At 45.2% G+C, this 113,496-nt stretch overlaps 3 protein-coding genes across 4 annotated transcripts; 2 read left to right on the top strand and 1 right to left on the bottom strand.

The window, feature by feature from the left end:
- The first annotated feature begins 1,023 nt into the window (after window positions 1-1,023).
- Window positions 1,024-45,790, top strand: DYRK4 (dual specificity tyrosine phosphorylation regulated kinase 4). Its single transcript, XM_065936537.1, has 15 exons — window positions 1,024-1,061; window positions 8,927-9,020; window positions 19,841-19,921; window positions 20,961-21,077; window positions 22,359-22,500; window positions 24,020-24,183; window positions 26,015-26,151; window positions 26,863-27,003; window positions 28,428-28,566; window positions 31,431-31,512; window positions 35,853-36,025; window positions 38,138-38,198; window positions 41,846-41,975; window positions 44,223-44,398; window positions 45,546-45,790. Exons 1-15 carry the CDS (start codon window positions 1,024-1,026, stop codon window positions 45,788-45,790), a joined length of 1,920 nt encoding a protein of 639 aa, XP_065792609.1.
- A 4,349-nt stretch (window positions 45,791-50,139) lies between these two features.
- AKAP3 (A-kinase anchoring protein 3) lies at window positions 50,140-74,239 on the bottom strand. Of its 2 annotated transcripts, none has more exons than XM_065942527.1 (5): window positions 72,605-74,239; window positions 67,775-67,882; window positions 64,283-64,378; window positions 57,349-59,682; window positions 50,140-50,480 (listed from the first exon to the last, which is right to left on the bottom strand). In XM_065942527.1, exons 3-5 carry the CDS (start codon window positions 64,376-64,378, stop codon window positions 50,325-50,327), a joined length of 2,586 nt encoding a protein of 861 aa, XP_065798599.1. In that variant the 5' UTR covers window positions 67,775-67,882; window positions 72,605-74,239; the 3' UTR covers window positions 50,140-50,324. The 2 variants fall into 2 exon arrangements, with proteins under 2 accessions (XP_065798599.1, XP_065798608.1); XM_065942536.1 differs by having other exon boundaries at window positions 57,349-59,655.
- A 48-nt stretch (window positions 74,240-74,287) lies between these two features.
- Window positions 74,288-95,131, top strand: NDUFA9 (NADH:ubiquinone oxidoreductase subunit A9). The gene is made up of 11 exons (XM_065942551.1): window positions 74,288-74,432; window positions 80,249-80,419; window positions 81,302-81,399; window positions 82,756-82,847; window positions 84,095-84,236; window positions 86,635-86,737; window positions 87,211-87,278; window positions 88,451-88,527; window positions 90,176-90,271; window positions 92,191-92,257; window positions 94,845-95,131. Exons 1-11 carry the CDS (start codon window positions 74,384-74,386, stop codon window positions 95,022-95,024), a joined length of 1,143 nt encoding a protein of 380 aa, XP_065798623.1. The 5' UTR covers window positions 74,288-74,383; the 3' UTR covers window positions 95,025-95,131.
- Window positions 95,132-113,496: the final 18,365 nt, after the last annotated feature.

Here is a 113,496-nt window from a genome sequence, read left to right as displayed (position 1 = left end):
CTGCTTAAAACCCGCACACACTCCTCAACCTGTTTAGTTCACAAGCTATTTAGAATCAGGCTGGCTCCGTGTCCCCTTCTTCAGCCTTGTCCCCTGCTACCCATGTGCACCTTTGACCCTTGCCACACCACACTGGGTGCTGGCACCTGTGGTTCTGGGTTTTCAGATGATTCTATTTGCCTTTTTCCCGTCGCTGATTCCTTCTTGTGCTAGAAGACCCATATCCAACTCGACTGTTTCAAAAAGCTGTATTTGAATGTCTGTTTCCTCCATGGACCACATTGTATGTCTCTAGGTAACTGTGCTGTCATTCAACTATTTCGTTTTCCTGCTTTTAAAAGCTGGTGCAGAGTAAGTGCACAAAAAAATGTTCCTCTGCTGAATAAATCCTATCCAGAACCTTTACTGTGTGCTTCTGATAACCCCGGGTTTTGCCTTTAAGGAAGAGTCTTATACATATAACTTGACTTGATTATGTTTGTATCAGTTTAAGAGCTTTTTGCTTCCCTGGTGGCTCAGAGGTAAAGCCTCTGCCTCCAATGCGGGAGACCTAGGTTTGATTCGTGGGTCAGGAAGATCCCCTGGAGAAGGGAGTGGCAACTCACTCCAGTACTCTTGCCTGGAAAATTCTGTGGGCTACAATACATGGGGTCGCGGAGCCGGACACGACTGAGCGACTTCACTTTCACTTTCTGATAACCCCACACTTTTGTGAAGGGGGTGAGAGTGAGGGGTCGCTTCATAAGCCTATTGCATCAACTGGAATCTCTCTAACCTCAGAATGTCCTTCAATTCTTGCCCCAAACTTTAAAGACCGGAGGCAAGAGAACAGGAGCAGGAGGAAAAGAGCTGTCTCTCTCGGCTGAGGTGAAAGGTGGTTTGGGACCAGCCCAGAGCCCCAGCCTTTCAGCTCGGGAGTCACAAAAAGGGCGAAAACAGTTTCTATAGCGACGGGAGCAGGGTGTGGCCCTCCACCGGCGTTACAGGTCCCAACCGGCAGCTCCCGCAGTCTGCGCAGGCCCAATGCAGCTCCTCCCGCCTCCAACCCACACCTGCACCAAGTAAGGGGCGGGGCGGGGAGGGGGACACATGGGGGCGATGGGGGCGGAAGGTGGGGCGCGCGAGAGTGACAGGATGCAGGAAAAGAGAAGGGCTGCGGGTCGGAGGAGAAAAAGGCAGGTGTGAATGTGGGGAGGAGGCAGGTACTATTTCAGACTTCGCTCCGAGTCCAGCTGCATCCTCAGAACCCAACATTCGTGTATTTAGGATTAGTTTTATTTTCAGATCGTAATATCAAAGTATGGCCCCATTATCTCCTTGATGACAAAGTACTCAAATGATAGGCATGTCTCTAAGAAGCATGGATCATCATTGCTGAGTGTAGTACCTATACATAACCCTTCTCTGGCATGTATTTCCCTTTTTTTTTTTTTTTTCCTTTTTATTTTGTATTGGGGGCTTCCCTGGTAGCTCAGCCAGTAAAGAATCCGCCTGCAATGCAGGAGACCCAAGTTTGATTCCTGGGGTTGGGAAGATCCCCTGGAGAAGGGGTAGGCTACTCATTCCAGTATTCCTGGGTTTCCCTGGTGGCTCAGTTGGTAAAGAATCCGCCTGCAGTGTGGGAGACCTGGGTATAGCCAGCTAACAAATAATGTTGTGATAGTTCCAGGTGAACAGAGAAGGGACCCAGCCATACATAGACAAGTATCCATTCTCCCCCGAACTCCCCTCCCATCCAGGCTGCCACATAACACTGAGCAGAGTTCTCTGTGCTATACAGTAGATCCTTGTTGGTTATCCATTTTAAATTTAGCCGTGTGTATCTCTGACATATATTTCTTAAGCCAAAAACCTTAAATGTGCAGTATTTTAATTGCTTCCTTACAGAATTACTAACTTTTGTATAATGCTCTTTGAAAGTCTCACTAACTGCTCCTAAAAGTTTTGGGTGTGAGGAGAGTAGAATTTTTATTTCCATTTTCTTGTTGAGAAAAGCCAAGTGACTTGCCCAAGGCTTCCTGATTATCAACTGCTTTCTTCTGATTGGAGCTTCTCCCCTTGGCCCAGGTGTGTAGTTTTATAAATCTGCACCCCCACAGCCCTGGGCAATATGTTATACTTTTCCATTAAGATAATGTTGCATCACTGGCTTCGACTGAGTGCAGGATGGGGAGAGGTGGGTTTTAGAGAACTCATAAGACCTACTGGACATGCTTCCAGCCCTGGCCCCAACAACTTGGGGCCCAGAGCTTTCTTCTCCCGTTCTTTTCTTTTTTTAAAAAAATTTCATTGGCGTATAGTTGCTTTACAGAGTTGCATTACTTTCTGCTGGGTAGCAAAGTGAGTCAGCCACATGTGTACATATATTCCCTCTCCCTTGGATTTCCTTCCAATTTAGGTCGCCACAGAGCCCTGAGTAGAGTTCCCTGTGCTACACAGTAGGTTCTCGTTAGTTACCTGTTAATACCAATGCTGTACACGTGTCCATCCCAATCTCCCAACTCATCCCACCCTACTCTTCATCTGCATCTCTATTTCTGCTTTGCAGTTAGATTCATCTGTACCATTTTCCTCAATTCCACATATATGTTACTATACAACATTTGTTTTTCTCTTTCTGACTTACTTCACTGTGTGAGAGTCTCCAGGTCCACTCATGTTTCTGCAAATGGCACCGTTTCATTCCTTTTCGTGGCTGAGTAATATTCCACTCTCGATATGTGCTACATCTGTTCATCTGTTGATGGACATTTAGGTTGGTTCCATGTCTTGGCTATTGTAAATAGCACTGCAGTGAATGATCATTGGGGGCATCTATCTTTTGGAATTATGGTTTTCAATAGGCAAATGCCCAGGAGTGGGATTGCTGGATCATATGGTAGTTCTGTTTTTAGTTTTTTAAGGAACCTTCACACTGTTCTCCATAGTGGCTGCATCAATTTACATTCCCCCCCAAAAATGTAGGAGGGTTCCTTCTTCACACCCTTTACAGCCTTTATTGTTTGTAGATGTTTTCCCCCAGTTATGCTTATTTGTTTATTTTTTTACTTTACAATATTGTATTGGTTTGCCATACATTGACATGAATCCACCATGGATGTACATGTGCTCCCCATCCTGATCCCCCCTCCCAGCTCCCTCCCCATCCCATCCCTCTGGGTCATCCCAGTGCACCAGCCCCAAGCACCCTGTATCATGCATCGATGTTTGATGATGTCCATTCTGATCAGGGTGAGGTGATATCTCATTTTAGTTTTGATTTTGCATTTCTCTAATAATTAGCAGTATTGAGCATTTTTTCGTGTGTCTCTTGGCCATCTGTATGTCTTATTTTGGAGAAATGTCTGTTTAGGTCTTCCACTCATTTTTGATTGGGTGCTTTGTTTATTTGATACTGAACTGTGTGAACTGCTCCCTTTCTTGTCTTCACTGCACATCTCATCTGACTTGGTCATAAAAAGTGGGTCCACGACCCCACGGCTCATGTCCAGGGATCTCTGGCTGATACCCACCTCTTCTGAGTAGCCCACGTGCTTGCCGTTCATTCCAAGCCACACTGTCCTATTAGTGGATACCTGCCACTCAGGGGTGATTCCCAGGCTTATCGAAGTTTTTGCTTAGAAGGAGATGAACAGTGCAAAATTTGGAATTTTTTAAAGTGTGTAGTTAACATGTGATATTGGAAATGTTCTATCAGCCAATTCAGGGCTTAAGTAACCTGTGGCCCCTCTGACCTGTTTGGATGACTGATGATCAACAATGTTATTAACTCAGGTTTCACTGTTCAGGCTTAAATGGAGATGTGGCAAAAGTGTGAGGCTGTTTAAACAGGAAGTTCAGACTACGAAAGAACAGTGGAAGTGTCCTCAGTCACTGGTCTTGCTTGAGGGATTTAATTGTCTACATGTAGGTACATAAAATCTAGGTGTTCTAAGGAATTCTCCAAACATGGACTCTGCCAAATTGGTTCTGAGACTTAAGTCTGTTAGTTCCCTTCTCTGTTTTGGACTTTATCAGAGAGAATGATGATAAATGTGAAGGGATTCTGGTATGCCAGCCACTTTCCAACTGCTATGTTGTCAGCACCTGAACTGTAATGCACACTTCTCAGCGTGTGAAGAACCAGTGCTGACCACAGGCCCAACATGAATGTGTTGTAACAGCTGAAGAGAACCAATACTAGTTTTGTCTGCTTTAATTGAAGATCAGTGACCATGTTGATACATGGCAGAAACCAGCACAATGTTGTAAAATGACTATCCCCCAATTAAAAAGAAAAATGAAAAAATCAGTGACCAGGTGAGGGATGCAAAATTCTTGCTGCCTAACAAAGTGTTGATTAGAAGAGAATCTTAATTCCAGCAAAGTGTAGTAATTCCAGCAAACCTCCTTTTTAAGGGAGGTCATTTTTAGTCCAGGCTTTCTCCATCCTGCCTGGATGCTCTGTCAAATGAGGAGGGATTTGATATAAAAGCACAGATGCCTGAAGATGAGCAGGTGCTGGGGAAGCAAAAAGCCACTCTTTTGAATATTTAAGAACTCTTGAGTAGAAGAGGGGGTGAGTGTGCTCTTTGTAGCTCTGCAGAGGAGAACAGGTGTCAGCAGAGAAGGACAGGTGTCAGCGGAGAACAGGTGTCAGCAGAGAACAGGTGTCAGTGGAGGAGAACAGGTGTTAACAGAGAACAGGCTGTGGTCAACAGAGAGAACAGGTGTCAGCAGAGGAGAATAGGTATCAGTGGAGGAGAACAGGTGTCAGTGGAGGAGAATAGGTGTCAGCAGAGAACAGGTGTCAGAGGAGGAGAACAGGTGTCAGCAGAAAACAGGTGTCAGAGGAGGAGAACAGGTATCAGTGGAGGAGAACAGGTATCAGTGGAGAAGAACAGGTGTCAGAGGAGGAGAACAGGTATCAGCGGAGGAGAACAGGTGTCAGTGGAGGAGAACAGGTGTCAGTGGAGGAGAACAGATGTCAGAGGAGGAGAACAGGTATCAGTGGAGGAGAACAGGTGTCAGAGGAGGAGAACAGATGTCAGTGGAGGAGAACAGGTGTCAGCAGAGAACTGGTGTCAGCAGAGGAGAACAGGTATCAGTGGAAGAGAACAGGTGTCAGCAGAGAACTGGTGCCAGCAGAGGAGAACAGGTGTCAGTGGAGGAGAACAGGTATCTGCCGAGGAGAACAGATGTCAGTGGAGGAGAACAGGTATCTGCCGAGGAGAACAGGTGTCAGCAGAGGAGAATAGGTATCAGCAGAGGGGAACAGGTGTCAGTGGAGGAGAAAAGGTGTCAGCAGAGAACAGGTGTCGGAGAAGAACAGGTGTCAGTGGAGGAGAACCATGTCAACTGAGAACAGATGTCAGTGGAGGAGAACAGGTGTCAGCCGAGGGGAACAGGTGTCACTGGAGGAGAACAGGTGTCAGTGGAAGAGAACAGGTGTCAGTGGAGGAGAACAGGTGTCAGCAGAGAACAGGTGTCAGCAGAGGACAACAGGTGTCAGTGGAGGACAACTGGTGTCAGCAGAGAACAGGTGTCAGCAGAGGAGAAGAGGTGTCAGTAGAGAACAGGTGTCAGTGGAGGAGAACTGTGTCAGCAGAGAACAGATGTCAGTGGAGGAGAACAGGTGTCAGTGGAGGGGAACAGGTGTCAGCAGAGAACAGGTATCTGCAGAAGAGAAAAGGTGTCAGCGGAGGATGCTGTTCAAGATCATTTTCTCCAATCGACATTGATGTAGGTCCAACCATGTGAAGGTTTACAGCTGGATGTGAAATGGATTGCCTGGGAAAACAGTGAGTTCTGTCTCAGAAATATTCAAGCAGAGATGAGCGGTTACTTGGAATCCTCTTGAAAAGGTTATTCACACCAGCGGTGGGACGAGGTGGGGAGATAGCTTCTAAAAATTCTTCCAGCTCTTAAGCATCTGTAAATCTGTGAGCCATGGAAAGTATCAGGGAGAACTGCATAGAGTCTGAGGAGTTCTCTTTGGCAGAAGTGTGTTAAATACACCATCTCCTGTTCATAGAACTGTAAGGGGGTCCCTACAAGTTGTATCTTGTCACAATCTCTGTCCTGAATGTGGTCCCCGAGCATAAAGATCTGTTGCAGTAGAAATCCTGAAATTACAACAGATGAATCTCAAAAGACACATTTCCTTCTGGGCTTTGAAGTTCGGTCTAGATAGATAATGGCTTCTCTGGGGGCTCAGTGGTAAACAACCTGCCTGCTAGTGCAGGAGACACGGGTTTGATCCCTGGGTCAGGAATATCCCCTGGAGAGGGGAATGGCAACCCACTCTAGTATTCTTGCTTGGGAAATTCCATGGACAGAGGAGCCTGGTGGGGTCGGAAAGAGTTGGACAGGACTGAGTGATTAACACTTCCACTTTCATACATAGAGGAAACATTATGTGTAAGATTGTTATGCTTGCAATAATGCGGTGCCACAGTTTATAATCTGTCTTGCCCACCAGTTTTTGAACTCTTGAAAGCAAGGATTCTGGTTTATTCTATGTGATTCTCCTATACTTGGCACAGTACCTGGCACATGGCGATCTGAACATTTCAGATGAATTAACCTAAACTGTTTTAGATGTCTCTCCTTTCAGCAAATCTGTACCAAGAGATTTCAAATGCAAGCTGCTGTCCTTGTCCCCATGATAAATGTAAAACATGAAATAAAATATAAATTCACCATTCCCGTCTCCAGGAGATTGACAAGATACAAACAGACACACATAAATGGCAACCCACTCCAGTGTCCTTGCCTGGAGAATCCCATGGACAGAGGAGCCTGGCGGGCTATGGTCCATAAGCACACAAAGAGTCAGACACAACTGAATCGACTTAGCACTAGCACAGGATAATTAACACTAACGCTGTTGACCAAGTGACAAAATCATCTCTAGATGAAAGTTTTTAAATCCAGAGGAAGGAGATAGCAATGGGCTGTAGAAGCAGGAAAACTCTGATCCATGAAAAATAATAGGAACTTAAAATCTCGATTCTCAAAGCAGTATTCCTCTGAATAACTTCACAGTCGTGATACTCGCACCACTTATTAGCGTGTCCCCAGGAGCTCATTCCCTGGTGGCTCAGATGTAATGAAACTGTCTGCAACGTGGGAGACCCAGGTTCGATCCCTGGCTTGGGAAGATCCCCTGGAGAAGGAAATGGCAACCCACTCCAGGATTCTTGCCTGGAGAACTCCGTGGGTAGGGGAGCCTGGTGGGCTGCAGTCCATGGGGTCGCAAAAAGTTGGACATGACTGAGTGACTAACACTTCACTTCAGGAACTTATGGCTGGAGTGATTTGCAGAAGTTGTGATAACATTTGCTTTGGTGCCTGATCTGCCCCTATTTTGTGGATTCTTAACTCCCTTGGCTCTTGCTAGAGTGAGGGGCTGAAAAGGGGGCTTCCAAGAGATGGAGTGGAGTCTCAGCAGAGGTCTGCTGACATGACGGGATATTGACAGTGTCATGAGACCCCTCTAAGATTCGATCATCCATTTCCTCAAGTCACCACTTCAGCTGGAGTCCATAAACTTGTGGCAGTTAGGTTTTCATCTTGCCGTGAGTTAATTATTCAGGGAATTGTGCTCAGAAGGAAGAAGGTGCAAATGTGACCCAGTGAAATCCAGAAGAAGCGTGGACCACTTAAGCTACTAAGTGACCATGAATAGGTCCATATTTTAGGGGGAAAGATGCTGGTGGCAGGAGAATGGTTTACTCTGCAGTCAGCAGACGAAGGTGGGGCTTTTTGCTTGATGTCCTGAGCTGCTAACCTCCTTCCTAGCTCCTGGTCCTTCCTTGGCTCTGGTCTCCTTCTGCCATGAGCATGTAAGGACCGATACCCAGTGTCCATGTAGGCCACCAGAAGGGAGACAGAAGGAACAGTGGTACCTCAGCCATAGTTAGACCTGCCACCTTCTCTTCTCCAAGGCTGCCCGGCATTCTTCCCATCCTGGGGGTGGGGACCATTACTTGTACCGTCAGTCCCCTACGTACAAACGAGTTGCCTTCCGAGAGTGCGTTCGCTAAGTCCAACCTATTTGTAAGTCCAGCAAAGTGAGCCTAGGCACCCAACTAACACAATCGGCTGTATAGTACTGCACTGCAATAGCTTTATGATATTTTCATACAAATAACACATAAAAAACAAACAAAAGATAAATGAAACATTTCTAAGCTTACAGTACAGTACCTTGAAAAGTACAATAGGATAGCACAACAGCTGGCACACAGAGGCTGGCATCGAGTGGCCAGGCAAGGAGAGTTAATGACTGGAGGAGGGGGAGGAGGTGGGAGGTGGTGGAGCTGAAGGCTCGTCAACAACAGGAGATGGAGGGCAAGCTGCTAGCTCACTCACGCCTGATGTTGACGGCACAGCTTCTGGTTCCTTGCCGGATTCAATTCTATTGCCCCTCTTGGGAAAATGACCCAGTGACATCTGGGAAGTAGCTCTTTTTTTCTCATCATAGATGATGCAGTAGCACTGGACTTTGTTCTGAACGGCTGCTGCAATCTTCGTGCGCTGTTCTATCTACATTCAGGTCCTAAGCCCCAAAAAGCTAACAGTGCCTCCTGAAATAAAGAAAGTCCCCTTGTCTTCTGCATTGTGGATCTCTTCTGTTCTTCAGTTTGTTCATCTTCCTCTTGTCTATGTCCTTCTCTGGGCCTCCAATTCCATCAGGTCTTCATTAGTAAGGCTCTCATGTCACATAGCAATAGTCCTGTAAGGTAAAGTACACAAAAGCACACCCAGCTCGAGAGGATGCATGCGTGTGACAGTGGACACCAGACACGTGAACTAACTTCCGTGATTGGACTTGCGAATGAACGTTTGCATCTTAGAGAATTTGAAACTTGAAGGTTCGCATGTAGGGGACTTGCTGTGTTTTACTTCTAATACCAGTTTATCTTTTTCTCTCCTTCTGCAGGACTGAAATGGATGATAAAAAGCCAAGGAAAGGCAGTTTGACATCCTTCCCAATTTTGAAAGCAACAAAGAAACAAAATCTCACCTCTGTGAAGGTAAGGACCTTTGCATTTCATTTGGGAGAAGAAAGGCTTTGTTGTGAAGTTTTGGGGACTCAGGACCCAATGGGACTGTTGTGCCCCACGCATCTCTGGTGACACGGGGAGGGGAAGGGGCAGAGCCAGGTCGGAGTGGGCCAGAGGGAAAACAAGCTGGATGGCCAGGGTGTGGTTTCTTGCACCTGAGGATGTCGAGATCATAATCTAAGAGGTGACCTGCATATGAGGAGGCCTGGGTTAATATCACTTCTGCAGCACCTTTTATTCTGCTCTGTATGTTGCCGTAGTTTAGTCACTAAGTCGTGTCCAATTCTTTGCAACCCCATGGACTGCAGCCCTGCCCTGTTTATCTGGGCTCAATACTGGAAGTGTCCTGGTTTCGATCAAATAGCCAAGCACATTTTCAGAAAAGGTCTGTTTCTGTTTGTCCTAGCATGGTCATGCTGTTTTTTGTTTTACCCTGCCTCGAAAACTAGCAAAATGCCACGGCACTGATACTGTGATGGGGTGACACTGTGACTACCCTCTGTAAGGTCAACTTCTAAATCAGGTGTATTTTCTAATCTAATGCCTTCAGTATGGATTGTATCACTTACTCACAAGATCATATTGTCTGGGATCTTAATTCTGAAAAATTTGCAGCAGACTTTACCCCAGAGCGTTCTGGTGTGACTTCCTGAGTCCTGCCTGCATCACTGCGGGGGAGGAGTGAGTCCAGCAGATGCCCAAGGTCCAGTGAGAACTCTCCTCCATAGGCCACTCACTGCCTCCTTCTTACTTTTAGGCCGCCTCCTCCAAGCAGTTTTCCAGATTTAACCCTGGCCTTCCCCCCTTGGGATTATACTTCATAAAATTATACCCTAATGGAAAATCCATTGTTCCCCATCCCTACCCTTGCTATTATCATGTACAACAAAAAACATCTTGCAGTTGATACATTTGCAAAAGATTGATGAATACCGAAAACATCTCCTTTGATAAAACAAAAATTAATATCACATATTTGAAATAGTAAATCTACAGCAAATATGACAAGATAAGAAAGGTAACATTCTGTTTGCATTTTAAAATGTGCAAACAGAATGATCTTGGTCGTTATTTTCCTTTGGCAAAATCGTCGTGGTTTTGCAGTTTGCATTTTTTGTTTTAGCTGCTTGACTATTTAGCTTGTTGAGTGTTCAGATAGATCCCACAGAAATCTTAGTGGCCAGTGCTGTTATTGTCTCCGTTTTACAGATAGGGAAACTAAGATTCAGGTGAAGATTCATGGCCATTCATGACCATAAACAGGTGAGTGGAGGATAGAATTCAAACCCATATTCTTAACAAGTCTATCCCATGCCTCTTTGATGAGTAATGGCAACTCTGTTAGATGTTTCTTCACATATTTATTTAAATTAATTATAAGGAAAGAAAATTCTGCTGCAGTTACAGTCAAAAAATAAAATAAAAAATCACACTCAAGATAAATTCACGTATGTTGTCACTTGTTAAGTCAAAAATTGACAGCATCGTTTAAAAATACTGTTTAAATTGATAACTTATATGGGTAGCCTAACAACTGATGCAAACAAGCATTGAAAAGACTTACATATTTAAATAAATAATAATTTATATTTATTTCATGATATTTAATATATTTGTTATAAAGGTAGCATTATAATAATTTAATATGTAAGTATTTTTAAATGTGGATCTTGATAATATTTCAGTCAAGAAAGTTTTTTAAAATGTGGCTTTTAAAATTGATTTCAGACAGTGTGGGGGGGTATAAATCAGAAACTTGGGATTAATTACATACACTGCTGTATATAAGATAGATAACCAATAAGGACCTACTGTATAGCACAGGGAACTCTACTCAATATTCTGTGATAATGTATATGAGAAAAGAATGTATGTAAAAAGAACCTGAAAAAGAATGAATATATGTATATGTATAAATGTAAGTTTACATATAATATGTAATATATGTACAACTGAATCACTTGACTGTACATCTGAAACTAACACACTATAAATCAACTATAATACAATAATTTTTTTAGAAAATTGATTTCAATTGTCTTTGAGAAATGGGTGATGCTCTAGGTAGTAATCAGTTCAGTTCAGTCACTCATTTGTGTCTGACTCTTTGCGACCCCATGGAATGTAGCACGCCAGGCCTCCCTGTCCATCACCAGCTCTTGGAGTTTACTCAAACTCATGTCCATTCCTTTCAAAGAAAGCAGCCTCGCAGCCACTGCTGGGACCGGAGCAGATTCAGAACTCTGGGCTCTCAGGTGGGGCCGTCCCAGGGGATTTACCTGGGAGAGGCATGGGCAAGGGAGCTCTGCCAACTTCAACTTCCCAGACAATTGACTGGGTGCCACAGAGTATCTCAGCACACGTGCGGAGCCTTGGGAGAGCAGGCACCCATTCTGTTACTTCTCTTCTACCCTTGGGCTGCCCCTCTAGCTCAGTGGTAAAGTACCCACTTGCAATGCAGGGGCCGAAGGAGATGCGAGTTCCATCCCTGGGTCAGGAAGATCCCCTGGAGGAGGGCATGGCAACCCACTCCAGTAGTCTTGCCTAGAAAGCCCCATGGACATAAGAACCTGGTGGGCTACAGCCCATGGGGTCACAAAGTTGGACATGACTAAGTGACGAACACTTTCACTTTCATCATTACTTATGGAGTGAACTGATTTTTTTATGGGGTGAACTTTGAATATAACCATAAGCAGCCAATCTAGAATTGATGGTTCCATGAAACATCAGTACATCACACAGTATAATATCTGTGTGATTGGATGGACTTGGGGTTCTGAAGTACATTGCTTACCTGCTGTTTCCCATTTTCTCCTAGAACCCCCCTCTTCCTCCTGAGATCTACTTAGTAAGTACCAGTTCTCTAGTTCTGCATTTCCAGGATGCTCTCAATCTGGGGAGAAAGGAGGACAGATTGGAGTTTACTTTCCACTGCTGTGACAAGGACGTGGGGCAAGCAGGCATGGGGGCATGTCTCTGAGTACCAGAATTAGTCAGAGCAAGTAGATAACGCCTGTTGAATATTTCTTCAGGCCATGAAAATTAGCCTCCATCTGCTTGACATTGGAGGTGGGATGAGTTGATGTTAGAAGTACAGCCCCAACCCCATATGTGTTTCCATATTTGCTCTTCTCAACAACATTGAGAGAGTCGGCACCCCCATTTTACAGAGGAGGAAACTGAGAACTAAAGAGATTAAGCAAGTTACCTAATAAAGTAATTCTGCTAATAAAGGCTGAAATCAGAATTCAGACTTTATTCTGTAATTCATTCATGCTTTTTTAAAAATGGTTTTTTATTATTAAATGTTGAGTATATATAAAAGAATATTTAGGGATTTCCCTGGTGGTCCAGAGGTTGAAACTTCACCTTCCAATATAGGGGGTGCAGGTATGATCCCTTGTCAGAGAGTCAAGATCCCACCATGCCTTGTGGCTCAAAAAGCAAAACAACACAAAACAAAACATAAAACAGAAACAACGTGGTAACAGATTCAATAAAGACCTTAAAAATGGCCCACATCAAAAAATTTTTTAAAAATTAAAAAAAAGAATTTCTAAGTATATGTGTCAGGTACAAAGGATAGTGTATAGTAGGCACTCTTGCATGTTTCCAATGCACAATTTAAGAAAGATGGCCCCTGTGTGTACCTCCCCATCTTATTTCACCTTGTTCATGGACCCTCCATGATAACCACTCTTTTGAGTTTTACATTTATCACTCCATTGCTTTTCTAAAACTCTGAACCATGTATTGTTTAATTTTGCATGCTTTTGTATGTCTTGAGTCATACTGCTCAGTTTTCTCTGAAAGCACGCTTTGTAGCTCCGTACTAGCAGACACTGAACAGCATTTGACTGGTTTCACTTGGATTGATCAGGTCTTCACACTGATTGACCAGTGCCTGTGCCTTCCCTTTAGATACGTGATTATTGTTCTTGGGAACCTGTTTATGAATCAGTTTCACTGCCATATTCAGTGGTATGGGTGTATTGCACTTCCTATCAGTTTTGATGGGTGAGTGTTTTTTTCCTTATGTTTTTGCCATTAAAAACACTGCTTGTCTCCTGGTGCATACGTGCAGGGGTTTCTAGAGCGTGCATTTCGGAGTGGTTTGCTGTGAACCAGGGGTTTCTAGAGCGTGCATTTAGGAGGGGTTTGCTGGGAACCAGGTGTTTCTAGAGCGTGCATTTACGAGGGGTTTGCTGGGAACCAGGAGTTTCTAGAGCGTGCATTTAGGAGGGGTTTGCTGGGAACCAGGGGTTTCTAGACGTGCATTTAGGAGGGGTTTGCTGGGAACCAGGGTATATGAATGCCTTGCATTACCAGATGACACCAGCGTTTTCTAAAGCATCAGCATGAGTGTACCTGGCCTTCTGCAGGACGTACACGTTCCTGCTGGTACACACCCTTTTCACACCCTTTTATTCCTTGATACAGTGTGGCTTCTTAGTTTGCCAGCTTAGAACACGTGACAATATTTTCTTCTATTTTAATTTGCATTTTGGTGACTATCATGAGATTGAACCTCTCTCTCTTCACGTGCTTACTGGCCATTGGTGTTTCTTCTTCTGTAGAGTGTCTGGCTGTGCCTGCTTTTGCTTAAATTTTTCTTTTGTGTTGTCTTTTTCTTACTGATTTGTAGAATATTTATATATAATATATAAGACGTGAATAAAATAGAAATAAAATATACATATATTTATTTAATACATAAAAACTATTTAAAGTATTTACTAATCCTTTGCCAGTTATCATCAGTTCAGTCGCTCAGTCGTTTCCGACTCTGTGATCCCATGGGCTGCAGCACGCCAGGCTTCCCTGTCCATCACCAGCTCCCGGAGCTTGCTCACATTCATCTCCATTGAGTCAGTGATGCCATCCAACCATCTCATCCTCTGCCATCCCCTTCTCCTCCTGCCTTCAATCTTTCCCAGCATCAGGGGCTTTTCCAATGAGTCAGTTATTCGCATCAGGTGCCAAAAGTATTGGAGCTTCAGCTTCAGCATCAGTCCTTTCAGTGAATATTTGGGACTGGTCTCCTTTAGGATGGACTGGTTTGAACTCCTTGAAGTCCAAGGGACTCTCAAGAGTCTTCTCCAACACCACAGTTCAAAAGCATCAGTTCTTCCGCACTCAGCTTTCTTTGTAGTCCAACCCTCACATCCATACATGACTACTGAAAAAACCATAGCTTTGACTAGATGGACCTTTGTTGGCAAAGTAATATCTCTGCCTTTGAATATGCTGTCTAGGTTCATCATAGTTTTTCTTCCAAGGATCAAGCGTCTTTTAAGTTTATGGCTGCAGTCACCATCTGCAGTGATTTTGGAGCCCCCCAAAATAAAGTCTGTTACTGTTTCCATTGTTTCCCCATATATTTGCCATGAAGTGATGGGATCAGATGCTATGATCTTAGTTTTTTGAATGTTGAGTTTTAAGCCAATTTTCACTCTCCTCTTTCACTTTCATCAAGAGGCTCTTCAGTTCTTCTTCACTTTCTGCCATAAGGGTGGTGTCATCTGCATACCTGAGGTTATTGATATTTCTCCCAGCAATTGATTTCAGCTTGTGCTTCATCCAGCCTGGCATTTCACATGATGTACTCTGCATATAGGTTAAATAAGCAGGGTGACAATATACAGCCTTGATGTACTCCTTTCCCGATTTGGAACCAGTCTGTTGTTCCATGTCCAGTTCTAACTGTTGCTTCTTGACCTGCATACAGATTTCTCAAGAGGCAGGTAAGGTGGTCTGGTATTTCCCATCTCTTTCAGAGTTTTCCACAGTTTATTGTGATCCACACCGTCAAAGGTTTTGGCATAGTCAATAAAGCAGAAATATATGTTTTTCTGGAACTCTCTTGCTTTTTCGATGATCCAACAGATGTTGGCAATTTGATCTCTGGTACCTCTGCCTCTTCTAAATCCAGCTTGAACATATGGAAGTTCACAGTTCATGCACTGTTGAAGTCTGGCTTGGAGAATTTTGAGCATTACTTTGCTAGCGTGTGAGATGAGTGCAATTGTGCAGTAGTTTGAACAGTTTTATGTGCAGTCAATACCTGGAGTAGGAAATGGCAACCAACTCCAGTATTCTTGCCTGGAGAACTCCACGGCCAGAGGAGCCTGGTGGGCTACAGTCCCTGGGGTCATAAGGAGTCAGACACGACTGAGCAACTCAGCACAGCACATGGTTACTCAGCAAACATTGTTTGCCTTCACCTAGCATGCTGCTGCTACTGCTGCTGCTAAGTCACTTCAGTCGTGTCTGACTCTGCAAGCCCAGGGACTGCAGCCCACCAGACTCCCCCTGTCTGTGGGATTTTCCAGGCAAGAGTACTGGAGTGGGGTGCCATTGCCTTCTCCGTCACCTAGCGCAATGCCCTCCAAATCCATTCATGTTGCTCAAGTGGCAAAATGTTATTCTTTTTAAATGGCTGGGTAGTATTTGCCGCCTCTTCTTAATCCATTTATCTCTTGATAGGCACTTTGGTTGTTTCCATGTCTTGGCTATTGTGAGTGACATTGCTATGAATACTGGGGTGCATGTATCTTTTTGAATTAGTGTTTTTGTTATTTTGGATATATACCCAGGAGCGGAATTGCTGGGTCATATGTTAGTTCTGTTTTTAGCTCTTTGAGAAGTCTCCCAACTGTTTTCCACATTGGCTGCACCGATTTACCAATAGTGGTATTTTTAAATTATAAAAGCAGCCCGTGTTCATATAAAACATTTGGGAAATAAGGGAGTCTCAAAGTTAAGTTTTGGCTGTTGAGCAGGTCTCCTAGAGCTTTGATGACATAAAAGGAGGTCCTGAAAACTGCTTGATGGCCTTCTCCAAGGCCCCATCTTTTTAATCTCCCACCCCCTACCCCACTCCAGAGGCTTTCTCCAGCCACCTGCCAGAGCCCAGGTCTCAGACAACACAGGAATCCTCTCCAATGCCATGTACCCTTTGAATAAAATCTTTTTTACACTGCGGATTCCTAATCTGGACTCAGAGCTCAGGACTATCAAAGAGACTCTTGTTATATTGGCTCAGAGATCAGTGAAGGGCCACAGAATAATGCATTAAGCTCATAATCTTAAAGGAAAGTTTCTATTTGCCCTGGTGTTTGCAGGCGATCACAGGCTCTTCTTCCCACCTCCTGGGGATGCTGTGGTACAATGAGGGTTGTCATGGGCGATGGGTACCTCTTGAGGAAACTGCCAGAGACAAACAAGCAGGAAGTTCATATACTTGTGCAACCTGAGCAGATGCAGGTGTACAAAGATGCCAGCGGTCCTCAGGATGGTCAGACCTGGGGCAGCTGGAACCCGGGATGGATGGCATCTGTGACCTGCCTCCTCTGTTTACCTGGTATGTCTTGCAAATATCATTTTTTATGTGTGGTGTACTGTGACAAAGATTGAGAAGTCCTGTTCCATGCAGCAGTTCTGAGTCTTGGTTCCACCAAAAGATGAAGGATTCCTTTAGGACACACTCCCAGCGGTCACTTGAATGAATCTAACAGACAGATTGGAACTTTGGAGGTTACACCTCCCCACCCACCTCCGAGTCAGTGCAGATTTCTCACAAATGTTCAGCAGGTGAACTCTGTCCTTCCAGTGATGGGGTGTTCACTGGCTCCTAAGCTCTAGACTTTACAAAATCCTTCCTCTTTTGTCCCAGAAACTACTTCTCTTTATATTCCACACATTGACCTGACTCTGTCCTGTGGATCACATGTAACAAGCTTTTATTGTGTCCTAAAGTAACAGTCCTTCTGATATTATCCCTCCCCTTAGAGATTTTGGGTGTTTTATTAATAGTCTTTTTAAAGAGCAGTTTTACATTTTCTGAAAAATTAAGCAGACAGTACAGAGTTCCCCTATGCCACTTCATACCCCATGTCTGGTTTCCCCTCATATTATCTTATATTCTTATAGTACATAGTCACAACAGGGAGCCAATATTAATACATTATTAACAAAACTCCATACTTGGGGTAGAATTCCTTGTTTCTTTTACCTAACGTCCTTGGTCTGTTGCAGGATCCCACCCAGGGTATCACATTACTTTAGTTCTGTCTCCTTAAGATAATGATCAAGTGTCTTAACTTGGCTATTCAGTGCCTTCCACAGTCCACAGTCCACCCTCTGCTCCAACTTAACCAGCGTGAACCGTGAAGACCCTCAGAGCATGCCCAGATACTGTTGTTTTCACCCAGTGAGCTTGTTCCATACACTCCCTCCCAGTGAAGGCTCAGGTCAAGCCACACCCCTTCCGAGAGCCACCCCCTGGATGGACATCTTCCTGGATGGACTGCATTCACAGTGGTCACTTTCTGCTTTGTTGTCACTCACTGCCCATGCTTTTTGTTTGGTATTTAGTTTTGGTTATGTTTTGAAATGTACTTTAAAAAATAATTTTATTTATTTGTTTTTGTCTGCGCTGGGTCTTCATTGCTGCACGGGCTTGTCTCTAGTTGCGGTGGGTGGGCTTCTCACTGCAGTGGCTTCTCTTGTGGCAGAGCACGGGCTCTAGGGCACTCAGGCTTCAGCAGCTGCCGTTCCCAGGCTCTGAGCACAGGTCAATAGTTGTGGTGCTCGAGCTTAGTTGCTCCGAGGCATGTGGGATCTTCTTGGATCAGGGATCAAATGTGTGTCTCCTGGGATGGCAAGCAGATTCTTTGCCACTGAGCCACCAGGAAAGCCCTTGGAGTGTTCTTTTAATTTGTCCAGTCTTCTCCCCAGCTCATCCTCAAAGCCAACTTGTCACCATTGTTGATGGCTAATCCCCACAAAGTTATTTGGTAAGAAGTTGGGACTCAGATTTGCAACTGCAGTTTTTGCTCAGATAGCATCATTGTCCATCCAGTAGACACCCAAATCCTGAATCTGGTACACGTTAGCATTAAATTAGCTTTGTCTGAGGCCATGGTCCATGCTTTATGTAGCCGCTCTCCCTTAGACCACATCCCTCTTCTGGGAAATCAAGATGGACTGTTCTAAATAGTCCCATTAGGGACTTCCCTGGTGGTCCAGGAGTTGAACTCTGAACTCCCAATGCAAGATGCGTGGATTCCATCCTTGGCCAGGAAACCAAGATCCTGAATGCTGCACAGTGTGGCAAAAAGATAATAATAATAAATTAAGTTGGGGACTTCTCTGGTGGTCCAGTGGTTAAGACTCTGCACTTCCAGTGCAGACGGAGGTTCAATGTCCGGATGAGGAACTAAGATCCCACATGCCATGCATCGTGGCCAATTTTTTTTTTTTTAAAGTAGTCCCCATCATGACAAGTCTGTGGAGGGCTTAGCTGTGCTGGGTGATATTAAGTTGAAGTAGCATACCCAGTTTCTATTTCATTGTGGCCCGGATACCAAGTTTTATGGATGTGGGTCTGGCACAGGCTGTGTCTCAGTTTTGGACAATTGTTATTCCCTAAGAGCGAGCCGGAAACAGAACCCGTGGGCTTAAAGAGCAGAACCTAGATTCAAGCTGTAATGTGTCTTTGCTAAACTTGAGTCATTTTGGTGCCATTGTCATGCTTTTTCCCATATCTACATAGTCCTCACACTCTCTTTCACTTAAATTTTAGTTCCATCCTATATAATAACAACCACCAAATTACAGGTTTAATGTGCTAGTTATCGTTTTTTAAATGAATATTAAAGTAAATGCATAACCTTTAGGTAACTGTGATCTGTTATGTTGGGCTTCCATGGTGGCTCAGTGGTAAAAGAATCTCTTTGCCAATGCAGAAGACATGGGTTGAATCCCTGAGTCATGAAGATCCCCTGGAGAAGGAAATGGCAATCTACTCCAGTATTCTTTTTTTTTTTTTCAATTATAAAGCAATTATATTTCCTATTTTATTTATTTTTAATTTTATTTAAATTATTTATTTATTTTACTTTACAACACTGTATTGGTTTTGCCATACATTGACTTGGATCCGCCATGGGTGTACATGTGTTCCTCATCCTGAACCCCCTCCAAACTCCCTCCCCATCCCATCCCTCTGGGCCATCCCAGTGCACCAACCCGAGCATCCTGTATCCGCATCGAACCTGGACTGGCGATGCATTTCACACATGATAATTACATGTTTCAGTGCCCTTCTCCCATATCATTTCACCCTTGCCCTCTCCCACAGAGTCCACAGTGGAGCCTAGTGGGCTACAGCTCATGGGGTCACAGGGTCGGACACGACTTAATAACTAAAAAAACAAAACTCTGTTATGTCACACACCTGCACTGTGAGCTTACTGCCCTTTAGTGGGTCTCAGCTCTGCTTATTTGGTCTTTCCCACCCCACCTCTTTCTAGAGGTGAAGTACACTCTGATCAGGTCATTGGTGTCCAGGCTGGGCTCCTATATTCTGGTAGGTTCTGCTAAGGTACCTTCAGAGCCATTCTGAGGAGGAAAGAGGTTCTGGGCAAGATTATAGACATTTTCTTCTCTTTAGAAAGAGCAGCTCTGCTTTCATGTCCTCCCAAGTCCAAGGCACTGGTTAAGGTTTTATTTTAAGAAAGGATTCTGTGAATTTTTTTTTAAGTGTGAAAACTCTTGGGCAAGTCAATCCAGGATAAGCAGTGGTAGAAAGATAATTTGTCTGGGTATTTGTTCGTTCATTCATTCATTCTGTTCTTTGAGCCTCTCTCAGCTCTTCCTAGCTTGGGGGTCAGGAGAGCTGGCTTTGTGTGTATCCCACTTATTGCAATGAAGCAAAATAAGCATCGGGCACCGACGATGACACCAAGTCACATGTTATTCCAATTCTCTCTCACTGGGTCCAGGTTGAGAGTAAGCCTTTGCTTCAAATCCAGAAACCACCTACCAAGGTCAAGAACTTCAAGATGACCCAATTCTTGAATAAGGTATGAAGTGATGCTTCAGGTCTTTTCCCAGCAGAGGATGAGGGGAGGTGGGTGGCAGGGGATGGTCTTTAACAGGCATTTTTGGATCAACTCAGCATAACATGATGAACACACTCTACCCGCATCACCACACCCCATCTCTGCCCAATTTTAAATGTTGCTTCACTGATAGACTGTGCGTGCATGCTCAGTCACCTCAGTTGTGTCTGACTCTTTGCGACCCCATGGACTGTAGCCCACCAGGTCCTCTGTCCGTGGGATTCTCCATACAGGAAGACTGGAGTGGGTTACCATGCCCTCCTCCAGGGGATCTTCCCAACCTAGGGACTGAACCTGCGTCTCATGTCTCCTCTGTTGGCAGGCAGTTTCTTTACCACTAGCACCACCTGGGAAGCTCCAACATCAGACTACCTCTCTCCCAGTCAATCCATCAATGTGGGGGAGAGCAGAGATCCAGCTCAAGTCAGTAGTGTAAAGAGGCTGGAGGACTTCCTTGGTGGCCCAGTGGCTAAGACTCTGAGCTTTCAATATAGGAGACCCAGGTTTGATCTCTGGTCAGGGAACTAAGATCCCACATGCTGCCCGGCATGGCCATAAGAAGTATATATATTTGTTAGAGGAGTTGGGCACTTGTACTGCCCCAAGGAAGGTTTGCATTGTACAGCAGGAAGATCGTCCCCTAGTCAGGGTGGTGAGATGTTGGCATGATAATAATAATGGCTAACGCGTCTAGAGTATTCAACATAGATTGGTTTACCTCACAAAAGCCTTGTGAGGTAAGTCCCAGTTTTATCCCCATGGCAGTGCTGAAATAATTGAAGCTTACAGAAGGGGTCAGTGTGACTATCCAAGGTCTGCAGCTAGAAGGTGTAGGAGCAGGGATTTGAACCCAGAGCCCATCTGCGGGACCACTCCACTTTTCTCTCCAAGAACTTCCGAGGCAAATTTTGCCCTGAATTTGGCTCGTCCTTGCTCTGGGGAGGGTGCTTGGCACACTGGATCCCCCAAGGTGTCTGTAGCTTACCAGCTTCTCCTGTAGAGCACTAACACCAGCTTCACTTCGCTGCCTTTCGTGGACACCACGGGGAAGAAGACCATGGTGAGCTTCCCACACATCGGCGGTAAACTCCCACTAAAGCAGCCCTTGCTGTATCAGGTGAGTCGGGAGCAGTGGGTGTGACCTGGGGCAGGCAGGTGAAAGACCTTTCTGCTTTCAGTCCAAGTTCAGAGAGGTCTAGGATGGAGGGAAAAGACCATCTTGAGCTGAAGAGTTGGGCTCTGGTCCTGTCCACCTTCTTTACAATGAATGTGCTCAGTCATGTCCAACCCTTTGTGACCCCGTGGACTGTACTCTGCCAGGCTCCTCTGTTCATGGGATTCTTCAGGCAGGAATACTTGAGTGGGTTGCCATGCCCTCCTCCAGGTGATCTTCCTGACCCAGGGATCGAAACCCCCTCTCCTGAGTTTCCTGCATTGCAGTCAGATTCTTTACCACTGTGCCACCTAGGAAACTCCCATACTACGCTTGATCTTAGCCAAAAGGCTGAGAAGCGATGAATGTGATGTTTATGATGAATGTAAACTTGAACAGTAAGTCACTGACTTTCTCTATTAAACAGACTCATGGTAGGACTGTTATGAGGATTCACTGAAAAGTGAAGTGTCAAGTGTATTAATGGTGGAAGCATGTATAAACAGTACAAAATGTTGGTTTTCCTTCCGTGTCCCCTAATTGTTTTGTGTAAGGACCAAATGAAATCACGTGAGAAAGTGCCGAGTTAAAGAGCTGTTATATGCACCGATGTTCAACTGTTTGTGCCCTTGGGCAGGTCACTCTATCTAGTTAGGAACTGGCCTTTTCCAGGTCAATAGGAAAGAACCATTCCCATCCTTCCTGCAGGAAGATGTCCCTGGGGTGGTCCGCTGCAAACTGTAACGTACAGGAGTTTCATGGAGAATATGGAGAGTCAGATGGATCCTTCTTTTGAGAGAAAGAGTGTGAAAACCTACTGTCTTTTCTTTATAATTCATTAATTCTTTAGTCGCACTGGATTTTCGATGCTGTGCAGGGGTTTTTTCAGCTGTGGCCAGCAGGGGCTACTCCCTAGTGGTGCTCCGTCTTCTCATTGTGGTGGCTTCTTTTGTGGCGGGGCGCAGGCTCTGACTGCACTGGCTTCAGCAGTTGTGGCTCCGGGGCTATAGGGTACAGGCTCTGCGGCATGTGGGATCTTCCCAGACTAGAGGCCCAACCCTCATCCCCTGCATTGGCAGGCAGATTCTTAACCACTGGACCACCAGGCAAGTTCCCCTACTGTCTTGCAATGACCATTTTTCTCCCTGGAGAGAAAAAGCAGAGTCTGGCTGGTCAGACCCATGGTTTAGGACACCCAGAAGTGGCCCCGAGAGGCCTTGATTGCGAGTGTCTTTCCCTGAACAGGAGAATCAAGCTCACCGTCAGAAGTCTTCTGAGCTCAAGTCTTCTGAGACGGTCTTCCCTTCGAACGTGAAAACCCAAGACACCAAAGCAGAGGAGAAGCTGCCAAAGAAGCCCAAACACAAGGTGCCTCTGACAGCGGCAGGTGTGGCTTTGGGGCAGCGGCAGGGTGGGTGTGGGGGTGGTTTTGAGGTCCATCAGCGCCTCGTCACTTACTGTGATGGTACTGGGTTGGCCAAAGAGTTTGTTCAGGTTTTCCTCTACGAGGTTATGGAAAAACACCAATTTTTTTGCCAACTGAATATGTCAGGGCAGTCCGAGCGAGGGTTGGAAAAGAATTTCCAGACACAGAACATTTCAGAAGGGGGTGAGTTTATTAAGAACAAAGAGCAGAGGTAATGTGGGCGCTTCAACTATAGGCCTGATCTCCCATATGTCTTCATGTCCTCCTCAAGTTCCTTCTTTGACTCCAGCAGTTTGTCAAAGAATGTGATGTCCCCCCCACCTCATCCCTCATCCTGGTTCACCTGCTCTTAACACTGTTTCTCTCTCTCTCTTTTTTAATATGACACAATTTAATGCCACCAAATTGCTTTGTTTTAATATGAAATATTCATATATTTTTTTTCTTCCAAACATTCTATAATTACACATTTGATTTTTCTTGATCCAAGATTTAGGAGAGAGAGTTTGTTTCCAAGTGGCTGTAATTTTGTACTGTTTTGTATCATTGTAGTTGATACTTCAGCTGTTGTTGGTTTTAGCTAATATCTGCTTTGGGATCAGTTGGCATATGGAATCTGAATTCTGTGACCAGGGATTGAACCCCATTCCCCTTGCAGTGGAAGCGTGCCAGGGAAGTCCCTCACCATCTCTCTTAAAGCTTGAATCCCACCCCGCCTGCCCCGGACCAGATACCAACCCCTGATGTGATGGCAGTGTGGCCAGTATAGCAGACAATACACAACACACATCCCTTGCCAGGCTGAGAACTCCTGGCTTTCTGCAGATTTGAGCGGGAAGACCTCCTGGACTTGAAAGTCGGATTTATGCCACCTGCCTGCTCCTTAGAGGGCATTGTAATTTGCGAACTCTCTCAGGATAGACTTGGTGTAGCCCAATGCCAGATGAACTTGAGTGATTTCTGCCTTAACTGTACATTTCTGTTGACACTATGCTGACTCCTGAAATCTTCTACCCAAGATGCTACACCCATAGCTCTCTGGGGACTAAATCTCCCCTTGGCTTCCTTATTTGTGTAAGTCTTTATTGAATGTGTGACAATATTGCTTCTGTTTTATGTTCTGGGGTTTTCTGGCCGTGAGGCATATGGGATCTTAGCTGCCTGATCAGGGATAGAACATGCACCCCCAGCAGTGGAAGGCAGGGTCTTAACTGCTGGACCACCAAGGAAATCCCCCGCCCCACCCTTCTGGTGTGTTTTCCTCCCAGTTGGTTGAAATCAGTACCACACTTCGACATCCATCCTTGTTCCACTTGGATCCTGTGAGATCCAGGATGTACGGTCCTTCGTGAGGTTCTTAGCCACCTTGTTGAGGAAAGAGCCACATGGCTCATGAATAGGAAAGGATGCTCTGGTCTATACCTGGGTACATCCTCACATCACCACACCTTAACTAACATCTGCAGTATTTTTCACACAGAGGCCCTAAAGTTTTTTAAGAAGCAGCTGTCTTCTTACGAGCAAAGTGAGATCCTGGGCTACACAGAGCTGTGGTTCCTGGGTCTGGAAGCCGAGAAGCTCCACATGGCTCCGGAAAAATTCAGCAAGACAAGTTTCGATGATGAACATGGCTCCTACATGAAGGTGATGGGGCAGGGGATTGTGGAAACTGGCTTTGGGATTTGGGGCTTCGGGACAAGAGATAGTCTGGAAAGGTAGAGAGCGTGGGGTATATTATAACATTTGGTGCTGATATATCTGGAACTCTGGGCGTCCTGAAGGATTCTATTTGGTGCTAAATCAAAGAAATACTCAGTATTAAAATGGGGAAACACATGCAATAAGTACACAAAGCACTCTGTTCACAGAATATTGATTTTCAAGAGTATTAGAGGTGACAGGTTTGCATCCTGGATGAACCCTCCCTCTCCCAGGTTCCTCTTCAGTGCTGCCTGGACCCATTGGGAAGACCAGACTTTGGACTAAGATGCAATCTTTCTAAGATTCCCTTTTTTTGTTTCCTCCGTACAACTCCATGCAGGACCTTTTTCTATTTTATAAGAGAGGTCATTTCCTGCAAACAGACAAAAAACGTTTTCCCACTGTCCCCTCATGCACAGTGCTCCCTTCAGTTTCCTAAAGGTGAGTCCCAGAGACTCCTCCCTGTCTTCTGTGTCCAGGGTTGCGACCTCTTCCCCAGTCTGCAGGGGGCGTCTGGAGGCTAACAAGCTGTTCCTTTCTACCTTGAGGATGTCCAGATGGGTAATGCTTAGTCTGCTAGCCCTGCAGGCTGTTGGAAAATTCCTTCTCTGGACACTTCCTCTTAGATTAGGAGACAGAATTGATCTCTGATGACTTTATAAAAGAAGTGGATTTTCTTAATTGAATTCAGGACTGTGTTTCCCAAGCTTTCTGGTGTGCACAGATCACCTGGGAGTCTCATTACCAATGAAGATTCTTAGCCAGCAGGTCTGGGGTGGGGCCTGAGACCTTTCTAAAAACCCCCCGGGGGATGCCCACGTGCTGGTCCTTGGACCAGACCTTGAGATGCCAGGATTTAGTTTCTGGCACACATCTTCTGTCTAGAGCAGGGGTCCCCAACCTCCAGGATCTAATTAAGGCCTGAAGATCTGAGGTGGAGCTGATGTTATAATAATAATAGAAGTAAAGTGCACAATAAGTGTAACGCACTTGAATCATCCCCAAACCATCTCCACCCCTGCCTTGGTCTGTGGAAAACTGTCTTCTATGAAACCAATTCCTGGTGCCAGAAAGGTTGGGGACTACTGGTCTAGAGCCCTGGTTCTCAACATTTTTAGGTCAAGGATCCCTTTGGAAATCTGATAAAAGTTATAAAATCATTATCCCAGAAGAGACTGCACATATGCAAAATTTCAAGGGCAGAGGATTATTCATGAGCCACTGGTTAAGAACCTCTGCTCTAAACCTTACCTCCAGTCCAGCCAGAGGCTGTCAACTTCTCCTTCCTCTCATCTCCCTCCCACCAGGGTCTAGAGTCTCTGGGAAGTTCCCCAGAGATGTGAATGCAGTGAAACCCAGTTCCTCCATCTCAAATCTTAGAGCACCAGGGGGCAGAGGAAGGCTGTGTGCGTTCTGTACGCTCAGAATCTCCATCCTCTCTGTGTTTCAGCAAATGCACAGTATGCAGTGCACATAGCTACACCCCCAACACAGCTGTACTTCCACATTTTGTCAGCAAGTGTTCATGGAACATCTATGTACTGGGAGCCTATTGTATGCTTGGGCACCTGCTGGACTCCTGAAATACAGAGGGAGCTATCAGAAATGAATAGGACCTGGCCCTTGGCCTCAAGCCAACACAATCAATGTGAATGATGACGTGCAAGTGAATAGTCATGACACCGCCACACTGATGATATGTACAAAAAATGCACAAACGCCAAGTGACCTGGAAACCATGGTTTCCTCCCTCACCCCTACTTGACTTCTGCAGGTGCTGCACGACCACATCGCCTACCGCTATGAGGTTCTGGAGATGATTGGCAAAGGGTCCTTTGGACAGGTGGCCAAGTGCTTGGATCATAAAAACAATGAATTGGTGGCCTTGAAAATCATCAGGAACAAGAAGAGGTGTGGCTTGGTGGAAGGCATCAGCTGTGCAGGAAGGGCCACGTGACTCTGGCCCCTTTTTAAAATTTATTTTTAATTAATAGCGTGTAGGTTTCTGTGATACAGCAACGTGAATCGCCCAGATGTTTACATGTCCCCTCCCTCTTGCACCTCCCTCCCACTGCCCCCCCACCCCACCCCTCTAGGTTGTCACGGAGCACCAGGTTGAGCTCCTTCTGCTATACAGAAACTTCCCACTAGCTCTCTGTTTTACATATGTTAACACATGTTTCAATGCTATTGTCTCAATTCGCCCCACCTTCTCCTTCCCCCGCTGTATCCACAAGTTTGTACTGTATGTCTGCGTCTCTATCGCTGCCCTGCAAATGGGTTCATCAGGATAATTTTTCTAGATTGTATGTATACGTGTTAATATACAATACTTCTTTTTCTCTTTCTGGCTTATTTCACTCTGTGTGACATCAGCCGCTCCTTGATGCCAACCCTTCTTGTCTCTGCTGTCTCTGCTTTTCCTTTTCTTTCCCTCTTTCCCTCTCCACCTGTTCGAGTCCATGATGGTGCAGAGAGGAGGTAGGAGTCTAGAGTGCTTAGCACCTCCTGTCCTGTGGGGGTGATGGGAGGACTGAGAAGGGGGCCACCTGCTGTAGCTGATGCGACACCACGTCTTCTGTCCCCACCCCCACCCTCCCCACCGCTCCCCAACCTCTCCAGATTTCACCACCAGGCCCTGGTGGAGCTGAAGATCCTGGAAGCTCTCAGACGGAAGGACAAAGACAACACCTACAACGTGGTGCACATGAAGGACTTCTTCTACTTCCGCAATCACCTCTGCATCACCTTTGAACTCCTGGGGTCAGCTGCTTCCTCTCTTTAATTCACTTTGTGTTGATAAGTTGCATAAGTGATGAAAGGGAGCCTTAGAGGTCAGAGTACTAGATTTGTCTGTATGTGACTATTTGATGGGGGGTGCTTCCCTGGTGGTTTACGGGTAAAGAATCATTCTGCAGTGCAAAAGACATAGGAGATGCAAGTTCAATCCCTGGGTGGGGAAAATCCCCTGCAGAAGGGCATGGCAACCCACTCCAGTATTCTTGCCTGGAGAATTCCATGGACAGAGGAGCCTGGCAGGCTACTTACAGTCCATGGGGTCGCAAAGAGTCAGACACAACTTAGCAACTACGCACCCATGAACTGGCAACTCACACTTAAGCTTTTCTGGTTAAAATGCTTTATATTAGCCTTCAACATTTATAAGTCAGTGTATTTCACTTAATACAGCAGAATTCTATAGGATTCAATATATATTCTCTCTCTATATATAGGATTCTATATGTATTCTCGCTATATATAGGATTCTATGTATATTATATATATATATAGGATTCTATGTATATTCTATATATATATAGGATTCTATATATATTCTATATATATATAGGATTCTGTATATACTATATATACATAGGATTCTGTATATATTCTATATAGGATTCTATATATATTCTATATATATATGTAGGATTCTATATATTCTACATATATATATATAGAATTCTATATATTATATATATGTATATAGGATTCTGTATATATTCTCTATATATATAGGATTCTATATATATTCTCTATATATAGAGAGTTGTAAGATTCCTGTGTGTATGCATATATACATTCACACACCCAGGATTCTTATATATGTGTGTATATGTCTATGATTCCTTGTATATAGGGATTCTATATTCATTTCATCCGGCAGGAGCCCGCGCTCAGCCCTTCCCGAGGGCGAGAGGGGGAGCAGGCGGACGGGCTCACTGAGGGCAGGGCTCCTTGCTCAGGCCCTGCCCGCCCACTCCCTTGTGGCCTCATCTATCAGGATGCTGCCATCTTTAGACAGATTTATTCTGTGTGGGCAGAGTTGGTCACTCGGTTGAGTAACTGGAGGGCTCCCTGGATCCCTCTCAAGGGGCTGAAGAACCATGAATATATCAGAAGTTTGATATACTAACCTCTTAACGCACACATGTGTGTAGCAAAGTGATTAAAGGATCCTGCATGTAAAAAAACAAACATCCGAGAGGCCAGCACATTTGAATGTCATCCTGAATCTACCATTAGTCAATGGAAAAGTCAAGTTTATCAGACACGAAAGCCCCCCCTCCTAGTCTGGGTCTTGCCACTGCCAGAGGGCAACCAGGTGATAAGGGGTTGATGATGCAGGTTCAGACTCACCGTCATATACCTTCTGCTTCACGTCACTTTCCCTCTCTCTGTCCCAGAATCAACTTGTATGAGTTGATGAAGAACAACAGTTTCCAAGGCTTCAGTCTCACCATCGTTCGGCGCTTCACCCTCTCTGTCCTGAAGTGTTTGCAGATGCTCTACATGGAGAAGATCATTCACTGTGACCTCAAGCCCGTGAGTACAGCCTGTGTCCTGTCGGGGAGCTGGTTTCCACCCTCAGAAAGGGTTTGCCTGGTACCCTTCCCCAGTGGTAACTGGGCTTGCAGGTTGTGTAAACCATGTGAGATGCCGCAAGGACAAGACAGGGGTACTGGGACATAGAAGAGCAATGTGGTGTCATCAAGGCAGACGGGACCCGGATGACTGAGCCCTGGGGAGGGGGGGGAGGGGCGGGGTATTAGGAGACATGTGTCAAGCAGGGAGGCGGATGTCCTAAATCTACTCTGTCCTCTGAGTTGGTGCTGTGTGTGCTCAGTCATGTCCAACTCTTTGTGATCCCATGGACTGTAGCCCGCCAGGCCCCTCTGTCCATTGGATTCTCCAGGCAAGAATACTGCGGTGGGTTGCTATTTCCTTCTGCAGGGGATCTTCTCCAGCCAGGAATCAAACCCACATCTCCTGGGTCTCCTGCATTGGCAGGTGGATTCTTTACCACTAGCGCCACCTGGGAAGCCCACTCTGAGTTGGTCCTAGGATACAGGAAATCTCCAAAGACTTCTTTTACTCCATATTGATGCCCCCCACCCCCCACATGTCTGGCTCCTGTTCTATATTAGCTCTGTCACTGCACTGATCACTTTGTGTTGGAATTGTTTCTTTATCCATATCCCCTGCTGCACTGCAAGTTTCTCCAAGGTCAAGGTCAGAAACCACGTCTTCCCTCCAATATATTCTCAAGACCTAACATGGTCCTTGGCAACAGTAATGATGAAAGTGAAAGTGAAGTTGCTCAGTTGTGTCCGACTCTTTGCGACCCCATGGACAGTAGATTGCTAGGCTCCTCTATCCATGGGACTTTTCAGGCAAGAATGCTAGAGTGGGTTGCTGTTTCCTCCTCTAGGGGATCTTCCCAATCCAGGGATCAAACCCGGGTCTCCTGCTTTGCGGGCAGACTCGTTACCATCTGAGCCACCAGGGAAGTAATGGTGGGCAGTTAACAATTGCTTGTTGGAAAGAGTTAATAAAGGACTTCCATGGTGCTAAAGTGGTTAAGACTTCACCTTCTAATGCAGAAACTGTGGGTTCGATCCCTGGTTGTGGAGGTAGGATCCCACATGCCGAGGGGGCAAAAAACCAAAACATAAAACAAGCAACATTGTAACAGATTTAATGAAGACTTCAAAGATGGTCTACATCAAACAATTCTTTTAAAAAAGAGAGTTAATGATTGCCATTGTAAGGAATACAGAGAGGTCACTAGGGAAAAGGTACAGGGATATGAAGATCTGGGGTCAGGAGCTGGTTTCAAAACAGTTCACGGGTATGTGCCTTAATTTTTCCTCATCCCTTTCTCTTCACCCCCAAATTAAAGGTTCATATTGTTTAAAAATACTATAACTCATTGGCTAGATCTGGGATGCATGCTCAGTTGCTCAGTCATGTCTGACTCTATTGTGACCCCATGGACTGTAGGCCACCTGGCGCCTCTGTCCACGGGATTCTCCAGGCAAAAATACTAGAGTGGTTTGCCATTTCCTGTTCCGGGGGATCTTCCTGACCCAGGGATTGAACCCGAGTCTCTGGCTTGGTAGGTGGATTCTTTATTACTGAGCCAGATCTGGGATACTTCTATTAATTAAGGATTGTCAAGATAGAGATGTTCTCTTGGGGTTGACTGGTAGAGTCACACAAGGAGAGTGGTACACTCATTTATTCTCCACATCCAAGTTCCTAGTCCTCAGCTTTGCACCTCCAAAGGGACCATGGTCTTTGGGCTCAGGAGACTGACTCTCAGCAAGGAACCCGCAGGATAGGTGGTAGCTGCAATATGAGCGAATCGATTTGCTTGAGAAGTAGATCAAGTGGACAGGAATATACATGCTCAATGGAAAAGTAGACATACAAGCAGGAGAGTTTGGTGAGTGTGGATTCAAGAATCAGGCAGTTATTCCTGTGGACTTAGTGGTTAGTATCAGTGAGCTGTGATAGCCTCATGCATCTGATCCCTTGATTCATCTGATATTGAGATCCCTGGAAATACGATTAGGACTCTAACCTTCCAGACCCAGGTGGGCCACTCTCATGCTCTGAGAGGAGAACCCAGAGGTCTGCCTTCTCATCCAGGATTCTGCTGGAACACCTGGCTTCACAATTTCTGCAAAGTCAGCACAACGGTCCCAACTCCCATGAAATCACTATGGGGGATTTTTTGTTTCTGTTTTGGTCCTCAATTGTCATACCAGTATGTTGCTGGGGCACTTAATGGAAGCATCCGATTCAGGCAATGATCTTTCTTTTTCTTTCGATTTTAATTAATTGATTATTTTTGGCTGCACGGGGTCTTCATTGCTGCCCAGGCTTTCTCTAGTTGTGGTGAGCGCAGGCTTCTCACTGCAGTGACTGCTCTTGTTGTGAAGCATGGAGCACGGGCTCGGTAGTTGTGGCGTGTGGGTTTAGTGGCTGTGCGGCATGCAGAATCTTCCCGTACCAGGGATTGAACCTGTGTCCCCTGCACTGGCAGGCAGATTCTTAACCACTGGACCACCAGGGAAGTCCCGGTCAGTGATATTTCTAAGGCCTTATGCAAGCAAGGCATAGAACCAGGTACCAAGGAGATAAAAATAAACTTACCATCTTCAGGAGTCACAGCGTTTATGTCAGTCAAGAGTCAGTATCGATGCAAAAGAAATACTGCAGAGCAGCAAATACTTGGGCCAGACAAGAGATGCAGCCCTGGAAGCAGAAGTCAGAGGAGGGAGACCGGGGGTGGGGCGGTTTTGGAGATGTGGGGAGGTTCTAGAAGATTGGTGGCCAGTTAGGTAAACAGTGTGCCTCGGCCAACATTGCTAAAGCTTGACCTGTGTCTGTCTTCCCTCTAGGAGAATATAGTGTTGTGCCAGAAAGGCCAAGTCTCTGTTAAAGTCATTGACTTTGGATCAAGCTGTTACGAACACCAGAAAGGTAGGGCCGGGCCAGTCCCTTCGTCCCAATTTCCCCATTGCAATTCTTTCCTTTCCTGAAACCAACAGTTCCCACACGAGGTCACCACCTGGGTTCTCCTCTGGGCTCAGCCATCACAGTTGCTGGTTAGACTTTGAACCAAGCTGGTTCACGTCTCTGAGCCTAAGTTTCTTCATCTGTAAAATGCGAAGGGAGGTTCAGATACGGTAAGGCTGCTTTGCTGCTTTCGTACTCTGTGACTCTGGAATTATCCAAAGACCTCTATCCAAATTATCCTTGGGGTCCAGAGAGCACCGGGCCTCAGAAAACTGACAGCTTCTGAAGGCTGACCCCAGCTATCCCAAACCGAAATTTCTGGGACAGTACCTGGGAGGCTGTACTTTAGAAAACACAGCCATTCTAAAGTTTGGGGTTCACGGCCCTCGATTCTCCAGGTTATATATATATATATATATATATATATATATATATATGTATATATATAAAATAATATATATATGTTATTATATATATATATAGTCATAAAAGCACATACATATACATATATATGTATATATATATTTCAAGCTAGAATCTAGAAAGCTACCCTAGAGTATTGAATTGGCCAAAAAGTTCTTTCTTGTTTTTCCATATCATCTTACTGAAAACTTGAATGAACTTTTTGGCCAGTTCATTTCTACAGCTATCACTGAACTTGATTCAAGAGTCTTTTCCTCTGGCTTTTGCCAGGTTTGTTGATGCCAAGAATACATCCCTTCCACAAGCACCTGCTGGTATCTCTTGTGTGTCAGTCACTGTCTAGGGCATGTGGTGTGTGTGCTAAGCCTCCTCAGTCGTGTCCAGCTCTTTGTGACCCCATGGACTGTGGCCCACCAGGCTTCTCTGTCCATGGGATTTCTCATCCAAGAATACTGGAGCAGGTTGCCACGCCCTCCTCCTGTATAGTGTGTCAGGAACCAAAAATGAGCATTTCCTGTCCTCTGCAGGCTTACTGCCCAGTGGAGGAGACAGGAAGATAAAAAGATGATGTGATGTGTACAAGGATGAGAAGTATATATATGGACTGAGCTAAGGCACATGAGAGAGGGGCTTTGGAACTAGCCTTCCTGGGGGCAGGGCGAGTCAGAGGAAGTCCCCTGAAGCTGAAGGAAAGACTATTAAATGGATGTTTCCAAATATTCTCCAAAACCATTTTTGGAGATGCAAGTCCTTTATTGTTTATGTATGGAAGCCATAATAAATTCCAGCTAGAAAACATTATTCTTCCCAGGAAGAAAGAATATGCTCACCCTCCTTGGAGATGAAGTCTCTGTAACCCATTACTTAAGATTTATCTTGGCTGCCAAGATGCTCAGAACTGAGTTTGTAATGATCTTACCATTGGTTTTCAGGTGTTTTTTCCCCACTTTTATGTTTTCTGACTTCCCTTGATCTTTACTTTAACCACAAAACAGTAGAGAGAATGGATGCTCAATTAGAACTGTTTGAGTCCAAATCCCAGCTCTGCCACCTGCTGTTGAGTGACCTTAGAAATTTATTGAATCTCTGTATGCCTCAGTTTCCTCATTTTAAAATGGGTATGATAATAATACCTGCTTCAACCTAATAGTCCATCGACAGAGGAATGGATAAGAAGATGTGGTACCTGTATACAATGGAATATTACTCAGTCATATAAAGAGAACGAAATCGAGTCATTTGTAATGATGTGGATGGACGCAGAGCCTGTCATACAGAGAGAAGTAAGTCAGAAAGAGAAAAACAAATATCATATAATAACCCAGAAACATGGAATCTAGAAAAACAGTAGTGATGAACCTGTTTGCAAGGCAGGAATATAGATGTAGATGCAGAGGGCAAACTTGTGGACACAGCAGGGGGAAGGAGAGGGTGGGACGAATTGGGAGAGCATCACTGACATATATACGCTATTATGTGTGAAACAGACAGCTGGTGGGAAGCTTCTGCATAGCACGGGGAGCCCAGCCCAGTGCTCTGTGACGACCTGGAGGAGTGGGGCGGGGGAGGTGAGCGAGAGAGAGGTCCAAGAGGGAGGGGATATATGTATACATGTGGCTGATTCACGTTGTACAGCAGAAACTAACACAGTGTTATAAAAGAATTATATTCCAATTGAAAACAACTAAAAAAAAATTATAACTGTTGTAGGGTAGTTATAAGGATTCAAAGAGTTAATCCATATAAATCACTTGGAACAGTGCCTGACACATGTAAGCATGATGTGAGTATCCATTAGATTTCACTTTTTTCTCTTATTGGCTTTTCATTGAGGTATAGTTGGCCTTCTATATGAGTTAGATTCAGGTGTACAACATACTGATTTGACTTTTGCCTATGTATACGAAATGATCACTGTGATAAGTCTAGTAACCATCTGTCCCCATAAAAGTTATTGCAATATTATTGATTGTATTCTGTATGCTGTATATTACATCCTGTGGCTTATTTATTTTAGAACTTTTCAGACTTAAATTTGTACTTCTTGATCCCCTTCAGCTAGTTCATTCATCCCCACCCTCACCCCTACCCTCTACTTTCCCGTCTATTTGTACTTCGATTGCAAAGTGCTTCAAGTCCATTTTGGAAGCAGACAGGGTCTAAAAGTCATTTTTGTTAGATCTTCACTTTGTTTTAAATTACAAAAATTATTACATCCTTACTGTAACCAATTCAAGCAATAGAGAAGTGACTGGACTTCCTCCGTGGTCCAGAGGTTAAGAACCTGCCTGTAGGGGGTTGGGTTTGTTCCCTGGTCATGGAACTAAGATCTCACGTGCCAGAACACACACACACACACACACACACACACACACACACACACACAGTGACTACAAAAGCCCTGCCCTGCCCCCACCTAGGTAACCAATTAACAGCCTTTGCAAAATAACTGTAGTGTCCCATCCCTTTGCCTCAGTCTTGTCAACTAAAAAATCTAGGCTGCCTACAGTACTACCTTTCATACGTCCTCCTCTGCTGAGATTTTGTTAAGCTTTTCTTTCTATACTTTACATTATACAACACAGTGCACATACTATATTGAATATGCAAGTTAAAATTATGCATTTTGCATGCTACTTTTTCAGTTCTCATACACCTCTTCCCTTGCCAAATTGCAATATTTTCAGAGCATGTCTTCCCCAGACTAATCAAACAGTTCGAAAACTTAGCTTTACATTTGCCTCACATTTTCTTTTTTAAAAGTTCGTCTTGGTATCCACGTTTGTCCTCTACATCTGTGTCTCTGTTTCTACTTTGCGAATAAGGTCACCCATCCCATTTTTCTAGATTCCACATATACACCTTAATACACAATACTTCTTTGTCTCTTTCTGAGTTACTTCACTCTGTAAGGGGGAAGGCGGTGGGATGAATTGGGAGTTTGGGATTGACACATATAAACTATCGATACTAGGTATAAAACAGATATCTGACAAGAACCTGCTGTATGGCACAGGGAACTCTTCTCAGAGCTCTGTGGCGCCCTACATGGGATGGAAATCCAAACAAGAGGGGGTATATGTATATGTATAGCTGATTCATATGGACATAAACTTGGGCAAACTTCAGGAGATGGTGAGGGACAGAGAGGCCTGGCAGGCTGCAGTCCACGGGGTCTCAAAGAGTTGGACATGACTGGGCGGCTGAACAACAACAGCATCATAGCTGCTCCACTTCGCCATGCAGCAGAAACTATCCCAACACTGTAAAGCAACTGTACTCCAACAAGAGATCATTTAAAAAGCTTGCCTGACAAATTTGCTTCCTTAGAACAATGCCTTCTTTAGAGCTCTTTGTCAACAACTTGAGGATAACAACCCCTCATGATAATCAGGCTGCTGTGATGATGTGATGAGACAGATGTGGGATAGACTCATAAGTCATGCTTTCGCACTGTGGTGCTGGAGAAGACTCTTGAGAGTCCCTTGGATCACAGTGAGATCAAACCAGTCAATCCTAAAGTAAATCAACCCTGAATATTCAATGGAAAGACTGATGCTGAAACTGATGCTCCAATACTTTGACCACCTGATTTGAACAGCGGACTCACTGAAAAAGATTCTGATGCTGGGAAAGGTTGAAGACACAAGAGAAGGGGATGACAGAGGATGAGATGGTTGGATGGCATCACTGACTCAGTGGCCATGAGTTTGGGCAGACTCCAGGAGATGGTGAAGGACAGGGAGCCTGGTTGCTGCAATCCATGTGTTGCAGGACTGAGCGACTGAACAAGAGTAGATGAGTTGTAAGCGCTGCAGATACAGGGCGCAGTGTGCTCTGGGAGGAGGTTTCCATGTGAGCTCTCTCTTCTTTCCCCCCAGTCTACACCTACATCCAGAGTCGGTTCTACCGGTCCCCAGAGGTGATCCTGGGCCATCCATACAACATGGCCATTGACATGTGGAGCCTGGGCTGCATCATGGCTGAGCTGCACACGGGCTACCCGCTGTTCCCCGGGGAGAACGAGGTGGAGCAGCTGGCCTGCATCATGGAGGTGAGGGGGCCCGGCTGCCTTCCAGCCGACACCCTCAGGGCTGGTAACTTCTGTTCTCACACGTCAGGTGGCATCTGGCTTGCTGTAGAGCCGTGGCTGGCATCTGTTAACAGGGGAGGGCGGGATGTTTTGAAATTATGTACACGTTTGAGTTGACATCTAACATTTTTATCAGAAATTTAACTAGTTGCAAAGGATGTAAGTTCCAGCATATCATGATGTTTAAAATAAGACTGTTATAGCAGGCTTTCCAGCTTTCCAGGTGGCTAAGTAGTTAAAAAAAAAAAAATTCCTCCTGCCAATACAGGAGATACAGGAAATGCAGGTTTGATCCCTGGATCAGGAAGATCCCCTGGAGGAAGAAATAGCAACCCCCTCCAGTATTCTTTGCCTGGAGGATCCCATGGACAGAGGAGCCTGGTGGACTACAGTCCATGGGGTCGCAAAAGAGTTGGACACAACTTGGCAACTAAACGACTTTCCTATATATTCAAAAGAATCTAAAAACCAGACTGACACGACACCCAGCAAAATCTATGTACTGTTCAGTCATTAGTTATAATCTTAACTTTCTGGGAAGAATATCTCCCAGTGAAAATGTTTTACTAAGACTCTCATATAAGCATGTATTATGCCTGCTATCCTCTTACTTAAAGGCATCTTGTTATGAAGCCAAATTAGACAGCAGAGGAACCTGGTGGGCTACAGTCTATGGGGCTGCAAAGATTCAGATGCAACTGAGTGACTAACACTTTATTTTTCTTTTCACTATGAAGCCATGTTAGACAGAACAGGAAAAAGTAATCCCCCAAAGTGGAAATTTCACATTTTAGGATTTTCCCAATGATATTTTGACTGTGAACAAAGATATAGCTAATTTCTTACGTCTACCTGTTTATCTACCCATCCATCCCAAATTTGTATTTTCTAAATTTTATTAAAGATGGTTGGAGAGACACATATAGCTTTGAGAATTAAGAAAGAGATTCATCTCGTGCTTGAAACTAATAATAGAGTATTCAAATGCTTTAGGTATTAGTGCTATGATGATAGCCACAGTGCGATGAACACCACCCTGGAAATCAGTAAACCTGCAAGCTGCTACTCCTTCTCTTTGACAATTCACTTCCATGCTTTGGGTCTCTGTAAAGTGAGGTAACCAGAGTCCATGGCTTCTGAGGCTGATGATGGATGGTTTAATGAAGCATCCCTGAGCCAATCATCATCTAGTTTCCAGGAGAATTGGGGAGGGGGCAACAGATCCAAGTGGAGGTTCCCACTGCCCCAGAACTGATTCAGCTTCCTCTTGATCTCAAGCCGAGGAGTACGAGGGAAGGAACATGGCTGGGAACCAGGCTGCAGAGCCAGGAACCTGGGCTGATGGGGACACCCTTGGTTTCTCTCCGGGCAGCCCCGTAGGCTGCTGTGCAGATAAGGTGACCAGGCAGGCGCTGCTCTTTGCTTTTCAGAAGTCATCCTGCGGCCTGATGTCCATCCGGTGGTTTCCATCCGCTCTTCCTCCCCTTCCCTTTGATGCTCTGAACTGGCAGCTGTCCTTCATCCACGGGTGGTGCGCAGCTGCCCTGGTTTACTCGCTCTGGCAGTGAGAGCTGGCGGCCACATCGAGTGCCCACCTGGCTCGTGCTGATGCCTGTTTAGGGTAACGTGGGCAATGCCGATCGACTCTCAGGATACTGGAATGGCCCTGGATTAGGAGTCGAGCCTCCGGCTGTGGTCCTGCTCCACCACTAGCTTGAGGTTATCCTTTCATGCTGCTGTTTGTTGTTTACTCACCCAGTCCTGTCTGACCCTTTGCGTCCCCATGAGCTCTAGCCCACCAGGCTTCTCTGCCCACGGGATTTCCCAGGCAAGCATATTGGAGTGGGTTGTCATTTCCTCCTCCAGGAAATCTACTTGACCCAGAGATCGAGCCTGCGTCTTCTGCATTGGCAGGCTGATTCTTTACCGCTGAGCCACCAGGGAAGCCTTATTAACTTCACATCTTGGGTCCTTGTCTGGAGAAGCCAGTTTGGCCCAAGTCCCCCCCGGTTCCAGCAGTCTTGGCAAGTGTGACCCCAGGAGGGTGAACCTACCACTCTGCCCTTATTGCAGGTTCTGGGCCTGCCACCAACCCGCTTCATCCAGACGGCCTCCAGGAGACAGATGTTCTTTGGTGAGTCCCGGGTCTGACTCTCTTTTTACCACGGTGGCTGATAAGATTCCCCAGCCCTTGAAGACACCTTCCATGCCCTACGCCCCATGCGATGCTCTTCCTCTGGCCCCACCCCAAAGAGCAGGCTGTGCTTAGAGGTTTCGTTCAGAAAAGTGAAAAGATGCTGAGAATGATACCAGGTGCGTGATGGAGGTGGGTGGGGAAGTCATACCAGGAATGAGGTCTTGGCAGGTGCCTGAGAGTGACCAGATTCCTGCTTAGAAGACCTATCAGCAGGTCTCAAACCCTCAAAGATTAGAACTCTACCCTCTTTTATAAACTCTCCCCACCTCCCCTCGCAGCTTGCCTGCCCACTCACATGATGCACTATGAAGGGAAATCAAAGAGCAGAAAAGTCCTCGCAAGAACAATGGAAAATTTCATCATCCATTCCATCATTAACGGAGCCCTATTCTTTCCTGCTGAAATTCTCTTAATTGCCCAGTCCCTTACTGTTCCAGGTTCACTGCGACTTCACTATAAAACGGATAAGCAAGGGCTGTCAGAACAGTTTTGCTGTGGATATGTGATGACTTGTCAGTTATGTACAGGATATCTGCCTAATTGCTGGAATTCAGCCTCATCCACAGCCCCTAGGCTGCCCCCCGTCACAGTTCCCAGGCTCTGGAGTTCAGGCTTCTCTGCCCTTCCAGCCAAGTCGTGCTGAGCAGGACAGACAGATGAATGAATGAGGTGCAACTGAGGCAGGGCTCTGGGCCACTCTGAACCAGAAGGTGAAGCCAGTCCCAGGTCTGCAATCCCTTTCCAAAGAGATTCCCATGGAGCAAAAGCCACAGCGGCCCTAGTGACAGCCGAGAGAAGCGAAGCCAGGTGTGAGGGAAGGGGGCTCCTTGAAGGGGCTCCCTGCCATCTGAATGACACATCTTGTCCCATCAATAGCACACTGCCCTGGGGGATCCTCCTGGACAAAAAGGTTGCAGTCGTGTCAGTGATCAGTCCATGTATATTGGTTCAGCCACGTGGGGGTTAAAATGTAGTCTACTTCTATATCATTTGGTGAAAAGGCCATGGCCCCGAGCCCCTGCCACAGCCACAGGTTCTCTGGCATCTCTCCCAGCACTCCTTGGAGCCCATGAGCCAGAAACTAAAAGTTTAAGGTCTGTCAAGGAAGAGTCCTCCAGGATCCCCCTCCAATGCCAAAGCTGCCGTCCACTCTGATTGGTGGGTCCTGCGCATCCCAATGGTTGCATCTTTTAAATGTCAGCTTGTAATCCTGGCCAGAGGCGTAAAGACTGCCTCTCTGAGTAGGGTCAGTGTTGGTGTCCCGGCTGCTCAGGGAAGTGCCCACAGGCTAGATCTTCTTTGAAAGTAGTCTGATGAAAGCAGGCATTCCTTCTTTGAAAGAAGGTCTGGCTGACTCACTGGTGTAACTTATGTACAAGGCGACGGAACTGGTTGTTTGACCCCAAATATACTTTTCCCATTCACCACTTTTAACAGCTTTTTGGATGTCGAAGGATTTTAGGGAAAGATGAGTAGGCACGTGCTGTTCCCTCCTGCTTGACAAAGACGTTGTGGGGAGAGTCACCTCTCAAGCCTATAATCCTAAACTCAGGAGATTGTATTTGGGGGAATCAAAGGGAAGGGAATAGAGGGTATTTTGGTAAGAGGATAGCAAAGCCTCACACATGTCCGGTTCATCAGGAACCTGACTTTTACCATCAGCACCAGGCTTCAGAATGAGCCATGTGGTTTTGGTAGCAGCATCATGCATCTTGCCTTCCCGCACAAAAAAAGGACTTTATTGGGAGCCGCATCTTCTTCTGTGCTTCCCAAACTTTATCTGATTAAAAGAATCATCTGGGTGCTTGGAAATAGTGCTAATTCCTATCATCCTCCTATTATATGGTGGCTTTGAGTTGGGAGTCAGGAATCTGTACGTTTTTACAGCAGCTTAAGATGAGGCGAGTTTGGGAAACACTATGCCGACTTCAGAGCTTATCTCTCGGGCTGTCAACAGGTCCTCGACCGCCCCATCCACTCCAGGTTAATACCTCTAATTAGCAGCAAAGTGATGTTGCTTCAAGGATAGCAAGAGATGTGGGTGGTCCAGGCAGCAAGAAGGAGATGGGGAGGATAATGAGGTAATGGAGAAGAGAGAGGTGGGAAAAACTTGTACAAGAAAAGCAGTTACATAAGGATGACTGTAGGGTTTGTGTTATTGTAAGCCCGTGAATCTGATTCTTCTTTGATCATCTGTGAGAAGACAGCATAGGATAAGGTGGGAATCTGGTGCTACAATCAAAAGGAAAGTGGAGATCTGATGAGATGGTTGGATGGCATCACCAACTCAATGGATGTGAGTTTGAGGAAATTGCAAAAGATGGTGAAGGACAGGGAAGCCTGGTGTGCTGCAGTCTGTAGGGTCACAAAGTCAGACACCACTGAGCGGCTAAACAACAACAAAAACAGGGCTCCTGCCCTAAGCAGTACCCCCAGCCCATCTGTATCTGTATAAACACATAGAGACACCCATGTGTGTATACACACAAACACACATTTTTGGGCTCTTCCAGGAATTCAGTAAAAAGAGCAGGTGTTCTGTTGGACACACTGCATATTGCATGGATTGCATAATTGGAAACACTTCACTGTGTGCCTTTCATTGTATGAACCCCACTGAGTTGTTGTGAGAATTCCATGGAATGTGTCAATTGTGTGTGTGTGTGTTTATATATCCACCCTTTTACATGCATGTTTGTAAGGTGTGAGCATACATGGTCATCTTTCTGAACATGCTCACCGGCTGATGTCCAAACGAGTGGTCTCACCTGCAAAGCAGGGCTCTAGGTGTTCGCAGGCCGCCTTTGGAGCTGTCTCCGGGGCCTCTTTTCAGCAACGACAGATCATGCATTTGGTGAGGGCTTTAGAAACAGTGGAAATGGCTCAAGAAAGGCATTCTAAGCTGTGTCTTAAGTCACCAGTCAAGTTTGACCATCGCAATCATGGACAAAATGTTGACATGACTGTAAAAAAAAAAAAAAGAAATGAAATCAATTTGCTTGTGTGGTTTGTACATGAGTTCTAAGAGCAAATTCCTTCTCCTAAAATGACTTTCTTGTTATTCCCCATGGATGTCCCAAATTCTCACAGTTTGCGGTAAGTGAAGGAAGGAGCAGGGGCAGAGATAAGCCAAGAATGGACAGTATCCTTTTTGCTCAGAGCTGAATGTTTCTGTCATTTCATATTTACTTTTAAATGTTTTAAATTATTTTATTATTATTGTTATCATCACCATCATCATTATTATCATCATAATCATTATTTTACATTGGTTGAGGTTAAATCATTTAAATCATTTAATTCATTCTGGGAGGAGGTGGTGGGAAGGAGGCTTAGAACACATGGAGTAGTAGGAAACGTTTGTAAATTGTGTTCATTGGATTGGTTTACACGTGGTTATTTCAGACTGACTGGGGCTCTGGGATGTGTTTGTGTGGGGTTGGTGGGGGAGGGGGCGGTGTGGGACCGAGCAGGGGAAGGCTGCAGAGACCACTTGAAGAAGCAGCCCGGTCGAGTGAGGAGCTGTGATGTGATCAGTGGGTATTTACACCTGGAACTAAACACAGAATGTTGTATCTCTAAAGATTCCAAAGGTTTTCCTAAAAATATAACCAACAACAGGGGGAAAAAGAGATACCCGGATTCCAAGGATCTCACCATGTTGCTGAAAACCTATGACGCCAGCTTCCTGGACTTTCTCAGAAGGTGTTTGGTGTGAGTTTGTCAGGGTGTCTTTGATTCTGGGGTTTCCTCTTCAATTCTGTCCTTTCCCACACATTTGCGGGTAAAAGTCTGGGAGGCAGTGATGATAGCACAATGACCACGGACCTTAGAGCTTCAGGGTCTACAAGGTGCTTCCCCATCCATTGCCTGATCAGACTGCATCCACCCACCCATCGTCCTGTGTGATCGGTGGGGCAGAGGACTTGTTCTGTTTTGAGACGCAGAGGCTGAGGCTCAGAGAGATTAAGTGATTGCCCTGGAGTACACAGCGTGTAGGTTGACCTTTCTTGCTTTCTTGGCCTGACTGTCTGGCAACGAGGTTGTAGGTACGTCCTCAGTGTCTCCTGTTTCATGAACTGAAGCCAAGGTCTTCACGGAGCCTGTTGTAACTGAATCCACACTCAATATAAGCTGATTTTAGCACCCTCCCAGGAGAAGTCAATGGCACCCCACTCCAGTACTCTTGCCTGGAAAATCCCATGGACAGAGGAGCCTGGTAGGCTGCAGTCCATGGGGTCGCTAAGAGTCTGACACGACTGAACGACTTTACTTTCACTTTTCACTTTCATGCATTGGAGAAGGAAATGGCAACCCACTCCAGTGTTCTTGCCTGGAGAATCCCAGGGACGGGAGAGCCTGGTGGGCTGCCGACTATGGGGTCGCACAGAGTCGGACACGACTGACGCGACTTAGCAGCAACAGCAGCAGCGCCCTCCCCACCCATTCCCCTAGGATTTAGAATTTAAATCCTCTCATATGAGGGAATTAGGGAAAGGGTGATCTATAAAACATTTAATATGTACAGTTTTTTTAGTATCTATAGGCATATTTTGAACCTTAGAAAGTAGTTACTTCTGTACTTCAGTCAAGTCATAGGGAAAAAATAAACAGCACACAAATCATTTTAGAACAGGACCTAGTTTAGAAGGTATTTAGGAAGTACTAGCTATTGTCACTGTTTTTTTAAAAAGTTTTTACCTACTTGGCCGCTCCAGGTCTTAGTTGTGGCACATGGGATCTTTGAGCTTCATAGACCATGCAGCATCTTTCAGTTGTGGCATGTGGGCTCTAGGGATGGACCAGGGATCGAACCCAGGCCCTCTGCCGTGGGAGTGTGGAATCCTAACTACAGGACCCCCAAGAAAGATCCCTATTGCCACTGTTTTTAAAGAGGTTGAGACTTCCCTGGTGGTCCAGTGGTCAGGACTCTTCGCTTCCCATGCATGGGGTGCAGGTTCAATCCCTGTTTAGGGAACTAAGATCTCACATGCTGTGTGGTGCGGCCAAAAAATTAAAATTAAAAAAGAACTTTAAAGAATATAAGAAAAGGTTCCTGAGAAGTGAGTCTCGGCTCAATCAAAATGAAGGACTTTTAAAGAACTGGAGTTTTCAAAAGTTAGAATAGCTAGTTCTGTGAGTTAGTGCCTTGTCGCTAAAATTACTCAAGAAAGTCAAGATGAGATGACTCCGTGGTGGGTGTTCTGTCACATATATTTTGTTACTACATTAGAAGTTTGGATTATCACCAAGTCCCCCTTACAATCTTAATATTCTAGCATTCTTTAATTTCTTTGTGATGTATTTGGAAGTCCAAATTCCATAGTTTGGGAATAGCAATTAAGTATCTTTTCATTTTGGTGTTCTTAGTATATTAAATCCTGGAGTCCATTGGTTTAGATGTTCTATACTATTTCTTGTAAGGGAATTGCTAGGAACTCTGGAAGCCTTGGGCTCTGAGATTTTCCTTGGCTTGTCATACACATTTTCTAAAAAGATCACTTCTACTTGTTGCTTCCAGGTACTTCAAAATGAGGGCTTCCCTCGTGGCTCAGCAGTAAAGAATCCGCCTGCAATGCAGGAGACCTGGGTTCAGTCCTTGGGTCCTGGGTTCAGGCCTTGGGTCCTGGGTTCAGTCCTTCAGTCCCGCCTCCTCTGGAGGAGGGCATGGCAACCACTCCAGTATTCTTGTCTGGAGAACTCCATGGACAGAGGAGCCTGATGGGCTATAGTCCATGGGGTCACAAAGAGTCACACACACACACAGACGCACACTTTAACACTGTATATCATAATCCCTGTTCTGTGATATCTCTGAGTTACAACATAGCTTAAATGGGTTCTGTAAAAATGAACCATCTTTATATTTTATTTATGTTCTTTATTGGGGTCTTTGAGAGTATTTCATTATTAAAAAGGGAAGTAGAGCCCTAACTGGTCCTGGGCTTTGTTGGTGTGTAGCTGGGAGCCCTCTCGTCGCATGACCCCTGACCAGGCGCTCAAGCATGCTTGGATTCATGAGCCTCGGAATCTCAAAGCTCAGCCCAGGCTTCAGACCTTGAGGAAAACGAGTCTCTGTTTCCCCTCTGAGTCCAGGAAGGACAAAGTTCAAGCACAGCGTCACTTGGGCAAAAAAGGTACAGCCCCTCAAGTAGCCCATTGTGTCTTCATAATCCCAGGGAGTCAGGTGGCTCTGGAGAACCCCATGTCAATTTCTCTGAGCTCAGCCTTGATTAATTACTCTGGTTTCATCACAACCAGCCAGACATTTCTTTCTTTTTTTTAAAAATTTTTTGGTGTGGACCATTTATTTTCGCTATTGAATTTGTTACAACATTGCTTGCTTCTTTTTTTTTTTTTTTATGTTTTGAATTTTGGCTGCAAGGCATGTGGGATCCTAGCTCCCCAACCGGGAATCTAACCCGCAGCCCCAGCTGGAAGGCAAAGTCCTAACTACTGAACCTTCAGTGGCAGTCCTGGCCTGCCATTTCTTCATTTGGGGATTTTCCTCTTTCAAGAAACTTGCTTGTGGCTGGGTTCTCCTTTTTTTCTCCTCTCATCATTAGGAATTTCCATTTTCCTCCTATCTTCAATTCTATTTCCTCTCCGTTTCTTTCAGTCTGTCCTCCTGTGTGTGCCCTGCCCTATTGATTTTTTACCAGACAGATTACAAAATTATGCAAATATCTTTTATATGCAATAATAACCTCGGGGTTATGTACTTGATCACTGGAGTCAGGATATCTGGGATAAATTCTGGCCCCAGCACTCACCAGGAGTGAGCCCTTGGGCAATTTACTTAACCTCTCTGTTTCTCGGTTTCTCCATTCATGAGAATGAGAGTAAGGCTGACTCTGTCTAGCTGCAGCTAAGAGTGAAGGAATCAGTAACTGTCAAGTGCTTAGAATGATGAGTGCCTCCTATGGCTCAGCGGTAAAGAATCCACCTGCGGGAGATGCAGGAGACCCGGGTTTGGTCCCTGGGTCGGGAAGCTCCCCTGGAGAAGGGCATGGCACCCCACTCCAGTATTCTTGCCTGGAGAACCCCATGGACAGAGGAGTCTGGCAGGCTACAGTCCATGAGGTTGCATAGAGTCAGACAGGACTGAGCAACTAAGCACGCATGCTTAGAAGGATGTCTGGCACGTAGAATGTGCTTTACAAATGAACCATTTTTGTATCGTTACCACCAGGATTTCCCAGAAGTGATTTAGAACCTGTTGGACAGTTAGAACATAACTCACGTTTGAACACTTACTTGTTCCCGCTGTCTTCTCCTTGGCAGATGTGGTCCTCCAAGTAGAGGCTAAAGACAAAATCAAAGATGGCGCCACCAAACAGGATGAGAATCCAGGCAATCAGCGAGGTTCTGGCCAGCACACAGCCAAGGTGATCCAGCTGCCTCATCTGGCAGAAGCTTCTGGAAAGCCAGAGGTGGCTGTTGGGCCAGCGGAGTCCAAGACCTCCGCGGGACAACAGAACAAAAAGTCCTCCCCCGAGAACACAAATGCTTTGCCACCTATTGTGTGACCTGAGCGGAGGATGGGTCTGCTCTTTTCCCTGATTTGTATTAGAGACAGCGCTTATATTGTACAATACTTAAGATGGTTTTTTTTTTTTTTAACCCATAAAGGTTTGTTTAAGAAAAAAAAAAGGACCTCTATTCACCTGGCCGATTGGCATGATTTCTGTGATGAGAGATTGGAAAGAATGTCCTTGCACCCAAGCTTCTTCCTTATGCCCTTAACCAAATAAACAACGGGTGCATGGGGTAGGGTGGGGATTCGGTGGCGGTGGGGATGTTACTGACCAGAGTTCTTGGCCCTCCCCAATAACTAGAAATTGACTAGAGGCCAGAGAGGAAATTCAGGCAAAGTTTTATTGGGGTCCCTGCTGCTGGAGTGGGGAGCGAGAACAAACAGCAGGTTCCCTTGCTCACTCCCTGGGTGAAGGGAGCTGGTTCCTTAAGTGTGGGGAAAGGGTACAGGGCATGGGTGTGTCCAGGGTTTGGGCTGGAGGAGTGGCTTGCCCATCTCTTAGGTGGTGGTGTGTGCAGGGGACATGCTCAGTACCCTGCTTTTGCTCCTGACCCCCTGGCTTCGCTTCAGGCTCTTCAGTGGATTTGTTGGTCTCTTTGTATCTTTTGGGTCCAGAATTTGCCCCCAACTTCACATACACATGGTTATTTTTCGTCCCATACAGTTTCTTTGTATTTTGTTGCTGGAGGAGAGGTGTATCCATGTCCAAGCAGTGCAGCTAAGGGTCCCAGGTCCCTGGGAGACAGCTCAGTACTCAGTGTTACAGCATCACTAGTAAAAGTGAAAGTGTTAGTTGCTCAGTCATGTCTGACTCTCTGTGACCCCATGGACGATACCCACCAGGCTCCTCTGTCCATGGGATTCTTTAGGCTCCTCAGTCCAATACTGGAGTGGGTTGCCATTTTCTTCTCCAGGGGATCTTCCCAACCCAGGGATTGAACCTGGGTCTCCTGCATTGCGGGGAGATTCTTTACTGTCTGAGTCACCAGGGGAGCATCACTAAGAGTACTAAAAGAACAGCATCATTAAGAGAACTCTAAATAATAATAAACTTTTCCCCTCTTGCCCGAGTTAACCTATGCCAGTTAGAATTCTGGTCTGGGAATGACAGAAGCCAAGTTCCAACTCATTTAAACAACAGGGCATTTATTGGTTTTCATGACTGGGGAATCCGGATGGGTAGATGGAGACACAGCAGGATCTAGGAATTCAGACAAGCGCTCAGACACTCTCGCCCCCTCTTAGTCTTGCTTCGTTGATGGTTGACTTCATTCTGAAGAAAAACTCTGCCCAGGAGTTAAGATGACCACTATCATTCCATCAAAAGTAGCAGTCTTCCTGCTAGTAGGAAAGTCTCAGAAGTAATTGGATTTGAATCCATCACTGCGTCTGAGATATTGGGGTCCTCCAACTGGCTAGCCGGGATTACAAGCCCGCAGTGTGGTGGTGGCAATGCCATGACTGATGCTTCTCTAAGACCACGTGGAGTAGGGGATGACAGGTTTCCTGAAGGTTGGAAGATGAGCAAACTACAGAATGTGTCCACTCATCCACCACCTGCCCTTCTAGTCTGCCAACGTGAACTCATAGTCTGTATATGGTTGTAATTACAGTACAGATAAATATGTGCAAAAGAAACACAAGATCATAACATCATAAACAACCTGGGATATATACCTGGCTTCATAGTTTTCATTTTAATCACTGTGCAATAGCCCATGAAGGGAGACAGTGGGTGATTGAAGCCATTGGGTTTGGGTGACATCACCTGGGGAAGATGATTGAGAACAGTGGAGGGTCAAGAGGGTCAAATCCTGGGATAGAAAAACATGTAAGGGGTCGAGTAGAGCCCCAGAGAGATGCAGAAAAATAGGAAACCTAGAAATCAGAGGAGAAGGAAGTTTCTAGAAGGAAGGATGGAGAATGTAAAATTGCTGGAGAACATATAATTCAGAAAGTGCTTCTAAGGTGGGGTGATATGGACATTAAGTCAGAGCAGTGTCCTAACAGGTGACTTGCTCCACATCCTCTAGCTGGAGAGGTACAGGACTGGCCACTGAACTCAGGTCCTCTGGACCTTTTTGGACCCCGAGAGTCTACAACCAAGGATAAAGGTGAGATGGACAGTTCTGGGGAGATAGGAGAAGAAGTCAGGTCCTGGTAGCCTAATTTAAAGGATTCAGATTGGATATTGAAAAATACATACATGGTTACAAAGGGCTGAAATAACTCTTGACAAACTGTGGCTTATTTAGGGACCCCTTTAAAGCAGGCAAGTCACAAGTCACTGATGGGTCGATGGGAAGTGCATATCCATAGACGACAGGCCCACCAGCGTTTGGCTGGGCTCTCAGGCAGGCAGTACTTTTACTCTGCCAGCCATTGGGCTCTTTTGAGAGAGTCTTCATGAGACTGCTTCACCTTGTCCCATTGGGGCTTCCCAGGTCTCTAACCGACTAATTGGAAAAGACCCTGGGAAAGATTGAAGGCGGGAGGAGAAGGGGACAAACAGGATGAGATGGTTGGATGGCATCACCGACTCAATGGACGTGAGTTTAGGTAAACTCCTGGAGTTGGTGATGGACGGGGAGACCTGACATACCGCAGTCCATGGGGTTGCAAAGAGTTGGACATGACTGAGCAACTAACTGAACTGACTGAGGTCTCACTAGTAGTAAGGAACTGGCCTGCAAATGCAGGAGACATGATGAGATGTGGGTTCGATCCCTGGGTTGGGAAGGTCCCCTGGAGTAGGAAATGGCAACCCACTCCGGGATTCCTGCCTGGGAAATCCCATGGACAGAGAAGCCTGGTGGGCTATATGTGATTGCAAGAGTCAGATATGACTGTAGTGACTTAGCATGCATGCAATAGGTTAAATAATAAAGGACATTCTCCTTGAATTGACTCTCCTTGAAGAGTCAATTTTCCTTAATTGACCATAGCTACTATTGACTGTGCTCAAACTACCACACAATTGCACTCATCTCACACACTAGTAAAGTAATGCTCAAAATTCTCCAAGCCAGGATTCAGCAATACATAAACCGTGAACTTCCAGATGTTCAAGCTGGTTTTAGAAAAGGCAGAGGAACCAGAGATCAAATGGCCAATATCCGCTGGATCATCGAAAAAGAGAGTTCCAGAAAAACATCTATTTCTGCTTTAATGACTACGCCAAAGCCTTTGACTGTGTGGATCACAATAAACTGTGGAAAATTCTGAAAGAGATGGGAATACCAGACCATCTGACCTGCCTCTTGAGAAACCTGTATGCAGGTCAGGAAGCAACAGTTAGAACTGGACATGGAACAACAGACTGGTTCCAAATAGGAAAAGGAATATGTTAAGGCTGTATGTTGTCACCCTGCTTATTTAACTTCTATGCAGAGTACATCAGGAGAAACGCTGGGCTAGATGAAGCACAAGCTGGAATTAAGATTGCCAGGAGAAATATCAATAACCTCAGATATGCAGATGATACCACCCTTATGGCAGAGATGAAGAGGAACTAAAAAGCCTCTTGATGAAAGTGAAAGAGGAGAGTGAAAAAGTTGGCTTAAAGCTCAACATTCAGAAAACTAAGATCATGGCATCTGGTCCCATCACTTCATGGGAAATAGATGGGGAAACAGTGGAAAAAGTGTCAGACTTTATTTTTGGGGGGCTCCAAAATCACTGCAGATGGTGATTGCAGCTATGAAATTAAAAGATGCCTACTCCTTGGAAGGAAAGTTATGACCAACCTAGATAGCATATTAAAAAGCAGAGACATTACTTTGCCAACAAAGTTCCGTCTAGTCAAGGCTATGGTTTTTCCAGTGGTCATGTATGTATGTGAGAGTTGGACTATAAAGAAAGCTGAGTGCCGAAAAATTGATGCTTTTGAACTGTGGTGTTGGAGAAGACTCTTGAGAGCCCCTTGGACTGCAAGGAGATCCAACCAGTCCATCCTAAGGGAGATCAGTCCTGGTTGTTCACTGGAAGGACTGACTCTGAAGCTGAAACTCCAATACTTTGGCCACCTGATGCGAAGAGCTGACTCATTGGAAAAGACCCTGATGCTGGGAGGGATTGGGGGCAGGAGGAGAAGGGGACGACAGAGGATGAGATGGCTGGATGGCATCACCAACTTGATGGACACGAGTCTGAGTAGACTCCGGGAGTTGGTGATGGACAGGGAGGCCTAGTGTGCTGCAATTCATGGGGTCGCAGAGTCGGACAGGACTGAGCGACTGAACTGAACTGAACTATTGACAAAGAGTTGGACAGGACTGAGCGATATAGCACACAGGCATTGGTCCCATTGGATCCTAAGAAAACCAAACACTCGGAGCCATTTATTTGTAATTTTTATTTTACGTCCTTGCTCGCATGGACAAGAATATCTGCAAAATCCAGGGACTAGCGCACGATGACGTGTCTTAGATGTGAGTGGTACGAAGATAATGTTGGGGGTCTGTGAGGAGGCGGGAGTGGGGGCCGCGGCAGTGAGGACGAAGGGAGGGGCGAGGGCGGGGCCCCTATCACAGGTTCTCCAACAGCCAGTCCAGCAGCTGCAGCCGTGTGATGTTGCCCACCGCCTCGTCCAGCTGTCGCTCCTTCTCGTACCGTAGCACCAACTGTAGAACCTTACCTACGCTGCACCCCTTTTCCAGGGCGGCTGCCGAGAGCTGAGGTAGCTGAGGGAGGGAAAGAAAGCGGTAAGCGAGGAGGCAGAACATCCCACCTAAGGTCGGGCAGGGCCTTCAAGGCCAGAGAGCATGGGGCGGTCCCTAGCGGCGGGAGGGCCTCCAGGGAGATGCTGAGACTACTTCCAAAACCGGGACACTCGCTGGCTTGTCTGACAAAAGAAAGTGGGTTCCATCACCCTTCATTTAAACGACAACGCCCTGTCCGTGATATGGAAGATGTCCCACAAAGACTAACACTTCCTGCTTCCAGTGGGTGTTTGGTCAATGGTGTTCTTGCCTTCTAAGGATTCTGAAGTTCTTAAGCTCACTATAACATCATAAAATGGGCTCCCATCACCATCCGTAGACCAACATGGACAGGAGAGAAAGAGTCATAGGACATGTAGGTGCTGCTTTCTCAGCCCCATAGGCCAGAGAACTCTGGGATGATAGAGCAGGAAGGTGACTCAAAGATGCATTCAACCTCCATGAAAATGTTGCCCGGAGAGGTGACAGTTGTCAGTTATACAGTGCCAGAAATTAGCGGAGGCACTGCTCATACCCAAGTCTCTGAACTCTATGTTTAATCCTCTTCTCAAGCATAAGATGAGAAAGGCCCAAGCAAGTATTCTCATGAGCCCAGTATATTGCCATTCATCTGGAATCCGTGTGGCAGCAAATGAACCAGCTTTCCATTTTGGGCATTCTGCAACTGACTCTATGAAAAATTCAAAGGGCAGATTAACAGGCCAAATATCAGGTACTTTTTCAGGGGAAATTCCAGGCAGAGACGGAAGTGCATAAGGATACTCTTGAAACAGATGGAAAGACAAGTCTCCGCAAAGAGGAGACAGAATGAAGACTCATTGTACAGCTAAACATGGTCATTGTACAGTTAAACAATAATACCAAATCCAAAATTAAAACTAAAGAGATGGAGGTGAGTAAAGAAACCCAGGAAAACCAAAGACAGAGCAATAGAAATTAACCATATTGAACAGCATAAGAGATAGAATAAGCCTCGTTCAAAAAGATTGAGAAAATAATCAGAGTTCAGGGGCCTATGGGACAGTTCCAGAGGATTTTACATTTAGACCTTAAAGAAGAAAAAGGGTAGTGCAGAAATATATTTAAAGAAATAATGCATGAACGCTTCCCCAATTTGCTAACAGAAATATAGACAAATTCAAGAAGCATAGTGAACTTGAAATATGATGAACCCCCATAACTCACCTCAAGACCTATCATCATCAAATTGCTGAAAACTAATACTTTGGCCACCTGCTGTGAAGAGCTGAATCATTTGAAAAGACCCTGATGCTGGGAAAGATTGAGGGCAGGAGGAGAAGGGGACAACAGAGGATGAGATGGTTGGATGGCATCACTGACTCGATGGACATGAGTTTGGGTAAACTCCAGGAGTTGGTGATGGACAGGGAGGCCTGGCGTGCTGAGGTCCATGGGGTAGCAAAGAGTCAGACATGACTGAGCGACTGAACTGAACTGCAAGAAAAAGGAGAAAAGATCGAAAAGCGGCCAGTGACAAATGGCACATTATACATAAGGGAACAACAATGCCAATGACAGCGAATTTCTCATCAAAAACCACAGAGGACAGAGGAGTGAAGCAGCACTTTTTAAGCACTAAAAGAAAAGAACTGTCAAACCAGAATTCTATGTCCAGCAAACATATGCCTCAGGAATGAAGGTCAAATAAAATTTCAGATTAAATTCAGAGAATTCATTGCCAGAAAAATGCATTCTGTTTCCTTGCACAAAAGGAAAATGGTATCAGAAGGAAACTGGGAACATGAGGAGCAAACCAGCAACAACAGAAATGGTAAAAATCTCAGGATAAATGATGAACGATTTGCCTCCATCCTTTAAAATGTTTTATGGTTGAAAGCAAAAATAATATTGCCTAAGGATTTTAGGCAATAAAATTAAATAGATTTTAGGCAGCTAATTACATAAAATAACAGCAGCCTCAGGCAGAAGGGTGAAGGGCCCCATAGAGCAGGAAGATTTCTACATTCTAGCCTAAGTGGTCACTGTTGACTCTAAGTAGACTCTGACAAGTTAAGTATGTGGATTGTGGTACCTAGAGAAACCACTAAAAAACTATGCAAAGAGATATAGCAAAACACAACAGATAGATTAAAATGGAACACTGAGAAATGTTTAAAAATAATGCAAAAGAAGACAATCAATGGAAAAACAAAAAGGAAAAGCAGACGAAACAGAACTAACTGTTTAATCCCTGGGTGGGAAAGATCCCCTGGAGAAGGAAACGGCGACCCACTCCAGCATTCTTGCCTGTGGGGCCACAAAGAGTTGGACGACGACTGAGTGACTAACTCTTTCACTTGGCTTCTCCCTGCTGGGCTGCCCTCCCTTCCCAGTTGTGACAACAAAATACGTCTCCAGGCATGGCCACATGTCCCGTAGGGGCGAGACTGCCTCCAGCAGAGGACAGTGGAGTTAGGCAAAGATTTATTTGATATGACATCGCAAGTACAAGCAGTGAAGGTAAAAACTAAACTAGATGTCATCGTTAAGAACTTCTGCTCTTTGAAACACTCCAGTAAGTAAAAAAATAAGCTCCAGACTGAGAGAAAGTATTTGCAATATATATATATATATCCGGTGAAGGACTTGTATCCAGAATACATCAAGAATTCTTTTAACTTTCTAACAACCCAAAGTATGGGCAAAAGATTTACAATTTAAATAGACAACTCACCAAAGATTATATATGAATGGCTAATCAGCACATAAAAAGATGCTCAACATCTTTACTCATTTTAATGTAAGTATGTCAAATTAAATCCACAATCAAAACCCACTATAACAGTTATAATTAAAAACAGAACAGAATAATGTTGATGAGGATATGGAGAAATTGAAATCAACAAAATTGCTGGTAGGAATATAAAATGGTACAGCCTCTTTGGAAAACAGTCCAACAGTTTCTTAAGAAATTATACTTATCATAAAGTGCAGTGGTTAAACTCCTTGTCACCCAAGAGAAGTGAAAATGTATACAAAGACTTGTATGTGACTGTTCATAGAGGCATTAATCATATTAGCAAAATAATGGAAACAACCCCAATGTCTATAATTGGTGAGTAGATAGAGAAAACATATACAATGAAACTCTATATAGCAATAAAAGGAATGAACTGCTGACATATACTGCAACATGGATAAACCTCAAAAACCTTATGCTAATTGTGGAGAGCCAGATGTAAATGGCTACATACTTTATGACTCCATCATTTTCTAAAATGAAAGGCACATCTGTAATGATAGAAAGCAGGTTGATGGTTACCAGTGACTGGGGGTGAAACTGAGAAACAGCCTAGAAAATTCTGAGACAGAGAAATAAGGAGTCTCTAGTACTATCAGATATTAAGACATATGACAGAATTACAATAATTAAAGCAATATGCTACTAAAATAGTATTAAACTAGTAAGAACAGATGAATGACTCAATGGAATAGAACAGAAAGCCTAGGGAAAAAACAAAGACATATTGGTATCTGGAAAAAAATAAGACTGAATCCCTATGTCACACCTTGTGTAAAAATGAATTCAAAATGGATCAAAGCCTTAAAACATTTTTTAAAAAATCATAATTGTACTAGAAGAAAGAACACATGGGAAAGGTTTGTTTCTATCTTGTAGTGAAGAATGTTTTCCAAAATATGACACAAGATCTAGGAAAAATAAAAGATAAACTATCATATTTGACCACATAAACATTTAAAATACTTCTCTTAAAATACTTGTTCATGGCAAAAACAACAAAACGAAACACCAATCAAAAGTCAGATGATTAAAATATCATATGTAATATCACAAAGGCTATTTTCCTTGTATTATGTAAAACTCTCACAGATCCATAAGAGAAAGACCAAACAACCTAGCAGAAAAAAATGGGCAGAGTTTACAAACAAATGATTCATCCATGAAAAAGGAAATTCAAAAACGGCTCTTAGGAAGTTCCCTGGTGGCCCAGTGGCTAAGACACTGAGCTCCCAAGGCAGTGAAGCTGGGTTCGATTCCTTGTCTGGGAACTAGATTCCACATGCCACAACTAAAAGTTCACAAAAAGGGCTCAGTGCGGCCAAATAAAGATTTTTTTAACAAACAAAAATGGCTCTTAAACACATTAAAAGATATTCACCTCATTCCTAAAAAGATAAGTGCAAAGTAAGGCAATATTTGGCAAAGACCAAAAGTTTGGCACAGACCATAGGTTAGTTACTGTGCGGGAAAGAGGTGATCTCATTTTATTTTAACAGGTGTGCGAATTGGTGCACCCTGGAGAAAGAAATGGCAACCCGTCCCAGTATTCCTGCCTGGGAAATCCCAGGGACAGCGGAGCCTGGTGGGCTACAGTCCATGGGGTTGCAAAGATTCAGACACGACTTAGCGACTGAACAACAAATATGTATTAACTTGTATGCTGCATAAGCATTTTTGGAAAGATAAACAAGAAATTGATCAGAATGGTTTTCTCCAGGGAGGGCAATGGAATGGGGAGATAAAAATGAGAAAAAGTCCTTAGTTTTAATTGTGCATCTTTTTTTGTGTGTGTGCCTTTGGATTTTGAAGTATGCACACATTACCTATTCAAAAATGGATATAGGGACTTCCATGGAGGTCCAATGGTTAAGACGCCTCACTGTCAATACAGAGGGCCTGGGTTCCATCCCTGGCCAGGGAACCATGATCCCACATGCTGCAGGGCGTGACCAAAAGTTTTTTTAAATGGATACAAATTTGTTTAAAGGAATTGAACTCATGGATATGCCGGTATTAGCAGATTTAATCACCAGCATTAGCATGAAAATAGTTGCCTATATTAATTAAATCTCTTTCCATAAAAAAAAAAAACCCCACCACAACTCATATTTACATAGTTTCTTTGATGTGTAAGCCATCCAACTTTTCTTAAAAATATGCTGCCGCTTAGGACAAATCTACTCATCAGGTGACATTTGCATGTGCTGTTGCCCATGTTTCCCACTCTTTTCCTTTAAGAAAATGTGTGTGTGTGTGTGTGTGTGTGTGTGTATTTAAAAGGAAGCCTGCAAGTCTACTGTCTCATTCTAGAGAATTGTATCATAGACATTCTAATTAAAAATAATCTAAAACCAGAATGTATTGTGATTGTTACATAGGATGAAGTTGACTTAAAAGATTGTGTCAGATCAAAGTCTGTTTCACACACTGTACGTGTGAAAGCCATGCTTCCTTTTAGACTTTTCATCAGTCTAAAGCTTTCCTGAATATTGGCTCCTCTGCTAATTGCAACTTATGAAAATAATTTGGTGGCTTAGACAGTAAATAATCTGCCTGCAATGCAGGAGGCCTGTGTTGGATCCCAGGGTTAGGGAGATCCCTTGGAGAAGGGAATGGCAACTCACTCCAGTATTCTTGCCTGGAGAATCCCATGGACAGAAGAGCCTGGCGGGCTAGAGTCCATGGGGTCACAAAGAGTCAGAAACAACTGAGTGACTAAGCACACACACAAAATAATTTGTTTTACAGACTGGAAAAACAGTGAACAGACAGAACTTTCCAAGCAAGTACTCTTAGGTATAAATCTAAGGTTGGATCTCCATGCTCTGTCCTCTGGCCCAACGTGGAACAGGCACACAGATCAACTGGGGGTTTTGCTAGGGGTTCTGATTCAGCAGGTCAGGAGTGGATCCTGAGGGTCTGCACTTGCCAACGTGCTGGTGCACAGAGACGCAAGGAACGAGTCTCCAGGGTACTGTTACTGCAAAAGGAGCAAGTCTACAGGAGAGAAGGCAGTTTCTCGTTTAGGCTGAGTGCAACCTATTCTGTGTGCAGTACAGTCCTGTGTCTTCCTGGTCGTCAGATACACCAAGTAACCCAGTTACAAGCGCTAGTAACCCCATGCATCAAACAGAGAAAGCCTCTTCCTCCATATCCTCTGGTTTCTAAGAAGATGGATGCTTTTTATAATAACCCCAGCCTCTGGTGCCACCTCTTATTACTTAATTGGTAAATGCCATTGTTCCACTTCTCTTAATTGAGATGAAGTGATATTGGAAAAAAAAAAAAACAAAAAACCAAACCCTAAGAGAGAGAGAGAGTGTGTGTGTGTTGTGGGGATGGTCTCATTAATTTCCCCACATTAGCACCGAGCACCAACTATGTAAACAAAAGCTTCCCAGACTCAAAATTTCCCTTCCATGAGCAGTTCTGAGGGCTTAATTGGGAGAAGAAAGGAGGTAGAAAGCATACTAACCTTTATCAGTAAGAACAGTAATAAGCTGATTTTCTGTCTACCTTATTCTTTAGTCTTACTTATCAATTGATTCAGAACTTAGGGTGATGGGAAGAGGGATGCTGTTTACTGAATCCCTTCAAATCCCCAATGGCTCCTAGATCACCAGCAAGGACAGGTACAATAGGCTTGAAAACACCATGAATCTAGACCCTTCGCCCCCAGCCAACACATCCCTGGGACGCCTTCCAGCGTCTCCTTCTCATTCTTTGGGCAAAGCCGTCCTACCCAGAGTTCAGTCTGAGCCCAGACCTTACTCTGATTCTTTCACCAACTCACTTGGAGGCTCCTTATTTGTGCATTCCCATCAAGATACACAGAAAAAAAGAGAAAAAAAATTGTATGTCTTCTTTTCCCTTTGACACACCTCTTATTGGGCAAAATCTAGTTTTGATTTACCCATTGGCTTGGCTATGAGTTTTGAGCTTCGAATGTTTACTGTTCCCATCCTACCCTTCTTGGGGCTACCTTCCCATTTGGAAAGAAAAAGCACTTAAAACCCTAATTAACCATAATCAATCTTCCCCAAACCCCTGGCTCTACTGCCTTACCTTCTCCTGGATTCCTTCATCGTCACTAGCCAAGTACAGAATAGGGACGTTGAGCTCAGAGGCAGCTACCCACTGAAGAACAGCTTGGAGCTGCTTGTTCTGCACCGTGTCAGTCAGGTTTTGGTTGTTGACGATCACCTTGGGTGCTGCACACCCTTCGGGGGGCTGTGCGGATAGACCCATCTGTTCATTGTGGATAACCTGGTAGGCATTCTGCAGGAGCGTCTCTGCTGTCCCTGTGCCCTTGGTGGACAAACACTCGTATAAACTCTCCGGGAAGGCTGACGTTGGCCTGCTGGCATCCCCGGACTTGTCGTCTCCCAGTTCTGCCAACGGAGAGTCGCAGGACTTGGCAATGATGAGACACAACTTCATCACTGAGTCCATCAGATGGTCTACCATCTGCCCGTTCATGTGGCCATCAAGCTGGTTAGCCACCATCTTTGTGAGCCCCGCAAAGGCACCCCCAGGCTCATCACATTCATTTGATTTGGTGGGAGAAGGGGTTACGGGTCTTTCACACTGAGGGCTGTTGTCTTCCTTGGTTGCCTTGGGATCACAGCTATGGTCGCTCTTGAAAATGGTCTCACTGAGCAAGTTCCGGATAAAGTTGAAGCAACTGCTGATTAGGTCCTTCTTTTCCACTTCTTCTGGGTCAGCTCCCACTTGGGGAGACTGGACGCTGGACTCATGGGAAACGGCCGAAGACTTAGTGGGATACAGGTTGGAGGTGCCAGCAGCTTCGAGGAAGCTCTGTGGATCCATGTTACCTCCCTGGGCCAGGTGGTACTGGATCAGAAGTAAGGCAGACACAATCAGGTCCTTGGCCCAGGAGTCTGAGTCGCACATAAAATTCTCAGGTTTTCCTGGGCACTGCACAGGGAGGCTGAAGTTGCAGGGGTCAAAAGGGCAGTGCAGGGGAAAGTCCGGCACAGGTTTATGCTGTCTGTTGGGAGTCACGAAGGGTAAACCCTGGAGGCATGCAGACAGGCCTTCCTTCTGCTGGCTGCTGTGCCACAGGGTCAGCCCCTCTTTGATAATGTGCTCCCCTAGAGTTTCCATGCAGGACTTCTCAGGTTTAGGTGTGGGGGTGCACACTTTCTCTCTCACTTTACCTTCCGATTTCATGGAGGTGAAGTTGACGTTTCGGTGTTTAGGCTCACCCATCCCTTTCATAGAGATGAGGGAGTAACTTTCAGACTTATCCTTGGTTTTCCTGACTGTCTCAGGGGATTTCTTGGCAAATATCACCGAGTAGAGTTTCCCCAACATGGCGTCCATGATGTCCGTGGCCTTCTGGCTTCCGTGAGAGAAGAAGCTTCTTTTCACGGCTGAGACAAAGTCCGTGTCCGTCATGAGGGTCCCCGTGACGTTGTGGAGGTTCTTCATGAAGGAGTCGATGAGGTCGGAGACCACCTCTTTGGCGTGCTTGATCAGGACCCTCTTCAGCACGATAGTGGCAATGGTCGTGTCCTTCACCTGGATCTTCAGGGTCTTCATGATGGACACCATCATGTCGGACACCACGCTGTTGGCGTAGGTCATGATCCCTTGACTGATGGAAGCTGTGAAGTCATTGGGCCTTTCATGCCCTCTGAACATCTTTCTCTCCGCCGGTAAGGTCCTTCCTCCCTCTTTGGCATCGCCCGAGTTACGAGATTCAAATACCTCCTTGTAGAAGAAAGACTTCTTACAGCCAGGCCTGTTGTCTGGACCCCTGCCTCCCTTGGTGCTCTCCTTGATCTTCAAAGTGCTTCTGTATTTTAAATTTGGGGGGCTCTGTAATGTCCCCAAGGCTCTGTCACCAGAGCCCGGAGCCTTATCCGATGGAGTGTTTTTGGAGCACGCGGTGACGGTCTCATTTACCAGCTCCGACGCCACTTTGCTCAGGCTCTTGGTGGGTGGGGGCTCATCTCCCATGTACACTGACTGATGGACACACCTGTTCTCAGAGCCGTCAATCCTCTCGTTGATCTCCTTGCGGGCCATGGCGATGACAAGATTTGTGAGGCGGTTGGCGTAGAAGGAGACTTCATCTATGGAGTTCCCGTTGCCGGTGTGCATGCTGGGGCCCTGGTAGGGGTTCTCTCTGTGACTCATCTCAAAATGCAGCCTCCCTGGACTGCCCCTGGAGGTAGTGTTGTAATAGTCCACGCAGAATCCTTTGCGCGGGTCTCCTTGGCTGACCATTTCCCTGCCGAGCAATGATTCTCCGGGCTTGAACCTAACATCTTGGAATCCTGCTGTGCTTTTTTCCAGGTCTCTACGCAGCCAGCTGAGCATTCTGATGGGATCGTGTGAGGCTTCCTTAAAAACAGACAAGGATTCATCCGACTATAACAAAGTAGAGACACAGGATATTCAGGACAACCTAAAAGAGCAGTCACAAAAATGATCGCCCCTCTCACGTCTCAACTCCTCCATCAACCCAACAGATGGAAGCAACATTTACTGAGTGCTTACTATGTATCAGCCTTCCCTAGTGGCTGTCAGTAAAGAATCTGACTGCAATGCAGGAGACTGGAGTTCAACCCCTGGGGAGTCGAGAAGATCCCCTGGAGAAGAAAATGGCACCCCACTTCAGTAATCTTGCCTGGGAAATTCCATGGACAGAGGAGCCTTGGAGGGTTACAGTCCATGGGGTCACAAGGGTTGGACACGACTGACTGACTAAACCACCACCACCACCTACTATATATCAGGCACTGTTCTGAGTACTTTAAAATTAGGACCTCATTTAATATTATTCTGTGTGTGCACATGTGTGCTCAGTTCATGTCTGACTCTACAAGCCCATGGACTGTAGCCCACCAGGCTCCTCTGCCTGGATTTCCCAGGCAAGATGATTAGAGTGGGTTGCCATCTCTTCCTCCAGCGGATCTTCCTAACCCAGGGATTGAACTCACATCTCCTGCATTGGCAGGCAGACTACCAGGGAGTCACCTAGAAAGCCACTATTATTCTGACAATAAACTTAAATGCTAGCTTTCTTATTATCCACATTTTAACAGAAAAGGAAATTGAAGAACTGGCGGATTAAGTTAGTTACTTACCAGAAGTTACACAGCTAATCACTGATGGAGGAGGAGTTCCAACTGGACCAGTGACTCCTGGGCCCCTGCTCTCAGTCACCTCTAACAACATAGATCCTTAAGGTCTGACCCTCGTCGGCTATAGAGTTCGAATTTGCACTAAATCAGATTTTGCATGTATTGCTATTAATTACTATTTTTATGGTGGAGCTGTTTTACTTAGGTCTCTTATGACAAGTATAGGGCTTCCCTGGTGGCTCAGACAAGTAAAGAATCTGCCTGCAATGATGGAGACCCGGGTTCAATCCCTGAGTCAGGGAGATTCCCCTGGAGAATTGAATGGCAACCCACTCCAGGATTCTTGCTTGGAGAATCCCGTGGACAGAAGAGCCTGGCAGGGTACAGTCCATGGGGTCACAAACTGTTGGACATGACTGAGCAAATAACACTTTCACTTTCATTACAAATATAGTTTTCAAAATATCAGAAACTTCAAGGACAGTGGTGCAGAGTTAATCACTTGGCCGGGCTACACAAGCACAATCTTGATATGCTCAGTGGCTTCCAGTACACTATTAGGGATGCTTAAGTCAAGAATCTGATTTGTAACTGAAGAATTTATATCTGTGGGACAAGTTATTAGTTTTGAGTGAATGCAGAGTCTTGGTGGATGCTAGCTGTGCTAAGCATAGGCACACATTTATGTGTTGACCTAATTTATAATCTTCACTTGAACATAGGCTAAAATAAGAATGTATGTGAAAGTGTCCTATTTACCATCAAATGTAAGGGATCACTGTAATGATTGGAGTTACATCTCTCTGAGGATAACCACAAGTACTGCTCATCTTTAAAGAATAATTTGGCATTTTAAAAGGGGAAAGGGGGAGGTGGGAGGAATTGGGAGATTGAGATTGATGCATATACACTGTTGATACTATGTGTAAAATAGACAACTGATGGGAACATAGTATACAGCGCAGGGAACTCTACTTACTGCTCTGTGGTGACCTGAATGGGGAGAAAATCCAAAAGGGAGAGGGTGTGTGTGTGTGTGTGTACACACACACATATATATGTATTAAGTGCTAAGTAACTTCGGTCTTATCTGACTCTTTGCGATCCCAAGGACTGTAGCCCTCCAGGCTCCTCTGTCCCTGTGAGTCACCAGGCAAGAATACTGGAGTGGGTGGCCATTTCTTCCTCCAGGGGATCTTCCCCACCCAGGGATTGAACTCACGTCTCTTATGTCTCCTGCATTGGGAGGCGGGTTCTTTACCACTAGCACCACCTGGGAAGCCCCATATACATATATACAGCATCTCACAGCTAGCACGTGGTGGGGGCCAGGATTCAGATCCAGTTCAGACTCTGAAATTAGCACTCTCCACCCCTACAGTCAACAGTCTACTGTAATGTCTGGATGACTTGGGAAGAAGACAAAAGCAGCTGGACCGCTACAGCCTGGTTTAAGCTGCTTGTGGACCACAGAACTTGGTTCAAGTCCTCTAGATTGTTCTCCTGATTTGAATAATAGCTACTATAAGGAAATTGGTATTCGAGTAGAAAACTATGCACAGTTTATAGCATACTCTTCCGTGTTTTCTTGATTCTGATTCTCTTGGAAATACCTGGTAACTCTTGAAACTATAGATAACTGTTAGCAATGCAGTATAATTCTTGTCTACACACATGTTAATTCTGACCAGGAAGGAATGATTGACTTTCTCTCCCACTTTGGAAGAGGTCAGTTTTGCTTCCATTTGCACAGTTCATTCCAATATTCCTGATTTACATACATGTCTTTTTTCTTTTGGACTCTCCTTAGAACTGCACCATTAATGAGTTAAATAAAATCTAATTAATGAGTTAAATAAAATCTTTCACATGAGTCTATTTTATGTTCACCAGTTCAGTTCAGTTCATGTACTCAGTCGTATCCGACTCTTTGCAACCCCATGAACTGCAGCACGCCAGGCCTCCCTGTCCATCACCAACTCCCGGAGTTTACCCAAACTCATGTCCATTGTGTCGGTGATGCCATCCAACTATCTCATCCTCTGTTGCCCCCTTCTCCTCCTGCCCTCAATCTTTCCCAGCATCAGGCTCTTTTCAAATGAGTCAGCTCTCCGAATCAGGAGACGAAAGTATTAGAGTTTCAACTTCAACATCAGTCCTTCTAATGAACACCCAGGACTAATCTCCTTTAGGATGGACTGGTTGGATCTCCTTGCAGTCCAAGGGACTCTCAAGAGTCTTCTCCAACACCACAGTTCAAAAGCATCAATTCTTTGGTGCTCAGCTTTCTTTATAGTCCAACTCTCACATCCATACATGACCACTGAAAAAACCACAGCCTTGACTAGATGAACCTTTGTTGGCAAAGTAATGTCTCTGCTTTTTAATATGCTGTCTAGGTTGGTCATAACTTTCCTTCCAAGGAGAAACGTCTTTTAATTTCATGGCTGCAGTCACCATCCGCAGTGATTTTGGAGCCCAGAAAAATAAAGTCAGCCACGGTTTCCACTGTTTCCCCATCTAGTTGCCATGAAGTGATGGAACTGGATGCCATGATCTTAGTTCTCTGAATGTTGAGCAGGAGAGTCATTATTTCACCTTTCTCTGAAAATGATCTTTTAACAGTTTTGCAAATCTTTGTCAAGATGTCCAACATATTTCCCAGTCAGAAGGAAAAGGGTTCTTTAACCTCTGGACAAGTGAGTTGAGTTTTCTATCTCTGATCCTAAGACTCAGCACAGAGTCTGTGCCAGTCATTCATTACTGTCTCTCAAGTCCAAGTCTACCCTTTTTAGTCTTGCTTTGTGACTCTGGGGCTGGGCCCTTTAAACATTTCTCCTTGGGTGACTGGCTTTGTTGGCAGAGGGTGCTGGAGGGGTGCCACCTGGTCATCACGGGAGGGAGGGGCTTCCCTCTGGCCACCTGTGCCCTCTGGCAAGTGTCTTGAGCACCACTGGGATGCAGGTTGCTGTCCTGCTATAGGGCATGCTCTCCAAGGAGATCTGAAGCAGCCTTGGTTGAGGACAAAGGGACTTTGTGAGCCTTAACTTTCTTCCCTGTTCACTGTTTCATCCTAGGGTATTAGCTGTTTCTGCATTTGCTGCTTCTGGATCTTTTATTGGAGTCCTCTTTCACAGCTTTTAGTAGTTAACTTAGTTAAATATGTCTTACTGAGTGGTTTTTTAGTATTGAATTCCTGATTTGGTTTCTTTTTTCTGATGGGATTCTGACTTAACAGTACCTGATACTGAGTAAGTGTGGAATAAACGTTTGTTGAATGATGAGGGCAGAACAACAATATCACTTAGATGAGTTTATAATTCTAAGAATTTTGAGGCATCCTACACATCTATAAGCTTGGAATATTTCTGTTTGAGTCTCTTTCTATTAGAAGACTAAAGTTTTCCAACTGTTATACATGTTTTTTTTTTCATTAACTGTGGCATATTTATCCTACTAAATATCACATTATAGGATTTTTAACCCCCCAAAATTATACATGGATTTTTTTTTATTCTAAAGGAGTTAATTTTCCCCCCAAGAATTTCATCTTCAAAAATTAGAGGTGGTGGGACTTCCCTGGTGGTCCAGTGGTTAAGATACTGTGCTTCCACTGCAGGGGACATGGGTCTGATACCCGGTCAGGGAACTAATTCTTTTCGGTAATTACCCATAATGTTTCACGTAACAAAAATAATAAACCTGCTTATTGTTGTTGTTGCTTAGTCGCTCAGTTGTGCCCAACTCTTTGTGACCCCATGCTGCATGCAGGATGGCCAAAATTACAAAGGAAAAAACAGAGGTGGCGGTGGAGAGAATAAGCCTACTCTTATTGGCACTCCACATATTCCTAACTCCGTATGTATAAGGAGGCTGACCCTTACCATTTTCCAGTCTTGGGGTTGGCTGTCTCCGGGGGAATAGATGTCAACTTTGCATACTCCATTTTGGCTTTGTAACCAGTCAACCCTATCCGACATCTGGAAGTGGAAAAAAGGAGAAGGATCATCAAAAGGGCTAGTTTCATGGAAGTGAGGAGTAATAAGACAAATGACTGAGATGAGGAAAACAAGAGTGATGCTCTCCATAGACAACTGTCCTGAGAGTTACTTCAGATCCACTTAACTCTGGACCTCTGCATTCTCAGCTCCAAACCACAGAAAGATTTCCTTAGAACATGTATCTCTAGTGCAAGGCCAGAGGCTGGTGTCTTCTAGAGGTGCTTAATACAGATTTGCTCGTGAATGAACCTGAGCATATTCTGTGTCCTGGCTTGACCACCCTTTCACATCTTGGATTTTCAGTATATGCTCGAAACTCAACTTGATCAAAAAAGAATTAACTGACTTTTCCCTCTCTGCTCTTGCCCCACCAACTTTTCTAAGTAATGCAGGCTTCTTTGTAATTGATTTCTAGAGGACTAACTTACTTATATTAGCAATAAGTCTAGGATGGCTTCTTTAAGAATAATCCCTCTTCCAGTTAGTCAAAAGTCCTGGGGGAATTCTCAGCCTCCATGGTTCCACCAAACTTCTGAATGGCAAGAGAAGGGAGATGTCTTATGCAGCAGCCAGAGGGCCTTGGAGGCAGTGATGTCCTGGCTGATGTTTTTCATAACCCTGCCAACTCTTTGCTCTATTTCCTAATTTCTGTCATGGCACCACCATCTACCTGGTCTTCCAGAAAGCTGATCTTTATTTTACATGTATTCTTCCATCCCAAGCCTTCCTCTAGCTACTGTTTCTCTCTTTTCTTATTTGTAGTCATTTTTCTTGAAACGATTGCTTATGCTTACTGCTTTCACTACTTCGTCTCACCAGTGAGCACCAAACCCCTAATCCATGGGGGATTAGACTGTGGGTTTAGTCTCATCGACTTTCTGCAACACTGCATCTTATCTGATAGTTCTTGAAAATGTGACTAATTATCATACTTGTCCACCGATAACCTACAAGTATGAGAAGCTTCTCTTTGCCCTCTTTTGTCAAGTCAGAATTCCATTATCAGGCTTCCTCACTGACGTTTCCTTTCTTTTGTTGTAAGTGTGGCTTAGGCCTATATTTCTCAATAAACAAGGTGGAATGAGATGGCCATTTTTTTTCTCCTCAGTGCCCCCATACATCTTTGTGAATAGACACACATATTTATATCTTGTTTTTAACAGATACACTGGCTTAAAATTCTGTGAATATAAAGTTTAAAAGCTTATTCTAAACAGTGAAATTATGTAAATAATTGCTTGAAATAAATGGAGCATTATTCATGATTCAATGTGTGGTTAATTGGAAATATTTGCTTTAAAGGACTTCAGATTTTATTTGTGGAGGGTAGACATCTCCCCACAAGCAAAACCAACACAACTCAAACACAGATTATACACAATTTAAACTTATTTATATAAGTGGGTTTCCAGGTGGCTCAGTAGTAAAAAAAAAAAAAATCCGGTTCAATCCCTGGATTGGGAAGATCCCCTGGGGAAGGAAATAGCAACCCACTCTGGTATTTTTGCCTGAGAAATCCCATGGATGGAGGAGCCTGGTGGGCTACAGTCCATGGGGTGGCAAAGAGGTAGACACGGCTGAGTGACTGAACAACAACATTAAGTAGGTTTATTATTTTTGTTGCACAAAACATTATGGGTAATTATTAAAAAGGAAATATCTTTCCGGAGAAGGCAATAGCACCCCACTCCAGTACACTTGCCTGGAAAATCCCATGAATGGAGGAGCCTGGTAGGCTGCAGTTCATGGGGTCACTATGAGTCAGACATGACTGAGCGACTTCACTTTCACTTTTCACTTTCATGCATTGGAGAAGGAAATGGCAACCCACTCCAGTGTTCTTGCCTGGAGAATCCCAGGGACAGGGGAGCCTGGTAGGCTGCCATCTATGTGATCACACAGAGTCGGACACAACTGAAGCGACTTAGCAGCAGTAGCATAAGATCTTTCAAGAGCTATCTGTTCATGCTCCCAAAAGGATGTGGACTTGTTTTTATACCCCAATCACTAACTTAGGTCACTGATCTGGGGAAAGAGCTTCTTTCACTCTTCCTAACACTGTGATACAATAGATTCCTTGAACAAGCCATGGGTTTTACATTATGATTAGACCTTAGAAGGATCTTACTTAAAAGCACTGAATCAACTATTTTAAAATACCAAATCTGAGAGACTAATCCTCAGAGAACCTTATTTCACTGGTTTTAGAGTTTGGAAACAAGTGGATAAAACTTTCTTTTTCTCTTTTTAATATTTATTTGACTGCACCAGGTCTTGGGCTTCCCAGGTAACTCAGTGGTAAAGAATCTTCCTGCCAAACAGGAGCAACAGGAGACATGGGTTCGATCCTTGGGTCGGGAAGATCTGGAGGAGGGAATGGCAACCCACTACAGTATTCTTGCCTGGAGAATCCCATGGACAGAGGAGCCTGGAGGGATACAGTCCATGGGGTCACAAAGAGTCAGAGACACGACTGCAGCCACTGAGTATGCACGCACACACCCGGTCCTTGTTGCCCCGTGGGATCTAATTCCCTGGCCAGGGATCAAACCCAGGCCCCCTGCATTGGGAGCCCAGAATCTTGGCCACTGGACCACCAGGGAAGTCCCAGCATTGAATTTCTTAAAAGCTTCTTGGGTGATTCTAACAGACACCTAGAATTGAAAATCCCTGGGCTTATATGGAGAGATCCTCTCTGCAACAGACTTGACAGCTCTAGAAATACAATTGTTTATTCTTTAAAACATTTTTTTCTGAGATTTTGCAAGCTTCTTGGTACCTTATTTTAATGTTTTTTTAAACCCCTAACAATGAAGTTTTTACTGTCTATGAAGGTAAACCTTGTTTTGTCTCTCAGCAGCTCATTGTTTTATGTAAATATTCATACGCTTGACTCATCACCATGAATAAAGAAATGGAAGGCACTGTTCCTTGGCCATAGAAACAAAAGACTTAGAAACAGGTTGCCTAGATTGTTGACAGTGCAAGTCTCTTAATCTCCGATTTACATTTCATCTTAATGAATGACTTCTAATGGAACATGACGATGTCAATAGGATCTACTGATTTATTTAGGCTACATGCTCAGTTGCTCAGTCGTGTCTGACTCTTTGCAACCCCATGGACCTCAGCCCACCAGACTTCTCTGTCCAAGGGATTTCCCAGGCAAGAACACTGGAGTGGGTTGCCATGCCCTCCTCCGGGGGATCTTCCTGACCCAGGGATCGAACCCGCATCTCTTTTGTCTCCTGCATTGGCAGGCAGATTCTTTACCACTAGCGCCACCTGGAGAGCCCTATTTAGGTTACACTGAACAATTAAAAAGCAGAGATGAAAACGAAGAACAGAAAGTAGGGAAGTTGTGTGGTCACTTACTCTTACTGAGGACAGGTTCTGAGATATGAGGAAAGCTCTGGATTAATTTCTTGTTGTCTTCACTATTCCTAAGTTTACCCACCTCTCCTTCCATGAAATATAAGGAATCTGCAATGGAAAGACACAAATAAAAATGACTAATATTACCTATGAACTTTATTGCTCTCATTACCAAATGATTTTGACCTATTTTCACACATGATATGCAAATGATGAGCACAAAATGATATTCACATTCCAAGTACAGATATCATTCTTGCAGTCTCATGGTTCATACATGACAATGAGAGAGTCATTTCCTAGGCAGGTTGATAAGAAGTCCAGGGGTCCCCAAGGAGAGAGGGGTCTGGAATTCTCAAGGAGGAAGAAAGGACAAACTTTTTGCCCTCTACATTCCTTAGGATTACATAACAATAATATATGCTGCTTGAGGACAATCTCTGGAAAAAACCTGGCTAATCCTGTTATCTTAAAATGTAAATTATGGGAGTAGGCCTAGTGAGGTCTTTACAACCTCCATGCCTTCTTTTGATTCACTGTAATAACTAATTGGAGAGTATATAACCCCATTGCTAACACTAGCAAGGCGGTACTCTTTCTGCCCCTTCTGATGCCTATGTCAGAAGCTTTCTCTATCCCTTTTATACTTTAATAAAACTCTATTTCACAAAAGCTCTGAGCGATCAAGCCTTGTCTCTGGCCCTGGATTAAATTCTCCTCCTCCGGAGGCCAAGAATCCCAGCGTCTTTTTGTGGTTCAGCAACAGCCTTTCAACAACAAGGGTTTTATTATTTGACCAATTATTTCTGAAATGACTATGATTATTCTCCACTTTCCAATCATTGGCAGACAGACTTATTTAACAACAAGGACACTGAAAGCTTTTAGTCTAATCTGAAACTTGGTTTGAATAGGAAGTCAGAAGTTCAGTAGCTAGAATGGAGAGTAAGTGCCCTGAGCGCGTGGATCTCAAAACACTTTGTAAGTTCTCCTCTGAGGATTCAGGGGAAATGAGTCCTTTTGTGGCAAAGGGAATTCACAATTAATGTCAAAATCAGCTTCCAGATCAATTATCTTCCTTATAATTGTCTGCTGAATGAATAAATATATGAATACTGCCTATTGCTAATTCTGGATAGCTCAATTTTTCTTTCTTAAACTGGAGAATCTGAGAAAAAATAAATGACTTGCTCAAGTCTGATAGGGTGGTAAGGCTTTCACAAAGTTTGAATCCTTTTGAGAATATGCTCACCCCAGAGACTTACTGAAGGTACAAATATTTATCCAATGATTTATTAACAGATCTCCTATCCCAATAATAAAAATGAATCAATTATCTCAAAAGTGCTCTTATACTTATTTCACACTTACTCGTTACATAGATTCAGCAAACACTTCCACCTACATATGTCCAGAGGTTTTTATTCTATTTTCTATATCCTCTGCATGTTTGTTTGCATCCATGAAGTTTGTTTTAGACTTTAAATTCCCTAAATTGTCCTGGATAACAGTGTATGTAACAAGGTACTTAAATGCCATTTGATGGTAGTGGTATTCAGACTTCTAAATATGTATACTTATCTCATAATGAAATGGAAAAGAGAGAAGGAAAATCTAGAGATTTGAGTTAATGAATGGATTCATCCATTTCCTAACTTCAAAGTGGCTGAGTGATATCCTGGAATTAAATGGAAAATAAATGAGACAAATGATGCTGTTATCTATTAACTTTGATGAGGAAAGAAGGCTAACTATACACAATGTGAAGATAAATGGACCTTGAGAATCATTTGTTGTAACATTCTCATTTTAAAGATAAGGAAACTGACACCCATAAAGGGACTATTAAAAGCAATCAATATATTCATTGAAATATTTACAGCTCTGCAGGTTAACCTTCTGGAAGCTAAGAATTTTTCTTATGGCCAATAGGGGGACCCAATGGAACAATAGGGCTGACCTAAAATGTTCCTTTAAAATGTCAATGTGATTATCACCTCAGTGATAACTGAGGAGCACAAACCATGAATGCCAGCCAGGGAGGCATAAATAATAGAGGGGCTTGGATATGGAGCTGTATCCCAGACCCCAGAGTTCCATCTCAGGGCATGTTTCCTGTGTTCATCATAAGCAAGAGCTCCTGTTTACTCAAGGTTCCTAAGCTCGCAGAAATACTCAAATTACAGGCAGCATATGTGAAGCCTTTGCAGAGTTGAGATATATCTGATCAAGTTTTGAAATTTACTAGACCACTTTCTATTACTGATTTTAAAAAGGAAGAATATATTCTAATATGTTTTATTTTTCTCTCATTCCCTTTCTCTAAATGCGAAGTATACAGTAGACACTCCATAAATTTGGCTGTTGATGAAATCAGCCTCATGCGATTTTCTTTAAATTAAGGATTAGAAGATTGTGAGCTCGTGTGTGTGTGTATATCTTTTTCTCAGTGGTACCATTCAGTGTAAAGCTTTCCTGTGATTTCCTATATTTTCACTTCCCCTTGTTAATAACTTCTCTCTCCATTGCCCTGTTAGTACAGACGTTTTCTCCACATAGCTATATGAATTCTGCCTCGCTCCAGTTCTCTGTTGTATAGCCAAGGAGTCGGAAATAAGACAGGATGAAAGTGGATGAGAATTGGGACTCAGAGCAATACTAATCTGATTTTGCTATCAGAGCGCTGAAAAAAATCAAACAAAAAAAAACAGACAAAAAAAATCTACCCCACCCCCAACATTTGGAATAGCCCACACATGAATAGGAAAAGTCAGCATCCAGTCACATCATGAAATTGAAAAGCAGATGCCCTCATGTCTGCAAAAGTATGGCCAAGGAGATCTAGTCCATCTGAAACAAAATTAAAACTTTTAACAGCAAAGATGGTAAGTAGCTATCATCTACTATCATTGTGCTGAAGGAGAGGCTCATTTATTTCCGAAGATTCTGACATGACATTAACTGGGACAAGAGGGAGGTGAGGTTGAATGTTAAGTTACCCATTCCTTGTCACTGAATTCTCCATTTTAACCACAGAAGATCAGAAAACAGGCTGTCTTATCAGTCCAGTGGGATCTCCTACCTCTGCAGCACTGGAAGAGTGAACCACAGAAGACTCCAGAAGATACTTTTAAAGTCAACGAAGATGCTGGGATGTTCCTGCTCAGCTCAAGATCTTGTTTCCTCCCCCAGACTTCCATGTACCTCCCCCTTGCTGGGACTGGAGAGTGACATCAGAATCACAGCTGGTGATATCACTGCTTCTATAGCAACAGTGGTGACACTATCAGAAACTTAGTGATCATCAGACAAGGGGAGAGGTGAAGATACACTGCAAGGCCCTGATGCTTAGTTTGGAAGAACTGGGCTTGCTTTCTCCAGACTGATTTTCTTGTTTAAGTGTCTAATTTTTGGTAGGGAATATGGGAGGGGGAAGGGGCTTCCCAGGTTGGCTCAGTGGTAAAGAAACCACCTGCCAATACAGAAGACCCAGGCTCCATCCTTGTGTCGGGAAAATACCCTCGAGAAGAGAATGGCAACCCACTCTAGTAGTCTTGCCTGGGAAATCCCATGGATAAAGGAGTCTGGCAGGTTACAATCCATGGAGTCACAAAGAGTCGGACATGACTGAGCACACACACATAGGAGAGGGGTATGCATAGTTTATGCCAAGGGATTCCACTAAAAAGAAAAATAAATATTAGGTATTATCACATCCAGATGGGTGCAGAGAAAAAAGAATTGAGGGTCTACTAAATTTTTATGCAAAGCCCATGGAATCACTTCCTTCTGTGGGATCCAGCTTGGACTCAATTATGAGCCTCTTTCATTAAAAAAACATTCTGAGATAGTTTGCTAAACTGATCACCTCTGGGTTATAATAAATCTGAGGTCAGAGGTATAGTAATACTACAACTCTTGACCCGAGAAACAGTACTGAGATTAATTGGGTCAAGAGTATTTAGTTGGCAAATTTCTAGGCTTGAGGAGACTTTGTTAGTCGTACATTCTCTTTGGAATGTTATAATAACTTAGGTACACTTAATGACTCTCTGAGCAAGGCTATACGATAAAGATTAAAATTGTTAATGAATTAAAAAATGACATACTGGTTTATTGCAAGCTTCCTTCAACAAAGTGATGTAAGGATGACCTTTTATATTATGTGTCAGTTTCTTTACCTTTAAAAGAAATTGGGTATGTTGATCTCTTAAGAACCCTTCCAGCTCTGACATTTTGTGATCTTATGTGTTCGTTCAGACGCTCAGTCACGTCCCAATTCTTTGGGACCCCTTGGACTGTAGTCTGCCAGGCTCCTCTGTCCATGGGATTTTCCAGGCAAGGATACTGGAGTGGGTTGCCCTTTCCTCCTCCAGGGGGTCTTCCCAACCCAGGGATCGAACCTGAGTCTCTTGTATCTCCTGCATTGGCAGGTAGATTCTTTATCACGGCACTAAGATCCCTTCCAGCTCTAACAGTCTATGATCTTGACACTTGAGTGGTATGTAAACAGAGAACATGTACACAGGTATGACACTTTGTAGCTGACAAGGCACCTTCACATCCATGTCATCTGATCCTCACAGTAACTTTGAGGAAACAGGACAAGTGTTCTTTTGCCTGTTTGCCAGGTGCAGAATCTTTTTTTTAATTTTTATTTTCTTAACACCAAGAACATTTTGTATTGTGGTATAGCCGATTAACACTATGATAGTTTCAGGTGAATAGTGAAGGGACTCAGCCATACACATACATGTACCCATTCTTCCCCAAACAGCCCTCCTGTCCAGGGAGGTGGGTGTAGAACCTCACCCAGTTCACCACACATACCTGGCAGGCTAGAGCTGGGCTCTAATATTCTGATTTTTAAGTCGATGATCTCTCAACAGTATCATGCCACTTGGAAACTAGTATTGAGCATACACGGCACTGTTTGACTTGGAGATGAAACGTATTTGACAAAAGTACACAGGTGTTAGGATTGTGACTGATGACAGTGGGATCTGTCAGTTTACCAGAACCAGGAAACTGTTTCTATTCACATGGACTCCAAAATCAAATATTAGCAAAATGTAAGTGCTAAGTGAACACAGGATGAAGCCACAAAATCCGAGTGCAGCATTAGGAAACATCTTTGAAATAATCAAGTTATTTTCCTCTTCCAATTCACTTGGTAAGATGACAGGTCAGTAAGTAGTGGGAGTGAGGTAGAACGGGACCAAACAACCTTGCAAACCTAGTAACAAGCCACTCCCACTCACTTCATGTCTTTTGTTCATCCTAGCAAGGCAACCTCCTTTCTTAAAACACAAAGCACTGAAGAAATGACCAAGTCTGAAAAGATTCCCCCAAAGGAGCTTGTTTTCTGATATGCCCTAGGTAGATGTCTCAGGACATGTTGCTGATCGCTGTTCTTATTCCGGAATTTTGAGAGGCTGCCACGAAAAAAGGATTTAAAAACACAAGTCTTCATCTTCTCTTTCTGGAATTTCGGCAAGCTCTAGATACTACTTTTTAGAACAGTGCAAACTCCCAAGGATCCACAATTAAAAGACTATTACACACCCGTTGCTCTAGAGAGAGCCATCTTGAATTTCTTCCTAGAAAAATGTGCAGATGGCGTGTGCGAACCATCTGTCACGTCCGACTTTGCGACCCCATGGACTGTAGCCCGCCAGGATCCTCTATCCATGGGGATTCTCCAGGCAAGAATACTGGAGTGGGTTGCCATTTCCTCCTTCAGGGGAGCTTTTCCAACCCAGGGATCAAACCTGTGTCTCCAACAGGTCTCCTGCATTGCTGGCGATTCTCTACCCCTGAGCCACCGGGAAAGCCCTACTAACTTTTACAAGACATTTCGGGAGGTTCGCAGACTTCCGGAAGCCCGCTCCTGGGTCAGAGTCCAAGTTAAAAATCCCTGGATTCATGTCGGTTGGTGAGATAGGGGCTTTGGTAAATCATAGTACTTAAAACACAGGTGGAATGATACAACACGTCAGAGAAGTCGTCTCCGAGGTCACCCACGAGCAGAGACTTGAGCTCGTGACACGCCGCAGGAAAAGGGAACAGCAAGAGCCAAGGCCCCGGGGGACGGAACCTGCTCTTCGGACTCCACGAACGCATCTTTCCTCACGTGTATTTCTCTCCCTCACCTTTACTCTCCGCGTCCCCGCCCCTTCCAGTCCCCGAGTCCCCGGCTCTCTCCTGGAAAAGCTTCCAGGGCTCAAGTGCCGCCCCAGCGGACACTTTCAGGGAGCGATGAACTGAGAGGTGGGGAAGCTGGACTGCTGCCCTTGATTCGGTCTGTGGTTTATTCTGAACTTCAGGTTCCTCGAAACTCCGACGCCATCTTTACGGTCAGCTCCTGACATGGAACTCTGATCTCAAGACTTCTCTCTTTTCTCCCCTTTCCTCCGGGTCTCCCTCACATCTCTCAACCCCTTCCCGCGGTTTCCTACGCGCTCTTCTGAGCCACCGTCCACCCCACCCTCGGACCCGCCCCTTCCATTTCAGGTTGGCGCCTGCGCAGATGGCCGGGAGGATGCCTTTTGACCCAGCCTGGTAGCCGTAGTCGGCTGGAGCGCCGGCCGCGGTGGATTCTGGGAGAAGATGGCGGCCGCCGTTCACCCCCGAGTTGTCCGGGTCCTGCCAATGTCACGTAAGTGTCACCGGGAACGGCGGCCCGGGATGGTGAATCCGAGATGCGGGTCTAAAGTTTTGGGAGTGGCGCCGTGCTGCAGCGGTCGCGCTGAGTCGTGGGCCCCCTTGTTTTTCTAGGTCCGCAGCTGCCTCTGTCCGGTTTCTCCTTTCTCTCTCCTCCGGCTCATACATTAAGTTGTGCCCTTGGGAAGGGGTCTTCGCGGAGAGAATGTGAGCAACGCGAAGGGAAGAGGAGAAAGAAGAGGAGAAAGTGGGGGGCATGTAAAGGATCCAAAGACTCAGAGTACTGATGCGGCTGTAAGGTTGTTGTTTAGTTGCTTAGTCGCGTCCGACTCTTTTGAGACCCCCAGAACTGTAGTCCACCAGACTTCATTGTCCATGGGATTCTCCAGCTAAGAATACCGGAGTGGGTCGCCATCCCCTTCTCCAGGGGATCTTTCCGACCCAGGGATCGAACTCGCGTTTCCGGTGTCTTCTGCATTGGCAGGCGGATTCGTTACCTTTGGCCACCGGGGAAGCCTTGACTTTGGTATTATAAGAAATACTGGGCAGAGAAAGAGACATGCCTGTATAATATCGTTTATATGTAGAATCTAAAAAATAATGATGTAAATGATGAACTTATTTACAAAACAGAAACAGACTCACAGCCATAGACAAGGAGCTTATGTTTACCAGGGGAAAGGGTGGGTGCGGGGGATAGTTAGCGAGTTTGGGACTGACACGTACACACTGCTATGTTTAACACAGATTGCCTCAGATGACAGAGAATCCGCCTGCGATGTGGGAGACCTGGGTTCGATCCTGGTTTGGGAAGATCCCCTGGAGAAGGGCATGGCAACCCACTCCAGTATTCTTGCCTGGAGAATCCCCATGGATAGAGGAGCCTGGCGGACTACAGTCCATGGGGTAGCAAAGAGTCAGAACTGAGCGACTAAGCACAACGCAACCAACAGGGACCTACTGTATAGTGAAGAGAACTCTGCTCCACATTATGTAACAACCTAAATGGGAAGAGAGTTTGAAAAGAATAGATGTAAGTCTGTGTATAACTGAATCACTTTGCTGTACGCCTGGAACGGACACAGCATTGTTAGTCAACTATACTCCAATAGACAGTGATTTTTTTTTTTTAAAGAAAGAAATATTGAGGGGCAGGATAGGAATCTGAAATGGATGGGAAAAAAAGGGATAGTGGAGAAAAGATTGATTTTATGACTTTGTGAAAACTCTTAATCCGTCTTAACTTCAGATTCTGTGTATGACAGTGGAAATGATCATACCACCACATCAGGGAGTTTCTGAGAAGATTCGATGGAGTAGTGTTTATAGTAGTACTTTTCCAAATCAAAAGCATTTCTCAAAAGTGGAATGTGTTCTGAGGAGGCATTGAGGCCTGGAGGAGTGAGGGATGCTCAGGAGAGAAGAATTAGGAGATTGGTGGAAAATAAAGGAAGAAGAATAAAGGAACACCTTAAGATTTGTATAAGTAGAGTTTATTGTCCCGTCTGTTCTGATTGGATCCTCTATGGTCCTCAAATTGAAAGCACACATTTGCTCTTCCACTCACTAAGAGAGACTAGAAAAGCAAGGAAATTAGGAGTACAGTTACACTTCATCATTATTTCACTCTCCTATCCTTCATAAACATGCCCTGTGTCAGTCTCCAAAAATTGCATTTTCCCATTGTGTATTTCAGTTATTACAGAATATCATTTGCTCTCAAAATTAGGTGCATGTCAGAATCATTCTTAGAGCTTTATAATATTAAACAGAAATAGGCACTCACTGAAGAGCTATTGAATCAGAATTTTTGAGACTGGCTCCTTCCACCTTCTATTTTGAAAAGCTCCACAGGTAGTTCTAATGCTCAGCCGAGGTGAGAGCATTAGTATTTGGGGGATTCCTTTTTATTTTCCATCTTGGGTAGAACAATTCCACACCATTGGGCAGGTGCTTGGTGCACACCATTTACAATGGATGATTTCTTAGCCTGACTTCTTTGCAAAGACATTTGCTGGCTCTTGTTAAACTGTTACATTGGTGTCACGTAATGCAGGTTGTGAATCAGATAACTGCAATTTATTGAGTACCTGCTTTCAGCTAACCACAGTTGTAGACATTTACATACATTTCTTTTTCCCTTTAACTCTTTTTTCTTTCCTAACTGATGCCGGAGCTTGTGCTCTTTACCACTCTGCTTTGTTGTCTCTGGTAAAGTAAGCTTTTGAGTAAACTCTGGAGAGTTCAGTCTAGTGTGTAATGTAATCAAAACACTACAGAACTGTGTAAAACACCGTGAAATGCAGAGAGACTATTAAGTACCAGAGGAAATCAGAAAAGGGAAAGATTAGATCATTTGAAATTGGGAGGGAAAATTGGAAGGCTCGTGGAGAACTGCAGTGCTTCCACTGATTTTTGTTTGTTTAGAGCTGTTATGATCTGGAGAGTCAGAGGGGTTGGGCTTTTTCCTGGTACTGGCAAGGACAAGGGGGTGAGAAGGGCAGCAGGAAGTAGAATTCTTTGGAGGCAGTGAAATGACTTCTTGAAGATCTGAAACAGTAGGAAAGGAGGTTGAATACCTCCTTGGCATACATGCCAAGTCGCCTCTGTTGTGTCTGACTCTTTATGACCCCATGGACTGTAGCCCGCTGGGTTCCTCTGTCCATGGGATTTCCCAGGCAAAATACTGGAGTGGGTTGCCATGCCCACCTCCAGGGGAACTTCCCAACCCAGGGATCGAATCCGTGTCTCTTACGTCTCCTGCATTGGTAAGCAGGTTCTTTACCACTAGTGCTACCTGGGAATCCCCATTAGATGGAATCAAATAATGGAGACCTTTGAAAGCCAAGCAGAACTTTAGACCAGTTGTCTTCCAAATGGGTTTTGTAAGAAAAACCAGTGATATATAAAAATACAGTATTAGGACTTTAAAAAAAAGTTTTCTGTAATAGTAATACCTAACACATAGTTCAAACTGCATACCACACACTTTTCTAAGTGCTTTCGTATATATTGTATAACGTGTATAACATATTGGAACTACATAGAAGGTGCATGTAATTTACAAATGATACTTTAAAAAAAACCCACTAATGCAGTGTGCCAGCAAATGTGTTTGGAGACTGTTGGTTTAGATATTAAGTAGGAAACCAAAGTAGGTTTGATGAATAAAGAATATTATTTCCCTGATGGTGTTCCCAGTAAATGGAAGAAAGTGGAGAGCCTGGAGCAGAGGGTAATAACTTGTATTTGTGGAGGACCTCAGGTGGCGCTAGTGGTAAAGAACCTGCCTGCCAATGCAGGAGACAGAGGCGACCCCATTCGATCCCTGAGTCAGGAAGATTCCCTGGAGGAGAAAATGGCAATCCACTCCAGTATTCTTGCCTGGAGAGTCACATGGACAGAGGAGCCTGGCGGGCTACAGTGGTGAAGAGTCAGGGGTCGTGAGGAGTCAGGCAGACCGAGCACCCATGAGCGTGCATACAGTGTGCAAGGTACTTACCCATTTATTATTAATGTTCATGTCAGCCCTCTAAAATGTAAGCTCTGTGCGGCCAGGGACTTTGTCTCTTTTACTGTGCTCATCACAGTTTCTTGAGTAGTGCTTGGTCTGTAATTGTTGAAAAACAACTGTGTGAGGTGAGTGTAACCTTACCTTCTGGGAATTTTCACAGTAATAGTATCAATGAATGAAAGTAACTGTTCCTCACGGAATGCTTCATGTATGCGGGGGTAACGTACTGCATGCTTTGTACACATTTTACTCTGATCCCCTAGGACCCTTGGAGATGTTCATGCCTTGGCTCTGGTAACTTTCCCGATTCTGTTTGTTCGGTCTTTATCCTGTGCCCTGACTTCCTTACTCATTATTCTGATCATTCTCTTTCATACATTCTCAACTCCCCAGTCTGCATCCCTTTGTCATAAAAGGAAAAAAAAAAAAAACACAAAACCACTGATTAAATCAAGGTTTCTACATTATTTCCTGCCTGCTCCCGAGAGCTGAGCTAAGGAACCCTCCACATGCATTGACTGTTCTTATTTTAAATTCATGAATAAAAATCTCAAGTCAATTTTCAGCATATTTTTCTGGGAAATTTTCTTTCCCTTTCCCCATATGACTAGTTAATGTTGCCAGTCTCCTAAGACTTCTAGCACGTGTTCCTGTCCTATTCTCAGGTTTACAGAGAATGCGAAGGAGTCAGGTGGGAACCATCTTTTCCGCACTGTAAAAATCTGAGGGCTGAGTTGGGGTGACTCTCTGCTTTCCCTCCTCTTACAGTGGATGAGCTTCTCCTGGTCTGATGGAAGCCCAGTCAGTTCCCTCCCTTGGCCTTTGGTCTCTTCCTCCCTTCCCTCTTCTTCCCTCTCCTGGGTCATTAACATTTCCCCTCTGCTGGGTGTTTTCCGTTAGCATATAAATATGTTATAATAGCTCATGTTAAACCCTTCCTTGTCTTCTTGTTCCTCTAGTCCTGTTTTTCTTAGTCCCTTTTCACTGCATCCCCCAAGAAGAATTTTCAGTATTCCTCTTAGGACCTCCCCACTGCACTCCTCCTCCAGAAAAATTGTTCTTGTTCAGGCCACTAGAGCCAACATCTTCTAGATCCTAGCGTCCTCCGCCCTCTGCTTATTTCCCTTTTCAGCAGCATTTGATAGAGTTAACTATTCTCTCCATCCATCACTTTTTTCATTTGATTTCTGGATCACCATTTTCTTTTGTTTTCTCTCTTTTTCAATCCCCTTTGCCGGCTCTTTGGTTTAGTCACAGAACCTCTTCGAGCTATGGTTTTCTGGTGTGCAAAGTGGCAGTAAAGATAATGTGAAATAAAATAATACCTAAGAGTGATGCCGGATGCCTCTGTAAGTTTAGGTGTTATTTAGATGTTATTATTTTGTTACCATTATGTGTCTGATCTGCAGTGTTTGTTTTTAATCTCTGTGGTTTCAGTAACTGTTTGGTAAGCTAGACTCTTTCTCCAATTCCACACTTTTAGATAGGGAAAAGCAGTGGTTTCTGGGCAGTCATCGCTAGTAAGCAGACACAGACTTACTTTCTTAGTAGCTTACTCATCAACTTTGGATGATTTTCGGTAGTGTTGTACTAAAGAGTACAGTCTGAATTGCACTCTTAAAAAAATCATCTTTTATCTTTGCCTCCAGCCCATATCATCAACTCTACTTTCATTCATCCTCACAGACTGTTTCACAGTCTGTTCCAGGTACATCTTTTGCTGTTCCCTGCACATCTTTTGCTGTTCCCTGCACGTCTTTGCTGTTCTCTGCACGTCTTTGCTGTTCCCTGCACTGGGCTCATTCATTTCTACTCCTACATTGTTAGATGTGTTAGGTGTTTCACGTGGAAATCTATCTTTTCTGTCATTACTCGCTCAAACCTTTCTTAGAATGCTTTATCCAGGAATCCTTCCTCAAGGTCATCTAACATATGGTGCCTTTAGTTTGCATTCTTTCTGCTCCTTTCTTGAGGAGGTTTATACCCTCTTAATTTGTAACTGCTTATTATTTTTCGTAAGGTGATTTATCTTTCTAGGTAAATTATAGCCTATAGGACAGGGAGTTTGCTTTCTGATCTTTATACAGTTTTCCTTATGTCCTGTGGATTCTTTATTGCAGTCATTTGTATTTATTATTGTGGTTGGCACATCAGTTATAACTTGTAATTCAAAAGTTAACTTTGCACTGTTACCTAAGTAAGTGAAAATACTGAGAGCAAAATAATGTTGCATTTTCAGGAAAAGAAGCTCTCTGTATTCATGGTCACTTTTATGTGTGTTCTGGGTTTTCTTCAAGGTTCTTCTGTTCCTGCACTAGCCGCCTCTGTGTTTCACGGCCCACCCCAGCGCCAGCTTCATCATGCAGTCATACCGCATGGCAAAGGTGGGCGTTCCTCTGTCAGTGGGATCGTGGCCACTGTGTTTGGAGCAACGGGATTCCTGGGCCGCTATGTCGTCAACCACCTTGGTAAGTCACGTTCCTCAAGTTCAACAAACTCCAAAGCTCTTTATTATGTTTACCTACTGAGAAACTGTGAGCTCTGTTTCTTTTCATTGTCACAGTGTTTTGAATTCCTCCTATCTTGGATTTATGTTAGTTTTGGACTCCTGTACATTCAGAGCAGGCACAGACTTCTTATACAGGACTTTAATACAGAAATAGGGAACCCTGAAAAGTTACAGCATCTCTGTTGCTGTTATGTGCTCCGTTGCGTCTGACTCTTTGCAACTCCATGGATTGTAGCCTTCAGGCCCCTCTGTTCATGAGGTTTCCCAGGCAAGAATACTGGAGTGTGTTGTCATGCCCTTCTGGGGATCTTCCCCACCCAGGGATCAAACCCTTGTCTCTTGTGTCTCCTGCTTTGGCAGGTGGGTTCTTTACTGCTACGCCACTTGGGAAGCCCTATGACATCTCGAGCATAATGGCAAAATATGTTTTTAAAATTAAGCATAGAATTGATTCATGTATCATACTAGAATATTCATTGGAAGGACGGATGATGAAGCTGAAGCTCCAGTACTTTGGCCGACTGATGCGAAGAGCTGACTCATTAGAAAAGACCCTGATGCTGGGAAAGACTGAAGGCAGGAGAAGGGAATGACAGAGGATGAGATGGTTGGATGGCATCACCGACTCAATGGATCTGAGTTTGAGCAAGCTCCGGGAGATGGTGAAGGACAGGGAAGCCTGGCATGCTGCAGTCCATGGGGTCACAAAGAGTCGGACACAATTGAGCGACTGAAGAACAGCAATAGTCACACTAGAACTGAAATGTTTACAAAGTCACTGCTGTATAATGTAATTGTATTATGTTAACGTTGACCCTTGCTTCAACCCGCTCTTTTCTAGGTCGCATGGGGTCACAGGTGATTGTCCCCTACCGGTGTGAGCCATATGACACCATGCACCTTCGTCCCATGGGTGACCTGGGCCAGATCATCTTTATGGTGAGAACCCGGGTTACTGATCACTGGAGCCGACTAATGTAAACTGCCAAGGTCATTTCTGGGAGAGAGAGGCAGTGTAACCAAGCAGCAGTTTCCTGCCAAAGTAGACCAGGGGCGTCCTCCATTCACAGGCCATTCTTGTAAACCCTAGTCCAGCGCTTAGCAGACTTTTTCCCTAATGACCCAGACAGGAAATATTTTAAGCTTTGCAGGTCGTGATTACTCAGCTCTGCCCTTGTAGTTTGAAAGCAGCCATGTATGTGCTTAGCCGCTAAATCGTGTCTGACCCTTTGCGACCCCATGGACTGTGTCCCACCAGGCTGCTCTGTCCGTGGAATTTCCCAGGCAAGAATACTGCAGTGCATTGTCATTTCCTTCTTCAGAGGATCTTCCCGACGCAGGGATTGACCTGCATCTCCTGCACTGGCAGGGGAGTTCTTTACCAATGAGCCACCTAGGAAGCCCCCAAAACAGCCATAGACAGTATGTGAACAAATGGGAGTGTCAGTGTTCCGATGAAACTATTTACAAAGTTAGATTGCAGGCTGGATTTGCCTGGGGTCATAGTTTGCCAGCCCCTGCTCTTAGCCCATGCTGGACAGTAACCTTTGGCCACATTGGCTCTTGAGCCCTTGAAATGTCACTTGGTCTGGATTGAGGTATGCCATAAATGAAGGATTTGGTTTGAAGGCAATACTATTCAATATATTGTTAATAATTTTTCACACTTATCACATATTGAAATAGTATTTTGAGTATATTGGGTCCAATAAGGTAAATTACTAAAATGAATTTCACCTGTTTCTTTCCATTCTTTTAAATGAGGCTAATAGAAAAATCAGAATTACTTGTGTTCCTCGTGTTATATTTCTCCTGGCAGTGTTTCTCTAGACAGAGAAGATTACAAATAGGGTGATTTATAACCTGGCTAGCTTTGCATAGACTTCACTTGAAACACTTCTTTCCTGAGCATCCCTTGTTGTTACTCTTCAACCTTCAGGTTCTTCCTTTAGGCCAATAGTTGCCTGTAGGGCAGGGCAGAGGGGTGGGCTGGGGAGAGCCTTCAAGGGAGTGGTAAAACAGGGAGTGTGTGGCCCTTTTTGGTTGTCACGTGACTGGCGTCCACATGGTTTATTAGATGGGGACCAGGGATGCTGAGCATCCTCAGGTGCGCAGGCCGGTCCTTCCCACAAAGAACTGTGCTGACCCAGTGCCCGCAGTTTCTCTGGAAAAACACTCGGGGCCTGGGTGCTTGGCTCAGCTGTTCACACAGCTGGCTTCTCTTTCATCCTCCTGCCTGGGCCTGCACTCTTCCACTGACACACTTTCCTCTGTTAAAAAATGTTCGTGTTACAGGACTGGAACGGGAGAGACAAGGACTCCATCCGAAGAGCCGTGGAGCACAGCAGCGTGGTCGTCAATCTGGTTGGGCGCGAGTGGGAAACCAAGTGAGCCTCAGACTCCTGTTGCTTCTTTGCAAAGCGGGCTGAGGGCTCAGTGGACGTTTCTTGGTGGCACGTAACATGCCAGGGATTGTAGTTGTGACAGTTTTAGTTAGTCCATCAGTGTTGATTGAACAACCTTTTCACACCTAGGAGCCACCCTCCCCACTTTACTCCTCCCTTCTTCCCACACACCCCCACCCCCCCCAACCGCCCAGCTGGGGATTTAGTTGGTGGTAAGTCCAGTGTGCAGACATTGTGACATGCTGCTCATGAAAAACCAGTATAAATCGTGCAAGTGCAGTGGGTGTTACCACCTTGCCGGCATCACCGCTGGGGGTCCTGTGTTTGGATCTTTCCAGCTGGGGGGATAGGAAGGAGGGTTTTCCTGTTCCCCAGACTGACAAGCTGCATACTGGTTTTTCTCGTGTGAGCAGTGTTCTCAGTCTGTTCTCCATGTTGTTAATCAAGGATAGCATGAGTGCCTGTTTGAAAGTTATTTTTAGCCCTTGTGTGTGTTGTTTATCAATAGGTAAGGTTGTGTTTTTTTTTTAACTTTTTATTTTGTATTGAGGTATAGCCCATTAACAATGCTGTGACAGTTTCAAGTGCACAGCCAAAGGGATTTTAATCCTGTGGTTCCACAGCGCTTTGTTTATGCCCCTTTCTCTGCACTTGTGAAAGTTTAGCTCTGATGTATTTAAGGTATGTCTGCCTTGTCACATATTTTTAAGTTCTCTGATGACTTGCGGGTCTTATTCAGCCTCATTAGCCCCCGAGATGACTATCACAGCCCTTTGTACAGAGCAGGCACTTAGTTTCTGTTATTGCATCAAATTGGTGAGTGATTTTTTTTTTTTTTTATAGTTTCCTTTTTTCCTCTCTGAGGGAAGCAAAGGCCCAGGAGTAAGAAGTAATTTCCCCTCCAGCACCCAGCACATCCCCCCTCCCCACTCAAACAGTGCAGCCAGACATTGTTAAAAGGCCTCAGTCTTGGGAAGCCTTGAGGGCAGAGGACAATACCTGTGCTGTTTGATCACTTATAGTCAGCCTGACATTATGTATGGGAGTGACAATGAGCAGGCCTGTAAAATTTTAGAAAAATTTATTACCTTTGACTTTGGGTTAAATCGTTGCTATTTAAAAGCTTAACTATTATGAATCCCAGCAATCATATAGAAACCAGCTTATCATAGAAAGCTTTGCAATCCCAAGGCAAGTGTTCTTAACCACCCCCTGTTTTTTCTTTCCAGAAACTTTGACTTTGAGGATGTTTTTGTCAAGATTCCCCAAGCCATCGCTCAAGTGTCTAAAGAAGCTGGAGTTGAGAAATTTATTCACATTTCCCATCTGAATGCTGATATTAAGAGCTCTTCTAAGTATCTGAGAAACAAGGTACAGAACAAGTCAATTTGGAAAGTGGTTCACAGAGCTTGGGTTTCTTGGCCCCTTAGGGGCATGATTAGTTAAGTGAGAAAGTTTCCTCACCGACATGTCCAGAATTAGGGGATTTCTAGTTCTCATGTCCAGGGTGTGATTGTTGTGTGGGTGAGGCATGGTTGAGTGTCTTCTGTTTGCAGGGAACTGTGCTAAGCGGCTACAGAGATGGGTGGCTCATCCTGTTACCTGCCCTCAAGTGTGTAAAGTTTCTTAGCGCATAACAGAATTACAGGCAAACACAAAACGTAGAGTCCGATTCCTATACCAGAGTCATACCCGTGTCACCCAGAAAAGCTCAAGGACCATCTTTCTTTCTCTGACCCCGCATAGTCACGTCTTACGCCTTTGGAGAAGTGATGTGAAAGCTGGGGTGACAGGATGAATATTTGCCAGGGACGATGGCTGTTCACATTGTAGTTAGCCTTCCTGGACTCCCAGAAACCCCACTGTGGTCCCAGTTGTGCCTGGAAATGGACCAGCCTGGTTTGGAGTCGGTCTGTAACCAGAAATGTTTTATCATCAGGGACTCAGGAGGGGCTGCGGTGCCTGGAGCTGCCTTCAGCATTTGTTTCCTGCCAGAAGGAGTCTGCTTGGGGTCAGGCTGACAAGGACATCAGAGTTCCTTGACACTGGCTCCAGCTGTTGGATCCACTGTAATCTTTAACTGAACAAATCATTTATTAAGCACCTTCCGTGTGCTCCATAGTATAGTGGGTGCTGGGGAGACATGGTCTTAGCTCACATCTAGTTTCTAATACATTGATGAAAATAATTCCACATGCACCAGGTGTTGCAGAGTAGCTTGGGGAATCTTATAAAAACATCCTCAGTATCAACATTCCTGGAAAGAAAAAATAGGGATTGGTTAAGAATACCTGACTCAGGATTTCAAAGCTATCTGTGAGAAGCTGGTTTTCATACTGTTGCTCAAATTCATAATATAATAATTAAACTTTTAAATAGCAATGGTTTAACCCATAGTCAGGAGAGTGATGGCAGAGATGGGCTATGGACTCTAGTCTAGGGCAGATGTCAGCAAGGGTTGGTATGGAGGAAGGCAGAAACAGTGGACTGGGTCCTGGGCAGGTGAAGGGTTGCATCTCAGGAGCAGAAGAGCAGGGAACAGGCAGGTTGGCAGCCCAGGAGCTTGTCAGTGGAGAGCAGCTCAGAGGAGGGGCGCTTGGGGATGCTCTGATCTGCGTCATCCAAGTTGAGAGTGGGGGAATGGGGTGGAGACGAGGTTTCTGGAGTTGAGAAGCTCAAGAAACTGAGGTCTGAGTCCCCTGGGGCTCTGATGCCACCCCTGGCGGGCACGGGTGGGAGGGAAGGCCAAGCAAGGTGCTGACAGCTACACTGACCGAGGGGCCTGGTCTCAGAAGGGACAGAAGATCCCGAGAGAGGGTGTCTGTCACAGCAGAGGAGGTGAGGCAGGAGGGCCCCGTGCCTGCTCCTCTGGGCCGGCGTGCACTGCTGCCACTTCCATTGCTGTAGCCTCCTGCACCCCACCCTCCTTTATCTGGCTTGTTGCTCATAACTGACACAAACCAGAGAGTCTGTGATTGGAAGGAAAAATGGAGGCCAGAGCAAAATCTGTTCTGATTTTTTTCCTTCTTCTGTATAAGCTTCCCTGGAAATAAATATGGAAAGAAGCCCAGCAAGAGCTAAATGACGCAGGGCTCTTGTGTGTGTCATTTTTTTAAATTCTGTGTACATGAATCCCTGCACTTACTGCTGGGGTTACTTTCCCAGACCCCCAGTGGATGCCTGAAACTGAGGATGGTATAGAACTCTATAGTAAACGCTTTGCTTATCCTGTGCCTACATACCTGTGATCAAGTTTCATGTATAAATTAGGCACAGAAAGAGACTGATGACAGTAACTACTAATAAAAAAGAGCAGTTGTAATAGATTGTAATAAAAGTGGTGCGAATGTAGCACCCCCACCCTGTTTCTCGCTCCGCCTGCTAACTGTACTCACCCTTCTTCTCATGATAATGTTGAGATAGATTCATGTGGCAGCAGGCCCGAGGAGGAGGACCTGAGATTTCCCCACACCACTCAGAGCAGCGTGCGCTTTAAAAACTTAGCAAGTATTTCTGGAATTTTCCATTTAATATTTTTAGGCTACAGTTGACCGAGGGTAACTGAAAGTGGGAAGCAAAACTGCATATAAGGCGGGGCTGGGGGGCGGGGTGTGCCTATAGCTGAGTGTGATCATGCGATGCCCTTAACCTGGGGGAGAGTGTGACCTGGAAGGACCCTCGTGTTCTGATAGTGGAAGGATGTTCTGATAGTGGAAGGATGGAAGTTTCGCTCACTGACTGCAGAGCTCTGTTGTGTTTGGCTGTCTAGGCTGTTGGAGAGAAGGAAGTGAGAGAGACGTTTCCAGAAGCCACCATCATAAAGCCGTCTGACATCTTTGGCAGAGAGGACAGATTCCTCAATTATTTCGCAAGTAGGTTTTCCTCCTTCCAACAGGAGAGTGACCGTCTTGGCGTCATCTGTTAAATACTTCGTTTTCTGCATATCTGTGGTGATACATTCATCATACACTACCTTTCTGTTTCCACCTGCGTCTTTTCCTGGGCTTCTTGTGTTGCTGGGCTGTTGATTAGAATGGGGTGCAGGTAGAGCTCCGTCTTGGGAGTGACCGTGCACTTAGCAGTGCAGAGCAGAAGACAGGTAGCCAAGCCGTTGGTCCTCTTTCCTTGTTCTTCCTGTCCCCAAGTATTTGACCCTTTCACTTCCTATGTTTGTTGTGTGAAGAACAAACAAAGGTGGCTGCCTCTTATAAGATCAGTAACTTATGCAGAGTAAGCTACATTTATTTATTTTTACTACACAAAATAGTTATACCATCTCGGGAGTCTGGTATAGAGGGTCTTCAGGCAGGTGAGGCTTTCTAAGATGTTGCCTTTCTTCTGCCAGATATCCGCTGGTTTGGTGGCGTCCCTCTTATTTCCTTGGGCAAGAAGACTGTGAAACAGCCAGTATATGTAAGTACCCTGGATAAAGGAGGTTTTGCTGAATTCAAGATTCAGGTGATCAGTTTTCAGGTTTTATCCTAATTCTGTAAGTTCTGACGTTTTTGTCTCTGTCAGATTGCTCTGACTAACTGTCTCTCAGTGTACCTGAGAGGTGCAGGTAGCCTGTATGTTTTCACTTGCTCATTCATTCAAGAGAAGTGTTTTGAGGAATATCACTGGGATATTCACAGTGTCACTGGGAATGTCACAGTGCTCACGACACAGGCGCATGCTGTTCTCACGCTGGCCCCGGTCAGGGGCAGGTCAGCATGGCACTCGTCGGGCAGTGTGATAAGTGCTGACAGGGAGGGGTTTCACGCAGATACGGCAGAGGACAAGTTTGGAGGTCAGGGAAGGGCTCCAAAGAAGTGACATCTTAGGGGAGACCCTGAAGATGACTCGCAACTGGTCAGAGGCAGCGGGTGGGGTGGAGTGGCCCAGGCAGAGTGGACCAGATGTCAGGGAGCAGAGATGAGAACCATGTGGATTCTGTGTGGTGATGAACCAGGGTTTCTCAGCTGGAACACTGCACTTTCTGGGTGGGATTATGCTTTGTTGTGGGGCTGGTGTGGGATGGCCTCCAACCATCAGATGGCAATAGCTCCCCCAAAACTGTGCTGATTAAAACTCTCCAGGTGTTTGCCCGAGACTCCTGGGGTCCAGAATCACCCCCAGTGAAAACCGTGGAGTCTGATATCATATGGATTATTATTATGTGATATGAGATTATTCTAAAAGTCAAAATGGTGGAATATTGGGTGTCCATGTAGTTCAGCCTAATGCTTTGTGACAGCATGGTGACGTGAGGAGGAGGAGGAGGAGGAGGAGGAGGGGGACGGGGTGAGGTTGGAGCCGGTGGGACAGGCCTGGGCACGGCCTGAAGATAAACATGCCCCCACTGGAGAAAGTATTGATTTCGGTGACCCTTCCACATGGAGCTGATTTGAGTCCTTGAGAAGTGGATTCGTTTAGGAGTTTTCTGAAAGCAGACAGTGATGTCATTTTAATTGCGTTATTTTGTGGTGATTGATGTGGCCTGCTTTCCTTCCTTCCTCCCTCCCTTTTTTAAATTCTCTCCCGCATCTCTCTCTGTTGCTCTCTCTTTCAGCAGTTACTGAAACATATGTTATAATTTCTCATAGATTGTGGATGTCACCAAAGGAATTATTAATGCAATTAAAGACCCAGATGCCAGAGGGAAAACTTTTGCCTTTGTTGGGTAAGTGACTGGAGTTTGACTTTAAAATTGTACAGCCTATTAAAATAAAAGGATTGTGACTTACAATTAGCAATAATTTCTAGACATGCCACTCACAGGTTTATTTGATGCATTTTTCAGAAATGAACGACTTGAAAATACATAAAATAAGTTTATTTACAATGCAATCAAAAAGAACAAAATGTATAAATTTAACAAAAGAAACACAAGTCTTATATACTGAAAACCACATAGCATTAAGGAGGAAAATGAAGGAAAACCAAAATAAATAGAAAGACATTGCGTATTCTTGGGTTGGAAGAGTCGATATTGTTAAAATGGCAATTTTCCCCAAAGTGATCTGTCTATTCAACCAAATTTCAAGCAGATTGACAAATTTATTCTAAATATATATGGAAATACAAAAGACCCACCATAGCCAAAAAACCATTTTGACCAAGAAGGATAAACTTGGAGCACTTAAGCTCTCCAATTTCAAAACTTACTCAAAAGCTCTAATTATTAGAACAGTGTGGCACTGGCATAAGAATAGATGTGTAGATCAGTTAAACAGAATCGCTAGTCTAGAAACCAGACTTCATGTTTATGGACCATGAATTTTTGAAGAGGCACCATGACATTGCAATGGGGAAGCAATCATGTTTTCAACAAATGGTACTATCCACATGCAGAAAGATGCCACAGATTCTGATTTCACACCATACATAAAAAAATTAACTCAAAATAGACCAGGGACCTAACTGTAAGGTTTAAGCTATAAAGCTTTTGGAAGGAACATTTAAAAATCTTCTAGACCTGGGGTTGGGCAGAAATGTTGTAGATGTGACATCAGAAGCATACTCCACCAAAGAAACAAGTGGATAAATTAGACTTCATTGAAATTAAAAACTTTTGTGCTTCGTAAGACATCATTAAGTAAAGGATGAAATAATAAGATCATCAGCTAAAAGGCAGAATAGGGTGGCAGAGAGAGGTATGTGAAAAATTTGAGGATGGAGAGGAAGATAGGCACGCCCTGAGAAAAGAGGGAAAGAGCACCCCCCTCCAGCCCCAGGAGCACCCAGTAGGACCAAAGATCAGAGCTGAGCTTCTCCTTGAAGCTCATGATCAGAAATGTAAGGGGAGGCCCAGGAGTATGTTCTCTGCAACTCTGTCTTGCTCAGGGCTCAGGTGCAAAGAAGGCAGATACTTGGATTAACCAGAGAGCGGTTTTGTAGTGCGAGGATGGGAGAGGACCTGGGGGACGAGGTTTTGCTCAGGATGTGTACAGAGGGGGACTGCAGTGCTGAACCGTGCAATCTAAGCTGGGAAGGACACAGCCTCCTATGTACCTTTCTCTGTGAGCAGACACTTGGACCATTCTGAGTCACAGTTAACGGAACTCAAAATGATGGGGATTTGTTGTTAAATGAAGAAGACATTATGGAGTAGGATGACCTGTGTAATCTTACATTTATAAAAGCAAAAAATGAATAAGGGAATAAGAAGGATATATTAAGTTTATTAGCTTCATCTTTGGTGGGTGGTTTTTCCTTGTGCTAATTTGTATTTCCTATAGGACATACATGTTTTCCATTTTCACGAGAACGGTGTTATCTTGTTAAACTAAGAACAGAAGTGTGTGAGTGTGTGAACCTTCTGTTCGTAGGCCCAATCGGTACCTGCTCTTCGACCTCGTGCAGTACATCTTTGCCGTGGCTCACAGGCCCTTCCTGCCCTACCCTTTGCCACACTTTGCCTATCGGTAAGTAAAGCGCTGCTTTTTGTGCTTCTAGAAAAGAGCTAACCGGATGCTTCCCTTTGTGATGCTCTCCCCAGGGGTTATAGAGAGTGTGTCCCTGGTGGTGAAAACTTAGAATCACTAACGAGGAGGGGCTCCTGACACCTTGACGTCCATCTGGGAAAGAACCAGAAGAGCTTAAGAGAGGGAGTGTGGCTTCGTGGGTGAATAAACACCATGATAGAAGATGGAATCTGTAGATCTTTACGTTCTCCCACTAGAAGTCCTGGGTGTAATTGGCAGTTATGCTTGGCATAACTGGAGTGGGAAAGGGAGTGGGAAAGGGACCCCCTTCATCAAGGCAGTCTGATTACATGGCTGGGGAAAGAAACCTGGTTGATGTAGCCGTTTCCTACAGTTGCCTTGTCTGTTTTTCCTGCTTCTTGCCTCACTCTTTCCCCTGTAGGTTTGTTGTAGTTGTTTAGTTGCTCAGTCGGGTCTGACTCTCTGTGACCCCACGGACTGTAGCCCACGAGGCTCCTCTGTCCATGGGATTTCCCGGGCAAGAATAGAGGAGTGGGTGGCCTTTCCCTTCTCCAGGGCACCTTCCTGACCCAGGGATCAAACCCACATCTCCTGCATTGGCAGACGGGTCCTTTACCTCGAGCTACCAGGGGAGCGCTCTGTAGGTTTAGCACCTTGGAACGATCACATCACACACTAAGGTCCTGCTCAGGGACACTTTCACGTCCGGTTTGCCAGAGATTGATGAACCAACATGGCAGCTGACTTCTTCATTTGCTTGGTCACTCAGTCACTCTGCAGACATTTCTTGAATGCCAGCTGTGTCTTAGGCAATATTCTAGGCACTCAGGATGTTACAGGAAACCCTCAAAAAGCCCGTACACTAACAGGTATCAGAAAAGTAGAGAATTAGAAGGCTGTGTGATGGTAAGATTCATTGATGTGTTAACATAGAACCAGGGCACAGAGTTGGAGGATTGTAAGCTGTGTTTTTGTGTGTTTTTTGTTTTGTTTTAAGCCAAAACTGTCCTTTTTGCCAGTGAAGTTGGTTGGACAGAATCTGATGCTTGCTGAGTTCTTAGAGAAATTTTGACCTGTCTTCAGCTTCCTTTTCATTTTTTTCTTACCTCCCATTGGAATGTTTTTCAGGCTTTTAAAAAGTGGCAGAAGCCTAGTTCAAAGACTTTTTGCGTAAAGGCCCCTTAGGACAGGCAGATTGAAGGAAAGCTGGCCCCATGGTTGCTACTTGGAGCACAGGCTCCTCGCTCTGCCTCCAGTGCTCTGTGGGATGTGGGGACCCCCAGGAATTCCTCGGGTGCCTCCTGTCCCAAGGACACAGAAGACAGGAGCTCAGGTGACAGATGAGGAATCCCCCAGGTTTCAGTAGGATGAAGAGATGACATCGCGGAGGCAGGTGGCCCTCTCGTCTGGGTTTTCTCTTAGCTTCCTGATTCAAACCCTAGATCTTAGGCGTCTCCTTACTTTTGGATCTCTTGGATCCTCAGGGCCCCTGCTTTAAGGCTCACACTCTATATCTTGCACAGCACCTGCCTTGCCCTGCGTCCTTAACAGAAGCATATATGAATATCTGGGACTCAACTTTGATTGAATTTGACAGGCTTCACTCAATGGTGGATCTGTTTTGTTTGTCTTGTGGGTGGGGCGGCTGCACTCTTTCTTGGTTTTCCTGATTCGCTGTCCCTTTGGTGGGGCCAAGGAGAGCCGGCTGCGAGGCAGGCAGGCGGACGGTCGGCTTGAAAGGAGAGGTGACCTCCCAGGCTGGGAGCCAGGAAGTTCGGGTGCTCGTTAGTTTCTTTAAACACACTCAGTGATTTCCGGCTCCCTGGCAGCGTGCCGTGCCTGGCGTGAACAGGGAGCAGAGATGCTCATCACATGTGCCCTGTTTGCTCCTATTCCAGGTGGGTTGGTCGGCTCTTTGAAATTAGTCCGTTTGAACCTTGGACCACAAGGGATAAAGTGGAGCGGGTGAGTATGAGGGTGACCAGCCCCTGCCGGGTGGGTGATGGATGAGCGAGTGTTGAGTTCGCTCTGGGGACCTCCTCGGGGACCTCCTGGGTCAACTCCACGGGCTTGTCTGCAGTCCCTGTGTCTCAGGTCAGCCCCGCCCATGTGCATGAACCTCATCCACGCCCAGCCTCTCAGGGTCCTGTCTTGGAGGTTTTCGGTTTTTCTCTCCCCTGGATCATCTCTACCTGCATATAGACATGCCTCCTAGCTCTCTGTGTTAAAGGCCAGAGTCCTGCCCTCGGCCCATCCCATCTGCTGCTGCCCTGACCGGCTGTGTCCGTATACATCAGACTTTCTGGAAGAGTGGGCTGTGCCTGGGGCTGCCAGCTTCTCACCTCCTCCCTGCTTTAACCCATTCCTTTCAGCTTTTGTCTCCACTGTCCCCCTAAACGCTCGTTCCGGGTCACCTGTGGTCTCTGCTGCCAGGCCCGGCAGTCAGCACCCTGACCTCCTCTCACCTGCAGGGAGCCACGCTGATCAGGGCGGCCCTCCTCCTTGAAGCCCTGACTCCCCTCTGTCCTCCCCGGTTCTCTTGCTCCTGCTCCCTCCATCTCCCTGGCTCTCCCTCTGTGCCTGGTCTCTGGTGTTGGGGAGCAAGGTCTCTGTCTTCCGCCTTTGTCTGTCCTGCCTCTTTCTCTGGAAGACTCTTACCTCGTTCCGTCTGTACCCCCAAGGCGGCAGCTTCAGCTCCCCACCAGGACTGCCCCCCGCTCACCCAGCGGCAAGCCTCCCATCTGTTTAGCTATGTATTCATCTGAAACCTGGCTCGTCCAAAAGGAGAGCCACAAACCCGCTTTTCTCCCAGCCCCTCTCAGCTCAGTTGATGGTGTCACTGTTCTCTGATACTCAAACCCCAAATCGAGGATTCCCCCTTGACTCCTTCCTTTCCTAACCCCTCTCCATGTAAACAGGACTGCCTCGTCCTTCCTGCTGGGCTGGCACTGTTCTGTCCTCGACTGTGCTCGAAAAGCAGCCCCCACAACAGTGACTGCGGAGCACTTGAGACGTGGCTTGTGTGATGGCAGAAATAAGATTTGAATTTTGTAAAATTGTAAATTAGAGTCACTGCTTTGGTGGCTGTTCTTCTGGGGCACAGACCGGCCTGCTGGTACTGCTGGGCAACACTCAAGTGTGCCAGCTCGCACCTCCCTTTTCCTACCTTTTGGTTCAACATTTTATTACGGAACTGTTTATCACAGTATTGATAACTTTCCACTTGCAGAAAGGTGGAGGGCTGTCTCCCCTCTCCCCACTCCGGTTCAGGCAGTAGGTCATTCCGTCCTCTGGCCCGACTCTGGGTGCCTCTCGTCCCCTGCAGTGCGCTGGTCACCGCCTGTCTCACTGTCTCCATGCTGGTCTCCCTCACTGGTCATTTGCCCACTGCACATAGAAGTGTTTCTAGAGAGGAAACAAAATGGATACACTCTGCTGCCTCTACCTTTGAAAACCTGTTCCCTCTTACTGACAGGCAGCAGCCGTGTTGTCCTCTGAGTGTTGTTTAGTCGCTCAGTCGTGTCTGACTCTGTGCGACCCCATGGACTGTAGCCCGCCAGGCTCCTCCGTCCGTGGGATTCTCCAGGCAAGAGTACTGGCGTGGGCTGCCACGCCCTCCTCCAGGGGATCTTCCCGACCCGGGGATCGAACCCCCTTCTCCTGCATCTCCTGCATTGGCAGGCGGGTTCTTTATCACTGAGCCACCTGGGAAGCCTCCTCTGAGCGTTACCTGAAAAAGATGAAACAGTCCTTGGAGAACGGTGTGAACAGGAGCCATTCTCCCTGCTATGATGGGCTGGGTCTAGAATCCCAAACCAGTTTCCAGGTGTCCTTTCTATGTTCAAGAAGGATCGGGTGGGAGAGCTGGTGGGCAGGACGCTCCAGCGTGTCTGACGGCTGCACCTCGTCCATTTGTCACTGAGAGTGTTGGGGCAGCAGGCCGGTGGGTTTTGGGTTTGGTCTGGAGGTCACTGGGCAGCTCTCAGGGGAAGGATGGTAGACGTACCCGGGCTGGAGAGAGGGTTGGTGCTGCTGCGGGTGTACACCCAGCCTTCTGGTTTGCTCGCGGATGAGCTGGGGTTTTTGGAACCTCCGGGCTTAACCTCTTTTTCCCTCCAAACAATGTGGGTTTGGGTTTTGAGATCCATAGTCAGCATTAGTCAGCCAGGTTAAGGAGAGCTGGAGCGGGTTATTGTTGAGTGATCTTGATTCAACAAAACCAAGGCAGAAAGCCATGCCTGGAGAACCGGCCAGTCTCATTTCTCTGTTGAGCTTGTGGCTCTGACAGTCTCTCCGCTCCATCCCAGACTGACTGCTCTTTACCCCTCACCCGAGCCCTGCTCTGCACTCAGGGACAGGCCTGAAGCTGACCCGTGCGGCCTGGCCTTTCCTTCTGCACGCAGGCCCTTCTCTGTGCTCTGCTTCTGGTGGTCTCTGCCCTGAATCCACCGAAGCCAGTGAAGTCTCGGCAGCGGGACGCATGCTGGCTCGCAGGTTGGAGTGTCTGCGAGGCCGGCCCTGAGTGCTCTCGGTGCCTCTTGTCTATCCGCAGATTCACACCACAGACAGGACCCTACCTCACCTGCCAGGCTTGGAAGACCTGGGTGTTCAGGCCACGCCCCTGGAGCTCAAGGCCATCGAGGTGCTGCGGCGTCACCGCACCTACCGCTGGCTGTCTTCTGAGATCGAGGACGTGCAGCCGGCCAAGACGGTCCCCGCTAGTGGCCCCTGAGCTGGCCGTGACTTTCGGCGTCGTTCGGGTCGCTACCTACCAGGCCACCTTTGGCGGAGAATCCTGTATATAGTGAATGAGAGCCTCTATTAAAACCTGAGATGAAATTCTGTGGGCTTGTTTTCTTTCTTGATTTACAAAGGGAGAAACTCAGCCATTTAGAATTTGAGCACGGTTTTCTTTAAATACATATATTTAATACACCTACATCTTTTATTCTCTGAAATGCTGGACGATTTTAATTTCCTTATTATTTATAATAGTGACACATACATCTTCTGTTCTCTGAAATGCTGGAGGATTTGAATTTCCTTCTGTCAGGCCACTTGTGAATGTTCTAGAAGATGAGAACCCTTTTTTAAGGTCAGAATACTGTGAAGGCCCCATGTGATATGTGACTGCCTGTTGACACACGTTAGTTGAGAAAATAGGCAATGTCCCACAAGTAATCCGAATTCATCCACACTTCGGGTATTTAAAAAAAATTAATGATCTCTGCACACACTTAAAATATCCTACATACACAGAAAAACATTGTCCGTAGCCATGGATCCTCAGACTGCCTGCAATAATCCCCCAGTCCCCTGCTCAGATCTGAACTTGTCAGGGCCTCCACCCCGCTGCAGTCAGGACAGTACCCAGGTGATTTCAGACACGCGGTTGGACCGGACCCACCCCCACCCACCTGTCGTGTAAAGGAGGCTAGTTCTTCAGAATTAGGATCACTGCATAAGCTTTACCATCACGGCCAAGACCCAGACCCAGAGTTGGTTTCTTGCCCATAAATCCCTCAGGACTGTGAGCAGAAGCCCTTAGGGTTTGTGTTGAAGCTAATGCACTGCCCTTCTCAGCGGCCCAGGCTGGGTCACTTGGTCACCACCCTCCTACACAGTCCAGCCCCTTGCAGTGCAGCCCTCCATCAGCAGAGCGGGAGGGTTGGGCAAAGCCCTGTTCAGTTACAGCAACACCTGTATCCTCGTGGAGTGAGGATCATGAGGGCTGAAGTGAGCTCTCTTCCCTGCCCCCTCTGCAGGCTCTGCAATCTTTCATCCCCAAGTGGACAGAAATGTGCTATTCAGAAGGTGGTTTCTGGACCAGCATCCCCTGGAAGCTTGTTGGAAATGCAGAATCCGAGACCCTCTCCTGGCCTGTTGGATCAGGATCTGCTTTTTAAAAATCTTAAAAAAAATTTTTGACCACATCACACAGCATGTTGGATCTTAGTTCCTCGACCAGGGATCAAACCCGTACCCTCTGCATTGGCAGCATGGAGTCTTATGAATGGAACCAGCAGGGAAGTCCCAGGATCTGCATTTAAAAACTGTCCCTGGGAGATATGTGTGCACAGTGGTGTGAAAAGCACTGATATGCAGAAACCCTGGGTCTCGAGTGTGATTCCTGTTATTCAAGTGACTGAGCCCCTCCCCAGACCTGCTGAGTCAAGAATCTGTGGAGACAGCGCTGCATGCCAACTAAATCTCAATAAAACTGGAGGATAAGCAGAAAACAATAATATATGATGAATCCGGAAAATTCAAAGGAACGAGGAGCCTGTGGGCTACAGTCTGTGGGGTCACAAAGAGTTGGACACGACTGAGAACATACATATGATGAATCTGAAAAATAATCTGGAGAAAGGGCCCAGGTATTAAACACATGGATTTATCCTCATGCACATGCATGTATGAGAGCTGGTGTTCTAGGAAAAGGAGCCCAACCTTGCTTTTTTCTTCAGTTACAGGAGCTTTTGGTTTGGATGGTATTTCTGCTGGCCACAAGCCAGCCAGCAGGCACAAAGGTGGTTTTGATTTGAAAACAATAAGTATGGTATCTGCATGTTCCAGTGACGCTATGGCTCAGTTTGTGTTGCAACTCATGATGCCGCACACATGCTTTCTCTAGAAGTGTAATTTACCCAGGAGGGTGCTTTCCTGTCACACCCAGTGCCCCCCTTTTATAATACATCTTTTATTAGCCTTCTGTGAAAGTTGTATTATTATAACCTATCTAATAACATGCAATCAAAACACAATGCCTTATCTTATATGAGTTAAAGGAAAGTACCACATATATAATAAAATAACACTGCCAGTAATAAAAAGTCTTCCCTGGTTGCTCAAACGGTAAAGAGTCTGCCTGCAATGCAGGAGACACAAGTTCGATCCCTTGGTAGGGAAGATCCCCTGGAGAAGGGAATAGCAGCCCCGTCCAGTATTCTTGCCTGGAGAATCTCATGGACAGAGGAGCCTGGCGAGCTACAGTACATGGGGTAGCATAGAGTCGGAAACAACTGAATGACTAACACCCACTCACCGGTAATGAGCACAGTTGCTCTGGGGACAAACTGAAGTGGTCAACAGCTTTCGTCCAGTGGGCAGCCACAATAGGCACCCTGGTACGCTAGCCAGATGTAGGGCTGACTCGGCCCCCTAAATAACTGGAACCTCATTGTTCTTCCTGACATCAGCATCTGAATCAGTGAGCAGCTTCTTGTAAAGTGAAAGTGAAAGTCGCTCAGTCGTGTCCAACTCTTTGGGACCCCATGGTCCATGGAATTGCCTGGTCCATGGAACTGTCCAGGCCAGAATACTGGAGTGGACAGCCTTTGCCTTCTCCAGGGCATCTTCCCAACCCAGGGATCTAGCCCAGGTCTCCCACATTTCAGGCGGATTCTTTACCAGCTGAGCCACAAGGGAAGAATACTGGAGTGGGTAGCCTATCCTTTCTCCAGCCGATCTTCCCAACCTAGGAATTGAACTGGGGTCTCCTTCATTGCAGGCGGGTTCTTTACCAACTAAGCTATCAGGGAAGCCCTTCTTGTAAAGTTCAGAACAAAGCAAAATAGAATTTGTTTTAGATTTACAGAGTAATTGCATTCTTAGAAATCTCAGCATATATTAACTATATATGCCAGAAATCCTTTTTAACTGTTAAACAGTTAAATTTCCACTTCAGTTGATGTGAAGTGGGCTTTTAAGTCATGAAAGATGTGTTTCATGTCTTCATTTGTGTGTTCTGACTTACTGCATCATGTTGACCACTCCCGGTCCCCTGCCACCTGCCCCAAATGCCCATAGCCCCCCTCAATCACTGCCATAGCCAAACATGCACCCACAGACTTCCTGGGTGCCTCCAGGGGCTGTGCCACTCCTGAGAATGACCGCTCTGACCCCTGCCAGGAACACCTTTGAAGGTGTGTTGCCATCCTGTCTTGGGGGCTGAGTTTAGGCTAGGTGACCATGGCTTACTGTAAATGTATGAATCACCCTTTGAGCAGAAGTATAGAATTCCACTGACGTCCCATCAATCATGCAATACAACATAGTTTCCTTGGCTTTTCTGTCAGGTGGGCCTGATCTTTGTGAGGCAGCAGTGAGCAGTGGCATGAAGCGAGATCTTCTTTTCCTGCCCAGGAATTGAACCTAGGTAGCCTGGATGAACGGAGAAGGCAATGGCAACCCACTACGGTATTCTTGCCTGGAAAATCTCATGGACGGAGGAGCCTGGTAGGCTGTAGTCCATGGGGTCGCTGCGAGTCCGACACGACTGAACAGCTTCGCTTTCACTTTTCACTTCCATGCATTGGAGAAGGAAATGGCAACCCACTCCAGTGTTCTGGCCTGGAGAATCCCAGGGATGGGGGAGCCTGGTGGGCTGCCGTCTTTGGGGTCGCACAGAGTCGGACACGACTGAAGCGACTTAGCAGCAGCAGCAGCCTGGATGAAAACCAGGAATCCTAGCCACCAGACCAACAAGGGTTAGAGGCTAGAAGCTATTTTTTCCCTGGATCTTTCCCTCCAGTGAAAACTACATTTATCCCAGAGGCAGAAACTGTAAATGTAGGTACAAAGTTTATTATTAGAGACAGCACAAGTGGGAGAGCACATAGAGAAACAGTTTGTTTAGTTGAGACAGAAGCAAGGCAAAGATGCACACCCAGAGAGAAAGGGTGTGGGCATCCCCAGAGTGAGGAGGAGCGCAGTAAAGAGGCAGTTAGGTCATTTACACAGGTCAGTTCTTCCGGGTCTTGGTTTACCTTTAGCCCATTATCTGGTTTCTTTTTCCACACCGTGGGACGCTCCCCTGGGTGCACACACACCCCTCAGCCAAGATGGATCTTGAAGTGAAGGCTTCTGGGAGGAGCAAGATTCATTATGGCCTGGTGTTATCCCCCGACTTTTGACCTGAAGGAGCCTTTCTGTGTATGTGTGGTATCTCCCTTGTCCCCAAAAGAAGGAAGCAGAGATCCCTTAATCCTTTACGCAAACAGGGTTTTTTCCCCTTTGTCCTTGCCTGACTATTACCTCGACTGCTGCCACCTTAAGGTGTTTACAAGAGACAAACACTGGCTATTTACCTTATTACTTTTATTTAGAGGGCAAATAGGAGGCTGACTGTAAATACCTTAATTGGAGGCATTTACAGTCTCTCTTGTCTCAGAAAATGCTGTTGGAAGTATCCAGCCTTAAGCCCACTTTCTCATGCCCCATGAAATGCAAACAGGAGGCCAGTTGTTAATGTCTAACCTGAAGCCCACCTATCTCCTAACTCAGGTCCAGGGCTCCCCAGGGTCCAACCTTCCCACTTTACCTCTGATCCTCTCCCCAACAGTATACTCTTCTGTAGAGGACACTATCAAGGTTCAAAATGCAAAAGACCACTGTAGCAGCTGTCCATCTCTGAGTGTTAAACTAGCTGGTCAGTTAAAGCCTGGACTTAGTGTTCACGGTTCACCACAGACGCACGATAGTAGTAGCACAATAGCCAGACTTTCAGCACTTAGTTGTTCTGGGTTTCATTTCAGGTCAATGAGGCTTCTTTCTTCTTCCTCCATCGCTTATCTCTTTCCTTCCAGTAGTTCCTCTATTGTTGTCCTTGAAAGAAAACTCAAAAAAAAAAAAAAAAAAGAAAGAAAGAAAGAAAGAAAACTCAGCTTTTCCATTTTTCTCAACTTGGTCCCAGTAAGTTCCACTAAGATCCTCTCTCTCTCTGATTTGGCTACTTGTCCGCCCGGAACAATCACACCCATGTCTCCAGCACACACATATTATCTCCTCAGCTAAAACAATTCGTCAGAAGTCTCACCATTACAAGGCATAGCTAGGGACTTTGGGAAGGTTGTATACACACTGCTGTATTTAAAATGGAGAACCAACAAAGACCTATTGTAAAGCAAAGGGAACTCTGCTTAATGCTGCGTGGCAGCTTACATGGGCGAGGAGTTTGGGGGAGAATGGATCCACGTGTATGTATGGCTCCGTCCCTTCACTGTTCATCTGAAACCATCACAACATTGTTAATCGGCTGTACCCCAATTCAAAATGTTTTTGGTGTTAAAAAAAAAAGTCCTACCACTAAAGAATTTCATCCACTCAATTAGTAACTTAAAAATTAAGGGAAAATACAGCCCTGAGTCAGTGAGCCTGGATTCAGTCCTGGCTTCAGCATGCCTCAGCTGTGTGAACTTGACCTTGATTTAACCCTCTTGGGTGATCACAAGTTGTGGAGAAGGAAATGGCAACTCACTCCAGTATTCTTTTTTTTTTTTATTTTTTTTTTATTTTTCAGTGGGTTTTGTCATACATTGATATGAATCAGCCAGACGCAGAAGTACAGAACAGACTTTTCACTCCAGTATTCTTGTCTGGAGAATCCCATGGACAGAGGAGACTGGTGGGGTATTATCCATGCAGCTGCAAAGAGTTGGACATGCCTTAGTGACTGAGCACACACATATTCCTTGTTATCTATATAATGCCACTTCTGAACTTTCTTAGCTATTTTAAAGTTATTATTAAATTTATAAATAATAAATTAATAATAATAGATGATAATAAATAATAAATAATAAATGTTTCTTCTAAGTCTTGCAACTGTCTGAATAATATATTAATACAAAGACTTCCCATATATTTAAACAATTCTAGTAAAGTTAATAATCATATAAATATTAATTTTCAAGTCTGGTAATCATAACACTACTTACAAACTTAGCAAAATTCTATCCCTTTCAACTAAAAAATCTAAGTTTAAATTAATCAAGTACACGTCTGAAACTGGAATCTTTTTTCTTTCACAAATGATGACTTTTATTTTTCAATCAAAATCATGTCTTTGAAAGACAGATAAATTATGAAGTTCAGTTCAGTTCAGTTACTCAGTCATGTCCAACTCTTTGCAACTCTATGAACTGCAGCACGCCAGGCCTCCCTGACCATCATCAACTCCCAGAGTCCACCCAAACCCATGTCCATTGAGTTGGTGATGCCATCCAACTATCTCATCCTCTGTCATCCTCTCCTCCTCCTGCCCTCAATCTTTCCCAGCATCAGGGTCTTTTCAAATGAGTCAGCCCTTCGCATCAGGTGGCCAAAGTATTGGAGCTTTAGCTTCAACATAAGTCCTTCCAATGAACACCCAGGACTGATCTCTTTTAGGATGGACTGGTTGGATCTCCTTGCAGTCCAAGGGACTCTCAAGAGTCTTCTCCAACACCACAGTTCAAAAGCATCAATTCTTCGGCTCTCAGCTTTCTTTATAGTCCAAATCTCACATCCATACGCGACCACTGGAAAAACCATAGTCTTCACTAGATGGACCTTTGTTGGCAAAGTAATGTCTCTGCTTTTTAATATGCTGTCTAGGTTGGTCATAGCTTTTCTTCCAAGGAGCAAGCATCTTGTAATTCTCTGGCTTCAGTCACCATCTGTAGTGATTTGGAGCCCAAGAAAATAAAGTCTGTCACTGTTTCTACTGTTTCCCCATCTATTTGCCATGAAGTAATGGGACTGGATGCCATCATCTTAGTTTTCAACAAATCAGTTGAGTTTTAAACCAACTTTTTCACTCTCCTCTTTCACTTTCATCAAGAGGCTCTTTAGTTCCTCTTCGCTTTCTGACATAAGGGTGGTGTCATCTGCATATCTGAGGTTATTGATATTTCTCCCAGCAATCTTGATCACAGCTTGTGCTTCCTCCAGTCCAGTGTTTCTCATGATGTACTCTGCATATAGGTTAAATAAGCAGGGTGACAATATACAGCCTTGACATACTCCTTTTCCTATTTGGAACCAGTCTGTTGTTCCATGTCCGGTTCTAACTGTTGCTTCCTGAACGGCATATAGGTTTCTCAAGATGCAGGTCAGGTGGTCTGATATTCCCACCTCTTTCAGAATTTTCCACAGTTTATTGTGAGAACACACATTAAGACATAAAGAAAATTGTTTTTCTTCACTACAATTTATGTTGCCAGATTAACACATGCTTTGTAAATGACAAAGTGCATTGCATAAAAACCCAAAGAAAGTGTTTAATTAAAAAATATAGCCCCAATCCTAAACTTTTAAACTAGAATTAATAGTAAAACAGTAAATATTCCAGTTAAAATTAAACTTGAGCAATCTAGATGTCAAAATCACCTGAAAAGACCAAAAGTGACATTACTTAGAAAACAAGGAATGAAATTGGAATCTTAAGATGGATTTATTAGACTCCAAAATGCTAAATTTTTAAAAGTTACAGATAGTTTCAATCCCAAATATACACAGTTTATCCCCAAATTTAACATAAACATGAATCAAGCTTTGAATTCATTCCATGTATTTAATTTTAAGTTGTCTGGAGGTTGAAGACTTTTACCAACTTAGGAAACAATTGTTCCATCCCAAGCTTTTTTTAGAAGTTTCTTTCTTTTTAAAAAAAAAAAAATTTCTTTTTGGCTGTGCTGGGTCTTCATTGCTGCGCTCAGGCTTTCTCTAGTTGTGGCAAGTGGGGCTATTCACTAGCTTCGGTGTGAAGGCTTCTCATTGCAGTGGCTTCTCTTGTTTCATAGCACAGCCTCAGTAGTTGTGGTTTCCAGACTCTAGAGCACAGGCTGAATAGTTGTGGCATATGGGCTTAGCTACAGAGGGCTTAGCTGCTCCGCGGCATGTGAGATCTTTCCAGATCAGGGATCCAACCCGAATCTCCGGTATTGGCAGACAGATTCTTTACCACTGAGCCACCAGGGAAACCCAGGAATTCCCTTCTTAGTGCATGGAGATTGCATGCAACCAGGGATGTGCCCTGGGTACAAGATCTCGACCCTCAAGTCCGGGGTGATTCTTTTCATGGCAAAGAAGAATGAGCTAAGTGTTCATCCGTAGGGGCTCTTCCTAAAGGGACTTGGAATCCTGCTCTCTGAGGGGTGCTCTTGTAGCCCACATTCTCTGGTTTCAAGCTGCATGTGATTTAATCATCAAAGCTGATTTCAGCCACCCCATTTACCATTTACCTGCATGAATCATTATCTGAGTCATTTACGCTTTACCTGCATGAATCATTGTACCTTTAATCCAACAAATCTACTTACCCTGTGACCTTATTCTAAGTTCCTACACCACACTCTAAAGTCCTGTCTTCCCGGGCCTCCTGCATATCTCCCTTGGCTTTGCTTGGCTCTTCGAACTTATCCTAAGGACAGTTATCAAGTCCTAGAGTGGAAGGGACTGTGGCAAAGGTGTAAAGAGTGTGGAGAAGAGACTTGCAGACAGGGTTCAGGAACACTACCAGAAGTGGATCTGTAAAGCTGTCTCCAGGATAACTAGGGGGCAGGTACGAGCTTGTGTGAGGAGGGAGCAGCCACTGGGAGTGAAGAGAACCGTGTGAGCAATGCCCTGGGTCTCAGAGATGCCCTGGGGTGTGGGAGCATAGGTGGTTACAGTGGTGGGCAGGGTTAGGGAGGGGGGGATGGGAGGAGGGAGGAATTTAACCCTTACCTTGGGAGTGATGCCCAGTGATTTAGTAAGCTCTGTGCAAAACTCCACTCCCTAGCTGTGAGATTTGGATAAATACCCAACCTTTCTCAACCTCAATATCCTTGTCTGTAAAGTGAAAATAATGATAATAATAGCTACAGACACTACGTCAGAGGATTGTGGTGAGGAATTAAATGAGATAATAGGTCTAAAATGCTGAGTCTGGCCCACAGTAAACTCTAAGTGAGTGCGAGCTTTAATCCTTTAAGTAGCAATGCCGTGACTGAATTCACACATTCATTTCCTGAACAAACAGTCACCTTTCTTGTGGAAGGGAGTGTCCCTATTTTTGAAATGATGGAAAGAGCAGCTTAATGACAGTACCTTATACAATTAGCAAGTAGTTGAGCTGGTTCTGACCTTCCAGGAAAATCTTATGGATTCTCGGGAGAAACACAGGCCCAGATTTACATTCTAGAAGGCTGTGGGGTGAGTGGGAGGTGGAGGGGACAGATGGGAAAGTTGAAGACAGGTCAAGGCACCTACTTGAGCATGCTCATGTGTTCTCATTTGCTCAGTTGTGTCTGACTCTTTGCGACTGCATGGACTGTAGCACACCAGACTCCTCTGTCCATGGCATTCTCCAGGCAAGAATACTGGAGTGGGTTGCCATTTCCTTCTCCAGGGGATCTTCCTGACCCAGGGATCAAACCCAAGTCTCCTGCATGGCAGGCAGATTCTTTACCATCTGAGCCACCAGGGAAGTCAGGAGATAAGTATCATATTAATGAAACGTCACCCATTAATGCCTTAGCACTAATGAAGGCAGCTCCTGCTCACTGATAAGGAAGTGAATAAGGATGAATAATTTATGCAGGTAATGTGTGTTGGAGGGTGTTGGGTGGAAGCTGCACTAAAAAATTTGAATTAAAGAGTTGTAAAATAATTTAGAGATTATCTAGTCCAATCTTTGCATTCTATCACTGAAGAAATTGAGTAAAAATAAGAGAAATGACAGCTCTAGAGGATCTGGGTGGACAAACACTTCTGGGACCAGGCAGGCCAAACAGGACCAGTGGAAGCAAAAGGGTGTGGGGAACTCTGTGCTTCTGTGGAAAGCTGCATTTTCTGGACTTTAGACTGGATGAGCACACACAGGTCCAGTTTAGCTGATTCTAACTCCAGGCAGCTGCTTTGCAACTCTGTAAGCTGTAGATAACCAACAGCAATGCTGTCGATGAAAAACACACACATGCATGCTCAGTCACGTCCAACTCTGTGCGACTCAATGGCCTGTAGCCTGCCAGGCTCCTCAGTCCATGGAATTTTCCAAGCAAGGATACTGGAGTGGGTTGCCATTTCCTCCTCCATAAAAACATATATTCACAACCTAAATTTGAGAGTTCAGTTCAGTCGCTCAGTCATATCCAACTGTTTGCAACCCCATGGACTGCAGCGCACCAGGCTTCCCTGTCATCACCAATTCCTGAAGTCTGTTCAAACTCACGTCCAGTGAGTTGGTGATACCATCCAACCATCTCATCCTCTGTTGTCCCCTTCTCTCCGGCCTTCAATCCTTCCCAGCCAGCATCAGGGTCTTTTCAAATGAGTCAGTTCTTCTCATCAGCTGGCCAAAGTATTGGAGCTTCAGCTGCAGCATCAGTCCTTCCGATTAGTATTCAGGACTGATTTCCTTTAGGATTGACTGGTTGATATCCTTGCTGTCCAAGGGACTCTCAAGAGTCTTCTCTAACACCACAGTTCAAAAGCATCCATTCTTCAGCGCTCAGCTTTCTTTATGGTCCAACTCTCACATCCATATATGACTACTAGAAAAACCATAGCTTTGACTAGATGGACCTTTGTTGGCAAAGTAATGGGCAATGGTGAGTCAGCAGGTGGTGTCACAGGGGTAAGCATTATTAGTCCTTAGGCTCCAGGAGGCCTGCGGCTGTGTGCTGATGGTCATCAGGTAGGTAATACCAAACCTCCCCAGCTCCATCACGTAAAAGGTGTTAACACACACATGTGCACACACACACATTCATTTGACTTGTTAGTCTATGAAAAAGGGTAATATAATTAGTAAACAAAGAAATACAAGTGTAAATGACAATAATATATTTCCTGTGTATCATATCAGTAAATAATAATAATTATTAGGATTATACAAAATTTGCATAGAGCAGTGATATGTGTACTTCTCTATACTGCTGGAAGAGTGGGGTGATGGTACACGAAATGAATAGCAGTTTGGGAATATGTACAAAAATCACACTGCAAAGAATTTACCTTGGGGAAATAATCTTGGATGTAGGCAAAAAATTAATTTGTGCTTCAAAGACACTTATTGTTGCATTGTTCATAGTTGTAGAAAATTGGAAATAACTGCCAACTATCAAGGCTTGAATGAATGGCTGTGGTAAAATCGCATTCTGCTATTCAAAATAAGGTTTCTGAAGAGTGCTAAATGGAAAGATATGCAAATATATCATTAAATTGAAAAAGAAAAGCAAGTTAAAACTTCACACGATCCCATTTTTATTGTTAAATGACTGCAAGGGTGTAATCAAAATGTCCTCACTGGTTCTCACCAGGTGTTGGGATTATAGGTGTCTTGAATTCTTTCTTTATGATTTAGCTTCTCTCTATTTTTTAAGATTTCTTCAATGAGCATATCTGATTTTTATAATAACAAAGCTAATAAATAATAGCAAATAAATTAATTACAAAAAGCAGTCTTAGTTATTTTTAAAGAGCATTGCCAGGGCATGATGGTATTTAAATACTGTTGCCAGTGTGGGTCGGGTAAACTGGAAATGGAAGGACCAGCTTGAAGCACGAGGACAAGGTTTGTCATTTGACTGAGACTGGTTTGCTCTGGTTTTGACCACTTTGTGGGACTTTCAGGATTTTAGTTCCCCTACCAGGGATTGAGCCAAAGCCCCAGCAGTGAAAACTGGGGTTAAGGAGTCCTAACTACTGGACCACCAGGGAAATCTCTTGATTGAAATGATAAACAATTTTTTGCTTTTATATATATATATATACATTTGTGTATTTTCTACAAGAAAGCTTTAATCAAAAGTTCTTCCTCAGATAAGGATCAAATATTTATGCCCAAGAGTAAGTGCATGCTAAGTCAGTTCGGTCATGTCCGACTCTACGGCTCTTGGACTGTAGCTCATCAGGCTCCTCTGTCCGTGGGATTTCCCAAGGAAGAATACTGGAGTGGGTTGCGAGTTTCTCCTCCAAAGGATCTTCCTAAGTAAGAATAAATAAGTAAATATTCTTTAAACAAGTTGAGAAAAAAATATGGTTGGGGAAATAAGCAGAAGTTTCTGGAAATATGGTTTTCATCACAATTATTCTAGGAAGCGGAGAAGGCAATGGCACCCCACTCCAGTACTCTTGCCTGGAAAATCCCATGAACGGAGGAGCCTGGTAGGCTGCAGTCCATGGGGTCGCGAAGAGTCGGACATGACTGAGCGACTTCACTTTCACTTTTCACTTTTATGCATTGGAGAAGGAAATGGCAACCCACTCCAGTGTTTTTGCCTGGAGAATCCTAGGGATGGGGTCACACAGAGTCGGACACGACTGAAGTGACTTAGCAGCAGCAGCAGCATTTTAGGAAGACCGTCTTCCAATATTAGAATGTTATTGGTTTCAATATCTCCTTTTGGAGAACTGTAACAATTTCTTCAATAGAAATCTTCCTTCTCTGGCTGCTAATATATGAAACAGATGCTTCCTTGGTGGCTCAGCGGTAAAGAAACTGCCTGCCAATGCAGGAGATGTGGGCTCAATCCCTGGGTCAGGAAGATCCCCTGGAGAGAGAAATGGCAACCCTCTCCAGTATTCTTGTTGGGAAAAATCTCATGGACAGAGGAGTCTGGCGGGCTACAGCACATGGGGTCTCAAAAGAGTGGGACACGACTTAGTGACTAAACAACAACTAAAAGCAGAACATACTTTATGAAGGCAGGAAGCATTGAAGGGAACAGGGCCTCTGCTAACCTGCTGTCCCCCTTCTGGTCTTACAATCAGCCCTGAATGCATCTGTATGGGGTCCTTGGTCTTCTCAGAGGATAGTGGGAAAAACCCTTTAGAGGTAAAGGGTTAAAAAATCCATGCTCCCGGAAAGGTAGAACTAGCCTGAGTAGCTGGAAGGAGAGTGGGCTGATGGCAAACTGCCCAGACCAGGAGGAGCAAGCCAGGAGGACATCACAGCGGAGGGGAGAGAGAAGAGACACACGGGGGAAGGAAATCAAGTGGTTTCCCAGGACCCACCTCTGCCCTGAAGCTCGGAGCCTCTCAAAGAGCCACCTGACCAGTTTGAAATTCATGCCATTACTTGCAGAAGATAACAGCCAGATTTAGAATCTGCATTAAATCAGCCGAGATGACAATCATTGGCACACAGACAACTGAGATGCATGCACCCTGTCTCCTATTTTGGGTCACGCTGCCTTCCTCAAAAGGCGTGAGAAAAAAAAACAAAAAAAAGGTTTTTAAAGGAGAGGCGCTCCTTTTAAAAAATTATTTATTTATTTACTTTTGGCTGTGTTGGATCTTCACTGCCATGGACTTGCTGTAGTTGTCGCGAGTGGGGAGCTACTCTCTAGATGCGGTGCTCCGGCTTCTCAATGCGGTGGCTTTGCTTGCTGCAGAGTATGGGCTCTAGGGCTCCTGGGCTTCTATAGTCATGGCTTGTGGGCTCAAAAGCACAGGCTCAATAGTGGTGCTGCATGGGCTTAGTTGCCCTGAACCATGTGGAATCTCCCCAGACCGGGGATAGAACCTGTGTCTCCTGCGTTGGCAGATTGATTCTTAACCACTGGACCACCAGAGAAATCCAGGTATGGGAAAATTTCTATTTTGTAACTCCTGAGAGATGGAGGGAGAGTCTATTCCTAAAGAACTAGAAATAGGACAAAATCCCTAATAAAGTTTTTTCAAACATTGCCTTTCTCTCCCCCCCACCCCCGCCACCCCCTCCCACCAAGAATAATCCCATTGTGGCAACATTAAAGATGGCTTAGAGAAATCACAGCAATAGTTAATAATCATTAGCAATAGCTGTCCCAGAAGCACTCTACAGCCAGGCTGCCTCCCACCAGTCGTGGAAACAGTGTTACCAAACCTGGATTGGGGTCTCCTCACCCACAAAGCAGTAATGCAATCTACTGACACCGGGTTGGGGTGAAAGAAAAAACAGTGTTTACTGTAGGGCACCAAGCAAGCAGAATGGGCAACTCATGCTCAAAAGACCCAAAGTCCCTGATGGCTTTCAGAGGTGGGTTTCTTTTAATCAATTAATTTGTTGGTCACACCGAGAGGCATGTGGGACCTTAGTTCCCCGACCAGGGATCAAACTTGTGCCCCCTGCCTTGGGAGCACAGAGTCTTAACCACTGGACCACCAGGGAAGTCCTCAGTGAAGGGTTTTTAAAGGCAATATTTTGGGTGAGCGTTGCAACTTGCGGTCTTTCTTCTGATTGGTTGCTGGAGAGTTTGACAAGGTGATGTTTGGAGAATCTTAATCATCAGACGTCTGGTCCCAACCCATCTGGGGTCACCGTGCTGGGGGTTCGCATGTAGTCAGCATCTTCCACCTGGGTGGGGGGCAGCAGTCTCAGGTTCGGTAAGACAACTCAAAGATAGGTGTCACGTGGCTATGTACATCCCTTGGGAAGGCATAGGGCTCTCTTTTATCCTTGAACTATTGTTTAGGCTCTCATTACTTTTCTTGCTTAACTGCTTTCTCTTTGTTTCTGTGTCGCCTCACTTCCCTAATCTGTAACTGCTTGAGACTGCTCTCTGGAACTCAGAGAAGGCTTAGGAGATTAAAGCCTTTTCCCACAAACAAGAAACGGGATCCAGAGGGGCTATGGTCCTGCGGAAGGCACCGAAGGGTCCTGCCTGGTTTCAATAACAATGTCCACTCATTCCATCACACAGGAGGTCACGCACACCACCACCACCACAAACCTATGGAGTCCTTCTGAAGGAGGAAACAGACAGAACAGGTTCCATCTTGAAAGCAGGACTCCATCTTCGGCCGGACTGTGGACTTTGAGCTATATGCTCAGTATTTATGAAAACAACATTCCAACTGGAAAACCAGACCCCCCGCCGCCAACTATGGAAGAGTCCCAGGGCTCGTTCCTAGACTGTCCATCACCTAAAAAAATACCCTAATTATCTGTGTAACTGCATAGAATCATAAATTCTATTATGCTTATTGGGGTATGACCATAGGCCTATTGGTAATTGTCCACTGCTAACTATCTAGGCTTAAGGCATACGAATCACAGGTTAACCTTGTATCTTTCTTTTCCTTTGTCCAGACTAGTTTCAGAGAATTTGGGGAGATGGGTTTGAGCACGTACACTTAGGGTATATAAGGTTTTCACAAAAACTGGTCGCGGTCCTTGGCTAAGAGGAGGCTCTGTCTTGAGCCTGCTCGTGTAATAAACTGCACTCCACTATCTACATTGTCCTTCTGAGTGAGTTTGTTTCCCGGAATGCTTGGCTACAACATTTGGTGCTTGGGCCAGGAAACTCCTCACTTTGAGGAGACAAGTCCCATTTGGGACTCTGAGGCTTTGCGGCTTGAATCTTCTAGAGGTGGGGAGGCTGCCCGCCCTTCTGGAAGGATTCTGCTTCTCAACGGCCAGACCTTTCACGTTAGCAGGTAGTGGACGGCAGCAGGGGAACTGAGTGCTCAGGCGAGGAGGAACCCACCCACCTGGCAGTGTGGAAGAGGGGCCCTGATCACCCCCCTGGGAGGGACTAGAAGGGGCTCAGACCCACAGGAACCTGGAATAGGCAGGTGGCAGCGATTGCTTGGTACACAGGTCGACGAGCTTGTTAGGGCTTAGGAAGGAAATTTGTGAATGTCATTCAGGAGATGGTGTCCACGCCGTCTCGGAGAAAATTATTACCAAGTAATCGCCAGGGGTTTTTAGGAGAAGAAACTTGGTCCTTATGTGCTCGCAGTCTTCCCTCACCAAGGAGGTGTTCCATCTGCTGTGAAATTCTTGACCCCCTCAGAATTGTCAGGCTGGAAGGAGGGGGATACGTAAGTGAGTATGAGTTGGCTTTTCCGGAGACGGCCTGGGACGTGGGATAGTTAACCCATCTATGTTTTCATCTGTACCTGATCAACCCCACCAAGGCAGAACGGACTTTATAAGTTAAGGGAGAAACAGTCTTGGACCACATGGTGTTCTGGTTTGGTCGTGCTGACCGGCAGGTGAAGACATGCTGATCCCTCTTCTCCCTCTGGGATCTGGCAGGTAAGGCTCTTCTCACCCCGGCTAGGAAGGAGGCGGAATGGCAATTTAAGTGTCTCATTGAGTGGGAATATCAGAAGTACATAGGGTACTGAGAACTTCGTAGACAGAACGAAAAGGAAAAGTAGAAGAAGGTCTGAGAAGGTAAACAAGATAGGGGGAAGTGAGTCTAAGGCAATTGTATTGGAGTGCATGATAAAAAATTTAAAGATGGGATTTGGAGGAGACTATGGGGTGAAGGTGACGCCTAACTGCTTCCACCTACACTGTGAGGTCGAATGGCCCCCTATGGGAGTAGAATGGCCACCAGGGAACACCGTGAACTTAAAAATAGTGAAAGCAGTCTATACAGTAGTAGCCAGGACACCCGGATCAATATCCATATATTGGCTTATGGCTAGGGTTTGCTCAAGACCCTCCTACTTGGATAAGGTTCTATATCCAGAAGGGAATGGGAAAAATATTAATGGCACAAAAATTGACTGATGACAAAAAAGGAAATTCTACAGGATTTGGATGGGGATGACCTGACCCCTCCCCCATACGGAGTAATGACGTGCCTGCCTCCCAGTGCTCCACTAGGACCAGAGGCTGCCTTAATGCCTGATCCAGGGCCAGGTGAAGTTCCTGCAGCAGCCACTGCTCTTCCACCAGCTCTCCTGGAGATCGTAGAGCCACGGTTTCTGCAGCCTCCGATCCCAGCGGTGGAAACTTCTGATCAATGCCCCCAGGATTCCACCTCAGCCGGACCTCCTAGACTGTATCCTCCTCTCCTGGTGAGTACTGATGGGAAGAGGGAAGAAGACACAGGAATTAGACAGAGGCTGTGCTCTGCGAAGGAACAGGGGCAAAGAACCCCACTATAGATGCCCCTCAGAGAGCTACAACAGCCTCCAGTTCAGGACGCATGTGGCACTACATCAGCCCCCCTGTAGCCTATTTTCCAGCTACGGATGTATTAAACAGGCAGAGAGACACTCCACCGTACTCGGGGGAGCCACAAGTCATGATTAGCCTAAGGGAGACTATTTTTCGAACCCACTGCCCTACATGGGATGACATAATCCAACTACTAGTCTCTCTTTTCGACCCTGAGGAAAGACAGAGGATCCTAACTGAGGCCAGAAAATGGTTAAGAGAAATGGCATCTGAGGGTACTGCAAGCCTGAGTGGTGGGCAGAACTAGCCACCCCCGAGAAGCCCAACTGGGACTGAGACACAGAGGAAGGGATGGGCTCCCTGGAGACACACCAGGAGACTATTTTACAAGGGCTCAAGAGCGGGGCCTGAAAAGCCTGTAAGTGGGGCAAAACCCTCCAAAGTGATTCAAAGGGAAAGCGAATCACCCTCTGAGTTCCACGAAAGACTATGAGGCCTGTAGGCTCTATACACCAATAGAGCCAGAGGCTGCTGGGTCATAAATGCAGCCCTTGTGCCTCAAGCCTACCCCAAAAATGTCAGATGAGGGGACACAAAGTGACTCATGAATTTGTATACATCCCTGAATGCCCAGTACCTTTGTTGGGAAGAGACTTGCTGTCTAAATTGGGGGCACAAGTGACCTTTCCCCCAACGAAAGACCCTCTTTTCGAATGGGCTCAACCACCTCTTCGAATGGGCTCAACCACCTGCTTACTCTTCCTCTTGGTAAACCCTCAAGATGAATAGAGGTTGCACTATCCTCCCAGAAGGGAAACCTGACAGGCTAAACAGTCGAAAGAGAGAGAGAGAGAGAGTTAACTCAACAATTCCCTGAGGTCTGGGTGAAAGGCAACGCACCCAGGCTTGCAAAACAAGTCTCAATGCTAATAGAACTCAAACCCAGTACAGTGACGTCAGCACTCGCCTTGGGCCTGCCAGACCTTGCTAAGCTGTTTATTCTTTAAACAGAAAAGGACTGTTTAAAAAGTGCTTAAGTCACTGTTTAAAAAGTGACTGAAAAGGACATGGTGGCTATGGGAGTGTTGTCCCAGACTGTGGGGACATGGGACAGATCCATGGCTTATCTTCCGAAACGACTGGACAGTGTTGCCACTGGGTGTCTGGGATGCTTACAGGTAGTTGCTGCAGTTGCCTTACTGGTCCGGGAGGCAACCAAGGTGACTTTGGGCCAAGATTTGATCGTAAAAGTCCCGCATAAGGTCAACACTCTCCTGCAAGGGCACCCCTATACATGGCTGTCAACATCCCGGATTACTCAATACCAGGGACTATTATGTGAAAACCCCTATGTTACTATTGAGGCTTGTCAGGCCCTGAATCCGGCCACTCTCCTTCCTGTGGGAGAAGGTGGACCCTTACATGATTGCAAGGAAATATGCCAGCAGACCTGACTTGAGAGACCAGCCAATCCCAGACCCAGATTTGGTCCTGTATACCAATGGCACCAGCCTGCTGAAACGATGACAAGGACTGTGGGGATATGCAGTGGTCATGG

The sequence above is a fragment of the Muntiacus reevesi genome, chromosome 1 (assembly GCF_963930625.1).
Source record: "Muntiacus reevesi chromosome 1, mMunRee1.1, whole genome shotgun sequence".
NCBI classification, from domain to species: domain Eukaryota; kingdom Metazoa; phylum Chordata; class Mammalia; order Artiodactyla; family Cervidae; genus Muntiacus; species Muntiacus reevesi.
Note: the sequence above shows the minus strand (reverse complement) of the source record. Positions and strands in the feature narration are given on the sequence as shown.

What these genes read in the sequence shown, in the direction of transcription:
- DYRK4 (XM_065936537.1), top strand. Translation starts at nt 1,024, where the DNA reads ATGCAGCTCCTCCCGCCTCCAACCCACACCTGCACCAA. An exon ending in AGCTGGCCTGCATCATGGAG is followed by an intron (nt 36,026 to 38,137) that starts GTGAGGGGGCCC and finishes CCCTTATTGCAG; the next exon opens with GTTCTGGGCCTGCCACCAAC. An exon ending in TTTCTCAGAAGGTGTTTGGT is followed by an intron (nt 41,976 to 44,222) that starts GTGAGTTTGTCA and finishes GTTGGTGTGTAG; the next exon opens with CTGGGAGCCCTCTCGTCGCA.
- AKAP3 (XM_065942527.1), bottom strand. Translation starts at nt 64,378, where the DNA reads ATGTCGGATAGGGTTGACTGGTTACAAAGCCAAAATGGAGTATGCAAA. An exon ending in AACCCCAAGACTGGAAAATG is followed by an intron (nt 59,683 to 64,282) that starts GTAAGGGTCAGC and finishes ACTTTGTTATAG; the next exon opens with TCGGATGAATCCTTGTCTGT. An exon ending in ATGAAGGAATCCAGGAGAAG is followed by an intron (nt 50,481 to 57,348) that starts GTAAGGCAGTAG and finishes TCCCTCCCTCAG; the next exon opens with CTACCTCAGCTCTCGGCAGC.
- NDUFA9 (XM_065942551.1), top strand. Translation starts at nt 74,384, where the DNA reads ATGGCGGCCGCCGTTCACCCCCGAGTTGTCCGGGTCCTGCCAATGTCA. An exon ending in GGGCGCGAGTGGGAAACCAA is followed by an intron (nt 82,848 to 84,094) that starts GTGAGCCTCAGA and finishes TTTTCTTTCCAG; the next exon opens with AAACTTTGACTTTGAGGATG. An exon ending in CTGTGAAACAGCCAGTATAT is followed by an intron (nt 87,279 to 88,450) that starts GTAAGTACCCTG and finishes AATTTCTCATAG; the next exon opens with ATTGTGGATGTCACCAAAGG.